This window comes from Oncorhynchus mykiss, chromosome 17 (genome assembly GCF_013265735.2).
Source record: "Oncorhynchus mykiss isolate Arlee chromosome 17, USDA_OmykA_1.1, whole genome shotgun sequence".
Lineage (NCBI taxonomy): Eukaryota > Metazoa > Chordata > Actinopteri > Salmoniformes > Salmonidae > Oncorhynchus > Oncorhynchus mykiss.
The window spans coordinates 80,845,321-80,980,713 of NC_048581.1; the positions used below are offsets into that span (position 1 = coordinate 80,845,321).

Here is a 135,393-nt window from a genome sequence, read left to right on the forward strand (position 1 = left end):
TACGAAGGGCTATATAAATACATTTGATTTGATTTGATTTGATTCACTATGCCACACATCTCACAATGCCACACAGACACACATCTCACTATGCCAGGCAGACACACAGCTCACTACACCACACAGCTCACAACACCACAAAGACACCTAGTTTACTATAACACATAGACACACAGCTCACTACATCACACAGGCACACAGCTCACTATCCACACAGCTCACAACACCACAAAGACACCTAGTTTACTATAACACACAGACACACAGCTCACTACGCCACACAGACACACAGCTCAAAACGCCACACAGCTCAATACGCCACACAGACACACAGCTCACTACTCCACACAGACCGCTACGACACACAGCTCACAATCAAAGTGGTATGATATGTTAAGGTGATATGGTTAAATATGACAGACGGTTACATAAGGCAAAAACAAAAGTAAGGTAGTTGGTCGGCCATATAACTTGAACGTCTAGCAACCCAAACGTTGCAAGTTTGAATCTCATCACGGACAACTTTAGCATTTAGCTGGACTTTTCAATGACTTACTACTTTTTGGCTACTTTGCAACTGCTTAGTAAGTTTGCTAACCCTTCCCCTGACTTTAACCTTTTTAGTCAACCTTTCCCCTAACCTTAACCCTAACCCCTAACCCTAACCCCTAGCCTAGCTAACGTTAGCCAGCTAGCTAGAATTCGTAACATATCATATGTTTCGCAAATTCGTAACATATTGTACGTTTTGCAAATAATGCCAATTGTAATTAGTAACATATCATACGAAATGGGTGATGGACATCCACAAATTAATACATACCATACGAAATGTAACATATCATACTAAACCTAAATCATACTAATGTATATGCAGAATAATACGAAATGCTCTGAGACCGGCTTCATGGTTAGGTCATTTAGGGTGGCTCATGTTCACTACCTTTAATGACCTGCCCGCCCCGTTTGACGACCCCCTCTTTGTCAGTGAGGCTGGTCACCACGGAGACAGACTTTTTATAATGTGAGGCCCTCGGGGCCCAGCCACCCAGGGGGGCGGTACTAAAGGAGCTTTACAGGCAGCTGTGTCAGTCCACAACAACAACAGCATCAACAGCACGCTGACATTCAGAACCAGCTTAGAGTTATACCCCAGACCTTTCTGGGAAAATGATGAAAAACAAAGCAGTTTAATATCCAAGATTGTTGTCCCTGCAGTCAAGCCAACTGTGCTTCAGGAAAGGTGTGAGAATACTTGATATTAAAATATATTAATTTAATCTGATCAGAGACAACATACTCTTACTGTATAGTATATGACAAGGAAAGGAAACAGCACAGGAATCCTGTGGATTTTAGCACGTTTCAATCCCTCACTGGGGGACAATTGGTTGGATCAAGCATTTTCTCCTCTCAACATGGAACCATCCAACAACTGAAATTAATGAATTACATTTAATGGATGAGAGCAATACACTGACTGTGTACTGAAGGCCTACGCTATTGGACTTACCTCCATGGTCAAGGGGTCACTTCTGTGCCAAAAGTATATGTTCTATTACAGGTTCTTTGAACTCATTCCAATTCCAAAGAGAATGACTCACAATTGAAGAACTGTTCTCTGTTCTGCTTACCTTGACTACTTTGCAGATGCTGTGTTGCTTAAGGCGTTGCAATGCTCCGAATGATAGCATGCCATAGCTCTCTGTTGTTCATGACAGCTGGTTTTCTAGGTCCTCTGTTCTGAGACCAGTGTATAGACCGATGTTGTCCATGTAGGTTTCAAGTGTTCTTCCAGGAGGTCTTGAGGCCCATGACAGGAACCCCACAGCATGAGACTGGTGGAAACTAGTTCAGGATCCCAGAAACAGCGATTCAACAGTAAAACATCAGCAATTAAGAGCACATTTAAGATTTTGTTTAAAATGATTAAAGATTACATTTAATTTGAACTTTAAATTGAGTATTGGTAAGGAATATATATCTCACTTCTGTGTTGTTGCATATTACACCAATGGTAAATAAATCTTCCTCTCTTTACACAGAGTGGAAGATTATGTAACGGAATCGATTCAACCTCCAAATTGGTTCCCGTGAAGAGTCATTGCGCTTTTTCAGCCAATGTACATAGAGGTGGATTGTGAACGCAACTGTACCGCAAGTCCCTCTCCCTACGTCACCCTACATTGTGAAACTGTTCCTTCATCTCATAATGACTGGTTAAATTTGCTCACTACATCATGTTTGTTCTGTACCTGGAAGGCTGAACTGAAGAATACTGTAGATGCATAACTAACTGGGTCAGCTAGGCATCTTGGTTTCCCCAATGATGACCCCATGAACTTTTGGCCGCTGTCTCACTATTGTAAACAATATGAATGTGTTGAAAATTACCCTGTTAAAGGAATGTGGCACCTGAATATCATTATGACCCACAATGTCACACAGTGCAGGGCCCAGAAACGTGAGGCATTTCCTGTCGATACCAGCCAATCCCAGTCGTTCACAAGTTTCCAACCCAAGGCGGCATCACCCCCCAGGACACCTCGCCCCCCCAGAGCTAAACAATCTTATCACTCTGCTCATGTGTTACTTTATTCACAAATTAGTCTACCGGTAGCCTATGTGGAATGTGCCAGTACCTTCCTAAAATTGAGTTGCATCCCTTTTTTCCCTCAGAACATCCTCAATTCATCGAGGCATGGACTCTACAAGGAGTCGAAAGCGTTTTGACTCCTTGTAGAGTCCATGCCTCGATGAATTGAGGATGTTCTGAGGGAAAAAAGGGGTGCAACTCAATTTTAGGAAGGTGTTCCTAATGTTTTGTACATTCAGTGTATATGAAGATGACATACTTTCAAATAGCAGTAGGGCAGACAGGCAGTCTAAGTAGAAGTGTTCTTTTTTCCTGCTTGTCTGGCAGTATCTACTAGCTACAGCATAGGTTACATTATTTGATGGTAACTTACAGACAGCATAAAACCAAGAAAGATTTACAAAAATCCTGTCTGAAAATACATTCCACATAGGATACTGGCACATTCCACATAGGCTACCGGTAGACTGATTTGTGAATAAAGTAACACATGAGCAAAGCGTGATAAGATTGTTTAGCTCTGGGGGGGTGAGGTGTCCTGGGGGGGCGATGCCGCCTTGGGTTGGAAACTTGTGAACGACTGGGATTGGCTGGTATCGACAGGAAATGCCTCACGTTTCTGGGCCCTGCACTGTGTGACATTGTGGGTCATAATGAGATTCAGGTGCCACATTCCTTTAACAGGGTAATTTTCAACACATTCATATTGTTTACAATAGTGAGACAGCGGCCAAAAGTTCATGGGGTCATCATTGGGGAAACCATGGTGCCTAGCTGACCCAGTTAGTTACGCATCTACAGTATTCTTCAGTTCAGCCTTCCAGGTACAGAACAAACATGACGTAGTGAGCAAATTTAACCAGTCATTATGAGATGAAGGAACAGTTTCACAATGTAGGGTGACGTAGGGAGAGGGACTTGCGGTACAGTTGCGTTCACAATCCACCTCTATGTACTTTCTTTAATTCCAATAACTAGTGACTAATCCACTGGGTCACTCTGGTTTACAGGGTAAATTTTGTTACAAATAATCAACTAAACAATTTGTGAAGAAATTAAGTACAGGAAATAACTTACGTAGTATTTATTAACTGTTTGGATCTAACTATGTTGATTTTGTCAGCAATGCAAATCGACTGATTGAGGTAATGATTTCAGCCAATGTATTATAGCGGTTTATTACATATTTATAAACTATCTATAAACTTAGAAATAACCCTTTTTAACTACTAATAAACCCATTTATGAATGCTTTTTAAGTATACCTTAATTAATGTAAAGTGTTACCTTGATTGAATTTGACAGTTGACTTCTTGACCTGCCGCCAGATTAAATGTCTGCGTCTCAGACTCCAATGTAAGTCTTTAATGTGTAACCATGTAACCATGGTTATGTCTTAATTGAGACTTGACAAATCATTCTGCATGCTTTAATCGTAGTAATATGAGTAATGACTTATTTGTCGTCTCTCTGTGTACCCTTTGACCTCCCTGCTGCCACATACAGAACGCCAACAGACAGGATTTGGGGGAAATTCTGTGTCCTCACCTGAAGTTCACGTAGAACATATCCTTTGTAAGTTAAGGGATTTATCTTAAAACACTACTTATAGGAAAAGGGAGATTTAAAACCCCCCAAATAAAGGAACGTAAATGTCTCAGAGTAGAGATGGAACCCAACCCAGTCTTTAATTAACCCAGTCTTAATTCTTCTGAGAGTGTCGGACTGGATGATATTATAATTATAAACTCATATCCAAAAGCCAGAACATGAATTGACTGGTATTGTTAAAACCTGTTGTGACTAGAGGGCAGTATTTTCATTTTTGGAAAAAAAACGTTCCCGTAGTAAACAGGATATTTTGTCAGGACAAGATGCTAGAATATGCATATAATTGACAGCTTAGGATAGAAAACACTCTAAAGTTTCCAAAACTGTAAAAATATTGTCTGCGAGTATAACAGAACTGATGTTGCAGGCGAAAGCCTGAGAAAAATCCAATCCGGAAGTGCCTCATGTTTTGAAAGCGCTGCGTTCCAATGAGTCCCTATTGAGCAGTGAATGGGCTATCAACCAGATTACTCTTTCTCCGTATTCCCGAAGGTGTCTACAGCATTTGTGACATAGTTGTACGCATTTATGTTGAAGAATACCCGTAAGCGGCTACATTGCGCAAGTGGTCACCTGATGCTGCCAGAGAGATTCTCGCGTAAAATACAGAGGTAGCCATTACTCCAATCGGTCCTACTGAAAAACTAATTATCCCGATGGATATATAATCGAATAGATATTTGAAAAACACCTTGAGGATTGATTATAAACAACGTTTGCCATGTTTCTGTCGATATTATGGAGCTAATTTGGAATATTTTTCGCAGTTTTCGTGACTGCAATTTCCGGGCGATTTCTCAGCCAAACGTGAAGACCAAACGGAGCTATTTCGCCTACAAAAATAATATTTTTGGAAAAAAGGAACATTTGCTATCTAACTGGGAGTCTCGTGAGTGAAAACATCAGAAGCTCATCAAAGGTAAACAATTTAATTTGATTGCTTTTCTGATTTCCGTGACCAAGTTACCTGCTGCTAGCTGGACAAAATGCTATGCTAGGCTATCGATAAACTTACACAAATGCTTGTCTAGCTTTGGCTGTAAAGCATATTTAGAAAATCTGAGATGACAGGGTGATTAACAAAAGGCTAACCTGTGTCTCAATATATTTCATTTGTGATTTTCATGAATAGGAATATTTTCTAGGAATATTTATGTCCGTTGCGTTATGCTAATTAGTGTCAGGCGATGATTACGCTCCCGCATGCGGGATGGGGAGTCACTAGAGGTTTTAATGATTGTGAAAATGTGTCCAGACTTGGGATTTACATTTGTACAATAAACAGTTAATAATAGAAAATTAATAGAAAATCACTAAATTCACTGGCTTTAGGTTCACCTCTGTCATCTCAGGGCATGTTCCAGGAGATATCTTACATTTTGATATCAGTAGTAAAAGGACACAATTTAGAAGAAACGAGAGTCCTCTGAAAGCTATGGGATGTGCATTGTAGGAACCCATCTATTCTCCACTCTGTTTCTATCTAGATCCTAAGGGAAAGAGACACACCCCTTGTCATGCCCGACATGGATCCTCGTCCCCTGTGCAAACCAACATGGTGAACAGAGAGGCTCTTTGTCTAGCCATCCCCAGGACGCTTCTACCTGCTGTTCTCTCAGATGGGCCATGTGTCCCCCACCCCCTGGCCAGGTCATGCTTTTTCAAACCTGGGCAAGAGTTTTACCAGAGCCCATGCCTTTTCAATCTCACTCTGTTTGTTTGAAGAAATAATGCAGTGTAGAGTATCTTTAACTATGGGGAAAGGTTGAAAGGCATTTTCCTACGGCTCACCTTCCGCGTGTAATATTTCCAGGAATTGGGAATGTGGAGGGAGAGAAGGAGGGAGAACCACTGATTTTACAGAGATGAGTCAAACCCCGTGGTGGGCTGAGAAGCAAGTCAGAACATTTGTGCCGGAGATGTAAGAATAACAGAAGGATATCTGCAGGCCATCGGGTCTTCCAAGATCACCCATGTGAGATGATGATTGGTTTATGGTCACTAGATTGTCGTGTGTGAAGAGTCATTCTGGGAAAATGTAATTCACTAACCGTCCAAGATTTAAAGCTTGAGTCCTTAATTGAAGCAATAACAAAGCGGAGACCCTGCCTCTATTTTGGTAAAAAGCTCAGGGATGGGGCTGGAGAAATCCTACCACTCAGAGCTATGGATGCAAGGACTGACCATCCATGATATCAAATGTATAGTTTTAACTAGGGTTGCAAAGGGTCGGAAACTTTCCGGTAAATTTCTGGTAATTTTCCATGGGAAGTTAAGCCCGGGAATTTGGGGAATTTTGCTTAAATTCATCAAAAAAAGTTAGCTTATAACAGTGAACCTTTTTTTGTGGGATACACATAAGGCAATTCTAGGTCTTGTGGCATATTCTGGTTAAACTATCCCAAGTCAATGGAATTGCAACCCTCTGCATGCACAGTGCATTCTTCCATCACATGTACAGTGCACTCTTCCATCACATGTACAGCTGATTCGCAAGATCTTGCACACTAATGAGATGCTATTGAGCCCACACTACTACACTGTCTGAGCCAAGGACTACATGCTTTCTGGTAAGTTTTGATCACAATACCGAGTGGGGTGAAAATATTATAAATGACATACATGATTTTTTTGTTAACTAGTAAATAGTAGCCTTAAATCATTTCTAACTTGTTAATAATTTCTGCTAGTTAGTTTTTGCTACCATGTGGGTTTTAGCTTGCTTGAGCCTGCTAACTGAGGAGTGTTACTTCACCTGTTTCCATACAAGTTTCATTTGAAAACATTTATCTAACAAAGGAATTGTTCAACCTAACAGCTTAACTATTTATCTGTACATGGAATTGTATTTATTTATTTTTTACAAATTGTTTCTAATCTTTATAGGAAAATGCCACGGGCACTATCTGATGTGTGGAGACATTTCACTGCATCTAATGTAGAAGGAAAAGCTGTGTACATTTGCAAATACTGTGCCAAATCATATGTGAAGAATGCAACAAAGATGCAGAATCATCTGGCCAAGTGCATAACGTTCCCTCGGCGCTCACAACAAGCAACCTCTGACAAAAGTAGCATCATTACTCTGGACGGTTCTGACTTAGAATATGTGGGCAACTATAAATACCTAGGTGTCTGGCTAGACTGTAAACTCTCTTTCCAGACTCATATTAAGCATCTCCAATCCAAAATTAAATCTAGAATCGGCTTCCTATTTTGTAACAAAGGCTCCTTCACTCATGCTGCCAAACATGCCCTCGTAAAACTGACTATCCTACCGATCCTTGACTTCGGCAATGTTATTTACAAAATAGCCTTCAACACTCTATTCAGCAAACGGGATGCAGCCTATCACAGTGCCATCCGTTTTGTCACCAAAGCCCCATATACTACCCACTACTGCGACCTGTATGCTCTCGTTGGCTGGCCCTCGTTGCATATTCGTCGCCAAACCCACTGGCTCCAGGTCATCTATAAGTCTTTGCTAGGTGAAGCTCTGCCTTATCTCAGCTAACTGGTCACCACAGCAACACCCACTCATAGCACGTGCTCCAGCAGGTATATTTCACTGGTCATCCCCGAACACTTCCTTTGGCCGCCTTTCCTTCCAGTTCTCTGTTGCCAATGACTGGAATGAATTGCAAAAATCACTGAAGTTGGAGACTTATATTTCCCTCACTAACATTAAGCATCAGCTGTCAGAGCAGCTTATCGATCGCTGCAGCTGTACACAGCCCATCTGTAAATAGCCCATCCAACCAACTACCTACCTCATCCCATATTTGTTGTTGTTTTTTCTGCTCTTTTGCACACCAGTATTTCTACTTGCACATCCTCATCTGCTCATCTATCAATCCAGTGTTAATTGCTAAATTGTAGTTACTTCACCACCATGGCCTATTTATTGCCTTACCTCCTTACTTCATTTGCAAACACTGTATACAGATTTTTCTATTGTGTTATTGACTGTACCACATTGAAGTTGCCCCGCAACACCCGTTGGGGTGGTGTTGTCATCATGTTTGACAGTCTCCTGGAGGGGAATGAGTCTCTCCAAGAAATGGCCATATCACAGTCTGCCGATATGGACAGCCCCATCAAGAGGATTCTCCTGGATTATTTATTTTGGGAAAGAGTGGTAAGCAGCCTGAAACCTAAACCTATGCAAGGATTGAGGGAGACAATGCCATCCTGTCTGATGTTCAGACTCTGCTTGCAGATGTAAGAGAAGAAATCTGTACTGCCCTGCCCAATTCACTGTTACTCCAAACAGAGGAAACTGCATTTCTGAAATACATCAAAAGCATGAAGACTTCTGCCTGAAGCCCATACATGCCGCAGTGTACATGTTGGACCCCAAGAACGCTGGCAAGAGCGTCCTGTCTGTTGGGGTCATCACTACCATGTCTCGCCACCATGGCCTGGATAAGGGCAAGGTTCTTGGCAGTCTGGTGAAGTACACTTCCAAGCAAGGACTTTGGGATGGAATGCAATATGGCAGTCGTGCCAACATATCTCATCAGCCACCTGGTGGAAGGGACTTTGTGGATCTGAGGCTCTTTCCCCTGTTGCCTCCATCATCCTCCAAATCCCACCAACATCAGCAGCCTCAGAACGAAACAGGCTGACCAATAAAAAAAAATGGTTGAAAAAATGGTGGCCATCTGGGCAAATTTGAGGCTTTTTGAGCCTGACAACGAGCCATCCTCAACAAGGTTGGAAGGTGACAGTGAAGATGAGGCCTCAGAGTCTGATGTTCAAGAGGTGGAAATTGAGGAGGTCCAGGGAGAAGACATGGAAGCCTGAGAGGAAGACAACCAAAGTTTTAGTTTCTAGACTATCATTTTACAGATCTATGTTGAAAAGTTTTTGGGGAGATGCGATGGATCATTGGGGATCTTTCAATATTCCCTTTTTTTTGTTGTTCAATGAAATCACCCCATGTGAAGAGTCAACTCATTTCATTAAAGTTCAATTGGTAACTATTATTTCTGTTGGAAGGATTTCATCATTTGTAATTATGTTTAATTATGATCAGGTAAAATGTTTGTTTCTGTCTCCAAATGATATGGGGCCAATTCATAACTAAATCGTTTAAAAAAAAATCTATTGGAAGGATTTAATCATTTGCAATTATGTCTACTTATGAATAGGTAAAAAGTTTATGTTTGTCTCCATATGATATGGTAAATATGCATATATTTCCATTAATTCACATATATTCCCGTTAATTCCCATATATTCCCGTTAATTTCCACGGAAAGTGTCCACCTCTGAATATTCTCTAAAATGTGCAACCTTAGTTTTAACCATATTTTGATGCTATAACTACAGTGTTAATTTACATTGTTTTTTATTTTATTTTATTTCACCTTTATTTAACCAGGTAGGCTAGTTGAGAACAAGTTCTCATTTGCAACTGCGACCTGGCCAAGATAATGCATAGCAGTGTGAACAGACAACACAGAGTTACACATGGAATAAACAATTAACTAGTCAATAATACAGTAGAAAAAAGGAGTCTATATACATTGTGTGCAAAAAGGCATGAGGAGGTAGGCGAATAATTACAATTTTGCAGATTAACACTGGAGTGATAAATGATCAGATGGTCATGTACAGGTAGAGATATTGGTGTGCAAAAGAGCAGAAAATAAAATAAATAAAAACAGTATGGGGATGAGGTAGGTAAAAATGGGTGGGCTATTTACCGATAGACTATGTACAGCTGCAGCGATCGGTTAGCTTCTCAGATAGCAGATGTTTGAAGTTGGTGAGGGAGATAAAAGTCTCCAACTTCAGCGATTTTTGCAATTCGTTCCAGTCACAGGCAGCAGAGAACTGGAACGAAAGGCGGCCAAATAAGAGGTTGGCTTTAGGGATGATCAGTGAGATACACCTGCTGGAGCGCGTGTTACGGGTGGGTGTTGCCATCGTGACCAGTGAACTGAGATAAGGCGGAGCTTTACCTAGCATGGACTTGTAGATGACCTGGAGCCAGTGGGTCTGGCGACAAATATATAGCGAGGGCCAGCAGACTAGAGCATACAGGTCGCAGTGGTGGGTGGTATAAGGTGCTTTAGTGACAAAACGGATGGCACTGTGATAAACTGCATCCAGTTTGCTGAGTAGAGTGTTGGAAGCAATTTTGTAGATGACATCGCCGAAGTCGAGGATCGGTAGGATAGTCAGTTTTACTAGGGTAAGTTTGGCGGCGTGAGTGAAGGAGGCTTTGTTGCGGAATAGAAAGCCGACTCTAGATTTGATTTTCGATTGGAGATGTTTGATATGAGTCTGGAAGGAGAGTTTACAGTCTAGCCAGACACCTAGGTACTTATAGATGTCCACATATTCAAGGTCGGAACCATCCAGGGTGGTGATGCTAGTCAGGCATGCGGGTGCAGGCAGCGAACGGTTGAAAAGCATGCATTTGGTTTTGCTAGCGTTTAAGAGCAGTTGGAGGCCACGGAAGGAGTGCTGTATGGCATTGAAGCTCGTTTGGAGGTTAGATAGCACAGTGTCCAAGGACGGGCCGGAAGTATATAGAATGGTGTCGTCTGCGTAGAGGTGGATCAGGGAATTGCCCGCAGCAAGAGCAACATCATTGATATATACAGAGAAAAGAGTCGGCCCGAGAATTGAACCCTGTGGCACCCCCATAGAGACTGCCAGAGGACCGGACAGCATGCCCTCCGATTTGACACACTGAACTCGGTCTGCAAAGTAGTTGGTGAACCAGGCAAGGCAGTCATCAGAAAAACAAACATTGGAGCAAAACAAGGTTATATTTTGAGTTCTGATAGGGTACAACAGTTGAACTAAGCTCATGAGGCAGAAGTTGTATCCTTCAAGAATCAATGGGTATGTATTATTCATTTATAAGTCCAAAAACGGACATAGCACTTAATTTTTCTGTCCAACTATCTGTTTTCTTCTGATACCTCTCTCCCCATCTAAAACACAAACACAGACCTTGAGCTCAGAAACCCACAGAGCAATGATCTCTTTCAACGTTCACTTCAAAAGATACAGAAGAGCAAAGTCAACAGAAGTTCTCAACTTCCAACTCAACTAACAAACAAGAGGCTCCCCAAACATGAACCGTGACTTGTCACATGATCATGTGTCCCAGGGTTTGACCAAATATAAAGTGTTTACAAAAGTTTCAAAAGTTCAAAGTTTTTTTTTTTTATCGCTTTTCATTCACATTTATTAAGCAACAGTGGTGTCACAGAGCTGCGCATGTTTAGATTTTGGTTAGATGCCGTCAATTCAATTGGTTTGTGTACAAACTAATTGTTTGTTAGTCTTCACAGTACTGAACAAGTTTGTAAAGAAAAAAAAATACAGGTTGGAATCAATGTTGCAGGATAGGATGATGACACAGAAGGATCACGGTGCTTTTACATGATGGTCTGTCTGGGGGGCGGGGGAAATAACTTGATTTAACGTTGATCGCTTTTATTAGAATATCTACAGAGTTACCGGGTCCGGAAAAATACGGGCCGGAACAAACAAAGTGCCAGATCGGATGCACAATTGAGAGCAACCTGTCGGGCTGTATCACCACCTGGTACGGCAACTCCACCGCCCACAACTGCAGGGGTCTCCAGATGGTGGTGCGGTCGGCCAAACACATCACCGGGGCACACTGCCTGTCCTCCAGGACATCTACAGCACCCGATATCACTGGAAGGCCAAAAAGATCATTAAGGACATCAACCACCCGAGCCACGACCTGTTCACCCCGTTATCATCCAGAAGGCAGTACAGTTGTATCAAAGCTGGGGCTGAGAGACTGAAACAAATAATAAATAGCCATCATCTAAATAGCCATCACTAGCCGGCTACCACCCGGTTACTCAACCTTGCACCTTAGAGGCTGCTGCCCTATGAACATAGACATGGAATCACTGGTCACTTTAATAATAGAACACTAGTCACTTTAATAATGTTTACATACTGTTTTACTAATTTAATGTGTATATACTGTATTCTACTGTATTCTAGACAATTGCTCATCCTAATATTTATATATTTCCATTATTTTACTTTTAGAATTGTGTGCATTGTTGTGAATTGTTAGATACTACTGCACTGTTGGGGCAAGGAACACAAGCATTTCACTACACCTGCAATAAATAAAACAAATATATTCTAAATATGTCTATGTGACCAATAAAATGTTATTTGATTTTAATTGTCTCGAGGCTTAAAAATCCTTCTTTAACCAGTCTCCTCCCCTTTATCTACACTGATTGAAGTGGATTTAACGAGTGACATTAATAAGGGATCATAGCTTTCACCTGGATTCACATGGTCAGTCTATGTCATGGAAAGAGCAGGTGTTCTTAATGTTTTGTATATACAGTACACATATGAAAATAATAAAGTCCTATTTTGTCTGAAATAGACACATTTTTTTGTATTTCGCTATCCCCAATAATTTTGAAATGACAACTATTTTGTGAGTTTTCTATGTATAGAGAACATTAACTCACTGTACTTTTAGTAATATTTGGTTGTCCTTTCTCACTTAATTTGGAGAGATAATCGACTTTCTTACGTCTTTACCATAAAATGAATGGTCGTCAATGGCCATATTCTGACATCATAAACAACTTTTTTTTTTTAAAGATATACATTTTTCATTTTTGTTCTTTTGATGTGTAGAGGGGTCACCAAAGTTACTCTTTGAGTATTTGGTTGTGCACATTTGCAGAATTTGGAAGGGAAACAATCTCTCTAACTTGTCTATCAATAAATGAATGTGGCCCTGCACTCTTAGAAAACAAGGTGCTGTCTAGAACCTAAAAGGGTTCTTCTGCTGTCCCAGTAGGATAACCTTTTGAAGAACCCTTTTTGGTTCCAGGTGGAACCCTTTTGGTTCCAGGTGGAACCCTTTTGGTTTCAGGCAAAAAAATTGTTCTACCTGGAACCAAAAAGTCTTCTACCTGGAACCAAAAAGGGTTCTCCTATGGGGATAGCCGAATAACTCTCTGGGAATGCTTTTTTCTAAGAGTGTATATCTCAGTTTGGTAACCCTTTAATAAGCCCCTGTTTGCGTTTTTGCAACACTTACCAAACTACCTCTAGATCAGGCTCAGAATGTTTATTTCCCCCCCCAAAATATATCTACATAAACACCACATCTTAGAGAAGAATTTCAAGTAATTGACTTGCATGGATGGCCTACAACATATGCTTGTGTAGGGGACCAGTGTGGTGCCAGACGAGGGATTTAGTTTCTAATGTTTTAGAGCAGGGTTCAACTGGCCGCACGCGAGGGATTTTACTTGGCCCCCCATGTATTCTGAGCAAAAATACATAAACAAACTTTTGACATGAAAGACTGTAAAAACATCAGCAAATCACAATTTAAATTTTGGAAATATGTCAAAAAGTATTCCCACTCATAATAGAGCGATATACAGTACATGTATGTGATCATATACAAATGTAAGCAAGGTTTTAAATGGTTTTATTCAAATATTATATCCATTTGGGTTTCTTGCGGTCAATTAGCAGTCTACAAATGATTTGTAATTATGGTCCGGCCCTCCGACCATCCACTCAAAAATAAATCTAGTTGAGGATCCGTGTTTTAGAGGCTACTGATGACACAAACATCCCACTAAAACACAACAGAGACTACTAAGAGACAGATCTGGGTCTAAGGATATTCATTATGTAGTGTTTGACATTATTTTTGAGTTTACAGAATGCAATTTAGGAAAAGTAGCATTTTTACAATGTTGGGTCTCAGGGATAAAAGAGACTATAATATTGTACCTGGGTCGCTGGCGTGAAATGCAAAACCTTAGTTGAACTCACTTGCTGGGAATTGTAACATTGCTCATTCGTGAGGATCGATACACTGCCCCCTGCGAACGGGACGGTACAAACTTTGACCACTTCAGCCTCCTCACACATCCGTCCGTGCATTATGATGGCCTCACAGCCACCATACAACTTCTGAAACCAATGTAGCAAACAGAGGAACAAAGACGCAAACCTGGGACGCTGGCGTGAAAGGCATTAAACCTAGGCATCGCGGAAGTAGAGATAACATGGCTCATTAGCGAGGATCATTACAATATAAAGCACTGTAAATGTGAATATGCTCTCAATCAACTCGCTAAGTCATGTGCTACACCTCACTGAACCCTTCTATGTAACCCAGGACGTCTCATTCAACAGTGAATATGTTTATTATGTTTCCCAAGACATTGAGCATAAGAGAGTTTTCACAGAACCCTCGTGACCTTGCTACACCACATCCATTGTTCAGAAAAAACCTGCCTGCGCCACAGCACACACACATGCTCTGCTGGAAACCTGGGTAAAGCTGAGACCTCTGGAAAGAATGAACCCACAGACTCAAGCCCATTGCAATATAATGGCGTAGATAGAGAGGGAGACACAATAATGTACTCTGTCTCATGAAGAATTGAAGTGATGTAGTATCTGAATGCCCATGATAAATTCCATTGGTCTTTTCACCAACAACACTGTAGAATAATAGTGGCTTTGGACAGTAAAGACCTCAAGGTTATCAGATTTCTTAAAGATAAATCATGGGCTATCATGCAATGTGTCCATGTCATACAACAAGAAGAATGATAAGACACTTCTATAACTTCATGGGAGGCACGTGCACAGATAATAGGTCAACCAGTGCCCTCACCTATGCCCTTTGAACTTCTACTCTTAACACCCACCTATGGTTTCAGAGCTGGTCATGGGTGCACCTCAGCCACGCTCAAGGTCCTAAACAACATCATAACCGCCATCAATAAGAGACAATACTGCTCAGCCATATTCATCGACCTGGCCAAGGCTTTCGAGTCTGTTAATCACAACATTCTTATTGGCAGACTCGACAGCCTTGGTTTATCAAATGATTGCCTCGCCTGGTTAACCAACTACTTCTCTGATAGAGTTCAGTGTGTCAAATCGGAGGGCCTGTTGTCCGGACCTCTGACAGTCTCTATGGGGGTGCCACATGGTTCAATTCTCGGGCCGACTCTCTTCTCTGTATACATCAATGATGTCGCTCTCGCTGCTGGTGATTCTCTGGTACACCTCTACGCAGACGACACCATTCTGTATACTTCTGGCCCCTCTTTGGACACTGTGTTACCTAACCTCCAGACGAGCATCACTACTCTGGACGGCTCTGACTTAGAATACGTGGACAACTACAAATACCTAGGTTTCTGATTAGACTGTAAACTCTCCTTCCAGACTCACATCAAGCATCTCCAATCCAAAATTAAATCTATAATTGGCTTCATATATCGCAACAAAGCATCCTTCACTCATGCTGCCAAACATACCCTCGTAAAACTGACCATCCTACCGATCCTCGACTTCGGTGATGTCATCTATAAAATAGCCTCCAACACTCTACTCAACAAACTGGATGCAGTCTATCACAGTGCCATCCGTTTTGTCACCAAAGCCCCATACACAACCCACTCAGTTCACTGGTCACCATAGCAGCACCCACTTGTAGCACGCGCTCCAGCAGGTATATCTCACTGGTCACCCCCAATTACAATTCCTCCTTTGGTCGTCTTTCCTTCCAGTTTTCTGCTGCCAATAACTGGAATTAACTGCAAAAATCTCTGAAGCTGGAGACTCATATCTCCCTCACTAGCTTTAAGCACCAGCTGTCAGAGCAGCTCACAGATCACTGCACCTGTACATAGCCCATCTGTAAACAGTCCATCTATCCAACTCCCTCATCCCCAGTATTTATTTATTTATCTTTGCACCCCAGTATCTCTACTTGCACATTCATCTTCTGCAGATCTACCATTCCAGTGTTTAATTGCTATATTGTAATTACTTCGCCACCATGGCCTATTTATTGCCTTAACTCCCTTATCGTACCTCATTTAAACTCACTGTATATAGACTTTTTGTTTTATTTTGTTCTACTGTATTATTGACTATGTTTTGGTTATTCCATGTGTAACTCTTTGTTGTTGTATGTGTCGAATTGCCATGCTTTATCTTGGCCAGGTCGCAGTTGCAAATGAGAACTTGTTCTCAACTAGCCTACCTGGTTAAATAAAGGTGAAATAAAAATAACAAAAATGAGGAAGTGCCCTCGCAGCTCGTTGATTTTGTTTCCAATTCATTACTTTTGTTTTAATTTTATTGTAAAAAAATGTCAATGTAACAAATTCTACATCAAACTTTCATTTCATAAGTGTATATTGTATTGTACTGTACCACAACATCTCCTGCACTTGCGTCAACATGTGTAAAAGACAGCTAGCTTTACTGTCCATTTCAAAATTGCATACACATGCCAAGTGAGTTAAAATGTCAACAGACTAGGTATTGTTTGAGACCATCGTCATGTATTTTTAATAACTGTTTCTCAATTCCTACAATGTCGTCTCTGTGGATGCCAGGTGCACACAACATCCTTTAATACCATGTGATACATCACATGCAGGCAGCATTGTAAGTAGGTGTGTTCTTTTCCCAAAGGGAAACAGAGCTGGGATAATGAGAGCTAAACATGAGGCCATCAAGTCGTGTGTAGACAGGCTCCCCCAGTCAGCTGATATTCCCCTGAACACGCCTGATTCACACTATAACGCCTAAGAGCCGAACCAAGTCGAGCTGGTGCTGGTCTGGCCTGGTTAAGCATCCCCCATAGATGCTGAAACAGTGCTGGAAAGGACCATGTTAAAACAAAATACTAGAGCCAGGCAGCACAGTATGGTTTGGGTCAGCCCTACAGTGTGATTCAGGCAAGAGTGTAAAATCCCACTGCTGACACCCACCCCTACCTCACAACTACTGCCAACAGAGACTTGACCATAGAAAAAGGATGAATAGAACATGTTTGGAAATTCTATCCCAGGCAATTTGACGGGTAAACTCATGGATACACTCACAATGGCTGCCTTTTATTCCAGCCTGTTCTCGTAGACTAGACGTAACATAGTAAATGTACATCTGAGACACTCAAATTAGTATGATACACTATATATATAAAAGTATGTGGACACCCCTTCAAATTAGTGGTTTCAGCTATTTCAGCCACACCGTTGCCGACTGGTGAATAAAATCGAGCACACAGCCATGAACTCTCCAGAGACGAACATGGCAGTAGAATGTCCATACTGAAGAGCTCAGTGACTTTCAATGTGGCACCAATGGTTTAGGAGGAATAAGGGTCTGAGGCTGTTTCATGGTTCGGGCTAGACCCCTTAGTTCCAGTAAAGGGAAATCTTAACGTTACAGCATACAATGAAATTCTAGACGATTCTCTGCTTCCAACGTTGTGGCAACAGTTTGGATATCGCCCTTTCCTGTTTCATCATGACAACACCCCCGTGCACAAAGCGAGGTCCATACAGAAATGGTTTGTCAAGATCGGTGTGGAAGAACTTGACTGGCCTTCTCAGAGCCCTGACCTCAACCCCATGAACACCTTTGGGATGAATTGGAACGCCGAGTGTGAGTCGGTTCTAATTGCCCAACATCAGCGCTCGGCCTCACTAATGCTCTTGTGGCTGAATGGAAGTAAGTCCCCGCAGCAATGTTCCAACATCTATTGGAATGCCTTCTCAGAAGAGTGGAAGCTGTTGTAGCAGCAAAGGGGGACCAACTCCATATTAATGCCCATGATTTTGGAATGAGATATTCAACGAGCAGGTGTTCACATACTTATCATGTAGTGTATGTTGCATTTGGTATGGTTACTTAAGACAGATGGTTGCTTAAGGCAAAAACAAAAGTAGGGTGAATGTATAACCATAACGTCCAGCGACCCAAAGGTTGCGATTTCTAATCTCATCGCGGACAATTTTAGCATTTTAGCTAATTGTCACATTTTTAACTACTTACTACTTTTTAGCTACTATGAAACTACTTAGCATGTTAACTAACCCTTTCCCTAACCCTAACCTTAACCCTTTAAGCTAACCCTTCTCCTAACCATAGTACCCTCCAAGCTCATCATCAAGCTGGAGGCCCTGGGTCTCAAACCCGACCTGTGCAATTGGGTCCTGGACTTTGACGGGCCGCCCACAGGTGGTGAAGGTAGGAAACAAGTTCTCCACTTTGCTGACTCTCAACACTGGGGCCCCACAAAGGAGCCTGCTCAGCCCCCTCCTGTACTCCCTGTTCACCCACGACTGTGTGGCCATGCACGCCTCCAACTCTATCATCAAGTTTGCAGACGACACAACAGTAGTGGGCTTGATGCCCAACAACAACGAGACAGCCTACAGGGAGGAGGTGAGGGCACTCGGAGTGTGTTATCATGAAAACAACCTCTCACTCAGCGTCAACAAAACAAAGGAGATGATCGTGGACTTCAGGAAACAGCAGAGGGAGCACCCCCTATCCACATCGAAGGGACAGCAGTGGAGAAAGTGGAAAGTTTTAAGTTCCTCGGCATACACATCACAGACAACCTGAAATGGTCCACCCACACAGACAGTGTGGTGAAGAAGGCACAATAGCGCCTCAGGAGGCTGAAGAAATGTGGCTTTTCACCCAAAACCCTGACAAACTTTTACTGATGCATACTCGAGAGCATCCTGTCGGGCTGTATCACAGCCTGGTACGGCAACTGCACCACCCTCAACCACAAGGCTCTCCAGAGGGTGGTGCGGTCTGCACCGGGGGCAAACTACCTGCCCTCCATGACACCTACAGCACCCAAATGTCACAGGAAGGCCAAAAAGATAATCAAGGACAACAACCACCCGAGCCACTGCCTGTTCACCCAGCTATCATCCAGAAGGCGAGGTCAGTACAGGTGCATCGAAGCTGGAACCGAGAGATTGAAGATCAGCTTCTACCTCAAGGCCATCAGACTGCTAAAGAGCAATCACTAACTCAGAGAGACTGCTGCCTACATGGAGATCCAATCACTGACCACTTTAATAAATGGATCATTAGTCACTTTAAACAATGACACTTCATTAATGTTTACATGTCTTGCATTACTCATATCACGTGTATATACTGTATTTTATACCATCTACTGCACCTTGCCTATGCTGCTCGACCATCACTCATCCATATATTTATATGTACATATTCTCATTCACCCCTTTAGATTTGTGTGTATTAGGTAGTTGTTGGGGAATTGTTAGATTACTTGTTAGATATTACTGCACTGCCGGAACTAGAAGCACAAACAAGCATTACGCTACACTTGCATTAACATCTGCTAACCATGTGTATGTGACCAATACAATTTGATTTGATTTGATTTGACATGCATATTATTAATGCTAGCTCTCTGTGTACATCCAAGGGCTAGCCGTGCTGCCCTGTTCTGAGCCAATTGCACCAGACGGTAGTCCAGGTCTGCAGAAGTTACGCATGTTTGTCTTCGCAATTATTGACTGATATAGCCAAGAGAAGACCTTCAGTGAACACCTTGAGGGTTCACGCTCTATCTGTGTGTGTGTGTGTGTGTGTGTGTGTGTGTGTGTGTGTGTGTGTGTGTGTGTGTGTGTGTGTGTGTGTGGCATGACAACACAAACACAATCTGGATAACCTGTGAAAAGACAGTGTCCAGGGTTTTAAGAACATTGTGGACAGATTGAAATGTAACAGAAGGTTGAAACCCACAAATTACTAACATTTCATAAAAACATCTCTCTCTCACACACACACACACACACACACACACACACACATATTTGGTAAAAACATTCCTCAGGTGATGTAAAAACGTCCCAGAAAGGGTGCCCATTGTAAACTTAACAAGGAAGTGAGTTACTGTGAATTGTCATAAAATAACATATTATTACTTAATGTCATATCAAATGTATTCTTTAAGTTCTGATTTGTGGAGAAAATAAAAGTTTTCAGACAATGGCACAATGCAGTGCATGATAATCCATCATCCTGGCCTAGACTCCGAGAACAGAGGGGCTCACTGCAGCCATACCTCAGGTGATCCCTGCAAGGTTTGGTAGCCTTTGGTAAGTGTCCACAAAGGTGCCCAGGAATCAACCGTCGAAATCTTTCTGGTGATGGTGCCGAATAAATGGTTTTCAGACTTGTTAATAACCAAATACTTGTTTGAAACTCTGCTTGGTTTGACTATTGCAGCAGTACAGCCTGTGTTGTGGGGGGCGTTCTCCATTGAGAATGACCTCTTGGAGAAGAGATCCTTCCTCAGATCATTGACACCATCCCTAGGCGAATTGTCTTCCCATAGAGAACACAGGTGTCTCTCTTATGCAATGTGAAAGTAGACGATTCCAGAATTGGTTCAGCTGACATGGAAACAAAGGCATCAGTCACCTCTGGAAATTACAGTAATGACAGTTGTAATTAGTTAGTCATTTTACTTCTACTTTAATAAAATGTTATTAAAGTAACAGTGCATCTCTTTGAATAGGATATTTGAGTACTATTTCTATCCCTGGTGAGTGAAAGAGGGAGTTTGTGAGTGAGGGAGTGAATGAGTGACAGAAAGAGGGAGTGAGTGATTGAGGGAAAGAGTGTGAAAAGGTCAGAGAGTGAATGTCAGCCGGTCCCATGGACAAGTAACGTAACTGAGGGGTGAATGAGAGATTGAAAGGGGGATAATTTGTTTTATTAATTAATGCAGCACTGCACCACTCAGGAGCGCATACCAAAAGCAACCCACAGTTTTAAGGTTGGATAATCCTTGATAAAAAGGGAAGAACAGCCCAGCAAGGAGGACATTGTTAGTATCCACTGTTTAAATGACAATTGTATTTGTACCCTTTTGAAGGGCATATTTAAGATAAAGGCATACTCTTTTGTCTGCCTCTTCGTGGTTACATTCTGGTGTTGATGTCAGATGGACCCACTTGACACCACAAAATCATCAGTTATAACATAGATCTCTTTTCCATCGACAGATTCATTGGCACACACCTTCTGTGTCAACATTTTGAAAAGCTCCTGTTCGTCAAAAGGATTTCTAAGAAAGTCACAGAACTTACATGGAAGCTTGGTTGTCTCCCCAACTTTCTTTTTGAAGCCTTTTCCTCACTCCTCTTTTGTTGAGGCTTTTAGACCATCTTCTTTGTATCTGTCCCACTCAATATTGATTTTATTGCAATTGGTGCTCTACCCCAGGCTGGAAGAGACTACAGCCATATTTGCCAAATGTGGAAACTTTGCGGGTGTGCATCAAAAGAAGAAGGCACAGGTGGGTAGGAATCTACAGCGATCAGGCCTAGCATGTAAGATCTGGGGGCAAGTTAAGCATGCTGTTATTTGAAAGGGCTGGAGGACATTCGTATTCTCGGGAGAGAAAAACTCATGCAGATTTCCATCTCGGAACTTGATCGCTTTTTAATGCTGATTGTTACTTTTTTCTCTTTTGTGACTGGCTTTGCCTTAGCATTGTTAAGCACTGGTACATTATTCCTCTTAATGCTCTGTTGGAAAGATGTACTGTTTGTGTTCCTATCCACAATGATTTCCTTCAAAGATTTCAGATATTGAAAAGTGCATAGTTTCTCAATGGTGGGAACAGTTCTAATGACATATTTGCTTGCACAATTGTGTTTGTATCCAACACCAGAAGCTCTAGAGTCTAGACATTTAGCTTGGAATGGACTCCCCATGCTTGAAATTGTGTTGCAGCTGGCCACCTGTTTTTCTAATGTCTACTGGTGTGATGAACTTTGCTCGTGTTGAAGATTGTGTTAAAGGGGTCTCTACATTCAAAAGCTGGGATTCAAAATCAACCGGTAGACTAGCCTGCTCAGGTCCTGCTACCATCCATCTCCAGCAGGCAGTGGGGTTCTCTGTTAGACCAATGGCTCCCCCTGCCCCTTTCACCAGCTCATTGTTTGGATTAGAGTGCCTGCTAAATCACAGTTTCCCAAACTCAGTCCTGGGCTGCTTAAGAGCCCCATGGAGAGGAATGGCATTACCTGGTAGTGAGTCACCGGGGAGGAGAGGAACACCATTACCTGGTAGTGAGTCACCAGGGAGGAAAGGAATGCCATTACCTGGTAGTGAGTCACCGGGGAGGAACACCATTACCTGGTAGTGAGTCACCGGGGAGGAACGCCATTACCTGGTAGTGAGTCACCGGGGAGGAGAGGAACGCCATTACCTGGTAGTGAGTCACCGGGGAGGAGAGGAACGCCATTACCTGGTAGTGAGTCACCAGGTAGATCCTGGTGGAAAATTGGTAGCAGGTAGTTCAGTATTCTCTAGCTTCAGTTTGTTAGAATGGCCATGCCTGTGGTAAGAGGAAAGGAAGTGGGGGTGGGGTGGACTGCATCTGCAGAACATTTATTTTAGGTTTAAATCAAATGTAGTGGCCCTGCTTCAGGAGAAATGTGACCCTAGAGCCCACACTAGAAATGTATTCCGGATTTCCTCAATGTTATGTCTCTGTACTGACCGGTTGAGAAGGCAAGTTTGGTATGTGACTCTAGATTGCATGTTATCCTAGTCAATTAACCTTGCATTGAACTCAAATGTTAAGGATTCAAAGTTGAACATCTTGTGTAAATTTATATTTTAGTAATTTAGCAGACTTATCCAGTGACTTAGTCATTGCACTATACATGGGGAGCTACGCTCATCACTTACAACCAATGTTCCACACGAATTGAGTGATCAATCTTATTTAATATTTTCTGTACAAAATGAGAAAGCATATCATACAGAATGTACAATAATTTAAATACTATTGCCACAACAAAAGGAGAAAAACATGTCTATATCTTCATTCTTACAGAAGGAAATAATGACCTGTGCGTATATATACACAAATTATAAGTTACATAATTCATAGTTTTACACTTTCTCCATTAAAGACCAGTCCTTTCTTTATGCCTCTCTTCCCTGCCAGGCTAATGAGTACAGTAAACATAATTCTCAATCCAATCCCCTTATCGAGCGTGTCATCTTCTCCATGCCGCCATTACAATCCCTTCAGCTCATCTCAAGGTGTCTTTTAATGGATGACTGTAGGGAAGGATGTTAGGATACCCCTGGGTGATGGTCCCACACAGAAAGGAAGGGAACATAGGACCAGGGCCCAGATTCACAAAATCTTCTTATGAAGAAATGTCTTCTTAACTGCCATTTTTTCCTTAACTATGGACTAAGTAAAGATGCTATTCCTCAAAAAGGGTTATTGGAACATTTCTTATGCTTCTCCTTAAGCAAAAAGTTAAGAAATTAGATTCTTGAAAATAAAGTTCATGGAAATGTTGTTAATTCCAAGATAGCGAAACCCTTGTCTTAAACTCAGGGCAGTGAGAGAAAATGCAATTGAAAACAATTGAACATGTTTAATTCACACAAACTTCATCTGAAAGTATCAGTATTGATTATTTAAACCCAAGAACTTGTTTTAGAATAGTGATCTCAGTAAGAAATACGGTAACATGATTGGCATTGCTAGTTAAAACGGTTGCTTAGCAACAAACATCCCAAGAAGATATTTGAGAAGATGGTAAGAAAAATCATAAAATCTTCAGATACTGTTGAGGAATTGCACTTACAAACATCTTTCTATATCCTTAAGAAGCTTCTTAAGTTTTTGCATAAGAAGTGTTTCGTGAATCTGGGCCCAGGTCCAGAAGGATGTGTCCATTCTTAGGAGGCAGGTGGATTGGGCAAATCACTCCATTTCAGTGAAGCGGGCAAACATGGCTTTGCGGACAGCGTCTTTGTATGTGTCGGAGGCAGACAGGCCGTAGCTGCTGCCTTTGGTTCCAAGACCAGCCCCCTTTGCCCTCAGCTGAGCCTGTAGAGAGATGACAGCAGGCCTGTGATCAGTAAAGCAATATGACACTGGAATCACTGGCATATTAAATAACAAAAAAAATCTCTATCCATCTCTATATACTTATTTTCCAATATATTGCTTAGGTGTTTAAACACATTCAGACAGTAAGGAAATTAGGTGGAGAGAAAGACAGTGGGAAGGGTGTGCCCAGGGATTGAACCCTGGTCTCCGGTGGGAAGTTGTATATGTGACGTGCCGGGGAATGTTACCTCTACCACGGCTCTGCATTTATACAGCAAACTTAACAGACTTGTTGTATATGAAAGACACCTTAACAGTTTCCTTATGTTTAGCTGTTGGGTTGAAGCAGCACTATTACTGGTTTAACTGGACGAGATTCACCTCTATAGGCGCAGTGATGCCCTGCTGGTTACGGCCCAGACCTCTGCCCTCCTGCCATCCCATGGCCTGCAGCATCTTGTTCCCTATGTTGTCACTGTTCAGACCGTCCTTGGTGGGTTGTTCATAGTTACTGCAGAGGGGGAAATGACACAACAATCATTATTACCCAATCTCATGTCACAGAACATCAATGTAGGTTCTTGTTCACACTGCAGACCTTAATGCTCAAAACAGTTTTGTTTTTCAAATCTGTTTTGGAATACTGACTGTCCAAACAGCAAGTTACAAGCGACCAAATCAGGTGTTTGTTAAGACAGCAGTAATTTGCTGACATGGCTATGCTAGTTGTCATAGTAACGCTGGGTGTGTGTGCAGTGGTGTAGGCTGACTGGTGGTGGTGCTCGTGCTTCCTATCAGTCAGAAGTTATGTAGCACGTTAAGGAGACAATGCCTGCCATAGAAGTTTCCCAGTTGCTTTGAATGTTCAAAATCATAGTAGAACACTTAATGCCTCAAAGGATAAGATTAACCAACTTTCAAAATGAGTCCTTTTTGGCTAGCTAGCTAGCTAGCCAAAAAGGTCAACTAGCTAGCCAGCACATTCACATGGTTCTTTTCAACTATGAAGGTGGTTTGAAATGTGTCTTGGAATATCAGAATATGGATTTGAGTCACTTCAAACTGCCAGTGTGAACAAGGCTTAAGAAGTAAGTGCACGGCATAACACTAGCACTAACATGACTGGTGCTGGCTGTGCAGTGAATTTCTTCTTCTTGGGTGCTGGGGGTTCAGGGATGCCGTATTTTTCTCTCCTCTCCGCAGCCCGGTCCCTGTACTTCATCTGTTCACAGACCGAGAGCAAGAAAGAGAAACAGAGAGTGTGAATGAATGTAGAAACACACCTGATAACAGGGTTTCTATTAACTGAACCCCAACTAAAACAGTTAGCAGCATCGTCTCCATGTCTGAGCCGTTACCTCGGTCTCTCTCCTCTCCTGCTCCTCCAGCTCGGCCTCACTCAGCTTAGATCTGCGATGGACCTCCAGGTTTTGCTGGGAAAAGACAAATAAGTCAAAGACCTTCACTTCACCTACACTTCATTCATACATTTCAAGCTCTTCCTTTCCCAGATTAGCTTTTCATTACAGTTGAGAAAGTGGACTATTTTGGAGTTCTTCCTTCGAGTCAGTGATAAGTACCTTATGGAGGTCTGAGAGCTGCTGGTGGCGCACCAGGCCGTCCTTATTGGGAAACTGTCTCCTACACAGCAGGCACGCCATCTTCTTCCAGTCTGTCAGCTGGTCCTGCTCACCACCGTGCTCCGGCTCTGCTGCACCCCCTTCCTCTGGGTCACTGTCACCACTATAGGCTGCCACCAGACCAACCTGGAGAAGGACAACCAGATGGTTGTATATTAACTAGGTAGCTACCATACCAGACTGGAAAATGTACTCTAAAATTGCAGCTCATACATTGGAGTGTAGTAACATTATCTTACCTTGGCTGAGTTGGTTGGGGCCTGCTCCTCAGGGCGCTGCACTGCTTCTGACATCAGCATTTCCAAGCTTCCAGCCTGCTGTAAAGTCACACCACAACACTACTCAGTCCACCTCGTCAATCTACCATCAAGTCAATGTTAAGATTTCCTGGATGGGTTTTCTAAAGGATTCAAACTATCATGGATAGACTTAAAATGGCTACCTTCTTCTCGAAGAGTGTGAAGCCTGCGTCAGCGGCCGCGGCCTCTTTCCTCTCCTCCTGGCTGACGGGCTGGAAGCTGCTCTTAAAGTTCTCCTTCTGCTTGTTCAGACTCTTCGCCCAGCGCTCCATGTCCTTAGCGATCTGAAAGGCCAACCAGAACAACTCAGACACACCAACCACGGTATTCAGCAGTATCATTGTGTATCACTGTAATCCATGTGTTTTTAATGTGTGTTAAGTATTGTGTGCTCCTCTGCTGCAGAACCAATTACCCCCTCTTAGACAAATACACTTGAACAAACTACACACAATTATCACAAGTCTAAAGTTATGCTGTCTAGATATCCCTCTGTCTACCTGCTGAGCCGTTTTGCTCTTGGGCTTTTCTTGTTTCCTCTCCTTGGATTCCTTAGCCTCGTTGCTAGCTGCTGCTGATGCATTCGCACTCTGCTCAGTTTGGTCGGCGGCTGAGGCAGGGACGTACGTCTGCTTCTCACTGTCCCAGTAGAGGTACTGCTGCGTCTGGGAGTTGTAGTAGTACTGAAGGAAAGGAGAAACTACCACTATAAAAACACATACACCCACAGACCAAGTGTTCGCACAACTCAGACGGCATTGTGGAACAATGCAGAACAGCAAGAGAAAACACAGTGTGTGGGTACTAACGTGGGTATTTGGGTCGTAGTAGAGGCCTGTTTGAGGGTCGAAGTAGAAGCCAGAGGATTCGTCATACTGGTAGGTAGAGGTATCAGGTACAGCTGAGGATGAAGACAGAGTATGGAATATTAAAAGAGTCAAACACCTGGCTTGAACAGAGTAGATCATTTTACATCTGAAAGCATTCCACAAGTGTTCTATTGTTTTCAATTCTGCACTGGAACCTGCAGTGTCAGTCAGACAGGGAACATGCAGTGTCAGTCAGACAGGGAACCTGCAGTGTCAGTCAGACAGGGAACCAGCAGTGTCAGTCAGACAGGGAACCAGCAGTGTCAGTCAGACAGGGAACCTGCAGTGTCAGTCAGACAGGGAACCTGCAGTGTCAGTCAGACAGGGAACCTGCAGTGTCAGTCAGAAAGGGAACCTGCAGTGTCAGTCAGACAGGGAACCTGCAGTGTCAGTCAGACAGGGAACCAGCAGTGTCAGTCAGACAGGGAACCAGCAGTGTCAGTCAGACAGGGAACCAGCAGTGTCAGTCAGACAGGGAACCTGCAGTGTCAGTCAGAAAGGGAACCTGCAGTGTCAGTCAGACAGGGAACCTGCAGTGTCAGTCAGACAGGGAACCTGCAGTGTCAGTCACACAGGTAGACGAGTGAGGCTCTAACCTGTGTCAGTGGCCAGTCCAGAGAGTGTCGCTGTGGCTGTGGAAACCGGCGCTGTCATCGCAGCTGCCGAGTGAATTCCGGTCTGTTTGGCTTCCAGTTGCTGGGCCAATTGCAACGCCTGCAAAGACATAATTGGTAATTGTGGGAATCTTTACAGTGAGCACATTGTGAGTTGTGCAGTAAATAAGGCTGTGTGTCGTGACAAGCTCATAGGTTAAATACATAGGACTTACTTGTGTGGCAGTGTGACTGATGAGGTTGGATTGGTAGACCTGTGCACCTTGTGAGATCACCACTCCTGTAGCTGCTGGGACACCTGGAGCCGCTGTCAATACAAGACTCCCAGGCTTTATAACATGCTATTACCAACACCTCTTTTGGAAACAGATCTTTAGTACCTGATGCCTTACCGTACAAGTCAATGATTGTTATAATGCTTCCAATGCTTCCTACATCCTTCACAGTACAAGTAGTGTCAACAGCGTACTGATGTAGAACACTGACACCACCACCTGGGATTCCAACACCCCTAACCCTCTTTATCCCTAATTATTAAAGCAGCTAGGGGTTCTGTAGAAACACTGTACAGCAAAGCTGACAAAATGACAGCCCTGCCTTACTGACCTCTCTACAGGGAAATGATCTGTTAAAGGTATCGACACGGAATGAATTGCAGACTGTATGTTTCCTCTTACCTCCCAGTATTCCATTCCCCTGGGAAGGGTCTCCTGCTGCCTGCTGGTAGTAGGCTTGGTAGTCCTAGCAACACAGAAAGGAAGGCAGTCAGTCACATTGGAGCATTTGCAATAAACCCCAGGGATTTCCAGACTGGGGTAACCTCCCCGCCGATCATCATACCTGTGTGTAGGGAGCGTAGCCCTCCTCTAGGTAGCTGTACTCTGACAGATGTCCTTCAGCACCCTGCTGAGGCTAGGAAGGAATATACTGTATCTTAGTATGTGTGTGGCAAAACAAAAGACTGTGGCTGAATATGAGCGGTGTGTGGGTTACCTGGCTGGAGGACCACTGGGCAGCAGCGATGGCTGTGCTGGCCACAGAGAAGGCACTGATCCGGTTACCGTCTGGGAGCAAGAGATCCCTGAAGAGAGGAGAGTCAAGATTAGAGACGCTGCCATCACTACGCCCTCTGAGGACATAATTTACTGAAAACCACTGACATCTGTGACAGGACACTCACTTCCTGGCACTCTTGGCATAGTCCACACCAATGGTCTTTCCATCCAGCTTGAGAGGAGGCTGTAGTCCTTGTAGGATGGTTAGAAGCTGAGATGCCTCCTGTGACGCAGAAAAAAACAAAGCACTTAAGACTATTTTACACAGAAACATTTATACAGATTTCACTTAATCAAGCCAAAGATGAGAAGCACCAGTCGAGCAATATGGCCATTCATAATCATAAGGGACATCAATGAAGTCAGAGGATGTTCTGTAGAGAAACTAAAATCAAAGACCATATCATGTGTATATGTGGAGACGTCTTCTTAAAGGATGGCGTACCAGAGGGGAGGAGAGCTGTACAAAGGTGAAGCCTCTGTTCTGGCCCGTCTGTTTGTCCTTAATGAGACGGATGTTGCTGGGTGACAGGTTGGCGTAGGGGGCCAGGGCTGTCAAGATGGCCTCCACCGTGGTCAAAGGGGCTATGTTCCTCAGGATGATTGCTGGAGAGGACATGAACACAAACAGTCTAAAGTCTCTCACTGGCTCTCCTCAAACCCCCCTCCCCCATGACATCTGACAGGACATTATGGGTGTGTGTCTGTGGGCTGCCCATTTGTGGAGAGGTACTCACTGTCGCCGTAGTAGTCTCCACTCGGCTGGATCTCTGTGACTCCAGTGGTGTTGGTCTCACCCTCTGTTGAGGCAGACAGAATGAGAGCAGGGCATTAACGTCATCTCACCCTCAGTACCCATGAGAGTCCAGGACATGAGTTAGGAAAAAAAATCATCTCCACAGGGATTTGACATCCTCGCTATTCCGCCAGTCAATTCTCACGTACGTTTTCAGCTAAATCTGATTTGTTCACAATACTAAGGAATATGATTGGTCAGTGTTTATGGGGCCATGATGACAGTCGTGTTAATAGGGTTGGCATTTCTAAAGTATATATATCAGTATTCTGTACTGGTCCTGTGCGCAGCCCCTCTTGCCTGAACATTGTCTCAGGCCATCCAGATGGGTGCAGGCAGTGGCTTCCTGGTTCAGGAACTACTTACCAGCTTTAGCTGCTCCACACCTGAAGCACTTCAGCCTCCTCCGGAAATTGTACAGGCCGCACTGCAAGCAACCGGTCACATCATTTTTATTGATAATACAGCTACTTATGTCCAGGACACTGCTGCCTCAGATGAATAGCAAACTAACAGCGGTGCAGCATACGGTACTTACCTGAGCCAAATGCTCACCCTGGCAACTAATGAAATCAGGGATCCCTATACCTAACGACGTGCTCCAACTCATTTGGCAGGAGCTCATTCTGGACTATAAGGTAACTAACAATTGAGGGCCTAACGTTGTCACTACAGCATTTCAGATAGGAGTGGAAGGTAAATATAGTGTGGGCAGCAGGGTTGGACATGGAGTCAAGCCACAAAAGAAACTTACAGTGTTGCAGAGCCAGTCTTCAAACTTGTGTCGCGGGATGCTGTAGTGCATGGCCACACTCTTGCCTTGGATGACCAGGAGTTTCTGCAAGAGGAGGTTCAAAATGTTGGTAATTTCAAGCTTCTTGGCAGGCACAGGTCTCACTCTAGCTGCAACCAAAGAACAAGCAGTGCTGGCAGGTAGGGAAGGGACCCCCGGTTGGAGTTTGTGTCAAAGACAGACAGAAAGATGTGTATGTGAGCTTGTGTACAGAGGGTTCTTAAGGTGTTTGGGACCCGAGTGTCCAGACTGAGCCGGAGCAGTGTGTATAATGTTAACATGAGAGATACTTTTATCAGCTTTCCTGGAACCAGGGATAAGCTCCCCACAACAGACATTGGATGAAAATTCATTTGCTAAGAAGCACAGCATAAATCAAAGTAATCAAAAACAACAAAAAAGGGGGGGGGGGGGGGGGGGTGCTCAAATTTGGAGAGGCCACTGGGCTATAAGGAGTACAAATTCACCATTTGTCCCCCGAAGGCCTTAGGCCAATTTTATTTAAATCAGGAAACTCTTACCAGCCAGATTGCAAGGTACTACAATCTCAAAGCTGGTTTGAAAATCAAGTGTTTTAAGTTAAGCTTCCGATAAATTAGGCTACATGGTTCAATTTTCTTGTCTTAACTTAGTCTTACACCATGAAAATATTGGGGGTGGGATGGAATTAGGATCAGTGAAATGCTAAATAAACCTCTAAAATCATGCAGTCTTTCTGGATACCATATTCAGATTCCAATATTGTATTCTCCAACTAAAAATCCACATTTCCTTCAAAACCTCAGTTCTTATTTATAATCACTTTGGTTGCCATTTGGTTGTCTTTTTTCAGAGCCCCAAGGTAAAAAATAAAAATAAAAAATAAAAAACTAGACTTGGCGATTGTGAAGCAACCTGATTGGTCTCCATCCATCGGGTAGCATCTTGCAAGTGATAAAACTCCACGAAGACGAAACCTCGGCTTATACCTAGAGACAGCATTCAAATATAGACGGGAGGAGTGTTAGTCAGAGTCCATGGGCACAACATTCAAACTCTGTCACAAACTGCTTCAGGGGCCAGTACGGCAAACAGTGGGCCCTTCCTTTTGGGTTTTGCCATAGCAAGAAATGCTGCAGGATGACACTGGCCCAGACATACTCAGTGTGCCTCTATGATCAGTGTTTCTCTCATTTAAAGCAGCTTGGCTGGCTGATGGCCTTTCTTACCTTTTCGCTCCACATCTTAAGACAAAATAAAATTGTTTCTTTGCTTGACATTAATTCTTAACAATTTCCGATTTTTATGTTGCTATAGCAAAACTGAAGTCAACTGAAGCAGATTGGCCCTGTAGTCAAATATAGTGTGGGGGGAGGGGGGCTGCGTGGTACGCCTGGGTCTCACCTGTTCTCTTTTTCATCAGGCGGACATCTATTGGCTGGGGTCCCTCCAGCTGGTCCAGGGCAGCTCGGATCTGGACGGCAAGAGAAAGACAGACATTAAATCCATAGCCTTAAGTTCTGGAACCCATTTCACTTGACATTATACATAGTTACTAATGTCTCCTTTAGTTTCACTGTATAGCCTACTCTTCACAGAGTAGGCTATACAGTAGTGCCCCCACCCTTCTTCACAGAGTAGGCTATACAGTAGTGCCCCCACCCTTCTTCGCAGAGAAAATGGCAGCCAACCAAACCACAGGTGGTGTGTCTAAAGCAGAGAAAGAGAAACTTACGTCTCCCTCTGTAATGTGAAGAGATAGGCCCCGGAGCATGATGGTTTTACTCTCCTTCTCCTCCCCTGGCTCCTCCCTGTATTCCTGCTCAGGGTAGTCTCCATCAGAGTGGTAACAGTCTTCAGATCTATCGCTGTTCCGTCGCTTCCTGTCTCTCTGCTGGAGTGGATAAAACAGTGTGCATTAGCATGGACCAATGCTAACTTTTGTCCTCACTATCCCAAATAACCAAAAACCTACTGTCCAGAACAGAATTTCTACTGGCTAGGACATTGTGTAGTTCTTAAGTTCATTGGGTTCATGCAGGGCCTATAGGTTGACATGCCTTCTCGTCATATTCAGCTATTAAATGGGCTACAGCTGGTTATTATAAATATATATATTTATTAAAGGGGCATTGCAGTCAAAAATGTGCTTTCTGTGTATTATATATTCAAATCAAATTGTATGTCACATGCACCAAATACAACAAGAGGAATAAAATATACAAGAATGGAGATACATACAGGGAGAACCAGATCAATGCGCAGGTGTATGAGGTATTTGAGGGAGATATATAAATGAAAGCAGTGTAAAGTGACTAGGCATCAGGATAGAGGATAATAATAAAAGGTATTTGAGGTAGATGAAGGCAGGGTAAATTGACTAGGCATCAGGATAGATAATAAGGCTTTAATAAGGCAACACTAGATGTTTGAACATTGCTGTGAGGACTTGCTTCCATTCAGCCACAAGAGCATTCGTGAGGTCGGGCACTGATGTTGGGCTATTAGGGCTGGCTAGGTTTCGGCCTTCCATTGCATCCCAAAGGTATTCGATGCGGTTGGGGTGAGGCCGTTGCGCAGGCCAGTCAAGTTCTTTCACACCGATCTCGACAAACCATTTCTGTATGGACCTTGCTTAGTGCGAGGGGCAATTGTCATGAAACAGGAAAAGGCCTTCCCTAAAACTGTTGCCACAAAGTTGGAAGCATAGAATTGTCTAGAATGTCATTGTATTCTGCAGCGTTAAGATTTCCCTTCACTGGAACTAAGAGGCCTTGCCCAAACCATGAAAAACATGGCCTACCACTTTGCGGCTGAGGCGTTGTTGCTCCTAGACGTTTCCACTTCACAATAAAAGCACTTACAGTTGCCCGGGGCAGCTCTATCAGGGCAGAAATTTGACAGACTTGTTGGAAAGGTGGCATCCTATGATGGCGGAACGTTGAAAGTCACTGAGCTCTTCATTAAGGCCATTCTACTGCCAATGTTTGTCTATGGAGTTTGCATGGCTGTGTGCTCGATTTTATACACCTGTCAGCAACTGGTGTGGCTGAAATAGTCGAATTCACTCATTTGAAGGGGTGTCCACATACTTTTGTATATATAGTAGTATAGTTTTCCTTTACATAAAAAAACATTAAACCAAAACATACACCGAAAATGGCTTCATTTTCATCAGATGACAACAGATGTGCAAAGCTATTTCACTAGCAGTCACAAGTAAATGAGCTAACAATGAAAAGGCAAGGTACATTTATAATGTTTTTCCTAGAAAAAACATAACTAGCTATATTTCCCCATGTTTAGCTTGAAGTTAATCTCGCATTTTACTGGAAAATAAATAAATAGGCTACACGAGACAAGTAGCTACACATCAAATCAGACCGTTGTCTGCTGATAAATTCACCAATGGTCATTCTTCATCTGAGTGGAGAATTGCAACTGAAGCACAAAATTTGTATGATGCAGATCATACAGTAGGCTAGCCAAGACTAGTTGTTATATTTGTAGCTTCTATTTGTAGACTACCAACAGTAGCCAGCATTTTGTTAGTATGTTCACTATTGAAGGTTTACTTTTGTAAATCACATTCCCCTAAAATAAATAAGCTCAGCGAGTAGATTGATGGGCACTTCTTTTTCCTCTGGAAAGCTCACGTGTGATGTGTGAAGTAGAGGTCGACCGATTACGATTTTTCAACGCCGATACCGATTATTGGAGGACCAAAAAAGCTGATACCGATTACATTTTTTTTTTTTTGTAATAATGACAATTACAACAATACTGAATGAACACTTATTTTTTTTACCCTCTTTTTTGTGGTATCCAATTGTTAGTAGCTACTATCTTGTCTCATCGCTACAACTCCCGTACAGGCTCGGAAGAGACGAAGGTTGAAAGTCATGCGTCCTCCGATACACAACCCAACCAAGCCGCACTGCTTCTTAACACAGCACGCATCCAACCCGGAAGCCAGCCGCACCAATGTGTCAGAGGAAACACTGTGCACCTGGCAACCTTGGTTAGTGTGCACTGCGCCCGGCCCGCCACAGGAGTCGCTGGTGCGCGATGAGACAAGGATATCCCTACCGGCCAAACCTTCCCTAACCCAGACGACACTATGCCAATTGTGCGTCGCCCCACGGACCTCCCGGTCACGACAGAGCCTGGGCGCAAACCCAGAGTCTCTGGTGGCACAGCTGGCGCTGCAGTACAGCGCCCTTAGCCACCTGGGAGGCCCATATTGAACACTTATTTTAACTTAATATAATACATCAATAAAATCTATTTAGCCTCAAGTAAATAATGAAACATGTTCAATTTGGTTTACATAATGCAAAAACAAAGTGTTGGAGAAGAAATTAAAAGTACAATATGTGCTATGTAAGAAAGCTAACGTTACAGTTCCTTGCTCAGAACATATGAAAGCTGGTGGTTCCTTTTAACATGAGTCTTCAATATTCCCAGGTAAGAAGTTTTAGGTTGTAGTTATTATAGGAATTATAGGACTATTTCTCTCTATACCATTTGTATTTCATATACCTTTGACTATTGGATGTTCTTATAGACACTTTAGTTTTGCCAGTGTAACAGTATAGCTTCCGTACCTCTCCTCGCTCCTCCCTGGGCTCGAACCAGCAACACAACGACAACAGCCACCATCGAAGCAGCGTTACCCATGCAGAGCAAGGGGAACAACTACTAGAAGTCTCAGAGCGAGTGACGTTTGAAATGCTATTTGTTTTTTATAAGATAAGTTTAATGCTAGCTAGCAACTTACCTTAGCTTACTGCACTCGCGTAACAGGCAGTCTCCTTGTGGAGTGCAACGAGAGAGAGGCAGGTCTTAATTGCGTGCACTAGTTAACTGTAAGCTTGCAAGATTGGATCCCCCAAGCTGACAAGGAAAAAAAATCTGTTGTTCTGCCCCTGAACGAGGCAGTTAACCCACCGTTCCTAGACCGTCATTGAAAATAAGAATGTGTTCTTAACTGACTTGCCTAGTTAAATGTAGGTTTAAATTTAAAAAATAAAAAATATTTAAAATAAATCTGCGCCCAAAAATACCGATTGTTATGAAAACTTGAAATCGGCCATTCTGATTAATCGGTTGACCTCTAGTGTGAAGGCATCAACTCATGTCACAACTTTCAGAGCAGTACTCGCTGGAGCATGGTGGGGTTAGAATGAAAGACAAATCAAATTGTTCAAATTGCATGAATTTTCTACTTGTAGTCTTTAATGCTTTTCCATGGTAGAACGCGACACTAAAGGTAAATGTTGAACCGGAAGGCAAAAATGTGCTGAAAAGTTATTGCCCCGGTCAGGACAGACGAGATTCACTGGCCCCGGCCCAGCGTTAATACCGGTCCCTGATCAGTGGACTCTACTAGTAATCAATGAGATTGGTTTTGGATGCACTCCCATTACAAGTCATGTCACTGGGTGTCTGACTCAGAACACATACCTCTGGACTGCCTCTGCTCCCCCGGCGTTCTCCTCCATCGTAGCGTTCGCTGTGTCTCTCTTCTCCCCATCGGCGCATGTCCTGCTCTCCCCTCTCACGCCACTCTGACTCACCCCGGCCCAGATCGTTGCCGCCGTATCTGCCGCTACGCTCTGTGCGACTCAACCTGTGCACACAGTCAGTCATACATATACACAGTAAAAAGCTGATTGAAATTTGACACACTCAAGGAATAAAGAATGTGTTCCAATGCAATTGTATATTGGTCAAGATAACTTCCAAGTACTTTTATTTACAGTTAGAAATGTAATCTTCCCAATTCTGATTTATTCTTCAAGATGAAATTGTTGTGTGTGGATTTAGTCAAGAGGGTTATCCAACAAACCACTGCATTCATGTCTGGTCTCAGACTAAATACGAAATGCTGAGACCTGGTTGTGCGTTCTCATACTGAGAATGTCACTGATGATGCGATGCCTAAAGCCCTAGCTAGTTTAATAGGAGGGAGAGTTGCTTACTAGCAAACCATGGAATGGTAAACATTACATAAGCCAAAATCAGCAAGCTAAATTACTTTGACCGAAATATTATTGCAAGTGTAGTTGTAAGTTAGCTAACTTAGTAGGTTCGATCCCGGGCAGTATCACAACCGAGGGTGATCGGGAGTCCCATAGGGCGGGGCACAACTGGCCCAGCTTTGTCCGGGTTAGGGGAGGGTTTGTCCGGGGTAGGGGAGGGTTTGTCCGGGTTAGGGGAGGGTTTGTCCGGGTTAGGGGAAGGTTTGTCCGGGGTAGGGGAAGGTTTGTCCGGGGTAGGGGAGGGTTTGTCCGGGTTAGGGGAGGGTTTGTCCGGGTTAGGGGAGGGTTTGTCCGGGGTAGACGGTCATTGTAAAATAAGAAATGGTTTTTAACTGACTTGCCTAGTTAAATAAAAGGTCAAACAAAAAAGTAGCTTGTTAACGTTAGCTAACTTGCTAGCGAGACAATACAGTACCTACAATATTTTTATGCTGATTTAAACTCACCGTCCCATTTCAATGGTTGCCACGACTATCAAAGGGTGGAGATGTGTGGAATTGGGGGACAAGAAAAAAAATAGTGTATTATTATTCCAGCATGTAAATACAACCTAGTTAGCTAGATAGTTGGCTTGTCTGCTGAAAGCAGAGGCAAGATGGAGACACAATGACGTACGCTTCAAGCTAACGTTAGCTGATTTGAGACTTGCCTTGAGCTAGCTGGTACCTAGGTTAAGAACACAAATAGTAACGCATAGGAGTACAACTATACAGAAGCATTGTAACTCACCAGTTTAAACAAGCTTTAAAATAGTATACAAATATGTTTGAAAACAATTCAAGGACTTGCACATTTCAAAGGGAAAAATGGTGTTTGACTCGTCAACACTTTCTCCTTCCCAAGATGCTTAGGGCTGGAACGTGGAAAAAGACGATGCATGTTGGGTAACGAAGTTTTTTCAAGGGTGATCGGTGCCTTCGTACGAGGCTAGGTGTAGCCTGTCCTGCCTGGTTTTCACAGGCCTAAAACATTTCACACAGGTCTATAACATTTAATGAAAGGCAACATCGGGAGCTTGTGAGCGTGAGAATGAATAATCTTTACTACTTAAACCTTTTGTCTGGAGAAAATGACACATAGCTGCACTTTCAATGTTAGTTTCTTTATTTTTTTGCCATAAAACAATTGTCACTATGTACTGTACAAACATGACCATGAGATAGTAATAGAAGATTAATAAATACACACAAACAGCAACAGTGTCAACTTGGCACTTGGGGACATAAGCCTCTCATTTTGATTTTGTCATTCATGATTCACAGCAGGTAAATCAACTGTTCAAATGTTTCAAACACAGGTGGATGTATGCTTAGACATTCACTTGGCAAGATAAACAAAGCAAGAATGCAGTTGTACAGTGATTTCTTGAGTGATAAGCTTGTCCTTCTCCACTCTACGATTGAGTGCACATAATACACTGTTTGAACCATAAAAATGGATGAAATAGCCTTCTCATGAATTTAGTATGGAGTTTAAAACTGTTAACACACAAAATAGTCAGGTATATGTTCAGGATCAAACAAAAAAGGTCCAAAACAAATTGAGCCAAATGTAGCCTCTTCGTAGAATCAGTGAGTGAAATACTTACACACTTGTCACTAATATGTAGGCTCAGCATTCCCAAACAGTCCCATTACAAGTCAGAATGTTGAACAAACTTCATTTCAGCTTACTTTACCTGTTGCCTGCCAATTTTGTCCCTATGTCAGAGGTAATCTGATACAAAATATCCACAGGTAAGTGTTATCAACCCGACCTTCAGTACGCTAGTCTGTATATCGTTTGTATTTTATTTTCAATACGGATGTAATTTGCACTTGACAAACACTTACACAATATGGCTGAGCCTAACTTAACAGCAAACACTTCCTGCTGATTGCGAGGAAATGTTCTTCGGTCGACTATATTCGGCTATTGTCTACATATTGTGAATCACGTGCAATGCATCGATAGATTGAAAATACAAGCGACAGAACCTACTGGTGCCACAAAAAGTCAGGTAAACAACACTTTCCTGTGGATACCCTATCTCCACCTATTGCCAAAAGGACCAACAGCATGTACAACTGGTAGAGTAAGTGTAAATATCATTTTAGTAAACATTCTGCTTTGTAGAGACTATTGCGTCTTTTTAACAGCGACTTCTTTCAGACGGATATCCATGGAGTAACCATGGGAAAGTCTGATGTTTAGGCAAAGCCAAATGTAAACTATACAGTAAGTACGTATAAAATAATTAACAGAAAATTAGGAAAAGTGGTGTATTCATGGTGTTTCAGCAGTCATCTGGAGGTCTAGGTCAGGGTTTCACCTTTAGTAACCTTGGGAGTGAGAAACAGATACATAATGAATTTCAGATGTTCCAACAGATTTTTTTCTGTACCAGTATTTTATAACCTCATACCATCATGTGCATACTTCAAAACCACTTACCCTTGCTTCAATGTATTCAATCCTCCGCTCCAAGGCAGTTAGCTTCTCATTAAGAGTGGCTAACCGGGACCGACAGGACATATCTGGAAAATAAATTCACATGAAAATTGACTTGATGTTTTGTTCTTATTCATTTCATATTGTCCATTCCAGCAAGGTTCCAGCAATTGTGATGGATGCGTAGCCATGCCAGCTGAGTACAGTTTGGCTTAGATTGGTTTGGCCCTATTATTATTATTAAGCTATTAGGGTCAAATTCATTTTAGGTAGATCACTACAGTAAATATAACCTCGAGGTCATAGCACAATCCACAGGACACTCAATTCAAACATATGGATTGTGTGATGCCAGACAATAGTAAAAAAAAAAAAAAGTATAACAATATAGCATTAACCTGACCCCAGATCTCTGTATGCAATGTGTAACTAACTCCTCAGACACTACTTGGCATGCCAAATTAGAGTTGGCTAAAGAAGGCATTATATCTGGGACCAGGACATTCATAATGCCACTGGCAATTGTTGTGCAACAACCACTGCTACCTAAAGCTAGTGTCGTATGCGGGCTAGATAAGCAACCATCAATGGACTGCACCAGGGCTATGCTCTCTCAGGTCAAGCTCACAAGACAGTAACAACATTACACGCTGGCCAGCTATCAAATACTGTTACCGCTACCCGTACGTAGTCCAAGCTAGCTAGCAAGTATTCGTTAGCTAGCTAACGTTAACTAGGAGTGGTCGGTTGCTTGTTTAGCTAGATAGCTAACGAGCGAGCCACTGGACGAAAGCAGGAAGGAATGCCTTGGGTAAAGCTTACCAAATGAATTTAGGAAATCGGCAATCTTCTTGATGCTACTCGTGATCACTTCTATATACTCGCGATTTGCCCAATCCTGATGGATTTCTCTTTGAACTGGGTCATCCTGGATAGACATCTTTACGAGTTTGCTAAACTCAATACTTCCGCCGTCTGGTAGGGTGCGCCAAATGCTGTCATCAAGGGGGGTTGGGTGGGTTGATCGCATGGTAAGAGCTATCCGGGATACTTGGGACGTCCATACCCTAACCGTAGCCACAACCCTTCCCATTAACTATTTGAAATGTCAACTTCAGAAACCTTTCCAGCAACATAAACGCGAAAGAGTTTACATGTTCATAATCAGTTTGCTCACGAGCCACATTCAACACGTCCAACTAGCTACTTAATCACGAGACAAGGATGGCGGTTGCAGATTCCAAGACCTTCAGAAGTTTAGCAAGTTCGAACTTTAACAATCAGTCAGAGTTATCAAACAAGCAACATCAGCGACAATGGTGAGGCCAACAAGCACTAACCCGCACCACACACAAGAGCTAATGTTAACGTACTTGTTATTTCAGATCGATTGACACGAGATAGCTAGCATATATATATATATATATATATATATATATATCACCCGTTCCATGGTGCTGAAGTACAAAGGTAGCTAGTTTAGCTATGTGTTTTTTGTTGCTATTAGCTTGAAGCTTTAGGCATACCAACAATGACAATTTCTATACTTCTATAATCAATAATAATCAATTTTTAAAAAATAGCTAAGAAACTTGCCTTATCAAATGTCAAGGGGGTTAGGGTCAATATGCCCAGAAACATGGGTCATCCACTCAGATCTGGGTCTGGGGGGGGGACAACTCATAGGCAAAATATTTAAGTGGCAGTGGAGAGAAAAACCGGCACCTTTAAAGCTATTTTCCTGCAATTCTACACATTTCCCCCTATGGTTGAGAGAAAAATGCAGTTTTAAAGCTATTTTCCTGCAATTCTACACATTTTAAATTGGGACGGTGAAAACATTTAGCAATTTTAAAGCTATTTTCCTGCAATTCTACACATTCTACTACAGATATCTGAGTGAGAGTGACAAACAAAATCAATGGGGGCCCCCTGGAGGTCAGGGCCCCTAGGCACATGCCTTGAGTGCCTGGTCAGTAATTCGGCCATAATTACTACAAGGTTTAGATAGCTGGTTCGACTAACTCACCTAGTAAACTATAAAATGTTAGTTGACATGGGCTAATTGCAATCCAGACTGTATTACAACCGGCCGTGATTGGTAGTCCCATAGGGCGACACACATTTGGCCCAGCGTCGTCCTGGTTTGGCCGGTGTAGGCCGTCATTGCAAATAAGAATTTGTCCTTAACTGACTTGCCTAGTTAAATAAAGGTTCAAAATAAAAATATAATAATAGACTGTCAGGGACTGACTTTAAAATAGGACAACTGCTGATGCACTTCCAGCGGACGCTATGGAATATCAGCCACTATTCTACCATAACCATTTAATTTGTACAGCATTAGCCTCTCCAACAAGCCTGAAACAGTGTAAACAAGGACAAGGGCTAACTGATGCCTTGGACCGTGCAATGGAGGATATTACAGCACTAGAGATCTCTACACCTTCTTCTCTTGATAAGTCCAGCAAGGACTCACTCAGTCACTCACAAACAAAACTCCAATTTGAGGAACCACTTGTCAGGTATAGAGATTATGGATACATAAAAAGCAAACAGACTTAATTACAATAGGGCTATACTATAACAATGTTATTTTGAGGTCATTTGTCATTTTGTCATTCAAAAGGCGAGAGAAGTCAAGGCATAAAAGGGAGGGCTTTGCACTGTCAAGCAAATCCGAAGCTCCATTCCCTAAAGATCTACTTGAAGTTTTAGGTTAGTATTAAAACACCAACTAATTAAAGATTAGTTAAAACACAATTTGTGATGTTCACACGCTGGTGGTTATTTTTCATTTTTCCACATTTCAATGTTAAACAAAATGAATGTTTAAGGTCAGCCCCTGTACTAGTTTAAAGACACAAAGCTATCACATAAAGGAGATGGCAAACACCAACCACTCAAAGCTTGCATTGTGTCCCCTGCAAAGGGACTTCAGATATCCAGACTCTGGAGGATCTAGTGGCTAAACTGGAGTTTGAGAATGAGCTGCACCGTGTGTGTGGGAATCAGGACGTAGACAAGGAGTTTCTATCACCAGAGGAACACAGTTCAGACAGCTTAGTAGAGGACAGAAGCAGCAGCAATGGAGATGTGTCCAGTTCAGAGGAGGACCACTGCATGTTAGAGATTGTGTTGCAGATGGAAAGGGAGTATGATCTTTCTGTTTATTACAATGACTTCTGTACTCAATGACAAGGCCCTCATTCAGCCAGTTATCTGTACACAGAGCATCGTGACATAGGTTTCTGTTGATAACAACTCCTCAGGAAAGATTTTCAAGACAAACCTGTCTGAAATTAGGATTAAATCTGGGCTCACTTTACAATACATAGAACAATCAGAGAAGTGAATTATTCAGCAGCAAACTTGCAGTTTTTTATGTATCCCTCTACTTTATTTTGTAGAGACATCTAGGCTGTCATATTTCATTGGTTCAAGTTACTGTAGTTTCTGTTTTTTATACACCATAAAGTCAGTTTATAGTATTTATAACCAATATTAAAACTATTTGATTGTAACAATCTATAGAACATTGCTCTGTTGTAAAAACTTTGATTGTATGTTAATATCAACCATCAACCTGTTATCACTCCTCAAGTGACTGTTATTACTCCTCAAATGTAGAATTACATAAAGTTAAAGGAAATGAAAACCAATAAAAACATGTTTTTATTACATTTATTTCTCCACTGACTGGTCTTTGCTATACATGAGTAATACACTACTGTTAGATTCAGGACTTTACATCTTTATCAGAAACTCCCCTCACAACAAAGGTTTTAAGGAATGTCTTCATTCAGTAAAGAGCCTAAAAAAACAAGAGTATCTTGCACAGGAGAGCAAAGCCAATTGAAACAAATGCAGCAGGCGTATTCCTACAGAGGCAGATGCTAGTAGCAAAAGCCGTTGGTACTGGTGAAGGGATATTGTGATTGTGATGAAGAAAATGTGCGACTGCTGATTAACAGGAGAGTGAAGACATTCTGTGTTGTCCCTGTGGCCCTCTACATCCTTATCACCACCACCACTGTACCCCTGTGAGAGCTCTGCCTGGACGGTTTATTTCACATTGAGTAGCTCCTTAATATCTGCCTCAATGTCACTGGTCAGGAACCTTCTGCTGTAGCGCTTGTAAGGATCTCCATCAGGACTGACCAGGAACTTTTCAAAGTTCCAGGAGACGTCATTCCTGCAGACAGGGCTCCACATGATGAACTTGGGGTCGCTCATGAGGGCCATGGAGTCATCGGAGGGGAATGGCAATTTATCCTTGAGATACACAAACAAGGGGTGGGCATCCTTCCCATTCACATCCATCTTCTCAAAAAGTGGAAATTTGGGCTCAAAGCCATTTCCGGGACGGATATACTTCAGGGACCTCAGGATCTCATCATTCTTACAATTCTCCTGTTTATACAGAATCAGAATCAATAAACAATAAATCTGTTTCAGAAATGTCCTTAATTGAAGCATGTTAACAACATGGGGGGGGGGGACTACGAATGTTTCAATGATGAGTCCCAAAAGTATTACACAGACAGAGTTTAACAATAGTGTTGTTATTACCAATCTACAATGTTGCAACAACTGCGACAAACTACATTTGGGCTCGCAGTCTGAGAGTTGACCACTACTTGACCACCACATTTCAAATATAAGACTGAATAATCTGCAATATTGAAATTCATATAGAAAAATAAGTGAATGCCTACCTGATGGCCAAACTGGTTGCAGGGCACCCCAAGAACAACGAGCCCCTTTTCAGAATACTGCGAATGGAGCTCGTTCATCTGAGTGTAGTCCCTGGTTGTTGTTCCTCAGAGTGACGCCACATTTTCAATAAGCACAACTTTATCCTTTAGGGAGGAGAAATGTAGCAAATCTCCAGACAGCAATTTAGCTGAAAAGTCGTAAAACTTCTTTATTTTCCCAGCCATTTCATGAAGCAACGACGTCTAACTTTCGGATACCTTCCGTTTTCTTAGCTTTTGTACAGCAACTGAAAAGGGGAGGTGCGATTTTTCAAAGTTTGAGGAAGTCGCAGTTTCGAGAACCACCGATGGTGAAAAATGTTGGAGAAATTAGTTTAAAATAATGTTAAAGTATTTATGTGGAAATAATTATATGGGATTATCCATCTAACGAATGTCCTTAATTTGAGTATATATTAAGGTTGGAGTAAATACAAAACATTATGAAGCCGGCTCCGGCTGTACCAAACTAGTTAGAATTTGCTGCCATCTATTGGCAATTTTAGAGAGGTTCCCCCATGGGATGAATTCTAGTCAATCACAAACATCCCTAATCCGATTTTTTTGGTCCAATCTGAAAAATCTATAACACATACACAGCAGTGCCTTTTGGACCTCTTAATTTTAAAGCGGAAAATATAAAAAAATATATATGTATATTAAAATTCTTAACAGGGTGGAACCTAATAAAGTGGACATTTGGAGATTAAATTAGCCATAACTCCGTGAGTGACCAAGATTGAGCTAGAATAATGGTAAACACTTGAACAGGATTTGAACTTCTCTATCAAACATAGTTTAACATTTCGATTTTGTTTGTATATATAATTTTGCCTAACAAGGTGTAAATGAGTGGGAAATACAGACTAACAACATGAAACACAACTGAGTGTTTATATTTATTTATCTTTGCACCGTTGTTTTCCCACCAAATAAATTATGACACTTCCTGAATGTGGTGTCATTGTAGGAAAGGGTTGTTTTCTTAAATGGAAAATTTACAACAAAGTAACAGGGTGGAAATTGATATCAGGGACACTCAGTAAATCTTAAATAAATAAAAATAAATACAATAATCATGTAAAAAAGTTATGAGAGAGAATTTAACTAGAACTATAAAATAATGAAGAATTTTTAAAAATGTTGTATTATTTTATGGCTTATATTTCTCGTAGAAGTTGATGAATAACCTCCGGGGACATGGCAAAAACTCCTATGTCCACTGATTTTTTATTTCGAAAATGCATAAAATTCGCTTTTAATATCCATATTTGTGAGTTTTTAAGGTAAAGGACACCTGACCTTGTATTTAAAGCTTTTTGAAATCCGCATGTCTGACTACTATACACTAAATAAGAAGTGATATTTCCTGGGGACAGGAAAGGCACCGCATGATAGCAATAACCCAGCAGTTAACAGTAGTGTTAATATAATCCATCTTCATCTAAATATTGAGCGATACACCGTTTTTCCCCCTTTTCAAAGTAAGATATTGACATTTTCAGATAAACACAATTGCGGTCTATCAGTTTTATTTTGCCTATTTAAAACCAGCTTACCTTAACCAGGTAAGCTAGTTGAGAACAAGTTCTCATTTACAATTGCGACCTGGCCAAGATAAAGCAAAGCAGTGCGACACAAACAACAACACAGAGTTACACATGGAATAAACAAGCGTACAGTCAATAACACAATAGAAAAAAATAAAGTATATAGACAGTGTGTGCAAATGGCGTGAGGAGGTAAGGCAATAAATAGGCCATAGTGGCAAAGTAATTACAATTTAGCAAATTAAAACTGGAGTGATAGATGAGCAGATGATGATTTGCAAGTAGAGATACTGGTGTGCAAAAGAGCAGAAAAGTAAATAAAAACAATATGGGGATGAGGTAGGTAGATTGGGTGGGCTATTTACAGATGGACTATGTACTATGTACTCGTCACTGGCAGCAGAGAACTGGAAGGAAAGGCGGCCAAAGGAGGCTTTGGGTATTTTTAAATGAAAACAATTATTTCACCTTTATTTAACCAGCTAGTTGAGAACAAGTCCTCATTTAGAACTGCGACCTGGCCAAGATAAAGCAGTGCGACACAAACAACAGCACAGAGTTACACATGGAATAAACAAGCACAATAGAAAAAAGAAAGTGCATTAAAGGCATTAAATAGGCCATAGTAGCTGGTTCACCAACTACTTCTCTGAGTTCAGTGTGCCATAGTAGCAAGTAATATACCTGCTGGAGCACGTGCTCCAATTTTATTTTCACCCCTTTTTTATTTGCGGTATCCAATTGGTGGTAGTTACAGTCTTGTCTCATTGGTGTGGCTGGCTTCCACACCAATGAGGTTGAGAGCCATGCGTCCTCTGAAGCACAACCCAAGCTAGCCGCACTGCTTCTTGACACAACACACATTCAACCCAGAAGCCAGCCACACCAATGTGTCAGAGGAAACACCGTACCTGGTGACCTGGTCAGCATGCACTGCCCACCACAGGAGTTGTTAGTGTGTGCTGGCCAAGCCCTCCCTAACCCGGACGATGCTGGGCCAATTGTGCGTCACCCCATGGACCTGCCGGTCACGGACGACTGCAGCAGAGCCTAGGCTCGAACCCAGAGTCTCTGGTGGCACAGCTATCACGACAATGCCTTGGACCACTGCGCCACCCGGGAAGCCCTACCTAGCATAGACTTATAGATGACCTGGAGCCAGTGGGTCTGGCGACGAATATGTAGCGAGGGCCAGCCGACTAGAGCATACAGGTCGCAGTGGTGGGTGGTGTAAGGGGCTTTGGTGACAAAACGGATGGCACTGTGATAGACTACATCCAGTTTGCTGAGTAGACTGTTGGAAGCTATTTTGTAGATGACGTCGCCATAGGTAGGGTAGTCAGTTTTACTAGGGTAAGTTTGGCGGCGTGAGTGAAGGAGGCTTTGTTGCGAAATAGAAAGCCGATTCTAGATTTGATTTTGGATTGGAGATGGTTAATATGAGTCTGGAAGGAGAGTTTAGTCTAGCCAGACACCTATGTATTTGTAGTTGTCCACATATTCTAGGTCAGAACCGTCCAGGGTAGTGATGCTAGTATTTGGTTTTACTAGCGTTTAAGAGTAGTTAGAGGCCACGGAAGGTGTGTTGTATGGCATTGCAGCTCATTTGGAGGTTAGTTAACACAGTGTGCAAAGAAGGGCCAGATGTATACAGAATGGTGTCGTCTGAGTAGAGGTGGATCAGAGAATCACCAGCAGCAAGAGCGACATCATTGATATATACAGAGAAAAGAATCAGCCCGAGAATTTAACCCTGTGGTACCCCCATAGAGGCTGCCAGAGGTCCGGACAACAGGCCCTCCGATTTGACACACTGAACTCAGAGAAGTAGTTGGTGAACCAGGCGAAGCAGTCATTTGAGAAACCAAGGCTGTCGAGTCTGCCGATAAGAATACGGTGATTGACAGAAAGTACTCTGACACTGAAAAGAGCCTTGAAGCTATAACCCTTCAGTATGTATATTCTGTGAGAGTACAGTATGTATATTCTGTGAGAGTACAGTATGTATATTCTGTGAGAGGGATTGATTTGAGATTGAATCAGGTGTGCTAAAGCAAGCTATGAATGACGCAAATCATGTGACTCAAAAGCGTGGCTTTTCCTCTGCCTCCCCCTGTTGCTCCTAAAAATGGTAACAGGATGAGGAAGCACTTCGATATCAAAATAGGGCAAACCAACAAGCTATCTACTTAAATATATCACACTAGAAGCACTGAAACTGTGCGTCGTTCAGTTTCATATTCGTCAGATACTGTGAGTGTTTTTTACGTTTTCAGAAAAAACATTCAAGTGCGAGAAGGGGACACCTTGGTCCTTGCACGGACCCCATGTCCGCTAACGGGATGTGAAAATAAACAGCGAGACTGTTATAATGGTGTTTCCACGCTCAGTCAGTGTTAGCTTGAATTAATTGAATTAAAACCTGGCGGCTCGTTATGGGGATGTGCCATAGTTTTAGATCTAGGATTATAGGACCGCACTCATCGATAACCTACAGCGGGCGAACGGGTGCTAATGCTGGGCTAGATGGCGAGCCTGGGCAGCAGGATAATTGTTCCGACCTGGAGCTTCGGGATCAACGCAGAGTGGAGGAGAAAGCACGGATCAAAGCAGAAATAAAGAGAAGTCGGAACATAGACAAGAGTCTGAAAGCAGAGAAGAGGGAGTACAAACAAACCCACAGGCTTCTGCTATTGGGTAGGTTAATTGAACTGTTAAACGACCTAATTTAAAGTGTTGTGCTCTGCACTGTATATTTGGCCATATGTCCATAAGGATCTCAGCTTTGTGATCATTTGCTAACTGGACAAGTAACCTAACTGATCTGCCATGACTGCTAATGAGCTTGTTCTGTGTTTTTATTCAGCAGAATATTCACACTGAAATTGGATATAGTTACCATATATAGGCTAGGCCCTGCACTTGTTAAATCACTAATGTAATTTTACCAATATATCAAGAGTCAAGACATACGTTGTAGTTCCCTCTGATATCGAACTGGCTATCTACACTGATATCTCAGCTGCTTTCTCTACACCGTTGTGGGTGATGCTTATTGATGTCCAAACAACACGTTATTTTTGAGGGACTGTTTGTTGTAAGTGTAAATATGCAACAGCAGTACATACACCCCTATTCATCGCTTGTTATTACACTCACAGTTTATTTAGTGAGTGAATTAAGAAACGACATGCTATCATAGGTTTCAGAGGCTAATGCTGCCTTGAGGGTATATGAGAACAGGCAGATTCTCACATGCTTGCTTTTTGAGAAAAGAGACCAAAACAAGATTAATTTGAAAAGCAGACTGTATAAGCTAAATGTGGCATTATATGTATCTTATACACACACACACACACACACACACACACACACACACACACACACACACATATGCAGAAAATGATCCATAAGGACATGTAATAACTGCTTATGGCTGCTTGTAACTGCTTATGCCAGTTCTTGTGGAAGGCATTGTTTTGATTTGCTCAAGTGAAGGAGAACAGGTTTCATACAAAAAAAAGTTGAATCAAAAGTGTTAGCAAAGTAAGACCTTGATACAACCTATAGTTATAGACTGTAACACAAGGAGACCCTTAGCTCCTTTGCCTTTTATAGAAGCTGCCCCTTTTTTCTACGTTACACAAGGAAAGGAGGGCAGTCTGCAGACACAAGTGGAAGAACTGTGTGGGCTCTGTGACCAAAATACACCAGTCATGCGGGGCTGCAGGTTTAAGAACAGACTGGACATGAGCAGAATGAGAACCTTCGTATGCTTATGAACAATCAGGTGTGAGTTAGTTAGTTATTATCTTAATCATTGCTTCTCTTCGTTGTTCTGCTGATGATCTCCACCCTGTTAGCTATCTGTTAGCCATCTTCTGTGTCCTTAGGGGACCTCTTGTTGGAGTTTGAAATGTTGTTTTTAGAATAACAGAACAAAGTAGAGGTATGATTGTGCTAAAATGCTAATTTGTAGAAAACAAAAAAGGAGCTACCTTGTTTAATTTTATTACATCTTCTTAGCCAGATTAATTGTTTTGAAACTCAAATCCGGTGGCGACATGTCATTCAGGGCAGGTAGGGCAGAGCCCCGCCTATTTTGAGCCCCACCTGTTAGGCTAAAAACAAATATATATATATATATATATATATATATATATATATATACACTTCAACTGTGAGAGACAGAATCTAAAACAAATATCCAGAAAATCACATTGTATGATTTTTAAGTAATTCATTTGCATTTTATGGCATGACATAAGTATTTGATCACCTACCAACCAGTAAGAATTCCGGCTCTCACAGACCTGTTAGTTTTTCTTTAAGAAGCCCTCCTGTTCTCCATTCATTACCTATATTAACTGCACCTGTTTGAACTCGTTACATGTATAAAAGACACCTGTCCACACACTCATTCAAACAGACTCCAACCTCTCCACAATGGCCAAGACCAGAAAGCTGTGTAAGGACATCAGGGATAAATTGTAGACCTGCACAAGGCTGGAATGGGCTACAGGACCATAGGCAAGCAGCTTTGTGAGAAGGCAACAACTATTGGCGCAATTATTAGAAAATGGAAGAAGTTCAAGATGGCGGTCAATCACCCTCGGTCTGGGGCTCTTTGCAAGATCTCACCTCGTGGGGCATCAATGATCATGAGGAAGGTGAGGGATCAGCCTAGAACTACACGGCAGGACCTGGTCAATGACCTGAAGAGAGCTGGGACCACAGTCTCAAAGAAAACCATTAGTAACACACTACACCGTCATGGATTAAAATCCTGCAGCGCACGCAAGGTCCCCCTGCTCAAGCCAGCGCATATCCAGGCCCGTCTGAAGTTTGCCAATGACCATCTGGATGATCCAGAGGAAGAATGGGAGAAGGTCATGTGGTCTGATGAGACAAAAATTTTGCTTTTTGGTCTAAACTCCACTTGCAGGGTTTGGAGGAAGAAGAAGGATGAGTACAACCCCAAGATCACCATCCCAACCGTGAAGCATGGAGGTGGAAACATCATTCTTTGGGGATGCTTTTCTGCAAAGGGGACAGGACGACTGCACCGTATTGAGGGGAGGATGGATGGGGCCATGTATCGTGAGATCTTGGCCAACAACCTCCTTCCCTCAGTAAGAGCATTGAAGATGGGTCGTGGCTGGGTCTTCCAGCATGACAACGACCCGAAACACACAGCCAGGGCAACTAAGGAGTGGCTCCGTAAGAAGCATCTCAAGGTCCTGGAGTGGCCTAGCCAGTCTCCACACCTGAACCCAATAGAAAATCTTTGGAGGGAGCTGAAAGTCCGTATTGCCCAGCGACAGCCCATGAAACCTGAAGGATCTGGAGATGGTCTGTATGGAGGAGTGGGCCAAAATCCCTGCTGCAGTGTGTGCAAACCTGGTCAAGAACTACAGGAAACTTATGATCTCTGTATTTGCAAACAAAGGTTTCTGTACCAAATATTACGTTCTGCTTTTGTGATGTATCAAATACTTATGTCATGCAAAAAAATGCAAATTAATTACTTAAAAATCATACAATGCGATTTTCTGGAATTTTGTTTTAGATTCCGTCTCTCACAGTTGAAGTGTACCTATGATAAAAATTACAGACCTCTACATGCTTTGTAAGTAGGAAAACCTGCAAAATCAGTGTATCAAATACTTGTTCTCCCCACTGTATATATATGTGTGTGTGTGTGTATGTGTATTTATTCTTGCCTGTTTTGCATGTTATTTTGGCATTAATACATGTCCCATATCAGTTAGCAAGCAATGTAAAAAATAATAATTAAAATAATAATAATAATTGAGTTAAAGCTGCATACAAACATGGTCTCTTTTTTGTTTTGAGTAAGACAGCTCCAAAATGCAGGTGTTTCAGCCTAGCTCAGTGCTTTCTGTGGTGGTGGACTCAAAAGGAAAAGCTTCCAGGAGTGTCCTTTAGGGGTTCTTCAAATTGAAACTGTGGGGGAACCCCTATAAGTTCTTCAAAGAGCCCCTTTTAATGGATCCTCAAATAACCTTTTGGAATTAATTTTTGAACTACCCCCCCCCCCCCCCTCTCCCCTATTATTACTAATAAAAATATGCATAACAATAACACAATATTTTAGTTGTCAGTGTTTATTATGATTTTAGTGGCAAAGCAGAATTAAAAAAAAAGCCAAATATGAGGTAAACCCCAAGTCCAATGGATATATCGTCTGGCGTGTTGATGTTAATGTGTTGATGTTCTCCGTATCCATAGACAGAAAAATTTTGCAAACAGGTTTCCTGTTATATTCATCAGAGGTGTAGGGAGGGTAAAGTATGTGAATCCAAAAAATAGTACTTATACAGATGATTAACAAAACATGCACACAACAGTATTCATACCTTTGGTTTTTGTGGTAAATGTTCATGAAAAAAACTGTTTTGATAATGGTTTTCATACACATAGTTTGTCCATAATTGTAGAGAATGGTACATGTGATTGTCACGCCCTGGTCTAAGTATTTTGTGTTTTTCTTCATGTATTGGGTCAGGCCAGGGTGTGGCATGGGGTTTTTGTATTGTGGTGTGTTTTGTCTTGGGGTTTTGGTGTGTATGTATTGGGATTGTAGCTAGTGGGGTGATCTAGCAAGGTCTATGGCTGTCTGGAGTGGTTCTCAATCAGAGGCAGGTGTTTATCGTTGTCTCTGATTGGGAACCATATTTAGGCAGCCATATTCTTTGAGTTTGTCGTGGGTGATTGTCCTTAGTGTTCTGATGTCCTTGTTCGGTGTTAGTTTACACAAGTATAGGCTGTTTCGGTTTTCATTACATTTATTGTTTTGGTAGTGTTAGTATTTAGATTCGTGTTTCTTTATTATTTAAATAAACATGGATTGCAATAGCCACGCTGCATTTTGGTCCGACTCTCCTTCTCACCAAGAAAACCGTTACAGTGATCTGCATAACATACCACAATTGGCATGGTATCATCATCAAACCATATCAATTTAGATCATACAAGGGACAAACCTTACCTTAAATTGAGATCTTTACATTTTCAGTTAAGTGCTATCCTTTCAAATTCAAATGTTTCAGTTGGGCAGTTAGGTTTCTGCAAGAACCCCCACTAACTAAGGAGGTTCCTCGATGAACCCCACCTCCTATGGGGTTCTTGGAAGAACCTTTTGGGGGCCATTTTCAGTGCCAAGAACCCTAAGGTTGTCACGCCCTGACCTTAGATATCACTGTTTTCTTTATATTTTGGTTAGGTCAGGGCGTGACTAGGGTGGGTACGCTAGTTTTTGTATTGTCTAGGTTTTTTCTAAATCTATGGTGGCCTGATATAGTTCCCAATCAGAGGCAGCTGTTTATCGTTGTCTCTGATTGGGGATGATATTTAGTTAGCCATTTTCCCTTTGGTGTTTGTGGGATCTTGTCTATGTGTAGTTGCCTGTCAGTACTCGTTTGTATAGCTTCATGTTGTTATTTTGTTAGTTTGTTCAGTGTTCATTCTTTTAATAAATAAGAATGTACACATACCACGCTGCGCCTTGGTCCGATCCTTATAACGAACGTGACGAAGGTTCTTCAAAGAACTTTGAGGATCTTAGAAGAACCCTTGTTGAACCCCTCATTTTTAGAGTGCTCAGGGGCTCCCGAGTGGCGCAGTGATCTAAGGCACTGCATCTCAGTGCTAGAGGTGTCACTACAGATCCTGGTTCAATTACAGGCTGTATCACATCCAGCTGTGATTGGGAGTCCCATAGGTGGCACACAACTGGCCCAGCGTCATCCGGGTTAGGCCGTCATTGTAAATAATATTTTTTTCTTAACTGACTTGCCTAGTTAAATAAATAAATAAATAAAAATACAGAGGGTAGGGGTGGTAATGTTCTCTAGTTACGCCGTAATTGGCTCAGTGTTCTGTCACTCATGGGGACACTATGTCACTGCAGAATCTACAGGGAGAGCTATAAAGTTCAAGCCCCTTGGGTGCTGTCATAGATTTACATTAGAAGTGCCCATCCAGCATGACTTCCGCTGCTTTCAAAATAACTGGAAACTTGGAACTGGAAAATCTCAGACTTCAGTGATTTCAAGACAACTGGGAACTCTGGGGGGGGAAAGAAAATACGTTGTGAACGGTCATCCAAATCTGAATTCCAAGTTGGGAACTCTGGCCTCTTTCTAGAGTTCCGACCTTAAGATCCCTGACGTCATGATTCAAACTTGTTTTTTCCCGATATCCCAGTTGTCTTGAAAGCACCATAAATCCAGAGAATGGTGACAAAATTTGCCCACAAGAAGGACCACCATGCCACCTTCCTGTTCAAGTGAGCACAGCACAACAAGGGGAGTCCAAAAATGTATTGTATTCTGCCTCATAAATTATGTAATATGCCAGGGAGATACGTATACTGTAGCTAAGAAAGTAATAGTAAGTGTATGCCTAGTTAAATAAAGGCTAAATAACAAAATAAATGTAAGCTGTTAGTAACCCATGTGCCTCACCCTATTAATTTGGTCCCGTTCCCCCTCATAACTTAACCTACTGTTCTGACTTGATGGTCCACATGTAGGCTATAGCCTGTTTTAGAGAATTGTTATCATCGAGTTTTGCAAGAGATTTCATTGTCTGCTTATGTGCCCCCTTTATTTATCCTACTGTTCTAACTTGGTGTACAGGGAGAATACTGTAAGAACGGCCAATGTTCTGAATTCTGTCGCTGTACATTTCAGAAGTGCTGAACAAATAGTTATATTCACTAAGTCTGTCTTAGCTCACTCATTAATGTCTCAATCTAAATGACGGATTGCCTCTTATCTGCTCACCGTTTCCTTATGCCATAGCTTGTACATCTCAATTGTCAGTAGAAACCACATTTGTTCAAGCAAGTCAGCCATATCAGCTATGTTTTTTAAAAAGGCAGTAAATGAGGCTGAATGAACTGTTTCGCTGCCAGACAAGGCTCCGCTGATAGCCAGGTGTAGAAGTGGTAAGGATTCACTACATGGTGCTGAAAATAAAGCTCTGCTGTTGGGACAGCTTTATGTAGGCTCTAACAGTTTGTGGGCACCGTTTGTTACTGTTATAGTGTAATTAATGTATTGTTTTGCTGTCTTGTGTAGTGGCTTTGCTGGCATGCATATAATTGTTTTTGTTGAGTTTGCCCCATCAAGATTTACATGCTAAAATCGCCACTGCTCAAATCCTAGAATCCAGTGTGATTGCTGAGAAGCCTCAGGTATGATACAACTGTAACTAAATTGTGCCCCGTACTGGCAAGAGTTGGGCATTGCATTTGAATGTAGAATACTGAATCTTTTTTGCTCATCGATAAAAAAAAATCGATGAGTTTAAGCAGTTAACATCCCATGCTTAGGGCCATGTTTAAAATGCTGGGCTGGCCATTATTTTGGCTACCATGGCTATGCCACCATAAGATGACAATGCCGCCATACACAAGGCACTAGTGGTCACTGAATGGTTTGATGAGCATGAAAACAATGTAAAACATATGACATGGCCGTCTCAGTCACCAGGTCTCGACCCAATTGAACACTTTTGGGAGATTGTGGAGAGGTGCATGAGACAGCGTTGTCCACCACCATCAACAAAACACCAAATTATGTCATTTTTCATGGAAGTATGGTGTCACATCCCTCCAATAAAGTTCCAGAAACTCGTAGAATCTATGCCAATGTGCATTGAAGCTGTTCTGACTTGTGGTGACTCAAAGCCCTATAAAGACACTTTATGTTGGTGTTTCCTTTATTTTTGGCAGTTACCTGTAGATTTGAAGGTTGACATCTTTTAGGCCTTTGGAGATGAACTACGCACACCATGGTGAAATAGTGACGATGATGGGATGGTTGAAGGAAATGTACCGGCCTGTATGATGGTTAAAATAAATATACCGGCCTGTATGATGGTTGAAGGAAATGTACCGGCCTGTATGATGGTTAAAATAAATGTACCGGCCTGTATGATGGTTGAAGGAAATGTACCGGCCTGTATGATGGTTAAAATAAATATACCGGCCTGTATGATGGTTAAAATAAATATACCGGCCTGTATGATGGTTAAAATAAATATACCGGCCTGTATGATGGTTAAAATAAATATACCGGCCTGTATGATGGTTAAAATAAATATACCGGCCTGTATGATGGTTAAAATAAATATACCGGCCTGTATGATGGTTAAAATAAATATACCGGCCTGTATGATGGTTAAAATAAATATACCGGCCTGTATGATGGTTAAAATAAATGTACCGGCCTGTATGATGGTTGAAGGAAATGTACCGGCCTGTATGATGGTTAAAATAAATGTACCGGCCTGTATGATGGTTGAAGGAAATGTACCGGCCTGTATGATGGTTAAAAGAAATGTACCGGCCTGTATGATGGTTGAAGGAAATGTACCGGCCTGTATGATGGTTAAAATAAATGTACCGGCCAGTATGATGGTTGAAGGAAATGTACCGGCCTGTATGATGGTTAAAATAAATGTACCGGCCTGTATGATGGTTGAAGGAAATGTACCGGCCTGTATGATGGTTAAAATAAATATACCGGCCTGTATGATGGTTGAAGGAAATGTACCGGCCTGTATGATGGTTAAAATAAATGTACCGGCCTGTATGATGGTTGAAGGAAATGTACCGGCCTGTATGATGGTTAAAATAAATATACCGGCCTGTATGATGGTTGAAGGAAATGTACCGGCCTGTATGATGGTTAAAATAAATGTACCGGCCTGTATGATGGTTGAAGGAAATATACCGGCCTGTATGATGGTTAAAATAAATGTACCGGCCTGTATGATGGTTAAAATAAATGTACCGGCCTGTATGATGGTTAAAATAAATGTACCGGCCTGTATGATGGTTAAAATAAATGTACCGGCCTGTATGATGGTTGAAGGAAATGTACCGGCCTGTATGATGGTTAAAAGAAATGTACCGGCCTGTATGATGGTTAAAAGAAATGTACCGGCCTGTATGATGGTTGAAGGAAATGTACCGGCCTGTATGATGGTTAAAATAAATGTACCGGCCTGTATGATGGTTAAAATAAATGTACCGGCCTGTATGATTGTTGAAGGAAATGTACCGGCCTGTATGATGGTTAAAATAAATATACCGGCCTGTATGATGGTTGAAGGAAATGTACCGGCCTGTATGATGGTTAAAAGAAATGTACCGGCCTGTATGATGGTTAAAATAAATGTACCGGCCTGTATGATGGTTAAAATAAATGTACCGGCCTGTATGATGGTTGAAGGAAATGTACCGGCCTGTATGATGGTTAAAATAAATATACCGGCCTGTATGATGGTTAAAATAAATATACCGGCCTGTATGATGGTTAAAATAAATATACCGGCCTGTATGATGGTTAAAATAAATGTACCGGCCTGTATGATGGTTAAAATAAATATACCGGCCTGTATGATGGTTAAAATAAATATACCGGCCTGTATGATGGTTGAAGGAAATGTACCGGCCTGTATGATGGTTAAAATAAATGTACCGGCCTGTATGATGGTTGAAGGAAATATACCGGCCTGTATGATGGTTAAAATAAATGTACCGGCCTGTATGATGGTTAAAAGAAATGTACCGGCCTGTATGATTTCCAATTATCATCTGAATCTCTACATTTAAAATTTTAGGTCAACAAAATATTCAAAAGCAATAGCAGTGTTTTTTTACAGTGGATAATAGCTCAGAATCATTTATTGAAGGAAATATACCGGCCTGTATGATGGTTAAAGGAAATATACCAGCCTACATTTTTTTATTTACACAAAACAGTGGGATACTCATTCGACTGAGCTGAAGGACTTCCTAGTTCACAAAATAAGTTCAAAAACACTAACGGAAGAATTTGAGCTCTGATATTAGTCACTCATTGTTATTGACAACACACATGACAATAGGTTACACAAATGATAATTGGGCAACTATCAAATAACCATATACACAGTCATTTTTTAGAGAACTTACATTGATTGTATATTGCTGTGATTCAGAAACAGACCCCTGGTGTCTTCACGCCACATACTCATACAGTCTGTGCTGTGGTCAGATAAATGTTGTTAAATGCAGTGGGAAATCTGATTACAATGTGGGCACATTTATTTTCAAGCATGCTAATAGAGGATGGTATTTTTTAAGGCTGGGCTGATATGTCACATTTGGGAATGGCAAGACCCAGTAAAGCAGTACATTTAGTAAGCCTATATCTGTCAAGAAGTGCAATGTGTTTTTATTATTCATATCTACAAATGAATCCATAAACAAATGTATATTAATATACTGGCATTCTTTATAAAGGGGTGGTTTATAATTAAGTTATTATTAATTTAAAGATGGTTTATAATAAATGAAAACAAATGGTTAAAATGGTGTACTTATTTGGTGCTTGTAGAATAGTGAGAATTTTCAACCAGTTTTAAACTACCCCTTTACAAATCCTTTTATGTTTTACATTCAGAGATTTAGAGAGGGAATAAAGAAGTCAAGACTGAATAGAGTATTAATGCATTCTGTGTATCCATGTTATAATGGTTACGATGCATCTGTTGTGCTACAGTAGTCCACTTGCCCTGTATGGACGATCAGTTCTTCAAAGAGGGCGCCTTTTCTTTTCGGAATCGCAACTTCATGACGTTTTGGGCAATCATGTGATTACACTCTGGTCTTTCCCAGGGTTCAGTGAGAGCTGTTTGCCCCACCCCATCTCTTTAACGCTTTCTATCTCAATGTACAATTCTCAGAGAAAAGGACAAAAATGCATATAAATACTTCAAATAAACTAATCTATTCACATTTATGCAAGAGCAGATCTGGCCTTTACATGAAAAAATAACTGCCATCGTTGGATTAATTGTTATATTGGCCTACCGCGGTATGTTCATATATCGATATGCACATATATCCAGGCTTAGGCTACCATACGAATTCAAAAGGAATACAAAGCTTAGACTGACAGCGGGCTCTACCCACGAGAAAAACAAGAAAATAACGAATGATTTTCATAAATATACCTGAATCGGGGAAATTGCATTGCATACAACAAAACCTACTGAAGGCAATGTTCGCCTAGAAAAGCTTACCGATGTGAGGAGAAATACAAATTACATCGGTAAAGAAAAAGACCGAGAGAAGGGCCTTTTTGATCTGGACAAACCCCAAAAGCAGCCAACATCTGTGACGAGGAGGGGAATTAAATTAATATCATTGACTAAAACAGGATATATTTGACAAAGTTACAACAAAAACGTTTTGTCTTGGATTTAAAATACATTCGGATGAAGAAGGAAACCCTGCATAATCATCCACATGCTGTCATTTTAGTGGAAATATTCATATTTTTTTATCCACCCTCTGTATCTGCTTTGCCTGTCACGCTGGGGCTGAGGACGGATTGAACAAGAAAAAGGGAAATACGCAAATGTTTTGAATGGCAGTAGTCAGAATTCTACGAGTGAAACCAATGATGGATTCTAGATGAGACATTTGCTAGAATTCAGTGTGGATTCCAGCTCTACGACAACTCGAGATCATTTATGTACATTGTAACGCTGAAGGATAATATTCAACACTGAAATGAATCTTGATGACTATATTGCGGATTTACAGTGAAAACATTATATGAATCAACTGTCTGAGAGGGCGGCCTGAGTGTCGTGATTAGCACCACCACTCTGTTCTCACTGAATAATCTATTGTAGCCGGCAGATATTTAACACTAATAACTGTGATAAAGGCTACGGCTTGGTTGGTCTTGATCTTCCGCCGGTTTTTAGTCTGCAACTGGCAATACAGATGTCACCCATCTTGAGCAAGGTGTCTTTCTCTTGGCCCAATCTAGGAATCTAGAAATTATTTATTATATGAATCCCCCCTCCCCCGAACCTTTTTATTGGGTTTTTGGGAAGATGGGTTGTCTGGGCAATAGTAAATCGGAAGACCAACGTAATGAGGAGAAGACACAGAGGGAAGCTAACAAAAAGATAGAGAAACAGCTTCAAAAAGACAAACAGATTTACCGAGCTACTCACCGGCTTCTGCTATTAGGTAGGTTTCTGACATTGGTTAAGTGTTCATGCCATGTTTAATGTGGGCATCCCTGCCATATACCTATTGTGGCATTTGAGGATGACAAGGGTCTGACGTGGTAAATGACCGTATTGTATGTAGGCCCATGTTCTTCCTGGGCAGTCTATTAAACCAAGACTCTTCCATTTGTTTTATTGTAATGGGGTTTACGTGTGGTTTTGCTGTCATTTTCGATAGGACTTTGTTCTTGTAAAAGACTTACACTGACAATACGTGTGTCAATGCACACCTGTCATTTCAAGCAGCTGTTCATGAAAAGCCACCAAAAGGATTTGTACCCTTATTTTGCAACATTGTTGCATATGATGCCATCTGACTAGTGGAATTATTGCTTGTGGTGTAAGCCTAGCAATGTGTGTCTATATGCCTGACTTTGGAAGAGTAACCTATATATTATAGTCCTCAGAAATGTGAGTTTTCATCATCATGCACTACGTTTTCCTTGGAGTGCTTTTAATCATAATCGTTGCTAATACCAGGACTGATTTATTTGACAGTAGGCCTAGAGTAATCAAGATGTTCCTAGTCCTACCTATGTAATAACACTGTAATTACTCAAGTAACACCATTGTATTAGCGTGTTGTTTCATAGTAATTGCTTTATAATGGTATAGTAATGGAGTTATTCCAATTACACAGGGCTGGCTCTAGGATTTAAAGGCCCTAAGCAAGATTTGGTTGGGTGACCCCCACACCCACACCTCATGGAAAACCATTTTAGAAGCCCCCCTCTTGCCAGTGGAGAGAGAAAGTGTAGTTTTAAAGTTCATATCCTGCAATTCTACACGTTTTGCCATGGAGCATAGATAACATGTTGCAGTTTTAAAGGCCCAGTGCAGTCAAAAACATGATTTTCTAGTGTTTTATATATATTTCCACACTGAGGTTAGAATAATACTGTGACATTGTGAACATGATGATAATGGCCCTTTTACTGTTTAAAAAGACTCCCTGAAATTTCAACCTGGTTTGGTGGGATTGAGCTTTGGGGTAAATAAGAAAGATAAAAAACAGAGTTCCAAACTTCTCTGCCAATAAAAGCTCATTTTCTTTTTTCCCCTCCCTAAGACCACTCCCAAACAGTCCTAGCAAAATTGCTTGAGAAATGGCTCTTTGCTAAGAAGCTATTCTTTTGTTTATTTTTGACCATTTTAAATGAAAACAATCACAGTAAGGTAGTTATTTGTTACACAGAATTATTTGATATTGAGATAAAAACGTCTGTATAGTTAGCAAGTTTTCTGCAATTCTACACATTTTGCCATGGGACAGAGACATTTCCTGCAATTCTACAAAATGTTTCTTAATATGATATCTGACTGAGAGTGACTAACAAAATCAATGGTGGCTCCGGAGGTCAGGACCTCTGGGCACATGCCATACGTGCCCGGCCAGCCGGTAATCGGCCATGATTACAACAAGTTTGGATAGCTGGCTAGACTAACTACTGATCTTTTCCTTTAATTGGCTTGATTTGGTAGGCTCATCTTTTGGAGCAATTTAATCCTCATTGGTTTTACAAACCACATGAAATCACGTTCTATGTTTTTGACGTTACAGTATTAGGCCTAATAATAATACAGACATTGATTCTAGTCTGAAGTGACAATGACTAGGGTCCCTATTAACTTATCCAACAACAACATTCTTCATTCACTAAAATAATTCACATTCTTTGGATACATTAATTCAACAAAAGTATGTTCACCATACAAAATAAATGTAAAAGCTGCATATTTATTCCAATTCATTTTTTTTGTTGCTGCACAGTAAGAATGTGTTTGACCGGATCCCGGAAACCTGGTTACCATTTGGGATTTTATAGGGGCCTAGGTATTTATGACAAGTCTACCTAGTCAACTCGCTACATTATTGGTGTGTTTTTCCCTTGGAGAGAAGTAAAAAAAAAAAAAAAGAAGATGCTCAGGCCCATGTTAGGATCTGGTCTGTTTGCTTTTCATTTTCATTTAGCATGTAGCATGCTGTTAGCACGAAGGAGCAGCGTTTGTTCTCTCCGTTCCTCAATGTGTGGGGAATGACTGTTCCGAATATCCCCGAATGTTCCCAGCATTCCATGTTCCGTGGTTAGTGGACAGTCATCACTAGAGGTTAGGATTTCTTCCTAACCTTATTATCTGACCAGGAAACACTCTGGGACCTAGTTGTAGTAGGTCATAACTTGGTTGAACACTGAAGTAATGTGTGATTTGCATGCCTAGAATTTAGCTCAAGGGAATTGATATCGCCCTAAAGAGACCACTGTCAAGTGAGGTGTTTTTTGAAAGGTCTTTAGATTTATCTTCCTGTTCTCTCTGTTTGCAGGTGCTGGTGAATCTGGGAAGAGCACGATAGTTAAACAAATGCGAATATTGCATGTGAATGGCTTCAACGCAGAGTAAGTATTATTTCCCCTCATTTCATAAATCTTTGCAGAACCGTGTCAAGCACTAATTATTTTCTAGGTGCCACTGAAGGCTTGGGCCGGGACGATACCAGTATAGCAATATTCTTTTCACGGAAAAACTGAAGCAGGTCAAAGTCTATGGTCCTTTTAAATAAATGTGACTCTGGATGACAAAATAATTATGCTTGCTTCCATCATTAGGGCTGTTTTCTTAAAGAAGTTAAATCCGCTTCGGGTTTTGTTGCAGGAGACAAATGAGTATCGCGATGCTGGTATCGTCGCAGCCTTACTGAAGCCCATAGGGTTCTTACTCCTTTTGTATTACACAGACTTTAAACTGGTAACCGAGGCCCTAGGATTCTCTCAGGATGATTCATTGTTTAGATTTTATACCTTTATAATCTGGGTTGTTCAAGCCCTGAATGCTGATTGGCTGACAGCCGTGGTATATCAGACCGTATACCACGGGTATGACAAAACATTTATTTTTACTGCTCTAATTACTTTGGTAACCAGTTTATAATAGCAATAAGGCACCTTGGGGGTTTGTGATAAACTCAGCAAAAAAATAAACGTCCTCTCACTGTCAACTGCGTTTATTTTCAACAAACATAACCTGTGTAAATATTTGTATGAACATAACAAGATTCAACAACTGAGACATAAACTGAATAAGTTCCACAGACATGTGACTAACAGAAATTGAATAATGTGTCCCTAAACCAGGTGGGGGTCAAACTCAAAAGTAACAGTCAGCAAATGTTGTGGCCACCAGCTGTATTTAGTACTGCAGTGCATCTCCTCCTCATGGACTGCACCAGATTTGCCAGTTCTTGCTGTGAGATGTTACCCCACTCTTCCACCAAGGCACCTGCAAGTTCCCGGACATTTCTGGGGGGAATGGCCCTAGCCCTCACCGTCCGATCCAACAGGTCCCAGACGTGCTCAATAGGATTGAGATCCGGGCTCTTCGCTGGCCATGGCAGAACACTGACATTCCTGTCTTGTAGGAAATCAAACACAGAACGAGCAGTATGGCTTGTGGCATTTTCATGCTGGAGGGTCATGTCAGGATGAGCCTGCAGGAAGGGTACCACATGAGGAGGGAGGACGCCTTCCCTGTAACGCACAGCGTTGAGCTAGCCTGCAATGACAACAAGCTCAGTCCGATGATGCTGTGACAGACCGCTCTAGACCATGACGGATCATCCACCTCCAAATCGATCCCGCTCCAGAGTACAGGCCTCGGGGTAACGCTCATTCCTTCAACGATAAACGCAAATCCGACCATCACCCCTGGTGAGACAAAACCATGACTCGTCAGAGAAGAGCACTTTTTGCCAGTCCTGCCTGGTCCAGCGATGGTGGGTTTGTGCTCATAGGCGACGTTGTTGCCAGTGATGTCTGGTGAGGTCCTATCTTACAACAGACCTACAAGCCCTCAGTCCCCAGCCACTCTCAGCCTATTGTGGACAGTCTGAGCACTGATGGAGGGATTGTGTGTTCCTGGTGTAACTCAGGCAGTTGTTGTTACCATCCTGTACCTGTGTGATGTTCGGATGTACCGATCCTGTGCAGGTGTTGTTACACGTGGTCTGCCACTGCGAGGATGATCAGCTGTCTGTCCTGTATCCCTGTAGCGCTGTCTTAGGCGTCTCACAGTACGGACATTGCAATTTATTGCCCTGGCCACATCTGCAGTCCTCATGCCTCCTTGCAGCATGCCTAAGGCACATTCATGCAGATGAGCAGGGACCCTGGGCATCTTTCTTTTGGTGTTTTTCAGAGTCAGTAGAAAGGCCTCTTTAGTGTCCTAAGTTTTCATACCAGTGACCTTAATTGCCTACCGTCTGTAAGCTGTTAGTCTTAACGACCTTTCCACAGGTGCATGTTCATTAATTGTTTATGGTTCATTGAACAAGCTTTGGAAACAGTGTTTAAACCCTTTACAATGAAGATCTGTGAAATTATTTGGATTTCTATGAATTATCTTTAATAGACATCTATCTTTAGACATGGTTCTGAAAAAGGGCAGTTTCTTTTTTTTGCAGAGTTTAAATTGCCAATATACCACAGCTAAGGGCTGTGTCTGTAAAAGGTCTGGGTGTAGCTGGTGCAGAGGAGTCAGGCGCAGGACAGCAGAGATGGAGTAATAAAAGTAACTTTACTCAAAATGACCAAATACATGTAGTAATACCAAGCCATCACAATCGGACCGAAATACATAAAACAAACATGCACAAAAACCATGGGGAAAACAGAGGGTTAAATAATGAACATGTAATTGGGGAATTGAAACCAGGTGTGTAAAACAAAGACAAAACAAATGGAAAATGAAAAGTGGATCGGCGATGGCTAGAAGGCCGGTGATGTCGACCGCCGAACGCCGCCCGAACAAGGAGAGGGACCAACTTCGGCGGAAGTCGTGACAGTGTCCAGGCATTCCACGATGCGTCGTGCATAAGAACAGCCCTTCGCCGTGGTATATTGGCCACATACCACACCCCCTCGTGGCTTATTAAATAAATAGATACTGTAGTATATGGCTTGAATGACAATCCCACACTGGCATTCACCCCAATCAGGTTGAAGAGACAAGAGGGTTCACACTTCTTTTTAACCTGGGGGTGGCATTTTCATTCCGGGTCGACCAAGTTCAGGACCACAGTCGAAACGTACAAATGCCTTTTCATAAATATTGGGGTTCAGCTTGTTTAGGGGTGAGCGCGTACCTGCCATTATCCCGTGTGGTTCAGTTGGTAGAGCATGTTACTTGCAACGCCAGGGTTGTGGCTTCGATTCCCACAGGGGACCAGTATCAATGAAAATGTACGCACTCACTACTGTAAGTCGCTCTGGATAAGAGTGTCTGCTAAATGACTCAAATGGAAATGTAGCAGCAGATACAGGTTGTTACCTTGACAACTGAATTACACATACTGATATCATCAGTGAGATCTCCTGAAGTAAGAGGCATTGTAAGTGTTGTTGTCAAATGATATGCGTACTCCAGCATACAAAATAAATAAAAAAGTGACAAGGTAGCAAGGAACAGTAAATTCACTGTGCGGGTATGTGCGAGTGTGATGGCGGACTTTGGCTAATGCATATTCACCTGTTTCTTGCAATGTAGCTACATTTTTTATTATATTGGGTGTGCAATTCCACCCCAACCCAGAGAGTATATGGGTGTTTGTCGCCAGAGACTGGGTGTTTTGTTATGACTATAGGTGAAACTGCTTGAGTTAATTGATAATATTTACAAAGTGTATTGCTCTATGAATTGCCTATTTTATAAACAGTTTTTTAAACAAGTGTTTTGCTAGATGGCACCAATTATTCAACAGATCCTTGAAATAGTTTTTGAATCGTTTGAAATCACATGCATAGCCTACTGCGTTCAGGCTAGTAGGTCTTGTAACCCTGCTCATCGAGAGAAAATGTTGACGATTTAGGTTTCACTAACTTATTTTCCCTAGCCAGTATAGTATGTCATATAGTATGCCAACATCAATACTGTAGGACCTCTCATTAAAAACAGTAATTTGCCTTAAGCTTTTGTTTCCCAACAATATGACTTCACTCAGGTTCCATTTCCGTGGATTCTCAGGTTACGTACAGTGGCTGTATTGTTAATTTTACTGGTCATGATTCTGATCATTCCACACCTTGGCTTCCCCATATGGCACAGTTGACAGGTCTTAATAAGATCAGATCAACTTTATTGTCCCAGAGGGGGCCTTTTTGTTGGACGTACAAGAACGACTGCTCCTACATGACATACGCAACATATAATACTGATCACCTCATAGAAATAGTGCAATTTAAAAACATAGTAGGCCAAAATTACATACACACACACACACACACACATCAGCCAGTCAGTCAGTCCATAGCAGGGACCGTATACAGATTGTATTGATGGTCAATTCAGGACAGTTGTTGTCCGGGTTTGTGTTCCACAGCCAGATACCCTGGTGTAGGCTATTGATAAATATATGGAGGGAGAAGATCTCTATCGTGCTTGCTTCAGTTCCGTGTGGTTGTCTCAGCCTGCCCCTCAGACTAGAATGTTGTACCTACCTACTGGAAGTTGGACAGGCAGTGCCAGTCAGTACAAGGTGCTGGAGAGTGGGATGAGGAGGACAGAAGGCGATGGGAGGTGGGGAGTGACAGAATGATAGGGAGAGTGGATGATAAGGGAGAGGAGTGGAATGGCAGTGGTGAGAAGAGATTGGTATGGCAGTTTATTTTAAACGGGGTGTTTTGAGGTCTTAGTGTGAGGAATGTAGTGGAGCCTCCTCTGTCGTACAGTGCACTGCTTTTACTCTGTCACTGAAACTCCTACATTCTATCAGCCCAGCTACACAGACTGATGAAATGCATGAAGAATGCACTATTTGTCTATCTATCCAAATTAAATTGTCTCTATCGTCCATCAATGCATGAGCCCCATAGAAAAACCATTGGCAACCATTTTTTATGGATGCAAAGTCTGTGTGGTCTGGCCCTTATTTAGTGTTTGCAGACTTCAATGAGTAAAGATTGCCATTCTTCTTTTCCATGTCAAGCATTGCTACACCTTTATGGTGATTTTGATGACATTTAGGTGGTATGCTGTTATACACTGACTTCCTCATTATCGTGATTCTAAATATCTATTTTCATGCTTCACAGGGAGAAAAAACAGAAAATTCAAGACATTAAAAACAACATAAAAGAAGCTATAGAGGTCAGTAATTGGTGCTGTTTACTGCTGATTTTCTCCCTCTTGGTTACATTGTTTACATGAGTTAGCAGTACTAGTATCCCAATAGAGGAAGTCTTTAACACATTTCAAGATTTACAAAAACATTTAAAAAATGTCTGTAGATTTTGTAAATCAAGGTTTTTCTATTTTCCTCCATTCCAGACTATCGTGACAGCCATGAGTACACTGACGCCCCCAGTCCGGTTAGCCAACCCAGCACACCAGTTCCGAATCCAATACATCCTCAACCTAGTAAATCAGAAGGATTTTGAATTTACATCGGTAAGTATTTTTCTAATTAATAATGACTTATTCTCCCTGTCATGTTGGCATGTTTCCGGGTTGTTCTCTGATGGTGCTCGTTTAGCTCAGTGGGCTAACAGACTAGTTCAAACCCTAATTGGATTCTGCAGTCTCATTCTGAGTTCTTGCCCCAAAGAAAAATGTCCACCTCAAACTGATGGAACTATGAACATTAGTCAAACTGGCTGCTAACGTGATATAGGTCTATGTGTTTGAATTTAAGGCAGGATGGAATAGACCCAGTCAGTGACTGGAGGAATAGGACCAGTCAGTGAATGGAGGAATAGGACCAGTCAGTGAATGGAGAAATAGGACCAGTCAGTGAATGGAGGAATAGACCCAGTCAGTGAATGGAGGAATAGGACCAGTCAGTGAATGGAGGAATAGGACCCGTCAGTGAATGAAGGAATAGACCCAGTCAGTGACAGGAGGAATAGACCCAGTCAGTGAATGGAGGAATAGACCCAGTCAGTGAATGGAGAAATAGGACCAGTCAGTGAATGGAGGAATAGGACCAGTCAGTGAATGGAGGAATAGGACCAGTCAGTGAATGGAGGAATAGGACCAGTCAGTGAATGGAGGAATAGGACCAGTCAGTGAATGAAGGAATAGGACCAGTCAGTGAATGGAGGAATAGACCCAGTCAGTGAATGGAGGAATAGGACCAGTCAGTGAATGGAGGAATAGGACCAGTCAGTGAATGGAGGAATAGGACCAGTCAGTGAATGGAGGAATAGACCCAGTCAGTGAATGGAGGAATAGGACCAGTCAGTGAATGGAGGAATAGGACCAGTCAGTGAATGGAGGAATAGGACCAGTCAGTGAATGGAGGAATAGGACCAGTCAGTGAATGGAGGAATAGGACCAGTCAGTGACTGGAGGAATAGGACCCGTCAGTGAATGGAGGAATAGGACCCGTCAGTGAATGAAGGAATAGACCCAGTCAGTGACAGGAGGAATAGGACCAGTCAGTGAATGGAGGAATAGGACCAGTCAGTGACTGGAGGAATAGACCCAGTCAGTGACTGGAGGAATAGGACCAGTCAGTGAATGGAGGAATAGACCCAGTCAGTGACAGGAGGAATAGGACCAGTCAGTGAATGGAGGAATAGGACCAGTCAGTGACTGGAGGAATAGGACCCGTCAGTGAATGGAGGAATAGGACCCGTCAGTGAATGGAGGAATAGACCCAGTCAGTGACAGGAGGAATAGGACCAGTCAGTGAATGGAGGAATAGGACCAGTCAGTGACTGGAGGAATAGACCCAGTCAGTGACTGGAGGAATAGGACCAGTCAGTGAATGGAGGAATAGGACCAGTCAGTGAATGGAGGAATAGGACCAGTCAGTGAATGGAGGAATAGGACCCGTCAGTGAATGGAGGAATAGGACCCGTCAGTGAATGGAGGAATAGGACCAGTCAGTGAATGGAGGAATAGGACCAGTCAGTGAATGGAGGAATAGGACCAGTCAGTGAATGGAGGAATAGACCCAGTCAGTGACTGGAGGAATAGGACCAGTCAGTGACTGGAGGAATAGGACCAGTCAGTGAATGGAGGAATAGGACCAGTCAGTGAATGGAGGAATAGACCCAGTCAGTGACTGGAGGAATAGGACCAGTCAGTGAATGGAGGAATAGGACCAGTCAGTGAATGGAGGAATAGGACCAGTCAGTGAATGGAGGAATAGGACCAGTCAGTGAATGGAGGAATAGGACCAGTCAGTGAATGGAGGAATAGACCCAGTCAGTGAATGGAGGAATAGGACCCGTCAGTGAATGGAGGAATAGACCCAGTCAGTGACTGGAGGAATAGGACCAGTCAGTGAATGGAGGAATAGGACCAGTCAGTGAATGGAGGAATAGGACCAGTCAGTGAATGGAGGAATAGGACCAGTCAGTGAATGGAGGAATAGACCCAGTCAGTGACTGGAGGAATAGGACCAGTCAGTGAATGGAGGAATAGACCCAGTCAGTGACTGGAGGAATAGGACCAGTCAGTGAATGGAGGAATAGGACCAGTCAGTGAATGGAGGAATAGGACCAGTCAGTGAATGGAGGAATAGGACCAGTCAGTGAATGGAGGAATAGGACCAGTCAGTGAATGGAGGAATAGACCCAGTCAGTGACAGGAGGAATAGGACCAGTCAGTGAATGGAGGAATAGGACCAGTCAGTGAATGGAGGAATAGACCCAGTCAGTGACTGGAGGAATAGGACCAGTCAGTGAATGGAGGAATAGACCCAGTCAGTGACTGGAGGAATAGGACCAGTCAGTGACTGGAGGAATAGACCCAGTCAGTGACAGGAGGAATAGGACCAGTCAGTGAATGGAGGAATAGACCCAGTCAGTGACAGGAGGAATAGGACCAGTCAGTGAATGGAGGAATAGGACCAGTCAGTGACTGGAGGAATAGGACCAGTCAGTGAATGGAGGAATAGGACCAGTCAGTGAATGGAGGAATAGGACCAGTCAGTGAATGGAGGAATAGACCCAGTCAGTGAATGGAGGAATAGACCCAGTCAGTGACAGGAGGAATAGGACCAGTCAGTGAATGGAGGAATAGGACCAGTCAGTGAATGGAGGAATAGGACCAGTCAGTGAATGGAGGAATAGGACCAGTCAGTGAATGGAGGAATAGGACCAGTCAGTGAATGGAGGAATAGGACCAGTCAGTGAATGGAGGAATAGGACCAGTCAGTGAATGGAGGAATAGGACCAGTCAGTGAATGGAGGAATAGGACCAGTCAGTGAATGGAGGAATAGACCCAGTCAGTGAATGGAGGAATAGACCCAGTCAGTGAATGGAGGAATAGACCCAGTCAGTGAATGGAGGAATAGACCCAGTCAGTGAATGGAGGAATAGGACCAGTCAGTGAATGGAGGAATAGCCAATAAGTTCCTTGAGGAACATCACATCAGCCATGAAAGCTACTACAGTATGGTGTCTGGCTGTTTTGTGGTTCAGTAATTAGCAGGTGTGCTCTCCTTGGGATGCTCACAATTGAATAAGGCTCTCACCTGAGAGATGCATGGCCTGTGCCTGTTAACACTGATTGTGTTTAATAACACTAAATGAGTCTGATGGGAGTTCCCCTCTGAAACACCAGGACCCTCAGGGATTCCTTCCAAACTGCCTGTTCCCAGGGTTGGCAGGCAGCTGGGTAGGCAGACAGACAGACAGGGAAACAGGCAGGATAAGCAGGCAGGCAGGATAAGCAGTTTTCCTATTCTGAATCAGAAGTTGCATCTTTAGGTGAGAGTTTGCCCCCCAATCCCCTCTTCTGTAAAACTTGTAAATATTGACTTGTGACTTCCTGTGTTATACTGATGCTAAAATGTTTATTCTACTGAGCCTTGTATTATTTCTTATTGTTGTTGCATTGTCGAGAAGGAACCTGCAAGTAAGCATTTCATTGGACGGTGTATACCATGTGTATCACATACATACGACTAAAACGTGAAACTTGGTGAGAATTTGCCCCGATGCTTTCTATAGATTTGGAGATATTTTATATGGTCTGTTGCTGTGCCAAAGTAATCTATTCGGAAACTATTCAGACCCCTTGACTTTTTCCACATTCTGTTGCGTTACAGCCTTATTCTGAAATGGATTTTAAAAATAATAATTCTCCATCAATCTACACACAATACATAATGACAAACCAAAAATTTGACATTAACATAAGTATTCAGACCCGTTACTCGGTGCTTTGTTGAAGCACCTTTGGCAGTGATTACAGCCTTGAGTCTTCTTGGGTATGACACGACAAGCTTGGCACTCCTGTATTTGGGGAGTTTTTCCCATTCTTCTCTGAAGATCCTCTCAAGCTCTGTCAGATTGGAAGGGGAGAGATTTGCTGCACAGCTATTTTCAGGTCTCTCCAGAGATGTTTGATCGGGTTCAAGTCCGGGCTCTGGCATGGCCACTCGAGGACATTCAGAGACTTGTCCTGAAGACACTCCTGCGTTGTCTTGGCTGTGTGCTTTGGGTCGTTGTCCTGTTGTTAGGTGAACCTTCACCCCAGTCTGAGGTCCTGAGTGCTCTGGAGAAGGTTTTCATCAAGGATCTCTCTGTACTTTGCTCCATTCAACTTTCACTCAATCCTGTCTAGTCTCCAAGTCACTGCTGCTGAAAAACACTCCACAGCATGATGCTACCACCACCATGCTTCACTTTAGGGATGGTGCCAGGTTTCTTCCAGATGTGACGGCAGGTAGCCTAGTGGTTAGAGCGTTGGGCCAGTAACCGAAAGGTTGCTGGATCGAATCCCCGAGCCCCTGAACAAGGCAGTTAACTCAGTTCCCTGGTAGGCCGTCATTGTAAATAAGAATTTGTTCTAGTCTAGTTAAATAAAGGTGACGCTTGGCATTCAGGCCAAAGAGTTCATCAGACCAGAGAAGTCCTTTAGGTGCCTTTTGGCAAACTCTAAGTCATGTGCATTTTACTGAAGAGTGGTTCCTGTCTGGCCACTCTACCATCGTCCTGATTGATGGAGTGGTGCAGAGATGGTTGTCCTTCTAGAAGGTTCTCCCATCTCCACAGAGCAACTCTGAGACAATTCCTTCAACCTCATGGCTTGGTTTTTGCTCTAACATTTACTGTCAACTGTGGGACCTTATAGAGGCAGGTGTGTGCCTTTCCAAATCATGTCCAATCAATTGAATTGACCATATGTGGATTCCAATCAAGTTGTAGAAACATATTAAAGGTGATCAATGGAAACATGATACACCTGAGCTCAATTTCGAGTCTCATATCTAAGGGTCTGAATACTTATGTAAATAAGGTATTTCTGTTTTTTATTTTGAATACATTTTGCAAACATTTCAAAAACCTGTATTTGTCATTATGGGGTAGATTGATGAGGATTTATTATTTATTTAATCCATTTTAGAATAAGGCTGTAATGTTAAAAAAAATGAATAAAGTCAAGGGGTCTGAATACTTTCTGAATGCACTGTATATTGTGGATTGGAATGTCTGTGGCTTCTGACTACTTTTCTGAAGCATCTAACTCATTATATTAATGTGGGTTTGTGTGTGTTTGGCCAGAGAAGACTATCTGATTGGCTGCTGCCGCCTCCTCCTCCCTCTCGCCCTCCCCCTATCCCCTGGCCCTAGGCTAGGGCCTACCAGGAACCAGTCTGACTGGTTGACTCTGCCTGCCGCTTCGCTCCGCTCTGACAGGGAACAGGGACAGGAAACCTAAGCTTAGCCAATGCCTTGAATATACTGACTACATCCCAGTGTCTTCCTTAAAGAGTTTGGTTTCTTCTACTGTACGTAATGGCCTTTTGTCTCAGTGAACTTCCTCAACCCATATGTTCGTTGTCCTCATCTGTCTCCTCCTCTTCTGTACTTCTCTAAATATAACACCAGTTTGAACCAGGACAGGTGTCTTGCTATCTGTCTGTCCTCAGCTATGTGCGCTGATGATATACCTCAGGAATAGGGACAGGAGTTTTAGCCTACTTGGTTATAATATTTTGGGGGGTTATTATATTTGTCCTATTACACACAAGGGTGTTATGGAAATGTGTTTCTTTCCTACCCCGTCTCCCCCTGAGATACCCTCAGGGAGAAGGATCACAGCCATTGTACAGCGCCCCAGGAGCAATTAAGGTTAAGTGCCCTGCTCAAGGTCTCAGTGACAGATTTTTCACTTTGTACCCTTTTCACCTTGCTCCGGTATTCGATCCAGCGACCTTTCGGTTACTGGCCCAATGCTCTAACCTTGAGGCTACCTGCCACATGTTTAGGAGAAACACTTGACCCTACTAATTAGTCACTAGCGTTAAAATGCTCGTTGATTGATTTACAACATGAGTGAATGTCAGGATTTTAGCGTGGTCAGTGAGACTGACATTTCTGTTTTTTTTTGTTGCATGCAGGCATTGGCAGTCATATCAATTGTCATGTAAGCCTGTGTCTTGTTACTGTCTGGACTCCAGAGGCCTAGTTGGGGATGCTTAGAGAGTCCTTGTCATTTGGAAAGACAAGGTTCTGTTATGGTGTTGCTGTCCCTCATCGTTCATGTGTAGGCTGCTTGATTTGATGAATGTTTTCTTCACTCTGTATCTCTTGTGTCTTGTGCCCACTCTGTCTCCACTCACCACTGTCAACTAAGGGACGGGTACGGCTGTAGGTTCAATGAGACCACTTAAAGGAAAACACATGCAATGCCCGCCCCAAATATGTCATTTTCAGCTTAAAAGTATTTTCTGATTGGTTGATTTAGTGTTGAATTCCCAATTGACTCTTACACCGAACCCAAACCGGCTGCGCGCTTGCACCATCGTGCATAAATGTATTTTGTCCCCCCACACCAAACGTGATCACGACACGCAGGTTAACATATCAAAACAAACTCTGAACCAATTACATTAATTTGGAAACGGGTCGAAAAGCATTAAACATTTATGGCAATTTAGCTAGTTAGCTCGCACTTGCTAGCTAATTTGTCCTATTTAGCTAGCTTGCTGTTGCTAGCTAATTTTCCTGGGATATAAACATTGAGTTGTTATTTTACCTGAAATGCACAAGGTCCTCTACTCCGACAATTAATCCACACATAAAACGGCCAACTGAATAGTTTCTAGTCATCTCTCCTCCTTCCAGGCATTTTCATCTTTGAACTTATATGGCTATTGGCATCTAAACTTTCATAATATTACTACACCGACCGGCAACACAGTTCGTCTTTCAATCACCCACGTGGGTATAACCAATGAGGAGATGGCACGTGGGTACCTGCTTCTATAAAACAATGAGGAGATGGGAGAGGCAGGCCTTGCAGTGCGATCTGCGTCAGAAATAGAAAGGACATTCGTTGACACGCGTGAGCAGTGTGGGTGCAATAATTGAAAAACATAGATTTCTAAATTTATTTTGCGACGCGAGCGGTGTGGTCAGCCTATTAGCCTCTATGCTAGCCCAGGGATTGCCAACCCTCCTGGGCAGCTCCTGTAGGATTTTGTTTCAGTCTAACTTTAAACACATATGATCATATGAATTATCTCCTCCTCAGGATTAGCTGGTGTAGTTTGCTATAATATGACTAGAGCAAAAGCCTGGCTAGGTTAGATAGGATAGATTTAGACAAGCATTGCTTCTTCATCTTACCTTCTGATAGGCTAAAGACATGTAGTGTATTTGGAGTTTAAAAAGGCTTCTGAAGTTTGTAATTTCCACTTTATAATTTCAGACTTGATTTTCCCTTACGAAAAATGTATCAACCCATACAAAAATGGCCATTAATTTTAGACGGGTTGGCTGACAACGTCGCGATAACCACTCTGTTTTTCCCCATAGCTGTGCACACATTGTAGTTGCTAGTGGTAGCCCAGTAGTTAAGAGTGCGCGGCCAGTAACACAAAGGTTGCTGGTTCAAATCCCAGAGCCGGCAAGGTGGAAAAATCTGCCGTTCTGCCCTTGAACAAGGCACTTAACCCCAAACAACAACTTCTCCCAGTGCACTGATGACTTGGACATTGATTAAGGCAGCCCCCCCTCTGATTCAGAGGGCTTGAGTTAAATGCGGACGCCACATTTTGGTTGAATGCTTTCCGTGATGTGCAACTGACTAGGTGTCCCTTTCCCTAAACAACCAACCCGTCCGTCTATAATCCACATAATTCACATTTCCTGTTGCTCCAAGATTATTTTCCTGCTGTAGGAAACTGGCTAAAATTAAGATCCTACGTACTGTATGTAGGTGAACTATCGCTCAATTATCTAATAATTTGAGATGTACAGGTGTGCCGCGGGGGTAGGGCCGCGGGGGTAGGGCCGCGGGGGTAGGGCCTAGGACTATATTTTCTATTGCCTGAATGAAATGAATACCTGAAATGTAAATAATGTTGAAGGACTTTTCTAATCTGAGTTGGGTCCAAGTTGGCAACCGGTTTAACTGTCTACCCATGTACTGGCCTGATCCAGTTCTCTGTGTTATGTTGTTCTGCAGGAGTTCTATGAGCATGCTAAGACCCTATGGCAAGACGAGGGGGTGAAGGCCTGCTTCGAGAGATCCAATGAGTACCAGCTGATCGACTGTGCACAGTAGTAAGTACCCACCCACTCTTTGCCCCTTTATGAAACACACACACACACACACACACACACACACACACACACACACACACACACACACACACACACACACACACACACACACACACACACACACACAGACAGACTCAAACTTCAGGACAGGTTAAGTATTAATTTAACTGCTTTGTTGCTGACTTATTCAATTTGTCCAGCTGACAATGGCATCCTTAATCTACAGTATGGCTGTTGTTTCACTCTACAGTATGGCTGTTGATTCACTCTACAGTATGGCTGTTGTTTCACTCTACAGTATGGCTGTTGATTCACTCTACAGTATGGCTGTTGATTCACTCTACAGTATGGCTGTTGTTTCACTCTACAGTATGGCTGTTGATTCACTCTACAGTATGGCTGTTGATTCACTCTACAGTATGGCTGTTGTTTCACTCTACAGTATGGCTGTTGATTCACTCTACAGTATGGCTGTTGATTCACTCTACAGTATGGCTGTTGATTCACTCTACAGTATGGCTGTTGATTCACTCTACAGTATGGCTGTTGATTCACTCTACAGTGTGGCTGTTGATTCACTCTACAGAATGGCTGTTGATTCACTCTACAGTATGGCTGTTGTTTCACTCTATAGTATGGCTGTTGTTTCACTCTACAGTATGGCTGTTGTTTCACTCTACAGTGTGGCTGTTGTTTCACTCTACAGTGTGGCTGTTGTTTCACTCTACAGTGTGGCTGTTGTTTCACTCTACAGTGTGGCTGTTGTTTCACTCTACAGTGTGGCTGTTGTTTCACTCTACAGTGTGGCTGTTGTTTCACTCTACAGTGTGGCTGTTGTTTCACTCTACAGTGTGGCTGTTGTTTCACTCTACAGTGTGGCTGTTGTTTCACTCTACAGTGTGGCTGTTGTTTCACTCTACAGTATGGCTGTTGTTTCACTCTACAGTGTGGCTGTTGTTTCACTCTACAGTATGGCTGTTGATTCACTCTACAGTATGGCTGTTGTTTCACTCTACAGTGTGGCTGTTGTTTCACTCTACAGTATGGCTGTTGTTTCACTCTACAGTGTGGCTGTTGTTTCACTCTACAGTGTGGCTGTTGTTTCACTCTACAGTGTGGCTGTTGTTTCACTCTACAGTGTGGCTGTTGTTTCACTCTACAGTATGGCTGTTGTTTCACTCTACAGTGTGGCTGTTGTTTCACTCTACAGTGTGGCTGTTGTTTCACTCTACAGTGTGGCTGTTGTTTCACTCTACAGTGTGGCTGTTGTTTCACTCTACAGTGTGGCTGTTGTTTCACTCTACAGTGTGGCTGTTGTTGAGATTGTGTTTTACAAGAGCTTGTTTTTTTATTTGTATATGCTGGAGATTTGTGCATATTCTAATATATTTTCATTGTGGCTGTGTTGGGAGGGAGAGGGTTGGCTGTGTTGGGAGGGAGAGGGTTGGCTGTGCTGGGAGGGAGAGGGTTTTACAGTAGAGCTTACCTTTCCCTCATCGGCTCATAGCTTTTCATTTCTGGAATTGTTTCTTATCTGTTTTTTTGTCTCTGTCAGACCTGACTATGTTATAAGTCATGCACTGGTCACATGAATCCAGAGTTCTTGGAAGATGGATGCTGTTGGTCATGAAATCTCTCCCTTGTTTTGAAATGTGATTCTGGTTTGTTATTCTTAGCCCAGGATGCGAGCCGCTCCTGGGACGTCAAAGACAGGCAGGAAGACGACAGACGGAGAGGCAGGCAGGCAGGTTAGGTTAGACAGTTAGGTGCAGGCTAAAGGGGGAGAGACATATAGATGGAGGTCTTTCCTGCATTGCGGGGTATGTATGTCAGCCCTCCTCCAGTCTCCCACACCCAGCAGCCCAGCCTGTGTTGTGGATCAGATGCTGGGTAGCCACACCGGAAGTGCTCCCCTCCCCCCGCTGTGTACTTATGTAAACGGAGAAGCAGAGAAGGGGAGAGGGAGAGCTATTTTTAACTCAGGCTAGCTGCAGAAGGAGAAATAATTAGTGTGTGTGTGTGTTGGGGAAAGAGAGACAACTTTAGCATCAATGATGGTGTCGGCATGGAATGAAAATCTGTCTGGGTTAGTGAGGGAAAGTGAAAACCCTCCCTCGGTAATGTTCCCCCCTCTCTGTGTCAGTGATAAGGACATGGTAGTGTTCCCCCGTCTCTGTGTCAGTGATAAGGACATGGTAGTGTTCCCCCGTCTCTGTGGCAGTGATAAGGACATGGTAGTGTTCCCCCGTCTCTGTGGCAGTGATAAGGACATGGTAGTGTTCCCCCGTCTCTGTGTCAGTGATAAGGACTTGGTAGTGTTCCCCCATCTCTGTGTCAGTGATAAGGACATGGTAGTGTTCCCCCTCTCTGTGGCAGTGATAAGGACATGGTAGTGTTCCCCGTCTCTGTGTCAGTGATAAGGACATGGTAGTGTTCCCCCTCTCTGTGTCAGTGATAAGGACATGGTAATGTTCCCCCGTCTCTGTGTCAGTGATAAGGACATGGTAATGTTCCCCCCTCTCTGTGTCAGTGATAAGGACATGGTAGTGTTCCCCCCTCTCTGTGTCAGTGATAAGGACTTGGTAGTATTCCCCCTCTCTGTGTCAGTGATAAGGACTTGGTAGTGTTCCCCCCTCTCTGTGTCAGTGATAAGGACTTGGTAGTGTTCCCCCCTCTCTGTGTCAGTGATAAGGACATGGTAGTGTTCCCCCGTCTCTGTGTCAGTGATAAGGACATGGTAGTGTTCCCCCTCTCTGTGTCAGTGATAAGGACTTGGTAGTGTTCCCCCTCTCTGTGTCAGTGATAAGGACTTGGTAGTGTTCCCCCCTCTCTGTGTCAGTGATAAGGACATGGTAGTGTTCCCCCGTCTCTGTGTCAGTGATAAGGACATGGTAGTGTTCCCCCGTCTCTGTGGGAGAGATAAGGACTTGGTAGTGTTCCCCCTCTCTATGTCAGTGATAAGGACATGGTAGTGTTCCCCCGTCTCTGTGGCAGTGGTGATAAGGACTTGGTTGTATTCCCCCCTTTCTGTGTCAGTGATAAGGACTTGGTAGTGTTCCCCCTCTCTGTGGCAGTGATAAGGACTTGGTAGTATTTCCCCTCTCTGTGTCAGTGATAAGGACTTGGTAGTGTTCCCCCCTCTCCGTGTCAGTGATAAGGACTTGGTAGTGTTCCCCCTCTCTGTGTCAGTGATAAGGACTTGGTAGTGTTCCCCCTCTCTGTGGCAGTGATAAGGACTTGGTAGTATTCCCCAACCTCTGTGTCAGTGATAAGGACTTGGTAGTGTTCCCCCTCTCTGTGGCAGTGATAAGGACATGGTAGTATTCCCCAACCTCTGTGTCAGTGATAAGGACTTGGTAGTGTTCCCCCTCTCTGTGGCAGTGATAAGGACTTGGTAGTATTCCCCAACCTGTGTCAGTGATAAGGACTTGGTAGTATTCCCCAACCTCTGTGTCAGTGATAAGGACTTGGTAGTATTCCCCAACCTCTGTGTCAGTGATAAGGACTTGGTAGTATTCCCCAACCTCTGTGTCAGTGATAAGGACTTGGTAGTGTTTCCCCCCTCTCTGTGTCAGTGATAAGGACTTGGTAGTGTTTCTCTTCTCTGTGTCAGTGATAAGGACTTGTTAGTATTACCCCTCTCTGTGGCAGTGATAAGGACATGGTAGTGTTCCCCAACCTGTGTCAGTGATAAGGACATGGTAGTGTTCCCCCTCTCTGTGGCAGTGATAAGGACTTGGTAGTATTACCCCTCTCTTTGGCAGTGATAAGGACTTGGTTGTATTCCCCAACCTCTGTGTCAGTGATAAGGACTTGGTAGTATTCCCCATCCTCTGTGTCAGTGATAAGGACTTGGTAGTGTTCCCACGTCTCTCTGGCAGTTATAAGGACTTGGTAGTGTTCCTCTTCTCTGTGTCAGTGATACGGACTTGGTAGTATTACCCCTCTCTGTGGCAGTGATAAGGACTTGGTAGTATTCCCCAACCTCTGTGTCAGTGATAAGGACTTGGTAGTGTTCCCCCTCTCTGTGGCAGTGATAAGGACTTGGTAGTATTCCCCCTCTCTGTGGCAGTGATAAGGACTTGGTAGTATTCCCCAACCTCTGTGTCAGTGATAAGGACTTGGTAGTGTTCCCCCCTCTCTGTGGCAGAGATAAGGACTTGGTAGTGTTTCCCCCCTCTCTGTGTCAGTGATAAGGACTTGGTAGTGTTCCCACGTCTCTCTGGCAGTTATAAGGACTTGGTAGTGTTCCTCTTCTCTGTGTCAGTGATACGGACTTGGTAGTATTACCCCTCTCTGTGGCAGTGATAAGGACTTGGTAGTATTCCCCAACCTCTGTGTCAGTGATAAGGACTTGGTAGTGTTCCCCCTCTCTGTGGCAGTGATAAGGACTTGGTAGTATTACCCCTCTCTGTGGCAGTGATAAGGACTTGGTAGTATTCCCCAACCTCTGTGTCAGTGATAAGGACTTGGTAGTGTTCCCCCTCTCTGTGGCAGTGATAAGGACTTGGTAGTATTCCCCCTCTCTGTGGCAGTGATAAGGACTTGGTAGTATTCCCCAACCTCTGTGTCAGTGATAAGGACTTGGTAGTGTTCCCCCCTCTCTGTGGCAGAGATAAGGACTTGGTAGTGTTTCCCCCCTCTCTGTGGCAGAGATAAGGACTTGGTTGTTTTTCCCTCTCTGTGGCAGAGTTAAGGACTTGGTAGTGTTCCCCCCTCTCTGTGGCAGAGATAAGGACTTGGTTGTGTTCTCTGTGTTGATAAGTACTTGTTCCCGCCTCTCTGTCTCAGTGATAAGGACTTGGTGGTATTCCCCACCCCTCTCTGTGGCGGTGATAAGGACTTGGTAGTATTCCCCCCTCTCTGTGGCGGTGATAAGGACTTGGTAGTATTCCCCCCTCTCTGTGGCGGTGATAAGGACTTGGTAGTGTATCTTAATCATTTTAGCAATGCAACAGGGTGACATGTTGACTGTCCGAAAGGTGCTGAAATAGACTGTAGGCAATCACTTCATATACAACGTCCATGTGATTGCATGGCTTGTCACATTTACCAACCCTACGCTCCGTAGTTTTATTTAACTAGGCAAGTCAGTTAAGAACAAATTCTTATTTACAATGATGGCCTACCCAAGGTAAAAATCTGTCGTTCTGCCCTGAACAAGGCAGTTAACCCACTGTTCCCAGGTAGGCCGTCATTGTAAATAAGAATTTGTTCTTAACTGACTTGCCTAGTTAAATAAAGATGCCAAACCCTAACCTGGACGATGCTGGGCCAATTGTGCGCTGCTCTATGGGACTCCCAATCACGGCCAGTTGTGAAACAGCCCAGGATTGAACCAGGGTCTGCTGTGATGCTTCTAGCACTGAGATGCAGTGCCTTAGACCGCTCTGCCACTCGGGAGCCTCATGTATCTGCCTCATTTCATTCTATACCACATGGATTACCACCCTCTCATGGGCATCACAATTAGGCCAAGAAGTTATGAAATGGCTGTTGTTGCAAGTATATTTCTTATTGTGTTGTCAAAATGTCTTTCTCTGGCTGAGCGCTACATTTTCATTCCATAACAACCGCGATAAAACATTTTACGTTACAGATTCTTGAGGGCAAACTTTTACCGGATCCTGTTATGAATTGGGGGTCAATTTGGGGAGTGCCTTGAGTTCCAACAGCAACATACAGTATAGACGTTATGGTAATATAGATACTAAACCAAACAGAAACCCAAAACAACATGTCAAGTAGTTTTGATCTGTGGTTGAGACCTAGTGAGAGCACGGTTAACCTGCATAAATCTCAGTCCTACATGAATGTCACAGAAATGAATCTCAAAATAAAAAGCTCTTTCCCTGTGTATTAGGTGTATTATGGTCTTGTCTGACAATCGCACTGCTCATTGCTCTGTCAAAATCATGGGTGGGGAGGAGTGTACAAAACACTCCAGGCCACTCTTGAATGTCGAAACTAGATAGTTAAATAAAAAATGTAAAATAACTGCCCTTTTTCTGGCCCACAAATTGCTTTTGATGAACCAATCGGCCCTCCGCTGGTTTTTAAAAAGCCCAATGTGTCCCTCGAGTCAAAATTGTGTTTGCTTTGTACTAATTCTGTATTCCATACCAAAACTTGATAAACTAGGCTTCATTTTGCATTTGTATCTCAGTTTCCCTTATAAGATTTGTACCTAAACGCACTACATAATTCAGTGAACAGGACTGGGAAGTGAAGGTGCGATGCCACAGACAAAGCAGAGAGAGGTTGTTGAGCTGCTCCCCTCAGGCTGATGTGGACAGCTTTAGGAATGCTGAGGAAATAGGGCTGTGTGGAGTAGCCTAGGCCAGAGGTTCTCAAACGTTTTGGGCCAGGAACCCCATATGTGATAGCAAAGTCTTCTTTAGTGAGATAAAATAGTATACAAGGAGTTTTAATCTGACTTTGGCAGTGCGTGAACCAAGTCTTGGGGCCCTGGGAAGGAACATTTTAAATCAAATCAAATGTATTTATAAAGCCCTCCTTACATCAGCTGATATCTCAAAGTGCTGTACAGAAACCCAGCCTAAAACCCCAAACAGCAAGCAATGCAGATGTAGAAGCACGGTGGCTAGGAAAAACTCCCTAGAAAGGCCAAAACCTAAGAAGAAACTTAGAGAGGAACCAGGCTATGAGGGTTGGCCAGTCCTCTTCTGGCTGTGCCGGGTGGAGATTAAAACAGAACATGGCCAAGATGTTCAAATGTTCATAAATGACCAGCATGGTCAAATAATAATAATCACAGGCAGAACAGTTGAAACTGGAGCAGCAGCACGGCCAGGTGGACTGGGGACAGCAAGAAGTCATCATGCCAGGTAGTCCTGAGGCATGGTCCTAGGGCTCAGGTCCTCCGAGAAAGAAAGAGAGAATTAGAGAGAGCATACTTAAATTCACACAGGACACCGGATAAGACAGGAGAAGTACTCCAGATATAACAAACTGACCCTAGCCCCCCGACACATAAACCACTGCAGCATAAATACTGGAGGCTGAGACAGGAGGGGTCAGGAGACACTGTGGCCCCATCTGATGATACCCCCGGACAGGGCCAAACAGGAAGGATATAACCCCACCCACTTTGCCAAAGCACAGCCCCCACACCACTAGAGGGATATCTTCAACCACCAACTTACCATCCTGAGACGAGGCCGAGTATAGCCCAGAAAGATCTCCACCACGGCACAACCCAAGGGGGGGGGCGCCAACCCAGACAGGAAGATCACATCAGTGACTCAACCCACTCCTTAAAGCCCCACCTCCTGGCATTGGAGAGAAATGTGTGTAGTTTTCAAGCTAATTTCCTGCTATTCAAAAAAGTATAGTCCTTGGGCAGAGATTCTTGTTGTTGTTGCAGCTTTAAAGCTCATGTCCTGTAATTCTACACATTTTGCAGGTTTAAAGCTTAAATTACAGTGCATTTATGTAATTATAAAATCAAAAATGTTTTAGGGCAATACAATAAGTATTACGTTCTAAAATGTGTAATTGGTAGAGTACTGTGGATACCAATATCCCTGTGAGCCTCCCAGACCCATTTTGCCCAGGGTTAAGAACATACATTTTAGATAACACAATGATATTACATTGTACTATATTACACCCTCTAAACTTATTCCACGGATGCCTTGGCCAACAGTCATTAAATCTGTTGTTGTTAGTAATGTTTTTCATGAAACGTAAACAATGTGACTAAATATTTTTAGATCTGGCCGTTGACCTGCTGCAGTACCTCCGCGACCCCAGTTTGAGAACCCCTGGCCTAGCCTACTAGCCACTGACATATGTATCAACGGAGCTATAGACCATTCAGTCTGGCCTGTCAGTTCTACTTTCTCTCAAAGCCACACTATCTTTACTTTTCTGCTATACATTGTTCACTTGGTAAACTCTTCTCTCCCATTCTCTCTCTTTCTCTCTCCCCATCCAGTTTGTAGTAGTGTCTCTGCAGGAAATGGCTGGGACTGAGTCATCACATGAGGGAGAGAAGGAAGGAGAGAGGGAGGCAAAGAGAGAGAGGGAGGGTGAGAGGTTTCACTGGAAACAGGGTTGGTGGAGAGCGTAAGAGGGCTTTTCAAACTGAAAGGCCTGAGTTTGTGTGTGGGTATTTTTGTGTAGTCGCACACACTGCACGCATATAAAATCCTCCCTATTTATCTAGCTGACTGCATTTCCAGCGTGAGAATAGGTAAACAGTTGTTGGTTCCAGGTGCATGGCCATAGCATTGTAGCGCGTCTCGCAACTTTCCTGGGGTGTATTCATTAGTCGGATTCCATTGCAAAACATTTTCTGTTACGAAATGTTTTGTAACGAAAACGAGACTAATGGATACATTCCAGGAAAATTGTGAGACGCACTACAGTGTTACGACCGTGCAGCTGGACAAATTCAGGTAGGTCCCTCCCGGTTTCGTCCCACTTGCTCTGTTTGCTTCAGTTTGGTTCGCAGAGTAAACCGTAAACGTGTCTGTTGCAAAACAGATTCCGAATAATGAATACAACCCTGGTCTGCGTACGTAGTTACATTGTTGCGATCCCAGACGGTTGTTATTTCTAGAATGCTCTCCTGTTTAGAGCCCGTGTTGCCAGACAGTTGTTATTTCTAGAATGCTCTCCTGTTTAGAGCCTGTCACCCCTTTCCCTCTCTACTTCCAGCATTCTGTGCTCAACAGCCCTTTTTGGGGGGGCTCTCACCCTCCCTTTGCTGGTCTCTCTCCACATTTCCCTCCCCCTATTTTCTTCTTTCCCTGCCTCTCTCTCTCTCTCTCTCTCTCTCTCTCTCTCCCTCTCCTCTTTCTTTTCTGTGTCTGTCTCTCTCTCTCTCTCTCTCTCTCTCTCCCTCTCCTCTTTCTTTTCTGTGTCTGTCTCTCCCTCTCTCTGGCCCCACTCCAGTCACTAAAGATTTGGAGCTGATAGTCTATTTATAGCGCCTGTGGTTCTGTCACCATAACAACCAAGCTGGAGGCCAGGGCGCCAGGGAGCTATTTTTGGAGCAGCTCTGTAATGTCTTCTCTCTCTTTTCTCCCTTTCTCCCTCTCTTCTGTGTCAGAGCGTCTTCTGGGTGTGTGTGTGTGTGTGTGTGTGTGTCTTTTAAATACGGAGGGATGTTAGGGATAGTGAAATAGTGGGTGGTTTGCAATAATATATTTAATGTAGTTATAAAAATGATGATCCAATGTAATGGGTTTAATTATCATACTATTTACAATCTGTAATCAACATTTTTGTAAAGATTAGGATCAGGACCTTCATATTCAAGGAATACAGTGCCTCGCGAAAGTATTCGGCCCCCTTGAACTTTGCGACCTTTTGCCACATTTCAGGCTTCAAACATAAAGATATAAAACTGTATTTTTTTGTGAAGAATCAACAACAAGTGGGATACAATCATGAAGTGGAACGACATTTATTGGATATTTCAAACTTTTTTAACAAATCAACAACTGAAAAATTGGGCGTGCAAAATTATTCAGCCCCTTTACTTTCAGTGCAGCAAACTCTCTCCAGAAGTTCAGTGAGGATCTCTGAATGATCCAATGTTGACCTAAATGACTAATGATGATAAATACAATCCACCTGTGTGTAATCAAGTCTCCGTATAAATGCAACTGCACTGTGATAGTCTCAGAGGTCCGTTAAAAGCGCAGAGAGCATCATGAAGAACAAGGAACACACCAGGCAGGTCCGAGATACTGTTGTGAAGAAGTTTAAATTTTTAAAAGTTTAGATTTGGATACAAAAAGATTTCCCAAGCTTGAAACATCCCAAGGAGCACTGTGCAAGCGATAATATTGAAATGGAAGGAGTATCAGACCACTGCAAATCTACCAAGACCTGGCCGTCCCTCTAAACTTTCAGCTCATACAAGGAGAAGACTAATCAGAGATGCAGCCAAGAGGCCCATGATCACTCTGGATGAACTGCAGAGATCTACAGCTGAGGTGGGAGACTCTGTCCATAGGACAACAATCAGTCGTATGTTGCACAAATCTGGCCTTTATGGAAGAGTGGCAAGAAGAAAGCCATTTCTTAAAGCTATCCATAAAAAGTGTCGTTTAAAGTTTGCCATAAGCCACCTGGGAGACACACCAAACATGTGGAAGAAGGTGCTCTGGTCAGATGAAACCAAAATTGAACTTTATGGCAACAATGCAAAACGTTATGTTTGGCGTAAAAGCAACACAGCTGAACACACCATCCCCACTGTCAAACATGGTGGTGGCAGCATCATGGTTTGGGCCTGCTTTTCTTCAGCAAGGACAGGGAAGATGGTTAAAATTGATGGGAAGATGGATGGAGCCAAATACAGGACCATTCTGGAAGAAAACCTGATGGAGTCTGCAAAAGACCTGAGACTGGGACGGAGATTTGTCTTCCAACAAGACAATGATCCAAAACATAAAGCAAAATCTACAATGGAATGGTTCAAAAATAAACATATCCAGGTGTTAGAATGGCCAAGTCAAAGTCCAGACCTGAATCCAATCGAGAATCTGTGGAAAGAACTGAAAACTGCTGTTCACAAATGCTCTCCATCCAACCTCACTGAGCTCGAGCTGTTTTGCAAGGAGGAATGGGAAAACATTTCAGTCTCTCGATGTGCAAAACTGATAGACATACCCCAAGCGACTTACAGCTGTAATCGCAGCAAAAGGTGGCGCTACAAACTATTAACTTAAAGGGGCTGAATAATTTTGCACGCCCAATTTTTCAGTTTTTGATTTGTTAAAAAAGTTTGAAATATCCAATAAATGTCGTTCCACTTCATGATTGTGTCCCACTTGTTGTTGATTCTTCACAAAAAAATACAGTTTTATATCTTTATGTTTGAAGCCTGAAATGTGACAAAAGGTCGCAAAGTTTAAGGGGGCCGAATACTTTCGCAAGGCACTGTATGTATTAAGCCACGTTTCAAATGTTTTACAAAACTGATAGACTTGTAGACTTGCATGGTAGACTTGCATGGTTAATCTCTGTATCAATGTATCCATGTATGTTCCAGGTCCACTCTCTGTTCCTGATCTAGCATCTTCTGCGCATGTGCTCAGCTAGCAAACACCGCCATGACACTGCTCACTAGCATGGTGTGGAATATTATTATCTCTTGGAAAGGCTGGCTCGGAGTTGTCTTTTCTCTAACAGTGTGTGGTGGATCAGTTATAGGCTGGGGGACGGCTGAGAAACAGGTCCAGATATGCAGTGGATGACATTATGAGATGTAGGAAAACATTTAGAAAGACTCCTTACACGTCTTTCATCGGAAGTAGAAAAATTATTAGGACTCTTAACCAACAATAAGCAAACCCATGTTGTACTAAACCCATGTTGTACTAAACCCATGTTGTACTAAACCCATGTTGTACAAACCAGAATGTGTTTAGCGTTTTGTTGAAAATAGAAAATCGTGAGAGGACAATGCCTCAAAATTCTGACCTTTTTTAAATGATGTATTTTAGGGGGTTTTAGTTCAATAAGGTGAACTTGACCCATTAACAATTTGACTGTACAATGTTATCGGTTGGCATCGGTAGATCCCATATATTTTCTTTGGTGGAAAATGTAAACAAATAATCATTGTTATATAATTCACATGATTCAGTGTGTGTGTGTGTTGTCTTTTAAGATTTTTGGAGCTATGCCCCAGAGCTATTAAGTTATGCCACATTATAGCCTGCTTTGTAGAACATGTCTCTGTTATTAAATTTAGGCTATTGTTACTTCAAGTTAAATATAGTCAAGTTAAAGATACTGACATTACTGGAAATCTCAAAGGCTGGGGTGGTAAGTTAAATTTCCATTTACCAGTGCTGGATAAATGGACACAGACTATATCCCAGAAATACTTTTGAGATCACCAAACTAGTTAAAGAAAATATAAAAAAAAACGTCAGTCTGCCACCAATAAAAGCACACCAGGTTAGTGTTTCTACATCATTATTCAGTCTGACTACTGGGGAAGGGTTATTATAGGACTAGCTCTATTAATAGGGAGAAATTCTAAAATTGAGATGTGTATTTGGACTGGATCCGTGGGCACATCAGAGCAGTTGTGGTATGAGAACAGCCTTGCCACTCAGCCCCAAGAGGGAGGTGGTAGCTAGCTGGCTCTGCGCATGAGTGCGTGTGTGAGCATGAAGCATGTCTGTCTATGTGAATGTCTGTCTATGTGAATGTTTGCCTGCCTGCCTGCCTGCCTGCCTGCCTGCCTGCCTGCCTGCCTGCCTGCCTGCCTGCCAGCCAGCCAGCCAGCCAGCCAGCCAGCCAGCCAGCCCCCTCCTCTCTCTGTGTGTGACCTGCAGGCCTCTGGTCACATTTCACACCAGTGTGTCACATTCCTAGTTATATCAGAGGGTTATATACCTCTTCCCTGAGAGGCAGCCAAGCAGCACACTGATTGTCCATGTTGGGGTTCTGGACATGAGACAGGTTACCAGGCCTCACATTCCTACAGCCAGTCTCCAATCAAATCAAAGTTTATTGGTCTCCATGGGGATCTTCAGTAATGCCCTGAATCACTGCACTTCACTGTGGAATTTAGCTGTTTTACCTTCATTTCAGACAGCAGTCATTGTATTGGGGTGGCAGGGTAGCCTAGTGGTTAGAGCGTTGGACTAGTAACCAGTTGCAAGTTCAAGCCCCCGAGCTGACAAGGTACAAATCTGTCGTTCTGCCCCTGAACAGGCAGTTAACCCACTGTTCCTAGGCCGTCATTGAAAATAAGAATGTTTTTAACTGACTTGCCTAGTTAAATAAAGGTAAGAGAAAAAAAAAAGAAAAAAAATAAATAAATATATATATATATATATATATATATTTGACTGTTGGGACGGCACAACACACAATACCTCTCTGATATTGAAATGTGTAGCCTATGACCATGGTGTGGGGTTGGGCTTGTCACACCATTCTGCCCAGTACACTGGACCAATGACGGCAGTCCACACTGCAGGTTCACATGTAGAAAAAGAGGGAGGATCCGATCCGTCTGCTGGCTGGCCACAACAAGTCACATCAGTCTAAAGGCTCTCTAAATTCAGCGTAGACATATTTAATGGTTCAACTATATGCATATAACATTTACAGAGTCCCCCCCCCCCTCACTATTACTACTACAGCAGCAGCTCCAGTGTCTGACAGAGCAAACGGCTGGTGACTCACACTGCAAACCTCTGATCTGGCTGTGGAGAATAAATACACCCCTCTGCTGGTCGGTTGTGGAAGTGTTATCTTTTTGCTTTACTGGTTGGAGACTAAAGTCTCCCTCCCCGAGTCTCAATCTGCCTGGTATGGAATTTGCCAAGTGGCAGGATGACCGCTAGCTAGTGCCATCTTGAGAATGTTTACGGTCTGATTAGTTTGACAGGAAATGTATGGTGAAACATGTAGTTGGCTGAATTCACAGACAGATAACATAAATCTAATGTCTCAAATGCAGCACCCAGTGAGGTTTTGGTATTTGACAATAGTTCTGGTTTGAGAATGTTTCAGAGTTGGTAGGCTGATGTTTGGTAATTCTGGGTACTGTGTGGGTTTCGGTCATCTGTCTCTCATGAATGAAGAATATTGTTATATTTCTTGGAGTATTGTCCATTTGGGTATAGTACTAATTATGTATTTCTGTCAGTTGTATGCACAATATACTCTATAAATATCACATTGTGTCCTTTAATATCTGTCAATAAATGTGTAATCCTCTTTTACAGCTTTCTAGAAAAGATTGAAATTGTGAAGCAGAGTGACTACTCTCCTACTGATCAGGACCTGTTGAGATGCAGAGTACTGACTTCGGGGATTTTTGAGACAAGATTCCAAGTAGACAAAGTCAATTTTCAGTGAGTTTGAAATGGCAGCCATTTTTCTTCAAGATGAATACCCTAGTTAACTGTTGATCCCTCTGTGTTTCTACTACTTGTTATCAGTGGATATATTGGGCAGTAAGTAACTCACTGTCTTTTCTCCTCTCCCAGTATGTTTGATGTTGGAGGTCAGAGGGATGAACGCCGAAAGTGGATTCAGTGTTTTAATGGTAAGGTCTCTGCACCATCTAATGCTGTTGTATTTCTACCTACAATAGTGTATAAGCAAATGGCATGTGATACATCCACCTTCACATCCATGTCCAGTATCATGTCTAACCCAGTGGTGGTTATCTCCTTGTCTGTCTGTCTGTCCCTCCAGATGTGACAGCCATTATCTTTGTGGTAGCCAGTAGCAGCTACAACATGGTGATCCGGGAAGACAATCAGACCAACCGGCTGCAGGAGGCCCTCAACCTCTTCAAGAACATCTGGAACAACAGGCAAGACCTCTCTGTCCTCTACCACTTTCAGTTCTCTCCCACTTACAAAGCCACTCCTGTCCTTGACATACTGTTGTTTTGTGTGATTCCCAACCACAGCAGTTGCCGATATGGATTGTTGACCTTTTTATGCTAATTTAAAATGTCATTGATTTGAATACATCCACTTCAACTCCCTTTGTTATTGTTTCTCTCCTCAGGTGGCTACGGACCATTTCTGTCATTCTCTTCCTGAACAAACAGGATCTGCTAGCAGTGAAGGTGCTTGTGGGGAAATCTAAAATTGAAGAGTACTTCCCAGAGTTTGGGCGCTACACTACACCAGATGATGGTAAGGGAAACTCTCTACTGGAACTATTCAAGACTGGCAACGTTTCAAGTTTATCTGTAAATGTAACAATTGTAATAATATAACTTTGAACACTTTGGATCACTTTGGATCACTTTGGATCACTTTGCGAACTCTTCTCTGGTGAAGAATGAATCTGGTTAACATGGATTATTTTACTGATGGAAATGAAAATGTCTGGTATACAGTGATTAAACAGATTAAACAGATGCTGGTATATAACTGATGTCCACTGGGTTTGATGTCTCTGTCCTTCCCAACCAGCAACACCAGAGCCAGGGGAGGATCCTCGTGTCACAAGGGCAAAGTACTTCATACGTGATGAGTTTCTGGTACATTCATTAATGTCTAGTCACTTTTTTGTTTACCTTTTTGTGTAAGAAACCAAGCATATTGTGAGACTGTAGTAGCACCAAAAGTGTATAGAAGTCAGGCCAATATGCACACAACCATATGTGATAATGAATCCCTTCTCTTCTGTGTGGCCTTTTCAGAGGATCAGCACAGCCAGCGGAGATGGAAGGCACTATTGTTATCCCCATTTCACCTGCGCAGTGGACACTGAAAACATCCGGCGCGTCTTTAATGACTGTCGAGACATCATTCAGAGGATGCACCTACGACAATATGAGCTCTTGTGATGTGAGTGGGAGGAGAGACTCCCAGTGTTCTGCCTATCCTTGATCAGTTAGTCCCCTCGTCACTCAACCAGCCCTCCCTTCCATCCTGAAAAACAAACACCTTCTCCTGGGGACGTTGTGTTTCAAAGTAAGAAAGTGACAGTGCAGCCAACAGACTCCTAAACACAGTACTGTACCTGTAACAAACCAACAGACTCCTAAACACAGTACTGTACCTGTAACAAACCAACAGACTCCTAAACACAGTACTGTACCTGTAACAAACCAACAGACTCCTAAACACAGTACTGTACCTGTAACAAACCAACAGACTCCTAAACACAGTACTGTACCTGTAACAAACCAACAGACTCCTAAACACAGTACTGTACCTGTAACAAACCAGGACTGCTAAACGCGCCACTGCACTTTGAAACTGTGCTCAGGACTGCAATGTGCAATCCGTGGCTTTTTTCCTCGTGCACTCTCGCTCTCAAAAACAAACGCAAGGAAACCCTCTCTCATTTTCAGTGTCTCACATTCATTCTTCTACTTGGAAATATTCCTCTCACACACACACACACACACACACTATCTTCAGTTACTCTGGCAAGAGATGTCCTCGAGAGATGCAGTATGTACAGTACGGAAAAATGGAGGAATGTAACCAATAAAGAAGCGGGTTGTGAGCACGTTCTGCCTGGGGATGGATGGATGCATGTAGAACTGAGTGTGACTCGGACACAAGACTGTCACATGACTTGCTTTTCTGGAATCAATGAGGAAAATCTCAACATATAATACATGAATTCATGCATACAGTGAACGTCATGCAGTGCAAAAAAATCCAAGCTATATATATATATATATATAGATATATATAGATAGATATTTATATATGTGTATATATATATATATATACATATTATATATTCCTGTAATAACACAAGTCAACTTTTAAGTTTGTTAGTTCCCCATGTTGTGTGTTGGTGTACACTGTGTGTGTGATCTGCCTTTGTGCACCATTTAACCCTGTTTCCTACCTCCCAAATCACCCCGTCTATTCTCCTTCTCCCTCCCTTCCCCCTCCCTTCCCCCTCCCTTCTCCCTCCCTTCCCCCTCCCTTCCCCCTCCCTTCTCCCTCCCTTCCCCCTCCCTTCTCCCTCCCTTCTCCCTCCCTTCCCGCTGCTACCAGACTCCAGCTCACAAAACACAGAACTATTTTCCACACCTGGGGATTGTAGACCGACTTTATTTAACAAGGAAAGAATGACCACAACACACGGAAATAAAAAGTTGAGGGAGCAAAGGACAGACATGACACACACACACACACACACACACACACACAGAGTCCTGTCCTCATCACTTACCCCTACACATCCCTGTCCCTGCCACCTACACATCCCTGCCACCTCTCCTGTCTCCCAGCCTCCGAGCATTCAGTCTGTCTGTCTTTATTTTACTGCTGGACTATTATTCTTGTACAGACTGTAAAATGTATTATTTTGTACAACTTTATTGAACAAAAAATTACTTGTAGAAGATCCCTGTGCCTTGATCACGACTGTACGTATAAAATGAGCTAAGAGCTAAGATGTAAGGTATGTTTCACTGCGCTGTACAGCTAGGCAAGCCTCAGCCGCCCTGGGTAGGGGTGAGGTGAGGGGACGAGGCTGCCATCTGTTGCTTAGTTACCATTTTCCCACATTTGTTTGTCCGTTGATTAATTTGTTTTGCTTTACTTTCCTATGATTTTATATATAATAGAATTTAAGAAGGAAAATTAGCAGACATCCCATCCTAATGTTTTGAAGTAAAATATATTAAACCCTAACACAATTGAATATATATAAAATATATTTCAGATTGTATATTTTATATGTATGTTATTCTCTATAGTATCTCCATTGTGAGCTCTCTCCAGGTTTTCTTAGTTTTTTGTCACCAACATCGGCCTACATTTAATCTGGGTGTAATGGGAGGAGTTTATACTCATTTGTATTTCTTTTTTTAAGCTTTAACTCTTTTAAAGGAGAGGATAATATCCAAATGCAAAACATTGCTTGTTTCTACATAAACCTAATTATTTTTGCTTAAAAAAATAAGAAAAAATGTATTAGTGTTTGGTTCATTTTTAGTTCTGCCTTGCAGAGGCTGAGTACCATTTATTTTTCGAAGCTACCATTTTCTGTCATGTCCATATTCACCAGACGGAGCCTCTTCTATTTCTGCAGCCTTGCCCTACTACCAGGTGACAACCAAGATGACCCTCTCTGTACTATAGAAAATGACAGTACACATTCAGCCATATGACTATGCTCTGCCATGGCTCTGTGATTTACAAATGCATAGGAGTATTTATGTATTTATTTGTCAACTTTTGCCAGATTTGAACATGAGAGTACACTAAGCCTCACTCTTGAGGCATAGCCCTTGCCTTTTTCAAATGGTGGTACTGTGACAGTGGTGGGAAACCAGATTTCAGCTATTTCGTTAATTTAGTATAGTTATGTTGATGTCTCCTGTGTTTTCCTAGCCCAACTCGCTGCAGCAATAAGTGAGTGTAATTTTAGCACCAAAAAACACCTGGCTTTTTTTATTTTTACATTGAGTGTTTTCAATGTATGTTGCTTTTCCATGTGTCTAACACTTCTTGTACATTTTGTACAAAGACTTAAATTACGTCTGTAAAAGCAGAGTGTTACACTGTCTGAGTAAAACACACACACACACACACACACACGGGATAGGAAGCTTTGTTCGGGTACAACAACTGGATAGATCATGAGTTCAAGTTTCAACTTTTATTTGCCACGTGCACACAGGAAACAACAGGTGTACATTGAAATTCTTACATTGAGAGCTCTTTCCTAACAATGCAGTGATAATCATAGAAAAAATAGAATAAAAAATGAAAGTTAGAATAAAAGCCACACAAGAACTACGATGAGAGTTAAAGAACACGAGAATGCAAGTACAGTGCATTCGGAAAGTATTCAGACCCCTTGACTTTGTCCACATTTTGTTACGTTACAACTTTGTTCTAAAATGGATGAAATAAAACATTTTCGTCATTGATCTACGCACAATAACCCATAATGACGAAGTGAAAACAGTTTTTTTAGACATTATTGCAAATGTATTACAAATAAAAAACAGATACCTTATTGACACAAGTATTCAGACCCTTTGCTATGAGACTCGAAATTGAGCTCAGGTGCATCCTGTTTCCATTGATCATCCTTGAGCTGTATCTACAACTTGATTGGAGTCCACCTGTGGTAAATTCAATTGATTGGACATGATTTGGAAAGGCACACACCTGTCTATATAAGGTCCCACAGTTGACAGTGCACGTCAGAGCAAAAACCAAGCCGTGAGGTTGAAGGAATTGTCCGTAGAGCTCAGAGACAAGATTGTGTCGAGGCACAGATCTGGGGAAGGGTACCAAAACATTTCTGCAGCATTGAAGGTCCCCAAGAAAACAGTGGCCTCCATCATTCTTAAATGGAAGAAGTTTGGAACCACCAAGACTCTTCCTAGAGCTGGCCACTTGGCCAAACTGAGCAAACGGGGGAGAAGGGTCTTGGTCAGGGAGGTGAGCTCTGATAGAGTCCCAGAATACCTCTGTGGAGATGGGAGAACCTTCCAGAAGGACAACCATCTCTGCAGCACTCCAGCAATCAGGCCTATATGGTAATGGCCAGACAGAAGCCACTCAGTAAAAGGCACATGACAGCCCGCTTGAAGTTTGCTAAAAGGCTCCTAAAGGACTCTCAGACCATGAGAAACAAGATTCTCTGATGAAACTCTTTAGCCTGAATGCCAAGCATTCAGGAGGGAATCTGGCACCATCCCTAAGGTGAAGCATGGTGGTGGCAGCATTATGCTGTGGGGATGTTTTTCAGCGGCAGGGACTGGGAGACAGGATCGAGTGAAAGATGAACAGAGCAAAGTACAGAGATGCTTGTTGAAAACCTGCTCTAGGGTGCTCAGGACCTCAGACTGGGGTGAAGGTTGACCTTCCAACAGGACAACAACCCTCAGTACACTGCCAAGACAATGCAGGAGTGGCTTCGGGACAAGTCTCTGAATGTCCTTGAGTGGCCCAGCCAGAACCTGATCGAACATCTCTGGAAAGACCTGGAAATAGCTGTGCTGTGACACTCCCCATCCAACCTGACAAAGTTTGAGAGGATCTGCAGAGAAGAATGGGAGAAACTCCCCAACTACAGGTGTGCCAAGCTTGTAGCGTCATTCCCAAGACTCGAGGCTGTAATCGCTGCCAAAGGTGCTTCAACAAAGTACTGACTAAAGGGTCTGAATACTTGTGTAAATGTGGTATTTCAGTGTTTTGTTTTTAATACTTTTGCAAAAAATTCTAAAAACCTGTTTTTGCTTCGTCATTATGTTGTGTGTAGATTGATTAGGGAAAAAACTATTTAAACAATTTGAGAATAAGGCTATAACGTAACAAAATGTGGAAAAAGTCAAGAGTTCTGAATACTTTCCGAATGCACTGTATATACAGGTCAGCGCCAGTACCTTACTGGAGTGGATGAGGTGGGTTTAGATGTGTAAAAAGAAAAGAAAAGTGGATGAACAATGAGCTCCAAAAGAATTGTGACACTTCTGTTTTTGTTTTGGCTCTTTTGAAATGATACGAACAATGACTATGGTTAAAGTGCAGACCGTCAGCTTTCATTTGCGGGTATTTTCACCCATATTGGGTCAACTGTTTAGAATCTACAGCACTTTTTGTACGTAGTCTAACCCCCCCCCCCCCCCCCCCCCCCCCCTCTTTCAGGGGACCAAAAGTATTGAGACAAATTCACATAGATGTGTAGTAAAAAGGTAAATATTTGGTCCCATATTTATAGCACACAATGACTACACCAAGCTTGTGGCTACAAATTTGTTGGATGCATTTGCTGTTGAGTTTCAGAAATGAGTGGTAAATAATGTATTGTGTCATTTTGGAGTCACTTTTATTGCAAATAAGAATATAATATGTTTCTAAACACTTACATTAATGTGGATGCTACTATGATTACTGATAATCCTGAATTAATCGTGAATAATGATGGGTAAGAAAGTTACGGACACACAAATATCATACCCCCGAGACATGCTAACCTCTCACCATTACAATAACAGGAGAGGGTAGCATTTTGGAGGGGGGTAAATTATACACTAGATGGCCAAAAGTATGTGTACACCTGCTCGTGGACCATCTCATTCTAAAATCATGGGCATTAATATGGAGTTGGTCCCCCTTTGCTGCTATAACAGCCTCCATTCTTCTGGGAAGACTTTCCACTTAGATGTTGGAACATTGCTGCAGGGACTTGCTTCCATTCAGCCACAAGCATTAGTGAGGTTGGGCACTAATGTTGGGCGATTAGGCCTGGCTTGCAGTCGGGCATCCAATTAATTCCAAAGGTGTTCAATGGGGTTGAGGTCAGGGCTCTGTGCAGGCCAGTGAAGTTCTCGACAAACCATTTCTGTATGGACCTCGCTTTTTGCTATTGTCATGCTGAAACAGGAAAGGGCCTTGCCCAAACTGTTGCCACAAAGTTGGAAGCACAGAATCGTCTAGAATGTCATTGTATGCTGTAGCGTTAAGATTTCCCTTCACTGGAACTAAGGGGCCTAGCCTGAACCATGAAAAACAGCCCCAGGCCATTATTCCTCCACCAAACTTTACAGATAGCACTATGCATTCGGCAGGTAGCGTTCCCCTGGCATCTGCCAAACTCAGATTTTTGTTTGTTGGACTGCCAGATGCTGAAGTGTGATTCATCACTCCAGAGAACGCGTTTAGCGGCAAGCTTTAAGCCACTCCAGCCGATGCTTGGCATTGCGCATGGTGATCTTAGTCTTGTGTGCGGCTGCTCAGCCATGGAAACCCATTTCATGAAGCTCCCGACAAACAGTTATTGTGCTAACGTTGCTTCCAGAGTAAGTTTGGAACTGTGAGTGTTGCATTCAACGACAGACGATTTTTACGCTCTTCAGCACTGCTCTCCCATTCTGTGAGCTTGTGTGGCCTACCACTTTGCGGTGGAGCCATTGTTGCTCCGAAACGTTTCCACTTCACAATAGGAGCATTTACAGTTGATCATGACAGTTCTAGCAGGGCAGAAATTTGACAAACTGACTTGTTAAGGTGGAATCTAAGCACGGTACCAAGTTGACAGTCACTGAGCTCTTCATTACGGGCCATTCTACAGCCAATGTTAACTATGGAGATTGCATGGCTGTGAGCTTGATTTTATACGCCTGTCAGCAACAGGTGGCTGAATTAGCCGAAACCACTAATTTGAAGGAGTGTCCACATACGTGTATTCCACAAAGTGAATTTATGCCTCTAACTTGCTCACTCGTCATTATTCATGATTCATTCAGCATTATCCGTAATCATGGTATCATCCACATTAATGTATCAGTGTTTAGAAACATATTATATTCTTATTAACAATAAAAGTGACTCTAAAATGACACAATACATTACTCACCATTCATTTCTATTTGGCACAGCAAATACATCAAACATTTCTAGTCACAAGCTTGATGTAGTCATTGCGTGCTATGACTACGGGACCAAATACTTAACTTTTTACAACTTCAAAACAAATATAAGTGAATTTGTCCCAATACTTTTGGTCCCCTAAAATGGGGGGGACTATAAACTAAAAGTGTTGTAATTTGTAAACGGTTTACAGGAGAGGGTAATACACCCTCATATTAAAGCTGACAATCTGCACTTTAACCTCATAGTCATTGTATCATTTCAAATCCAATGGTAATATGCAATATACATGTAAACAGGAGTAAGAGTGACCAGTAGCTGGATAAATACTATTCGTAATGGCAATCAATGGACAGCAGCGTATTGGAATAATAAATCTAATCACATTTTAGTCTACACTCTTTTCCAGAGCAACTTACAGTAGCTTGCATACATTTTCATACTGGTCCCCTGTGGGAATTGTACCCACAACCTTGGCATTGCAAGCACCATGCTCTACCAGCTGAGCCACACAGAACCCAATAAACATTTTAGCAGCAGTGTAGGTTGTGTCTGAGTGTGTAAAGACCTGTGGATGGTCATAGAGTCTGTGAGAGGGAGTAGTTGTTAGCCATTTTTTTTTACCTTTCTTTAACTAGGCAAGTCAGTTAAGACAAATTCTTATTTTCAATGACGGCCTAGGAACAGTGGGTTAACTGCCTTGTTCAGGGGTAGAACGACAGATGTTTACCTTGTTAGCTCAGGGATTCGATCTTGCAACCTTTCGGATTACTAGTTCAACACACTAACCACTAGGCTACCTGCCACCCCGCAACATTTAACAGTCTTAACGGCAGGGGATAGTCTGTTTTGTCTGAGCATTGATGCACCGGTACCTCCTGCCGGACAAGAGCATGGAGAACTGTCCATGTCTTGGGTGGTTGGAGTCTTTGGCTATTTTTGGGACCTTTCTCAGACATCGCCTGGCATGTATGTCCTGGATGGATGGGAGATAGCCCCACAGTGATGCGCTGGGCGGTCCGCACCACCCTCTGTAGAGCTTTCCAGTTGCAGGTGGTGCAGTTGCCATATCAGATGGTGATACAACCAATCAGGATGCTCTCAATAGTGTAGCTCAACCCCCCTGTAGTCCACGATCAGCTCCTTGATCATCCTGACGTTGAGGGAGAGAATGTTGTCCTGACAGTTCTCTGACCTTCGCCCCGTAGGCTGTCTCATCGCTGTTGGTGATCAGGCCTACCAGCATCGTGTCGTCAGCAAACTTGATGGAGTTGGAGTCGTGCGTGGCCACACACTTGTGGGGAAAAAAAGGAGTACAGGAGGAGTACACAACCTCCTTGTTGAAGGTCAGCATGGCAGAGGTGTTGTTGCCTATTCTCAACACCCACGGTTGGCCAGTCAGGAAGTACAGGATCCAGTTGCAGAGGGAGGTGTTCAGTCCCAGGGTCCCAAACTTGGTGACGAGCTTAGAGGGCACTATGGTGTTGAACGCTGAGCAGGGAGCTTCCTGGTTACATCACCTACACTTATTCAATTATTTTAGTTCCGCAAACCTATAAGGGCTAGTGATGAGCGGTTGATTTTGGACCGTCTCTGAGACTAAGGCTCTCTATAGCTTTAAGGTCTCCGGAATTAATGTTGTATAGATGATCATCAATGGTGTGAGGAAGTTATCATCTGTTTGTCCAATCAGCTGTCAGCTTCGCAACAGGATCCGCAAACCTTGCATGTTGCCACAGTTTCATAGCATGGAACATTTAGGAACTGGTCAGTTATTCAGTAGCCTGACCTATTATAACTTTTAAAACGTAACTCCGTGGAAGATGAAGTCTTATTAGTAGTCTTATTACTCGCCTGGTAATTACTTAAACAAAGAATATCACAGAGATTTGACCAGCTGAATAGTATTGCATTACTAGGCCAAGATTGCATCTAAAGAGACTTCATTTCCTGGTCTCCTTTTCTTCATCTACACTGATTTCAAAGAAATGTAGAGGTCACAGCAAATACCAGGTAGACACTAGGCAGGTAACCAACACAATATGTTCACCTGTGTTCAGATTAATGCAGATGAACGAGATGGATGGATTTTAAACTATTGACATTCATCCCAGGTAATGTGTAAAGAATTATTTCGAAGTCCTGCCATCGCCGTCCATGTCACTGAGTCAAAGACAGTACAGTTAGAAAACAGTCACAAAGACCTTACTGTCACAATGAGATATTTCACCGGATGTATAAATGTGAAGCATCCGGTGTGATGAGATGAGAGGATGCCCAGTGGCTGTCAGTGAGGGAAGATGGAGCGTGATGGATTTTGGCAGACTTTCTGCAAATTCTCTCATCATTGAAACATTTAATCTCAATACAGTTTTCCGTTTCCAAAACAAGAGTCTGTTATGAATAGAGTGGGCTAAGTTTGGTAGACTTTACCCTTTGCCAAAGTCACACAAAAAAGCGTTCTTTCGAAGCATTGCATGGGCGAATTTAGTTATTGCACACGCGCACTTCACAGAGTAGTCGTTCCCAAACGGAAATATGGAAATTTTGCTAGAACGCGCCAATAGGATCTCGCTAACTCGTGCTTGGCTCTGCCCACCTCCTTGCTTGTTCTGCCCACTATGATTTTTATGCTCCCACTGGAAACTACAGGCTCTGTCTCTGGTCTATCTTGAGTTAGTTATAAAAATAGGCTAAAACTGATTCTCCAATAGAAATCCCCGATCACACTTGTAGGCGATGTCATGGCGATGTTGGCAAGCAAAGCTCATGCGACGAAACACGTCAAAAGGTCTCTCGCGCCGAACTGCGCATGTGCATGCTTTCAAATCGAAGGTAGTCTTTCGACAGCTGTTTTTACGAAAATGAAAACGTGTCAGTTTGTCATTTTCACGGGGTTGGAGTAATATGTTCAACTACTTAAGACATTGTCTCGAATCTAGGTTGTGCCTTTAATTTTCTCGAAATCTAACAACCAAGGACGAATTGTTCACTTCTGTCATTGACTTCTGAAACTCCAAACCCCGGCGTGGTCTGTTTAGTAAGCGTTCCCGGAAGTCTCGCGATGTTGCGCCTCAGGTTTCACATGACTGGGCAGGGGCGCAGCCATGGGTGGGCCTGGGAGGGCATAGGCCCACCCAATTGGGAGCCAGACCCAGTCAATCAGAATATGTTTTTATCCCCACAAAAGTGCTTTATTACAGACAGAAATACTCCTCAGTTTCATCAGCTGTCCGGGTGGCTGGTCTCCGAAGATCTCGCAGGCGAAGAAGGCGGATGTGGAGGTCCTGGACTGACGTGGTTACACGTGGTCTGTGGTTGTGAGGCCAGTTGGACGTACTGCCAGATTCTCTTTAACGACATTGGAGGCAGTTTATGGTGGAGAAATTAACATTAAATTAGTTAGTACGCTAATTGCATGCTCCTTCAAAACTTGAGACATCTGTGGCATTGTGTTGTGTGACAAAACTGCACATTTTAGAGTGACCTTTTATTGTCCCCAGCACAAGGTGCACTTGTGTAATGATCATGCTGTTTAATCAGCTTCTTGAAATGCCACATCTGTCAGGTGGATGGATCATCTTGGCAAAGGAGAAATGCTCCCTAACAGGGATGTAAGCACATTTCTGCGCAACATTTTTGTGCATATGGAACATTTCTGGGATCTTTTATTTCAACTCATGGAACATGGGACCAAAACTGTACATGATGCATTTATATTTTTGTTCAGTATATATAGACAGTATGGATAGTATATGAATAGAAAAGGTGTGTAAAGCAGTAGTTATATAGGATGAGCCATGACTAGAATACAGTGCAGTGGGGCAAAAAAGTATTTAGTCAGCCACCAATTGTGCAAGTTCTCCCACTTAAAAAGATGAGAGAGGCCTGTTATTTTCATCATAGATACACTTCAACTATGACAGACAAAATGAGAAAAAAAATCCAGAAAATCACATTGTAGGATTTTTAATGGATTTATTTGCAAATTATGGTGGAAAATAAGTATTTGGTCACCTACAAACAAGCAAGATTTCTGGCTCTCACAGACCTGTAACTTCTTCTTTAAGAGGCTCATCTGTCCTCCACTCGTTGCCTGTATTAATGGCACCTGTTTGAACTTGTTATCAGTGTAAAAGACACCTGTCCACAACCTCAAACAGTCACACTCCAAACTCCACTATGGCCAAGACCAAAGAGCTGTCGAAGGACACCAGAAACAAAATTGTAGACCTGCACCAGGCTGGGAAGACTGAATCTGCAATAGGTAAGCAGCTTGGTTTGAAGAAATCAACTGTGGGAGCAACTATTAGGAAATGAAAGACATACAAGACCACTGATAATCTCCCTCGATCTGTGGCTCCACGCAAGATCTCACCCCGTCGGGTCAAAATGATCACAAGAACGGTGAGCAAAAATCCCAGAACCACACAGGGGGACCTAGTGAATGACCTGCAGAAAGCTGGGACCAAAGTAACAAAGCCTACCATCAGTAACACACTACGCTGCCAGGGACTCAAATCCTGCAGTGCCAGACGTGTCCCCCTGCTTAAGCCAATACATGTCCAGGCCCGTCTGAAGTTTGCTAGAGAGCATTTGGATGATCCAGAAGAAGATTGGGAGAGTGTCATATGGTCAGATGAAACCAAAATATAACTTTTTGGTAAAAACTCAACTCGTCGTGTTTGGAGGACAAAGAATGCTGAGTTGCATCCAAAGAACACCATACCTACTGTGAAGCATGGGGGTGGAAACATCATGCTTTTGGGCTGTTTTTCTGCAAAGGTACCAGGACGACTGATCCGTGTAAAGGAAAGAATGAATGGGGCCATGTATCGTGAGATTTTGAGTGAAAACCTCCTTCCATCAGCAAAGGCATTGAAGATGAAACGTGGCTGGGTCTTTCAGCATGACAATGATCAAACACACCGCCCGGGCAACGAAGGAGTGGCTTTATAAGAAGCATTTCAAGGTCCTGGAGTGGCCTAGCCAGTCTCCAGATCTCAACCCCATAGAAAATCTTTGGAGGGAGTTGAAAGTCTGTGTTGCCCAGCAACAGCCCCAAAACATCACTGCTCTAGAGGAGATCTGCATGGAGGAAATCCTAGCAACAGTGTGTGGAAACCTTGTGAAGACTTACAGAAAACATTTGACCTCTGTCATTGCCAACAAAGGGTATACAACAAACTTTTGTTATTGACCAAATACTTATTTTCCACCATAATTTGCAAATAAATTCATTAAAAATCCTACAATGTGATTTTCTGGATTTTTTTTCTCATTTTGTCTGCCATAGTTGAAAATTACAGGCCTCTCTCATCTTTTTAAGTGGGAGAACTTGCACAATTGGTGGCTGACTAAATACTTTTTTGCCCCACTGTATGTAAACATTATGAAAGTGACCAGTGTTCAATGACTCTATGTACATAGGACAAAGCAGTATCTAAGGTGCAGGGTAGTGGTAGTCGGCTAGTAACAGTTACTAAGGTTCAGGGCAGGGCATTGGGCGGAGGCCGGCTAATGGTGAGTGTTTAACAGTCTGATGGCCTGGAGATAAAAGCTGTTTATCAGTCTCTCGGTCCCAGCTTTGATGCACCTGTACTGTCTCCTCCTTCTAGATGGTTAGCGGGGTGAACAGGTCGTGGCTCTGGTGGCTTAGCCAAATTTCTTCAGCCTCCTGAGGTTGAAGAGACGCTGCTGCGCCTTCACCACACTGTTTGTGTGAAGGGACCATTTCAGGTCATCAGTGATGTGCACACAGAGGAACTTGAAGCTTTTGACCCTCTCCACTGCGATTCTACAGACCCTCCTGAGATCTTCCCCGCCCCACTTTTACATTTGCACAAAGAATTGCTTTTCCTGTACAGGCACCCCATTTTAATCTGTTTGACCACAGTAAAAGGCCAGCAACAGTCAGTATTGTTCAGAGCCTCATGAAATGACACCATATAAATATTCTACAGACCCTACTGCTCTCTACCCTTCTTTTACAATGGCACAAGGAATCAATTTGCATTGGAGGCATTTTGTTTTTTATATTGGAACATGTTTTAAAACCCAGATTTAATGCACTTAAATATTAACAAATATGAATCATTGTTACTGTTTAGACAATTATTTTACATACATCACGAATAAATATAGTTTGAACATATTCTACTATTACTTAGGGACTTTTATTTGGAACGTTTCAGAAATTACGTGACCCGGAAGTACTTTTTCCAATGTTGCTGACGAGATCCTGATTTGCTCAGGCTGTGTGTGTGAAAACATGGCAGGCATGAGTGCAGCAGGTCCTGGGTCGGCTTCGGCTGCTGGACCGGTTCAACAAGGACTTAAAGAAGCCCTGATTGAGACGTTGACGGCTATCCTGTCCCCGGTTCAAGAAGTGCGAGCAGCCGCGGAGGAGCAAATAAAAGTGTTGGAAGTGACAGAGGGTAAGCATGGATGCTAGCATTGCGAGACCAGCTGATGAAGAGAGTGGAATGGCATGATAACTTCCATGCATATGGGCCTTTACGGAAAGATACATTCTAGCTAGCCAGCCAGCCACAGCATACAACACAATTACTGTCATGTTACTTAATACTGTTAACGTTCGCTCGCTATGATAAAACAGAATATGTAGCTAACTAACTAGTTAAGATGTTCTCTCCTATTCAATTGGCTAGCAAGTGGCGCAAATTAATCCAGCTAGCTAACTTATTCCAACTAGCTAGTTAGCAGCTAGCTAGTTAGCTGACAGACAAACCATGTGTGTGAAGCGCACTCTACCTCCATAATCCTTGCTTGCTTGTTAAATTTAGCAGCTTTTTGATTCCATTTTCTGTGAAGTATGTCAACACATGACGTGGTGGACCAATTCAATCAAGAAGACACTGCCTGAAATTAAAATGGCAATTTGACTAATACAAAGAGCTAGCTAGCTAGATGGGCTGACCGTATACAGCAGATAAGACGTTTCTTAGTTAGCTAGCTAGTTACCAAATTACTTGTGTAATGTTATCTCGGGCCTTGCGTTCCACTTGTAATTACAGAAGAACATAGTGTTGATGAATCTATAATCAAAGCTCAAATCGTTTTAGGGTCGCTATAGCAACCGTTCGATTTGGAATGTCACGTTTTCCCGCGAATATGATTCCGTAGTATTCCCGCCTTGCTGCTTCAAGCCTTTGTACACTGACATACAATATTTGTATAACTAACCCTGTGCGGACATCATCAGTGCTTTTGACAACTTGTTTAAATTTTTTCAGCAAAACAACGTATTGTTCCTTGTTCCCCTTTGAATAAATTAATTTTCCATCTGTCAAATACTGCACACGCCCTTTTACCCAATGCATGTTGAACGAATTATAGCTACCATATATAGTTATAATTCTAGACCTTCAGTTACATACCATTAAATTAAATATTCCCCATGTAATGTTAATAGGGAGCTAACATGGCTGTCATAGAATGTTGAAGTGTCATGTATATGCTCCATCATAATGCAGAAAGCGCATTGGCCCAATTCTAAATACATGGTTCTAGCTATATAGCAAAGTGTAGTAACTAGCTAGCTACCCAAAATCAGCTTGCCACTAATCCAAAGTACAGTGAGGGGTGAAAATAGGGACAGTGTGTACAGTGCCTTTGTCTGTGGCGTTCCTCCAGCATGACAAAAAGGCTGATTGTGCAGGCTGTCTGTCGGGATCCACTGTAGTGTCACAGAAGCAAGAATGGGCCCGGCAGGCCTCTTTCTGAGGGAGCTACTCTATGTATAGCTAGAGCTGTCAGCACTAACATTGTCTCTTGGACTCTGATGTCACTCAGTTAAAGCTGGGATAGAGCGTGGCACATTGTAGGGATGAGGTTCTGAGTCTCACTGACTAGCCTAAAACAGATTGGAAGAGTTTTTTGGGGGGAAGAGACGGTGCTTGTTGTAAATGCTCGAATGTGCTTAATCGATGTAAGCGCTGAGCAATTAACCCCCTCAAAATTTCACTTTTTAAACAACAAATTGGCCCACTGTTCAATTATTTGAATTCCTTTTCATTGCGTTTTTTCCTCAATGTGCAGTTTCTCTAGAGATAAATCATATCAAGCCCAAACTGTGCGATGTAGTAGGGAGTTGTGGTTTCCAACAGGCCAATATTTTACGTAGTTTAGCACATAACTTGGTAATTAACTACAATTACCATAATCCATTGTGCGCCTACTTGTCCGGTCTGTGTGGAGCACGGAGACGGAGAGAAGAACGTGCGATCGAGAGGGATAGAGAGCAGTTGCTTCGCAGTATCTCTACCTGAAAATACATGATCTAAGTGATTGATAGTTGGTATTCAGCAGTCATAAAAGTATGCCTTATTTACTTTGATGCAGTGATTTTGTCAGGCAGCAGCTCTATAGAGATGATCACTTGGAATTAAATAATAGTTGTCGAACAAATGACCATAACAACTGAAATATTTTATTGAAGTAATGTGAATAAATTGTGGTTAATACGTGATAAGCAGTAATGGGCAGTCACTACCATCATGGGACTTTTAGTAATTGTTTTATTCCCACCATGCGTAGTGCACTTAATGTAAAAAATAATAATAACAATTGAAAACCGTGTTTAATATAATTAATCCGACCTCAAATCAATAATCACTCAACACTAAATGTGATATGTATGTTTTTTTTCTTCTTCAAATCAAAGTCATGAATCCAATCATAAGAATATTTCTGACATTTTGTCCCTTCCTTGCATGCCCGTCATAGTTTACGGAATTGCACGTCATGTGAGGCTTATGTGATCTGATGATTGATGTGTTCTTGATGATCTGTCCACTGTGTTGTTGCTCCATTTGTGTTGGAAGAGTTTGGAGTCCACCTGGCGGAGCTAACTGTGGACCCTCGGGGAGCTCTGGCCATTCGTCAGGTTTGTAAGCAGAAACTGTCATTCTTCTTCTATTCTAACTCTAGAAGTATTCTAGCGCTCTAATTCTATGTCTATTGTGTATGTGAGACCACATCTCTGTATCTCCTTTACTCTACTATATCAATCAATTATACGTATGTGTGTTTTGTCCAGTTGGCCTCAGTCATCCTTAAGCAGTATGTGGAGACCCACTGGTGTTCCCTATCTGAGAAGTTCAGACCCCCAGAGACCACAGACCGGGTAAGCAAAGCAACACGTCATTCTTCCTACTAAACAAAATGTATCATTTTTGATGGCTGACTATTTGAAAATATTTTGAGAAAGAGGAGTTACAAAACCACTGATGCTGCCTAAAATCTCTCTCTTTCTCCTCTCCAGGCCAAGGCAGCCATCAGGGAGCTGTTGCCAGGAGGCCTGAGGGAGTCCATCAGTAAGGTGCGGTCCAGTGTGGCATATGCTGTGTCGGCCATTGCCCACTGGGACTGGCCCGAGGCCTGGCCTCAGCTCTTCACCATCCTCATGGACATGCTGGTCAGTGGCGACGTCAACGCAGTGCATGGGGCAATGAGGGTCCTCACAGGTACACGCACATCCCAAATTGACCCCTTTTCCTGTGCGCCGTTCCCACTCTTAACTGTTTGTATGCATGGATCTCAGTGTATTCACATAATTCTTCTGGCTTTTTCTCACAGAGTTTACCCGTGAGGTGACAGACACTCAGATGCCTCTGGTGGCTCCGGTGATCCTGCCTGAGATGTACAAGATCTTCTCCATGATGGAGATCTACAGCATCCGTACCCGCTCCAGAGCCGTGGAGATCTTCTCCACCTGTGCCAACCTGATCTGTGCGATAGAGGAGCTGGAGAAGGGAGCAGCCAAGGCCCTGATCTTCCCTGTGGTGCAGCAGTTCACTGAGGCGTTCATTCTGGCCTTGCAGATGCCTGATGGACCCTCCTCAGACAGCGGCCTCAAGATGGAGGTCCTAAAGGTGAGAAGATTACCACAAGGATTTATACGCTAGATGAGGTTGGCCTTATGGGTTCTGTAGGTCAGATGTTATAGGTTGTCCTGATCCAACCTTCTTTTCACCTAATATCTCTTTGCCAGGCCGTGACAGCTTTAGTGAAGAACTTCCCTAAACCCATGGTGTCGTCCATGCAGCAGATCCTGCCCATCGTCTGGAACACCCTGACAGAGAGTGCCGCTTTATATCCTTCACACTGCTGCAACCATGTCCTCTCCACTTTCATATAGCTCAATGTCTATTAATTCCCATAGCTTTGTTTCATATCTGACAATAATGATTGGCAATGTTCCTCTTGGAATGTGACCTATTCACCTAACTGTACAGGGTGATCAGGTAAACTGGTCTGTGTCCTGAAAATGAGTATTCCTTAACCAGTTGTGCACTTATGTCAGAACAGAGGTCAATTACACAGAGGAGGTAGACGATCCAATTGACTCTGATGGTGAGTGCAACCTTAGTCTTGTTCTTATTTTCATGCATTTAGATCACTTGTTATTGTTCATGATTAATTGAACTTGTAACATATTGATTTAATCATTTTAAATGGGCTGATCTAGAACATACAGTAGATGGATATAGAAAGCATTATAACATACAGTAGCTATAGATAGTGGTATAGAACATAGTGAGCTATTACTATATAATTTCCTCAAGTCCTCTAGATCAGGTGTGTGTGTTGTGCTGTGCTGTGCTGTGCATTCGGAAAGTATTCAGACCGCTTGAAATTTTCCAAATTTTGTTACGTTACAACCTTATTCTTCAATGGATTTTTAAAAATTCTCATCAATCTACACACAATACCCCATGATGACACAGCGAAAACAGGTTTATAGACATTTGAGTGAATGTGTTAAAAATTAAAAACAGATACCCCATTTACATAATTGAAAGATTAATGGAGTCTGTGGGTAGCTGGACAGGTAGGATGACTGACAGTGAAGGTGAACAGGTGGTCACGGGTCAGGTGACAGAGGAATGGATGAGACTGAGGCAGGAATTCCTTTAACCATAAAGTGGTATATTTATTGAGTAGTCTGTGCTGCATCACAAAGGAAACAAACAACATGTATCTGATCAAATTCCTCATCCCAAAGATCATATCATAACAATCAGTCATGATTAACATAATTAGGGAATTCCACAATCCAGTTCATTAAGAAGTCAATAGTAATCATCCATGAGTCATATAGGCTCGTAACTATTTATCATAAATCATTGAAAGAATACAAACAGTGAATGGTTATTCAATCTGTAACCCCAATTAGTTTGATATCAAAGTTGATCAGTTAGCAAACAATGACGTTTCTCATTTCACCCGTTCAATTGTCTTCATGTGTACATGTAATTAATTGCATTACATATTAACCATATCGATTGCATAATTGGCCTATGAGGATCGTAGGGCTGTGATCATTGATAATTCACATTACACAATATGTTTGAAGCGTGCGCTCCGCGGTAATAACTATAAACAATAACTGATGGCCCACTCCCCTGATTGCAACAGATAGTTCAGATGAAAGGTAACAGCGTCGGTGGAATTACGTGGATTCATGGACGCACAGAACTTCTGGAGCAGACTGAGTTAAGGAAGAGAAAGCAGCGAGATCAGGCGATGGTGTTTTCCTCCTTTTTATGGGGATGAGACCTGTCGGTCATTGCCACCTAACCTAATTAAAGCGCCCCTGGCCAAGCTGAGTAAGTGGCCATGAATTAAATGATTATTCCACCAACTCCATGGGCCTTTTCTACAATAAGTATTCAGACACTTTGCTATGAGACTCGAAATTGAGTCCTGTTTCCATTGATCATCCTTGAGATGTTTCTACTTGATTGGAGTCCACTTGTGGTAAGTTCAATTGATTGGACATGATTTGGAAAGGCACACACCTGTCTATATAAGGTCCCACAGTTGACAGTGCGCGTCAGAGCAAAAACCAAGCCATGAGGTTGACGGAATTGTCCGTGGAGCTCTGAGACAGGTTGTGTCGAGGCACTGATCTGGGGAAGGGTACCAAAACATTTCTGCAGCATTGAAGGTCCCACAGTGGCCTCCATCATTCTTAAATGGAAGAGATTTGGAACCACCAAGACTCTTCCTCGAGCTGGCCACTTGGCCAAACTGAGCAAACTGGGGAGAAGGGTCTTGGTGAGGGAGGTGAGCTCTGATAGAGTCCCAGAGTTCTTCTGTGGAGATGGTTGTCCTTCTGGAAGGTTCTCCCATCTCTGCAACACTCCACCAATCAGGCCTTTATGGTAGAGTAGCCAGACAGAAGCCACTCCTCAGTAAAAGGCACATGACAGCCCACTTGTAGTTTGCCAAAAGTCACCTAAAGGACTCTCAGACCATGAGAAACAAGATTTTCTGGTCTGATGAAACAAAAATTGAACTATTTGTCCTGAATGCCAAGTGTCACATCTGGAGGAAACCTGGAACCTCCCTATGGTGAAGCATGGTGGTGGCAGCATCATGCTGTGGGGTTGTTTTTCAGCGTCAGGGACTAGGAGACGAGTCCGGATTGAGGGAAAGATGAACAGAGCAAAGTACAGAGAGGTCCTTGATGAAATCCTGCTCTAGAGCACTCAGGACCTCAGACTTGGGTGAAAGTTGACCTTCCAATAGGACAGTGACCCTAAGTACACAGCCAAAACAATGCAGGAGTGGCTTTGGGACAAGTCTCTGAATGTCCTTGAGTGGCCTAGCCAGAGTGCGAACTTGAACCCATTTGAACAGCTCTGGAAGACCTGAAAATAGCTGTGCTGCAACACTCCCCATCCAACCTGGCAAAGCTTGAGAGGATCTGCAGAGAAGAATGGCAGAAACTCTCCAAGTGCAGGTGTGCCAAGCTTGTAGCGTCATACCCAAGAAGACTTGAGGCTGTAATCGCTGCTAAAGGTGCTTCAACAAAGTACTGAGTTAAGGGTCTGAGTACTGATGTAAATGTAATATTTCAGTTTTTTATTTTTAATACATTTTCACACTTCTAAAATTCCATTTTTGTTTTGTCATTATGGGGTGTTGTGTGTAGATTGATAAGGGATAAAATAATTTCATACATTTTTGATGAAGGCTGTAACGTAACAGAATGTGGAAAAAGTCAAGGTGTGTGTGTGTGTGCGCAGTACCAGTCAAAAGTTTGGACGCCTACTCATTCCAGGGTTTTTATTTTTACTCTTTTCTACATTGTAGAATAGTGGTGAAGACACAAACTATGGAACAACACATGGAATTATGTAGTAACCAAATAAGTGTTAATCCAAATATATTTAACATGTTTGATTCTTCAAAGTAGGCACCCTTTGTCATGATGACAGCTTTGCGCACTCTTGGCATTCTCTCCACCAGCTTCACCTGGAATGCTTTTCCAACATTCTTGAAGGAGTTCCCACATATGCTGAGCACTTGTTGGAAGCTTTTCCTTCACTCTGTGGTCAGCTCATGCCAAACCATCGCAATTGGGTTGAGGTTGGGTGATTGTGGAGGCCAGGTCATCTCATGTAGCACTCCATCACTCTCCTTGGTCGAATAGCCCTTAGACAGCCTGGGGGTGTTTTTGGAGTCATTGTATTGTTGAAAAACAAATGCTAGTCCCACTAAGCTCAAACCAGATGGGATGGCGTATCGCTGTGGTAGCCATGCTGGTTACGTGTGCCTTGAATTCTAAATAAATCACAGATGATGTCACCAGCAAAGAACCATCACACCTCCTCCATGCTTCACGGTGGGAACCACACATGCGTAGATCATCCGTCTCACAAAGCCATAGCAGTTGGAACCAAAAATCTCAAAATTGGACTCATCAGACCAAAGGACAATTTCCACCGGTCTAATGTCCATTGCTCGTTTTTCTTGGCCCGAGCAAGTCTCTTCTTTGTGTCCTTTAGTAGTGGTTTCTTTGCAGCAATTCGACCATGAAGGCCTGATTTCACGCAGTCTCCTCTGAACAGTCGATGTTGAGATGTCTGTTACTTGAGCTCTGTGAAGCATTTATTTGAGCTGCAATAGGAGGTGCAGTTAACTCTAATGTACTTATCCTATGCAGCAGAGGTCACTCTGGGTCTTCCTTTCATGTGGCGGTCCTCATGAGAGCCAGTTTCATCATAGCTGATGGTTTTTGCGATTGCACTTGAATAAAGGTTCAAAGTTCTTTAATTTTCCGCATTGACTGACCTTCATGTCTTAAAGTAATGATGGACTTTCGTTTCTCTTTGCTTATTTGAGCTGTTCTTGCCATAATATCTACTTGGTCTTTTACCAAATAGGGATATCTTCTGTATTTCACCCCTACCTTGTCACAAGAACTGATTGGCTCAAATGCATTTAGAAGGAAAGAAATTCCACAAATGAACTTTTTTAACAAGGCACAACTGTTAATTGAAATGCATTCCAGGTGACTACCTCATGAAGCTGGTTGAGAAAATGCCAAAAGTGTGCAAAGCTGTCATTAAGGCAAAGGGTGGCTACTTTGAAGAATCTATTTTTTTGGGTTACTACATGATTCCATATGTGTTATTTCATAGTTTTGAATACTTCACTGTTATTCAACAATGTAGAAAATAGTCAAAATAAAGAAAAACCCTTTAATGAGTAGGTGTGTTCAATCTTTTGACTGGTATTCTATATGCATGCGTATGTGCCATTTTAAGAAACGTTTTTATCCAAAGCTACTAAGTCATTGTATACATTTTACATACGGAGGGTTCCGGAAATCAAACCAATTATTCTGGCATTGAAAGTGCCATGGTCTGCCAACTGTGCGTTTTTCTTCCAGGTGAGGTTCTGGGCTTTGAGAACCTGGTGTTTAGCATCTTTGAGTTTGTTCACACTTTGCTGGAGAACAGCAAGTTCAAGAGCACAGTGAAGAAGGCTCTTCCTGAGCTTATCTACTACATCATCCTCTACATGCAGATCACGGAGGATCAGGTACACACTCCCTCACTCCTGTGTATGTGTGAGAGAGACCGTTTTTTTTAATGGTGCTGAGTCTGATGCAGGGTTCGCACAAGGTGCTTGAGATGTTTAAATTGGTTGGTACTTAAAAAGTACTTGAATTAAAATGCGAGGAGAACAGAAAATGATTTAATATGAAAAACATTAGAACAATGTTTTGGTCTTAAATTAATTTCCAGGCAGACGACCAAGTTTTATTTCCTCAATAGTTTCTCACTCTGGTTGCCAGACGAGCATTGGTGAGTCAGCCCTGATGGGGGGAAAGACAATGCTGCATCATGCACTAGCGCCAATTCTACATTGACTTTTTCTCTCCAGAGCTTTTTTGCCTCAATCAAGAGGCAGCTGTGATAATCCGCTTTATCAAGAGGCAGCTGTGATAATCCGCTTTATCAAGAGGCAGCTGTGATAATCCGCTTTATCAAGAGGCAGCTGTGATAATCCGCTTTATCAAGAGGCAGCTGTGATAATCCGCTTTATCAAGAGGCAGCTGTGATAATCCGCTTTATCAAGAGGCAGCTGTGATAATCCGCTTTATCAAGAGGCAGCTGTGATAATCCGCTTTATCAAGAGGCAGCTGTGATAATCCGCTTTATCAAGAGGCAGCTGTGCTCCTGCCGTTCTGGTGGCTGTTCACGTTCTGTTTTCCCTCACACAGCCCACCAGCTCTTCTGCTGAACCGGTGACACTAAAGCTGCCAGTTGGAATGAAGTCGCTTTTTCGTAGCTATTAATTAGTAGACCCCCAAATACAAAATAAAAATACAATATAGTCATTTAAACTGGAATTGTGTAGTAATGCGAATAGGAAATGTGTGTTCACCGTTGCAAAACTCTGCTCATCTCTACTCAAATTACAAGGTTAGTACTGACTTACCACTCGTGTATTTAGTAAATAACTAGTGAATGCTTATTATTGAGTAAAACTTGTAAGGTAGTGATGAATAGTACGTGTTTTTTTCAAGAGGTTGTGGAGATATACTGCCATCTGGTGACGACTATGAACAATTGCGTAAAAGGAACTATTACAAATTGATGGTCTTTGAAAATAAATGTTGGTGCTTGAAAAAGCACTAAAGTTCTTGAATTTGATTTGCCACTGTCTTTACAAACCCATTTGACGTCATGGTTATGTGTTCCTCATCCATAGTCTATGATGTCATGGTTATGTGTTCCTCATCCATAGTCTATGATGTCATGGTTGTATGTGTTCCTCATCCATAGTCTATGATGTCATGGTTGTATGTGTTCCTCATCCATAGTCTATGATGTCATGGTTGTATGTGTTCCTCATCCATAGTCTATGATGTCATGGTTGTATGTGTTCCTCATCCATAGTCTATGATGTCATGGTTGTATGTGTTCCTCATCCATAGTCTATGATGCCATGGTTGTGTGTTCCTCATCCATAGTCTATGATGCTATGGTTGTATGTGTTCCTCATCCATAGTCTATGATGCCATGGTTGTATGTGTTCCTCATCCATAGTCTATGATGCCATGGTTGTATGTGTTCCTCATCCATAGTCTATGATGTCATGGTTGTATGTGTTCCTCATCCATAGTCTATGATCTCATGGTTGTATGTGTTCCTCATCAGTAGTCTATGATGTCATGGTTGTATGTGTTCCTCATCCATAGTCTATGATGCCATGGTTGTATGTGTTCCTCATCCATAGTCTATGATGCCATGGTTGTATGTGTTCCTCATCCATAGTCTATGATGCCATGGTTGTATGTGTTCCTCATCCATAGTCTATGATGTCATGGTTGAATGTGTTCCTCATCCATAGTCTGATGCCATGGTTGTATGTGTTCCTCATCAGTAGTCTATGATGTCATGGTTGTATGTGTTCCTCATCCATAGTCTATGATGCCATGGTTGTATGTGTTCCTCATCCATAGTCTATGATGTCATGGTTGTATGTGTTCCTCATCCATAGTCTATGATGTCATGGTTATGTGTTCCTCATCCATAGTCTATGATGTCATGGTTGTATGTGTTCCTCATCAGTAGTCTATGATGCCATGGTTGTATGTGTTCCTCATCCATAGTCTATGATGTCATGGTTGTATGTGTTCCTCATCCATAGTCTATGATGTCATGGTTGTATGTGTTCCTCATCAGTAGTCTATGATGTCATGGTTGTATGTGTTCCTCATCAGTAGTCTATGATGTCATGGTTGTATGTGTTCCTCATCAGTAGTCGTGTATCTGTAGATCAAGGTGTGGACGGCCAACCCCCAGCAGTTTGTGGAGGACGAGGATGACGACACCTTCTCCTACTCCGTCAGGATCTCAGCCCAGGACCTGCTGCTGGTGAGTACCTCAGTCTGTAGGCGAAGCTCAAATAGCACCCTATTCCCCATATAGTGCACTACCTTTGAAGTGTGTGTGTGGGTGAACCCCATAGTTTCACGCCACAGTTACTTCTGCATGTTTACGTTCTGGTCAATGTGACCTTTCTGGAGAGAAGACTTCTCACTCCAACCTTCCTCCTCTTTCAATAGGCTGTGGCGACAGAGTTCCAGAACGAGAGTGCGGCAGCGTTGGCTGCAGCAGCAACAAGGCACCTGCAGGATGCCGAGCAGGCCAAGAACAGTGGCAATGAGCACTGGTGAGGACCAAATCAAATTTTATTTGTCACATACACATAGTTAGCAGATGTTAATGCGAGTGTAGCGAAATGCTTGTGCTTCTAGTTCCGACAATGCAGTAATAACAAGTAATCTAACTAACAATACCAAAACTACTGTCTTGTACACAGTGTAAGGGGATAAAGAATATGTACATAAGGATATATGAATGAGTGATGGTACAGAGCAGCATAGGCAAGATACAGTAGATGGTATCGAGTACAGTATATACATATGAGATGAGTATGTAAACAAAGTGGCATAGTTAAAGTGGCTAGTGATACATGTATTACATAAGGATACAGTCGATGATATAGAGTACAGTATAATGTAGGGTAAGTAACATTATATAAGGTAGCATTGTTTAAAGTGGCTAGTGATATATTTACATCATTTCCCATCAATTCCCATTATTAAAGTGGCTGGAGTTGAGTCAGTGTCAGTGTGTTGGCAGCAGCCACTCAGTGTTAGTGGTGGCTGTTTAACAGTCTGATGGCCTTGAGATAGAAGCTGTTTTTCAGTCTCTCGGTCCCAGCTTTGATGCACCATCACCATGTGACATCGGGTGGTGTACGTGTCCTGGAGGGCTGATGCGTTGTGCAGACCTCACTACCCTCTGGAGAGCCTTACGGTTGAGGGCGGAGCAGTTGCCGTACCAGGCGGGCGGAGCAGTTGCCGTACCAGGCGGTGATACAGCCCGCCAGGATGCTCTCGATTGTGCATCTGTAGAAGTTTGTGAGTGCTTTTGGTGACAAGCCGAATTTCTTCAGCCTCCTGAGGTTGAAGAGGCGCTGCTGCGCCTTCTTCACAATGCTGTCTGTGTGAGTGGACCAATTCAGTTTGTCTGTGATGTGTATGCCGAGGAACTTAAAACTTGCTACCCTCTCCACTACTGTTCCATCGATGTGGATAGGGGGGTGTTCCCTCTGCTGTTTCCTGAAGTCCACAATCATCTCCTTAGTTTTGTTGACGTTGAGTGTGAGGTTATTTTCCTGACACCACACTCCGAGGGCCCTCACCTCCTCCCTGTAGGCCGTCTCGTTGTTGTTGGTAATCAAGCCTACCACTGTTGTGTCGTCCGCAAACTTGATGATTGAGTTGGAGGCGTGCGTGGCCACGCAGTCGTGGGTGAACAGGGAGTACAGGAGAGGGCTCAGAACGCACCCTTGTGGGGCCCCAGTGTTGAGGATCAGCGGGGAGGAGATGTTGTTGCCTACCCTCACCACCTGGGGGCGGCCCGTCAGGAAGTCCAGTACCCAGTTGCACAGGGCGGGGTCAAGACCCAGGGTCTCGAGCTTGATGACGAGCTTGGAGGGTACTATGGTGTTGAATGCCGAGCTGTAGTCAATGAACAGCATTCTCACATAGGTATTCCTCTTGTCCAGATGGGTTAGGGCAGTGTGGTTGAGATTGCATCGTCTGTGGACCTATTTGGGCGGTAAGCAAATTGGAGTGGGTCTAGGGTGTCAGGTAGGGTGGAGGTGATATGGTCCTTGACTAGTCTCTCAAAGCACTTCATGATGACGAAAGTGAGTGCTACGGGGCGGTAGTCGTTTAGCTCAGTTACCTTAGCTTTCTTGGGAACAGGAACAATGGTGGCCCTCTTGAAGCATGTGGGAACAGCAGACTGGTATAGGGATTGATTGAATATGTCCGTAAACACACTGGCCAGCTGGTCTGCGCATGCTCTGAGGGGGCGGCTGGGGATGCCGTCTGGGCCTGCAGCCTTGCGAGGGTTAACACGTTTAAATGTCTTACTCACCTCGGCTGCAGTGAAGGAGAGACCACATGTTTTCGTTGCAGGCCGTGTCAGTGGCACTGTATTGTCCTCAAAGCGGGCAAAAAAGTTATTTAGTCTGCCTGGGAGCCGGACATCCTGGTCCGTGACTGGGCTGGATTTCTTCCTGTAGTCCGTGATTGACTGTAGACCCTGCCACATGCCTCTTGTGTCTGAGCCGTTGAATTGAGATTCTACTTTGTCTCTGTACTGACGCTTAGCTTGTTTGATAGCCTTGCGGAGGGAATAGCTGCACTGTTTGTATTCGGTCATGTTACCAGACACCTTGCCCTGATTAAAAGCAGTGGTTCGCGCTTTCAGTTTCACGTGAATGCTGCCATCAATCCACGGTTTCTGGTTAGGGAATGTTTTAATCGTTGCTATGGGAACGACATCTTCAACGCACGTTCTAATGAACTTGCACACCGAATCAGCGTATTCGTCAATGTTGTTGTCTGACGCAATACGAAACATCTCCCAGTCCACGTGATGGAAGCAGTCTTGGAGTGTGGAGTCAGCTTGGTCGGACCAGCGTTGGACAGACCTCAGCGTGGGAGCCTCTTGTTTTAGTTCCTGTCTGTAGGCAGGGATCAACAAAATGGAGTTGTGGTCAGCTTTTCCGAAAGGGGGGCGGGGCAGGGCCTTATATGCATCGCGGAAGTTAGAGTAACAATGATCCAAGGTCTTTCCACCCCTGGTTGCGCAATCGATATGCTGATAAAATTTAGGGAGTCTTGTTTTCAGATTAGCCTTGTTAAAATCCCCAGCTACAATGAATGCAGCCTCCGGATAAATGGTTTCCAGTTTGCAAAGAGTCAAATAAAGTTCATTCAGAGCCATCGATGTGTCTGCTTGGGGGGGGATATATACGGCTGTGATTATAATCGAAGAGAATTCTCTTGGTAGATAATGCGATCTACATTTGATTGTGAGGAATTCTAAATCAGGTGAACCGGCTGCATGACATGGCAAAGTGGATGCCTCTTAATTAATAGTCCTTGTCTCCTGTTTGTCCTCGGCGTTGAACTGAAAACACGCGTTAGGTGAAAGCAATATGGAAGCCTTTCAGGAATTTGCTTTAATCTGTCCAGGTATTTTTGTCAGTGCAGACGGAAAACAAGGTGATGAGATTACTTTCGACCAGTTCCCGCGTTCTGCTCCCCTGGGACTGCCCCGCAGAAGAAATATCACCCAGAGAAAGGAAGCACGTTTTTTTTTTTCCCCCTTAGTTAACACAAACAACATTTTGATTTACTGTGGGAATTGTGATCGAATCAATGCAATATTAGCCACTTTCAATGCAACATACCGAAACAAAACGAACTACGCAAGACTTAGTATGCAAAACTAACTATGCCGCAGATTTTGTTGTAGGCAGAAAGCATCGGAGTAGGATTCTTTTGCATTGACACCCACTACTCAACCCCTACTCTACACAGACCGGTGTGGCATAACCAATCAGCGCTGCAGTAGGCCTATATGCAAACAGACCATTGCCATATATGGATCTGTGCCATTCTCTTTGAACTGGATTGTGTTTACAGCATGAGTGTGAGTAGATACTGCTTGTTTTGACATGAAAGCGAGAGCTGCATGTAGCCATGTGTTCACATTTGTTCATATTCTTTGCTAGTTAGTGAGTTCTTACTTAGTCCAGTTATAGATCATTTGTAGTCAGCAATGGGGGAGTGATTGCTTCCAACAAGAGCACAAAACATGTACATTTCTAGACATCTTAGGAAGAGGGAGTCGGGTAAAGAGGTTTTTTATTGTCTTAAAGGGGCAGTGTTGTGTTTTGAGACAGGTTTGAATAAGCTAAGTAGCCAATATGCAGAGGGTAGAATAGTTTGTCTGATTCTCTGTAATAATGGTATAGGAATAATAATGCATTTTATTTTGTAAAGTGGTTTCTTGCATCAAACAACACAACAACATTTTCTGTCGCCTCCTTGTCTGAAGGACAAGTGGATAAATAGACTCATGTCAAGCCCTGCATGTTTTTTTTCAAATGTCTCATGGAATGTAGGCTTACATTGAACACGTTGGCTGCTACTGCAGGCTGAATGATAGAACAGCTATTTCCCTGTTAAAATGTTATTGGATGCATTTTTTTTTCACTTTTTTTTGTTAGGGTAGGCCAATCTGATAGGCCTACATTATGGTCCAAATAGCCACAGTAGCCTACTTGACCACTGTCTGAAATTGTAACTTAAAGCGGGTACAGCCTCAGTGTTTTCTGAATGTTCAAGTTTGCACTCAACAGACCTGAAATTTGCTAAGTGACAGAAAAACATGAGTGAACATTGCATTCTACTATTGAGTTGCACCCCATGGCTAAACCATCAGCACTATAGGTGTGCTCTCTCCTTACTCCTGTGTTGTCCCCTTCTGCAGGTGGAAGATCCATGAGGCCTGTATGTTAGCTCTGGGCTCAGTGAAGACCATCATCACAGAGAACGTGAAGAACGGCCGTGTTCAGTTTGATATGCACGGCTTCCTGGCTAACGTCATCCTGGCTGACCTTAACCTCACAGGTTAGTCAGTCGCTCATCTCCGGGCAGCCATGTTCAGTTACAGTGGGGCAAAAAAGTATTTAGTCAGCCACCAATTGTGCAAGTTCTCCCACTTAAAAAGATGAGATGCCTGTAATTTTCATCATAGGTACACCTCAACTATGACAGACAAAATGAGGAAAAAAATCCAGAAAATCACATTGTAGGATTTTTTATGAATTTATTTGCAAATTATGGTGGAAAATAAGTATTTGGTCAATAACAAAAGTTTATCTCAATACTTTGTTATATAACCTTTGTTGGCAATGACAGAGGACAAACGTTTTCTGTAAGTCTTCACAAGGTTTTCACACACTGTTGCTGGTATTTTGGCCCATTCCTCCATGCAGATCTCCTCTAGAGCAGTGATGTTTTGGGGCTGTTGCTGGGCAACACGGAATTTCAACTCCCTCCAAAGATTTTCTATGGGATTGAGATCTGGAGACTGGCTAGGCCACTCCAGGACCTTGAAATGCTTCTTACGAAGCCACTCCTTCGTTGCCCGGGCGGTGTGTGTGGGATCATTGTTATGCTGAAAGACCCAGCCACGTTTCATCTTCAATGCCCTTGCTGATGGAAGGAGGTTTTCACTCAAAATCTCACGATACATGGCCCCATTCATTCTTTCCTTTACACGGATCAGTCGTCCTGGTCCCTTTGCAGAAAAACAGCCCCAAAGCATGATGTTTCCACCCCCATGCTTCACAGTAGGTATGGTGTTCTTTGGATGCAACTCAGCATTCTTTGTCCTCCAAACACGACGAGTTGAGTTTTTACCAAAAAGTTATATTTTGGTTTCATCTGACCATATGACATTCTCCCAATCTTCTTCTGGATCATCCAAATGCTCTCTAGCAAACTTCAGACGGGCCTGGACATGTACTGGCTTAAGCAGGGGGACACGTCTGGCACTGCAGGATTTGAGTCCCTGGCGGCGTAGTGTGTTACTGATGGTAGGCTTTGTTACTTTGGTCCCAGCTCTCTGCAGGTCATTCACTAGGTCCCCCCGTGTGGTTCTGGGATTTTTGCTCACCGTTCTTGTGATCATTTTGACCCCACGGGGTGAGATCTTGCGTGGAGCCCCAGATCGAGGGAGATTATCAGTGGTCTTGTATGTCTTCCATTTCCTAATAGTTGCTCCCACAGTTGATTTCTTCAAACCAAGCTGCTTACCTATTGCAGATTCAGTCTTCTCAGCCAGAAACAATTTCTTTGACGGCTATTTGGTCTTGGCTATAGTGGAGTTTGGCGTGTGACTGTTTGAGGTTGTGGACAGGTGTCTTTTATACTGATAACAAGTTCAAACAGGTGCCATTAATACAGGTAACGAGTGGAGGACAGAGGAGCCTCTTAAAGAAGAAGTTACAGGTCTGTGAGAGCCAGAAATCTTGCTTGTTTGTAGGTGACCAAATAATTATTTTCCACCATAATTTGCAAATAAATTCATTGTAGGATTTTTAATGTGATTTTCTGGATTTCTTTTCTCATTTTGTCCGTCATAGTTGAAGTGTACCTATGATGAAAATTACAGGCCTCTCATCTTTTTAAGTGGGAGAACTTGCACAATTGGTGGCTAACAATACTTTTTTGCCCCACTGTATATTGTTCTTTCAAAAAATGTCTGATTTAGACTGCGAAAACCTGGTGGGTGGACTCACTAGTCAATCATTGACTTGGTGATCAATTGATTACGTGATCAATAAAGAGTGAGGAAGAAACAATAACCTTCAGACATCAAAGGCCTGGAGGTCTGGACTGTGACTCATGGTACCGTATATGCTTATATAATAACCCCTCCCTCCTCTCTTCCCCCAGCGGCCTCTCCGTTCTTGCTGGGCCGAGCCCTGTGGGCGGCCAGCCGCTTCACAGCAGCCATGTCCCCTGAGCTCATCCAGCAGTTCCTCCAGGCCACCGTCAGCGGCCTGCACGACAGTCAGCCCCCCTCAGTCCGCATCTCAGCCGTACGCGCCATCTGGGGGTGAGGGAGATGAAAGTTCAACACTTAAACCTCGATAGTTCTGACAAGCTGTAGATTACACTTCTTCAGTCATCATAATAATACCAGTAAGCTAGGCCAGGTAGAAGCGATGATGTCATACAGTAGATAGATGGATAAATCCCTCTAGTTTGTCACCCAACTAGCCATACCACACAATCCGTCACTACACCATAACATTAAATGTGTTGGTATGCAGGTGGTAATTCTGTGTGTGTCCTCTCCTCAGGTACTGTGACCAGTTGAAGCTGTCTGAGAGTACCCATGTCCTACAGCCGTTCCTGCCTGCTGTTCTGGACGGACTGGTGCAGCTGGCAGCCCAGTTCAGCTCTGAGGTTCTCACCCTGGTCATGGAGACACTGTGTATCGTCTGCACTGTGGACCCAGCCTTCACTACCAGCGCAGAGAACAAGATCTGCCCCCTCACCATCGCCATCTTTCTCAAGTATAGTAACGGTGGGTAACTATAGTAACCTTGGCAGTTGGTGCTCTTGTATTTTATTATTAGTGTATCGTTGAGTCCCATAGTTAATTTAGATATTACCATATTTTATTATTTAACCTTTTTAACTAGGCAGAACAAGGCAGAAGTCATTCTTATTTTCAATGATGGCCTAGGAACAGTGGGTTAACTGCCTTGTTCAGGGGCAGAACGACAGATTTTTACCTTGTCAGCTCGGCAATTCGATCTAGCAACCTTTCCGTTACTGGTCAACGCTCTAACCACTAGGCTACCTGCCACTATGACTATCCATTCCTTACAGATCAACCCATGTGCCTCTATCTTCCTTTCCCTCCTCTCCCCAGACCCGGTGGTGGCGTCTCTGGCCCAGGACATCTTTAAGGAACTGTCCCAGATCGAGGCGTGTCAGGGCCCCATGCAGATGCGCCTCATCCCCACCCTGGTCAGCATCATGCAGGCCCCGCCTGACAAGATCCCCTCCGGTCTGTGTGCAGTAAGTCACCACTGGTCTGGTGCCTCTAGCTACTATGGAAGTGGTTAATTTGCAGCAGCACTGTGTGTCGGGGCCTAACAGAGTTGGTAGTAGTCACCAACCCAGGGCCTAGGCTACAGGGGTGTGAAGGCTTTTATTCCAGCCAGGTACTCTAACATATGATTTAACTAATCAAGTAGTCATTTCCTTGACTTAGTTAAATCCGGTGTGTTAGTGCTGGGCTGGATTAAAAGCCTGCGCTCTCCAGGACCATGGTTGGTGGTCTGGCCTCCTTGTTTACCATCAACGTTTAGGGTTCTAGTCAGTCATATATTGACAGTTGTCTCCTGTGTTCTCCCTGACAGACCGCCATAGACATCTTGACCACGGTGGTCCGACACACCAAACCCCCGCTCTCTGAGATGCTGGTCTGCCAGGCCTTCCCTGTGGTGGCCCAGTGTACCCTCCGCACAGACGACAACACCACAATACAGGTACACACACACCGAGAAGGACTCCGATGTTAATACCAACTGCTCTTACACCAGTACACTTTGTAATTATATGAACTCTAACCCCATTCTCTTCCAGAACGGGGGTGAGTGTCTGCGGGCGTATGTGTCAGTGGCCCTGGAGCAGGTGGGCCAGTGGAGGGACACGGAGGGCCACAGTGGTCTGTGGTACGTGATGCAGGTGGTCAGTCAACTGCTTGACCCCAGGACATCAGAATTCACCGCTGCCTTCGTGGGCCGTTTGGTGTCCACGCTGATCGCCCGCGCCGGCACTGAGCTTGGAGAGCAGTTAGACCAAATCCTCAGAGCCATCCTCAGCAAGATGCAGCAGGCCGAGACCCTCAGCGTCATGCAGGTAGGACGTAACAATTCTGTTTGTCCCTCTCTGGAACTTTCCTCTTTAAATCTATCAGTGTTCTCTGTGATGTTGAGGTTTCAACACGCCAAGCTGTCGCTATTCAATTTATACTCATCTTGAGCCTTGCATCAATGTTGTCCAGCAAATACTTTATTGCCACCCATATAGACCCTGTTGACATTCGACTCCTCTCCTCCTCTCCCCCAGTCTCTGATCATCTCTCTCTCCTCTCCCCCAGTCTCTGATCATCTCTCTCTCCTCTCCCCCAGTCTCTGATCATCATCTCTCTTCTCCTCTCCCCCAGTCTCTGATCATCATCTCTCTCCTCCTCTCCCCCAGTCTCTGATCATCATCTCTCTCCTCCTCTCCCCCAGTCTCTGATCATCATCTCTCTCCTCCTCTCCCCCAGTCTCTGATCATCATCATCTCTCTTCTCCTCTCCCCCAGTCTCTGATCATCATCTCTCTCCTCCTCTCCCCCAGTCTCTGATCATCATCTCTCTTCTCCTCTCCCCCAGTCTCTGATCATCATCTCTCTTCTCCTCTCCCCCAGTCTGATCATCATCATCTCTCTTCTCCTCTCCCCCAGTCTCTGATCATCATCATCTCTCTTCTCCTCTCCCCCAGTCTCTGATCATCATCATCTCTCTTCTCCTCTCCCCCAGTCTCTGATCATCATCATCTCTCTTCTCCTCTCCCCCAGTCTCTGATCATCATGTCTCTCCTCCTCTCCCCCAGTCTCTGATCATCATCTCTCTCCTCCTCTCCCCCAGTCTCTGATCACCATCTCTCTCCTCCTCTCCCCCAGTCTCTGATCATCATCTCTCTCCTCCTCTCCCCCAGTCTCTGATCATCATCTCTCTCCTCCTCTCCCCCAGTCTCTGATCATCATCTCTCTCCTCCTCTCCCCCAGTCTCTGATCATCATCTCTCTCCTCCTCTCCCCCAGTCTCTGATCATCATCTCTCTCCTCCTCTCCCCCAGTCTCTGATCATCATCTCTCTCCTCCTCTCCCCCAGTCTCTGATCATCATCTCTCTCCTCCTCTCCCCCAGTCTCTGATCATCATCTCTCTCCTTCTCTCCCCCAGTCTCTGATCATCATCTCTCTTTTCCTCTCCCCCAGTCTCTGATCATGGTATTTGCCCACCTGGTCCACTCTCAGCTGGAGCCTCTGTTGGAGTTCCTGTGCAGTCTGCCGGGTCCAACGGGGAAACCAGCCCTGGAGTTTGTCATGGCTGAGTGGATGAGCCGACAGCACCTCTTCTACGGACAGTACGAGGGTAAAGTCAGGTGAGTGTATCCACACTCCTCAAGATAGATGGTAGAGTAGAATATTTTCAACTTGGTGAAGAAAAGGTGTGTTCCTCTCTGTACTCCCCTTTCCACCTTTTTATGACTTGGAATTTTATGACCTGGAATTTTCTTCCCTTTTGTAATGTTTGTGTTTCCCCGTCTCCTGTGTTGTCCCTGTGCAGTACGGTAGCCCTGTGTAAGCTGCTGCAGCACGGCCTCAACACCAATGACAAGCGTCTCCAGGACATCGTGGTCAAGGGAGAGGAGATCTTTGGCCCTGACGAGGGCATCCGCACGCGTTCCAAGTCTGCCAAGAGTACGACCCACAGCTCACTTCTCTAATTTAGCATTTAGGACACAAAAAATACCCTCCCCCATTATCTTGTCTAATGTATGACACGGGGTGCATTGGCTATATGCTTCTGTTGGGGGCTCAACTCTTTGATGGTATGCACATCTTACAGTGTGGCTGTAAGGTCTGTCTGTCTCTCCCCAGATCCAGAGAAGTGGACCAACATTCCATTGCTAGTGAAGGTCTTTAAGCTGATTGTCAATGAGCTGTCGTCAGTGGTGGAGGCCAACACAACCAGAGCTGCCGCAGCAGACTGGAGTCAAGGTCAGGGTTGTGGCGGTCATTACATTTTGTCAGCCGGTGATTGTCATTCAAATAACTGCCGGTCTCACTGTAATTGACAGTTAATGAACACCTTCAGCATCTCTGGCTTCCACACACAGCTTACAATCCACTGATGTAGACCTTTGAAAAATATACATTTTAAAAACTCTTAATAAATACATTTTAATATATCCTACACCTTCACAATGAATTATTTTAGGCAGATCTAAAGAAACAGGCTTTTCTTTCTATCATATTTCAGAAGAACAGAATAGCATATTCTGAGTCATCCTTATGTCAGGTCCTGATTTGGCTAGGCCATATGGCTGTGGGCTACACAAGTTCATTTAGCAGGCAAGATTAGCTTATTATTCCTGTGGCATTTATTTTATAGTAAGAACAATACAATTGAACATAGCTGAATAAAATAGAAAGGATATTTTTCTCCAAACAATTTCCGAGGGAGTGTACACATGCAGCTGTTCTGTGTTGCGCAATTAACAAAGAAACAGGTCCTCCTATGTGTTTCTAATTTAGAGTTATTCATTCTACTTTAGTTGTGATACAAACGTTAGCATTATTTATTATTTATTATTAATTTAACAAGGACTTGATAAGGACCAAAAAGTATGTGGACACCTGCTCGTCAAACATCTCATTCCAAAATCATGGGCATTAATATGTAGTTGGTCCCCCCCCCCTTTGCTGCTATTACAGCATCAACTTTTCTGGGAAGGCTTTCCTCTAGATGTTGGAACATTGCTGCAGGGACCTGCTTCCATTCAGCCACAAGCATTAGTGAGGTCGGGCACTGATGTTGGGAGATTATGCCTGGCTCGCAGTCGGCTTTCCAATTCATCCCGAAGGTGTTCGATAGGGTTGAGGTCACGGCTCTGTGCAGGCCAGTGAAGTTCTTCAACACCGATCTCGACAAACCATTTCTGTATGGACCTCGCTTTGTGCACGGGGGCATTGTCATGCTGAAACAGGAAAGGCCTTCCACAAAGTTGGAAGCACAGAATCGTCTAGAATGTCAGTGTATGCTGTAGCGTTAAGATTCCCTTTCACTGGAACTAAGGGGCCTAGCCCAAACCATGGACTATTCCTACACCAAACTTTACAGTTGGTACTATCCATTCAGGCAGGTAGCGGTGTCTTGGCATCTGCCAAATTCAGATTAGTTTGTCGGACTGCCAGATGTTGAAGTGTGATTTGTCACTCCAGAGACGGCGTTTCCACTGCTCCACAGTCTGAGCTTTACGCAACTCCAGCTGACGCTTGGTATTGCACATGGTGATCTTAGGCTTGTGTGCAGCTGCTCGGAAACCCCATTTCATGAAGCTCCAGACGAACAGTTCTTGAGCTGACGTTGCTTCCAGGCAGTTTGGAGCTTGGTAGGGAGTGTTGCAACCGAGGACAAAGATTTGTACGTGCTTCATCACTCAGCGATCCTGTTCTGTGAGCTTGTGTGGTCTTCCACTTCGCAGCTGAGCCGTTGTTGCTCCTAAACGTTTCCACTTCACTATAACAGAACTTAGTTGATAGGGGCAGCTCTAGCAAGGCAGAAATGTGTCTAACTTGTTGGAAAGGTGGCATCTTATGATGGTGTCACGTTGAAAGTCACTGAGCTCTTCAGTAAGGCCATTCTACTGCCAGTGTTTGTCTATGGAGATTGCATGGCTGTGTGTTCAATTTTATACACCTGTCAGCAATGGGTGTGGCTGAAGTCCACTAATTTGAAGGGGTGTCCAAATACTTTTGTGTGTATATGTGTGGAATAATTTTTTTATTAAGAATGGCCCACAAAAAAAGTCATCCATAACCTGCACTCAAATAGCAAATGGAGGTTACGTGCAGATAGTTTTTTTAACATGCCAGGTAGGCTACACCGTTTATAAAGCGGATCATTTATTTTAAGTGAGCAATAAATATAGCAGGACTAGAAACCTGGGATTGTATTGCATAGTGGCTAGTCAAATCTGTTGAATTGAAATACATTTTCCAAAGTTCTAGAATTACTGCTGTCTGTTCAGAAAGATATTAAGTCATTAATAGTCGTCTACTACACCATGAGAAGGCCTATAATTTAGCCTCGCAGGATCAGTAGCTTCTTTCAAAAAAATGCCTAGCTGTGTCTTGTGTGTAGCCCAATAAGGCATAGCATACAGCTGAGGACGCGCATCACATCTGTCAGTGAACAGCATGCAGACAAAACAGGCCTTTCGCAAGATTTCAAATACAATCGAAGGGTAACAGGTTGGAAAGCAAATGGCTCCTGCTGAAAAGACTATGCTGTAGGCGATCAAAATCTTTGATCATCTTCCAAATATGGTTTTACTGCATAAAACTAGAGATGGGCGTTTGGCACAAACATGCAGGCCATTACCAGCGTGTGATCTGCGCAGCATTGGGTGAGTCAGTGAAACTGGAAAGCTTTTTTAGGACTATAATTAACTCATATTGTAGCCTACAATATGTATCTCCACACACCTAGGCCTAGACTATTGATGGATTTAAGACCAGGTCGTTTTTATTGATCTCCGGCTACTTTGACACTAACAAACTATGTGAACCCTTTGGAATTACCTCGATTTCTGCATAAATTTGTCATAAAATGTGATCTGATCTTCATCTAAGCCACAACAATAGACAAACAGTCTGCTTAAACTAATTACACACAAACAATTCTACGTTTTCATGAACTTTACTGAACACACCGTGTAAACATTCACAGTGCAGGGTGGGAAAAGTATGTGAACTCTTGGATTTAATAACTGGTTGACACTCCTTTTTGCAGCAATAACCTCAACCTAACGGTTTCTGTAGTTGTGGATCAGACCTGCACAACAGTCAGGAGGAATGTTGAACCATTCCTCTATACAAAACTATCAGTTCAGCAATATTCTTGGGATGTCTGGTGTGAACCGCTCTTGAGGTCATGCCACAGCATCTCAATCGGGTTGAGGTCAGGCCTCTGACTGGGCCACTCCAGAAGGTGTATTTTCTTCTGTTGAAGCCATTCTGATTTACTTCTGTGTTTTGGGTCGTTGTCCAGTTGCATCACCTAACTTCTGTTGAAGCCATTCTGATTTACTTCTGTGTTTTGGGTCGTTGTCCAGTTGCATCACCTAACTTCTGTTGAAGCCATTCTGATTTACTTCTGTGTTTTGGGTCGTTGTCCAGTTGCATCACCTAACTTCTGTTGAAGCCATTCTGATTTACTTCTGTGTTTTGGGTCGTTGTCCAGTTGCATCACCTAACTTCTGTTGAAGCCATTCTGATTTACTTCTGTGTTTTGGGTCGTTGTCCAGTTACATCAACTAACTTCTGTTGAAGCCATTCTGATTTACTTCTGTGTTTTGGGTCGTTGTCCAGTTGCATCACCTAACTTCTGTTGAAGCCATTCTGATTTACTTCTGTGTTTTGGGTCGTTGTCCAGTTGCATCACCTAACTTCTGTTGAAGCCATTCTGATTTACTTCTGTGTTTTGGGTCGTTGTCCAGTTGCATCACCTAACTTCTGTTGAAGCCATTCTGATTTACTTCTGTGTTTTGGGTCGTTGTCCAGTTGCATCACCTAACTTCTGTTGAGTTAAATTGGCAGACAGTCTTACATTCCCCTGCTAAATGTCTTGATAAACTTGGGAATTCATTTTCCCGTCGATGATAGCATGCTGTCCAGAGGCAGCAAAGCAGCCCCAAACCGTGATACTACCGCCAGCATACTTTACAGTGGGGATGAGGTTTTGATGTTGGTGTGCTGTGCCTTTATTTCGCCACACATAGTGATGTGTGTTCCTTCCAAACAACTCAACTGTACTTTCATCTGTTCACAGAATATTTTTTCCAGTAGCACTGTGGAAGATTCAGGTGCTATTTTTCAAACTTCAGACCTGCAGCAATGTATCGTAGACTCGTCAACAGAGATGTTAGCATGTTCCAGAGATTTCTATAAGTCTTCAGCTGACACTCTAGTATTCTTCTTAACCTCATTGAGCATTCTGCGCTGTGCTCTTGCAGTCATCTTTGCGGGAGGGCCACTCCTAGGGAGAGTAGCAACAGTGCTGAACTTTCTCCATTTTTATAGACCATTTGTCTTACCTTGGACTGATGAACATCAAGGCTTTTAGAGATACTTTTGTAACCCTTTCCAGCTTAATGCAAATCAACAATTCGTAGGTCTTTTGAGATGTCTTTTGTTCAAGGCATGGGTCACATCAGGCAATGCTTGTGAATAGCAAACTCAAATTTTGTGAGTTTGTTTTGGGGATTTTTTTTTATTGGGCGGGGCAGCTCTAACCAACATCTCCAATCTCTTATCATTGATTGGACTCCAAGTTAGCTGACTCATGACTCCAATGAGCTTTTGGAGAAGTCATTAGCCTAGGGGTTCACATACTTTTTCTAACCTACACTGTGAATGTTTAAATGATGTATCCAATACAGACAAGAAAAATACAATAATTTGTGTTATTAGTTTAAGCACACAGTGTTTGTCTATGGTTGTGACTTAGATGAAGATCAGATCAAATTTTATGACCAATTTATGCAGAAATCCAGGTAATTCCAAAGGGTTCACATACTTTTTCTTGACATTGTAGATAATTTGTGCAGTATTAAAATAGATTCTGCCTGTCTCCAGTCATGTAAAAGGACTTAGAAATGCATTAAATGCGTTTCTAAAAGGCCAACACTTTTCCAGACCCTAGGCTACTAAAAATGTACCCCATGTGTGCAACTTCTGTAACTGCCTCAACTCTACTGCTCTATGCCATTACGCAAATACCATGATATGCATGCAATGCTTTATTATAAAGGTGAATTATTATTATTATTATTATTATTTATTCTCCATGTGTTACGGTACCTCAGGTCCCCAGGTCAATCCCCTCTCGAGCTCACTTTTTGTTCTGGTACCTTCCGATCTTCACAAATTTAGGCACTGGTCTTTACGTATTCTAAATAATGTGTGAAATTAGTTTAGAATGGTCCATTATCATGCACCTGTCAGAACAGAAGCGATGTGTTAATACATGTAATGTTGAGAAATAAATATAAGCCTAGCCTATAGAAAGATGACGGGATCCTCATTGAGGCCATCAAAACTCTGTTTTCTCATGCAATTGCGAAGCCTGTATAAATGTTGCGCAACAGAAACACTTACTTTATTCCATGCACCAACCAGCTATGAGGAGCTGTCTCTCACTGCCACTCAAACTCTGAATGCCAGGGCTCTCATGAAATGTTTGATTCAATATTTTGATTGCCTTTGTATTGATCCCAGGAATTGTCCATATGCACAAAACGCTTATTTCTCTCAAATTGTGTGTACAGATTTGCTTACATCCCTGTTAATGAGCATTTCTCCTTTGTGAAGATAATCCATCCACTTGACAGGTTTGGCATATCAAGAAGCTGATTTTAAAAAGCATGATCATTACACAGGTGCACCTTGTGCTGGGGAAAATAAAAGTCCACTCTAAAATGTTTTGTCACACAACACAATTCTGAAGGAGCGTGCAATTGCTATGCTGACCTCAGAAATGTCCACCAGAGCTGTTTCCAAAACATTTAATAGTAATTTCTCTACCATAAACGGCCTCCAACGTCGTATTAGAGAATTTGGCTGTACGTCCAACCGACCTCACAACCACTGACCCACGTGTAACCACGCCAGCCCAGGATGCCACATCTGTCTTTTTCACCTGCAGGGTCATCTGAGACAAGCCACCCGGACGGCTGATGAAACTGTAGGTTTGCACAACCAAAGAAATTCTGCACAAACTGTCAGAAACCGTCTCCGAGTAGCTCATCTGCGTGCTTGTCATCCTCACAAGAGTCTTCACCTGCCTGCAGTTTGGTGTCATAGCTGACTTTCAGTGGGCAAATGCTCAAATTTCATTTGATCATCGAACACAATTGCAATTTTAAATGCACAGGGATAGCATGATGATATCCTGATGCCTATTGAAATCCATAGATTGGGGCCTGGTTAATATATGTCAATTGACTGACTTCCTTAAATGAACTGTAACTCAGTGAAATCTTTGAAATTGTTGAGTTTAATATTTTAGTTTAGTGTATATATTTACTTCCCCGTCTCCCTTAATCTGCATCGGATGTGCTCATAAATGTGCTGCTACTCATAACTTGATATCTCTGAAACATTCTATGGTTGGCTACTGCGTGCATTTCATCAAATGCTATTGTCAAACAACAAATAATAATGTGTGCCTCTGGTTCTTTGGGGTGGCAGGTAGCCTGGTAGTTAGAGTGTTGGGCAGGTAACCGAAAAGTTGCTGGATCGAATCCCCGAGCTGACACGGTAAAAATCGATTGTTCTGCCCCTGAGCAAGGCAGTTAACCCACTGTTCCCCGGGTACCGAAGACGTGGATGTCGATTTTAAGGCAGCCCTCCACACCACTCTGATTCAGAGGGGTTGGGTTAAATGCGGTAGATGCGTTGTACAACTGACTAAGTATCCCCTTTCCCTGTTTTTGTTCCGGACTACGTTCTCACTTGCAGCGAACCGTACCCCGGTACCAAGCCCATCAAAATGTATTAAATTAAAAACAGATATTACATTTACATAAATATTCAGACCCTTTACTCATACTTTGTTGAAGCACCTTGTGCTTTGTTGCAGCGATTACAGCCTTGAGTCTTCTTGGGTATTATGCTACAAACTTGGCACAGTTTGTCCCATTCTTTTCTGCAGATCCTCTCAAGCTCTGTGCTCCAGAGATATTTGATCGGGTTCAAGTCTGGGATCTGGCTGGGCCACTCAAGGACATTGAGACATGTCCCAAAGCCATCCTTGTGTTGTCTTGGCTGTGTCCTTTGGGTCATTGTCCTGTTGGAAGGTGAACCTTCACCCCAGTCTGGGGTCTGGAGCAGGTTTTCATCAAGGACCTCTCTGTGCTTTGCTCCGTTCATCTTTGCCTCGATCCTAACTAGTCTCCCAATCCCTGCCGCTGAAAAACATCCCCACAGCATGATGCTGCCACCACCACAGTGGAACTCTGGAGCTCTGTCCGTGACCATCAGGTTCTTGGTCACCTTCCTGACCAAGGCCCTTCTCCCCCGACTGCTGAGTTTGGCCGGGCGGCCAGCTCTAGGAAGAGTCTTGGTGGTTCCAAACTTCTTCAATTTAAGAATGATGGAGGCCACTGTGTTCTTGGGGAGCTTCAATGCTGCAGACATTTTTTGGTACCCACATTTTTTGGTACCCTTCCCCAGTGCTGTGCCTCGACACATTCTTGTTTCGGAGCTCTACAGACAATTCTTTCGACTTCATGGCTTGGTTTTTGCTCTTACATGCACTTTCAACTGTGGGAACTTTTATATATGCCTTTTACAAATCATGTCCAATCAATTCAATGGGAACAGGATGCACCGGAGCTCAATTTCGAGTATCATAGCAAAGGGTCTGAATACTTGTGAATAAGCAATTTTATTTTGATGCTTTTATCCAAAGTGACTGAGACATGCATGCGTACATTTAAAAAAAGGGTGGTCCTGGGAGTTTTCCCACTAGCAATGCAAGTGCCATGCTCTACCAAATGAGCTACAGAGGACCACAAACGGCCTTCATGTGTGTGTTTAGTATTGTGAAGGCAAGTAGGCCCTGTTGAATCTAATCCCAAGCTGTTTGGTTGTGTCACTGCAGATTCAGGTGGAATGTGGGAGGACCAGGAGGCAGAAGAAGAGGAGGAGGAGGAGGATGATGAGGAGGATGAAGGGCTGGCCGGGCAGCTGCTATCTGACCTCATCGCTTCCAACAAATATGGTGAGAATAGACCAAAATAAGTTTGCTGGATAGTAAACAATGCCGAAAAAGAAGTTAAAAAAACAGAAGTAATCAAGGCACTCATGTAGTGGAATAATTTAAAAGCCCTTATTATTTATGGCTTATGCTTAGTAAGAATGAAAAATGCACCGAAGCTTTGCGGCTACAAAATAATTCATCATGGTGACAAAATAACTTCCCTCTCTCAGCCTCTTCTAGAGGTCTGGCTCCTCCATCAGTGTAGTAGGCAGCCATCTTGGCTCTATCTGCCATGTTTCACAGGTATCAAAATGTATTTTGAATCTCTCAGATGAAGACTACTATGAGGATGATGATGAGGAGGATCCAGATGCCTTGAAGGACCCCATATATCAGATAGACCTTCAGGTAATGCCTCGCTAATATACTGATCTGTCATTCAGATTTAGTTCACAAAAACATGACTACTTAGGGCTGACGTGGTTGTGCTCCAACTGTGCCCTCTTAATTGACCTTAAGGAGATTGATCAAGTTGTATTGAACAGATTTCAACGGTTTGTCCTTTCGGTTGTATTTTAATGTTTTAAATGAACTTTAAATAAAGTTTGTTGTACTGTGTGTTCCAGGCCTACCTGACAGATTTCCTGACCCAGTTTGCCCAGTCGCCGTGCTACAGCATGTTCTCTGGCCATCTCAATGACGCTGAGAGGAGAGTCCTGCAGACTATCGGCATCTAAACCTGCTCCCATCCACTTCCCTATGTCAACCCTACTAGAACACTCTTGCTCAATCCCTCACTCTCACCAACCAATCACCAACCCCTGAGTGTGGGAGAGGCTCTGATTGGCCAAGCAGTTGTTGATGCTTTACCTACATCTCCAACAGAAGATCATGGGGAGGTAAAGCGGGAGAGAAGAGACAGACATGACTTACCCATAACATCCTGTCTTTCTATTCTGACTTAAAGGATGACCAGGAAAAGACTGCGGATTTGTGGAGGGATGTGACGGAAGAAGTTCGAGAGAAGGTTGTGAGGGACACCCTGATTTGTTCCCAGGGAGGGCTGGGAGACAGTTGTGGGAGACACCTCCTTAGTGTCTCCTCGCTCCTCTGCCCTGTTGTACTTGTGGGAGGACTTTGGAATGTGACAGAGGGGTTGATGTTTTGCAATGGGACAGGCAGGCAGGGCAGCTGTGAAATATGAACGGAGTCTTTACTGTGTCCCATTTGTAACTCGACCCACTTATTTTTGTGCTTCTGTAAAAAAAAAAAAAAAAAAACTTCCAAGAGGCAAAAGAGACTTCATGACGATGGACAGACAAAGAGAAATATATCTTTGAGACTGAGTAAGAAACTTTGGTGGCCTTGTTTTCAGAAACCATTGACTTTTCTGATTGGGATGAAAACCTTGAGGATTTCTGGTTGCGACTGGGGCCTGGGTGGTTATGGGGGATTCACACCGTTGCCATGGTGACTCACCGCCTTTTCATTTCCCTTTACCCACTAGTTGGGGTGAAATTTCTCAATAAAAGTCCCAATAGGACACCATTTTTGTTTCCATTGTTATTTGGTCACTTTCCCAGATAGTGAAGAATGGCAGTACAAGTTTTCACACTTGGTCCCTTTCAGACAATTTGTCTGTACTCAGTGCTGTTCACGTCATTTTTTGTGCTGTGTGAACACTCCAAAGAAACTTGGACCACTCAAAAGAGCATTTGAAGCGAACCGGATGGAGACATCTCGAGGTGGTCTATGTTCGGTTTGCTTTAGTCCCGTGGTCCGGTGTAGGTTCGTGGAAATAATGTGTGCTGTTTTTGGATATTCTTTAGCAACTGTCAAGGACATACAGAAATGCCCAAATATATGTGTGGAGTTTGGTGCTGACACAATGTTCAGATTATTTGTTTGCAAAGTGTTATCTATAGGCTAAGGAAGTTTCATAAACTGTTTATTTGATTGTGGGGTTTGAATAGTGTGAAGACTTAGCACTAACCAAAAAATCAACGCTAGCTTTTAAAGGGGCAGTAGCCTAAATTGAGTGAAATTTTCAAGTACAGCATTATTTAATCTGCAGTATTCTTCTATTTATTCTGTTACCAATAATATTTACTTGATTAGATTGGGATTGTATTTCGTTAAAAGATGACTTATCTATTAGCTATATTTATATATACTTGAAGTCGGAAGTTTACATACACTTAGGTTGGAGTCATTAAAACTCGTTTTTCAACCACTCCAAGTTTCTTGTTGACAAACTATAGTTTTGGCAAGTCAGTTAGGACATCTACTTTGTGCATGACACAAGTAATTTTTCCAATAATTGCTTATGACAGATTATTTAATTTATAATTCACTGTATCACAATTCCAGTGGGTCAGAAGTTTACATACACTAAGTTGACTGTGCCTTTAAACAGCATGGAAAATTGCTGAAAATGATGTCATGGCTTTAGAAGCTTCTGATAGGCTAATTAACATCATTTGAGTCAATTGGAGGTGTACCTGTGGATGTATTTCAAGGCCTACCTTCAAACTCAGTGCCTCTTTGCTTGACATCATGGAAAAATCAGCAATGACCTCCAGAAAAAAAAATTGTAGACCTCCACAAGTTTGGTTCATCTTTTGGAGCAATTTCCTGAAGGTACCACGTTCATCTGTACAAGCAATAGTATGCAAGTATAAACACCATGGGACCACACAGCCGTCATACCGCTCTGGAAGGAGACGCGTTCTGTCTCCTAGAGATGAACATACTGTGGAGCGAAAAGTGCAAATCAATCCCACAACAACAGCAAAGGACCTTGTGAAGATGCTGGAGGAAACAGGTACAAAAGTATCTATGTCCACAGTAAAACGAGTCCTATATCGACATAACCTGAAAGGCCGCTCAGCAAGGAAGAAGCCACTGCTTCAAAACCGCCATTAAAAAGCTAGACTACGGTTTGTCACTGTACATGGGGTCAAAGGTCGCACTTTTTGGAGAAATGTCCTCTAGTCTGATGAAACAAAAACAGAACTGTTTGGCCATAATGACCATTGTTATGTTTGGAGGAAAAAGGGGGAGACTTGCAAGCCGAAGAACACCATCCCAAACTTGAAGCACTGGGGTGGCAGCATCATGTTGTGGGGATGCTTTGCTGCAGGAGGGACTGGTGCATCTAATGAAATAGATGGCATCATGGGGTAGGAAAATTATGTGGATATATTGAAGCAACATCTCAAGACATCAGGAAGTTAAAGCTTGGTCGCAAATGGGTCTTCCAAGTGGACAATGACCCCAAGCATACTTCCAAAGTTGTGGCAAAATGGCTTAAGGACAACAAAGTCAAGGTATTGGAGTGGCCATCACAAAGCCCTGACCTCAATCCTATAGAAAATTTGTGAGCAGAACTGAAAAAGCGTGTGCGAGCAAGGAGGCCTACAAACCTAACTCAGTTACACCAGCTCTGTCAGGAGGAATGGGCCAAAATTCACCCAGCTTATTGTGGGAAGCTTGTGGAAGGCTACCCGAAACATTTGACCCAAGTTAAACAATTTAAAGGCAATGCTACCAAATACTAATTGAGTGTATGTAAACTTCTGACCCACTGGGAATGTGACGAAAGAAGTAAAAGCTGAAATAAATCATTCTCTCTACTATTATTCTGACATTTCACATTCTTAAAATAAAGTGGTGATCCTAACTGACCTAAGACAGAGAATTTTTACTAAGATTTAATGAATTGTGAAAAACAGAGTTTAAATGTATTTGGCTAAGGTGAATGTAAACTTCCGAATTCAGCTGTGGGATAGGGGGCAGCATTTTCACGACCGGATGAAAAGC

At 42.9% G+C, this 135,393-nt stretch overlaps 4 protein-coding genes and 1 pseudogene across 4 annotated transcripts; 2 read left to right on the top strand and 3 right to left on the bottom strand.

The window, feature by feature from the left end:
* Positions 1–22,808: 22,808 nt before the first annotated feature.
* Positions 22,809–36,924, bottom strand: LOC110494672 (RNA-binding protein 5-B). Its single transcript, XM_021569943.2, has 25 exons — positions 36,776–36,924; positions 36,493–36,517; positions 35,469–35,634; positions 31,738–31,896; positions 31,407–31,476; positions 30,918–30,991; positions 29,985–30,068; positions 29,597–29,657; positions 29,172–29,234; positions 28,880–29,040; positions 28,560–28,657; positions 28,373–28,460; positions 28,220–28,291; positions 28,057–28,120; positions 27,595–27,686; positions 27,362–27,479; positions 26,706–26,797; positions 26,397–26,579; positions 26,040–26,180; positions 25,837–25,914; positions 25,538–25,723; positions 25,316–25,390; positions 25,076–25,179; positions 24,339–24,468; positions 22,809–23,954 (listed from the first exon to the last, which is right to left on the bottom strand). The coding sequence occupies exons 2-25, from the start codon at positions 36,498–36,500 to the stop codon at positions 23,829–23,831; spliced, it is 2,493 nt and encodes an 830-aa protein (XP_021425618.2). The 5' UTR covers positions 36,501–36,517; positions 36,776–36,924; the 3' UTR covers positions 22,809–23,828.
* Positions 36,925–37,132: 208 nt separating this feature from the next.
* Positions 37,133–39,546, bottom strand: LOC110494680 (probable protein BRICK1-A). The gene is made up of 3 exons (XM_021569965.2): positions 39,299–39,546; positions 38,480–38,562; positions 37,133–38,367 (listed from the first exon to the last, which is right to left on the bottom strand). The coding sequence occupies exons 1-3, from the start codon at positions 39,504–39,506 to the stop codon at positions 38,341–38,343; spliced, it is 318 nt and encodes a 105-aa protein (XP_021425640.1). The 5' UTR covers positions 39,507–39,546; the 3' UTR covers positions 37,133–38,340.
* Positions 39,547–42,136: 2,590 nt separating this feature from the next.
* On the bottom strand, positions 42,137–43,511 carry LOC100135925 (glutathione peroxidase 1). Its single transcript, XM_021569971.2, has 2 exons — positions 43,195–43,511; positions 42,137–42,889 (listed from the first exon to the last, which is right to left on the bottom strand). Exons 1-2 carry the CDS (start codon positions 43,270–43,272, stop codon positions 42,542–42,544), a joined length of 426 nt encoding a protein of 141 aa, XP_021425646.1. The 5' UTR covers positions 43,273–43,511; the 3' UTR covers positions 42,137–42,541.
* Positions 43,512–46,887: 3,376 nt separating this feature from the next.
* LOC110494684 lies at positions 46,888–92,408 on the top strand (annotated as a pseudogene).
* Positions 92,409–102,478: 10,070 nt separating this feature from the next.
* LOC110493271 (importin-9) lies at positions 102,479–133,119 on the top strand. The gene is made up of 22 exons (XM_036950746.1): positions 102,479–102,681; positions 105,091–105,152; positions 105,306–105,392; positions 105,531–105,732; positions 105,845–106,140; positions 106,260–106,360; positions 106,563–106,621; positions 110,952–111,103; positions 113,350–113,448; positions 113,640–113,746; positions 117,937–118,076; positions 119,910–120,072; positions 120,320–120,546; positions 120,898–121,046; positions 121,391–121,519; positions 121,617–121,892; positions 123,018–123,184; positions 123,370–123,503; positions 123,684–123,803; positions 131,473–131,592; positions 131,903–131,979; positions 132,198–133,119. Exons 1-22 carry the CDS (start codon positions 102,516–102,518, stop codon positions 132,306–132,308), a joined length of 3,144 nt encoding a protein of 1,047 aa, XP_036806641.1. The 5' UTR covers positions 102,479–102,515; the 3' UTR covers positions 132,309–133,119.
* Positions 133,120–135,393: the final 2,274 nt, after the last annotated feature.

Coding starts and splice junctions, on each gene's coding strand:
- LOC110494672 (XM_021569943.2), bottom strand. Junction 29,235..29,596: donor GTGTGGAGCAGCTAAAGCTG/GTAAGTAGTTCC, acceptor CTGCCTCAACAG/AGGGTGAGACCAACACCACT. Junction 28,461..28,559: donor TATGCCAAGAGTGCCAGGAA/GTGAGTGTCCTG, acceptor TCCTCTCTTCAG/GGATCTCTTGCTCCCAGACG.
- LOC110494680 (XM_021569965.2), bottom strand. CDS start 39,506: ATGCGATCAACCCACCCAACCCCCCTTGATGACAGCATTTGGCGCACC. Junction 38,563..39,298: donor CGATTTCCTAAATTCATTTG/GTAAGCTTTACC, acceptor TTTATTTTCCAG/ATATGTCCTGTCGGTCCCGG. Junction 38,368..38,479: donor TTGAATACATTGAAGCAAGG/GTAAGTGGTTTT, acceptor CTCACTCCCAAG/GTTACTAAAGGTGAAACCCT.
- LOC100135925 (XM_021569971.2), bottom strand. CDS start 43,272: ATGAACGAGCTCCATTCGCAGTATTCTGAAAAGGGGCTCGTTGTTCTT. Junction 42,890..43,194: donor GCAACCAGTTTGGCCATCAG/GTAGGCATTCAC, acceptor CTGTATAAACAG/GAGAATTGTAAGAATGATGA.
- LOC110493271 (XM_036950746.1), top strand. CDS start 102,516: ATGGCAGGCATGAGTGCAGCAGGTCCTGGGTCGGCTTCGGCTGCTGGA. Junction 123,185..123,369: donor CAGTACGAGGGTAAAGTCAG/GTGAGTGTATCC, acceptor GTCCCTGTGCAG/TACGGTAGCCCTGTGTAAGC. Junction 123,804..131,472: donor CGCAGCAGACTGGAGTCAAG/GTCAGGGTTGTG, acceptor GTGTCACTGCAG/ATTCAGGTGGAATGTGGGAG.